This window comes from Neomonachus schauinslandi, chromosome 6 (genome assembly GCF_002201575.2).
Source record: "Neomonachus schauinslandi chromosome 6, ASM220157v2, whole genome shotgun sequence".
Taxonomy (NCBI): Eukaryota; Metazoa; Chordata; class Mammalia; order Carnivora; family Phocidae; genus Neomonachus; species Neomonachus schauinslandi.
The window spans coordinates 131,145,106-131,289,284 of NC_058408.1; positions in this window are offsets into that span (position 1 = coordinate 131,145,106).

Below are 144,179 nucleotides of genomic sequence, written 5' to 3' on the forward strand. Positions count from 1 at the left end.
CTTGGCTCTCATATGGGGCCTCTGCATAGCTGTGCTTGTTATAGGGTATTTCTGTGAAGAGAAAAATAGCAAGAGTAGCTATGTTAGACTGGAAGCTCTTGGAGGACACAGATTTAGTTAATTTTGAATGTCCCTAGTACATAACAGGTATATTTTTTAAAATAACATGTGAGAAGTGCATGCCTGTTGAAATGAATGGAAATGCATGTACAGACAGCCTGACTTTAGCCATCATAGGATGCATTTGTAGTTCTGTGAAGATAAACCTGGAATGTAAACTCTCTGATTTTGAGCTGGTAACTGAAATGTTAAAGTCTCTAAACATGTGTAAAAGATAAACACAAGGTTATTTCCCTAGAAACTCTCATACATAAAGCATTTGGGAGCAGAGCAGAGAAAGACAAATTCATCTGTTCTGAGGGAAGGAGTTTGGAGGAAACGTCAATACCACCATTTTGAATTTAGAAGTTTCTTGGCTTCAGAGTTGTCAAAATTCATCTCATTCCATTTGTGAACCAGTTCATTAAAGTATAGTGGGAAATGGCAGTCACAGTTGTTAAACAGCTGGCAAAACTAGGAGATGCAGAGTGTCTTGTTTTTGCAAAGTCACTCAGATATTGATGGTGATGAAATCTAGCCCTACTCTCTGCTGACTCCGAGTTCAAGGCTTTTCCTCCCTTGAACACCAAATTTCTTGTTTCCCACACTTCCCCTCTCAAATCAGTAGCTAAAATATGTGTTCGTGCTCCAGGAATTTGAAATAGGCAGCCACATTTGAACCCTTCACAGATCAAATGAGCATATCTTGAAAAAAGAATGTATAGTGAATCTACAAATGTACATTTCATTTCATTTTGTATACACGATACCAAAATAAAAAGGAAATTTTTAAAGCTTGCTTATTCTGGCTTATAACAGCATATAAGCCAGTCTTATAAATAATGATGGTGTTTATTACCCACTGCAGACTGCCTTATACAAATGGGAACAGATCCAGGGAGTAGGATAATTGTATGCATATGTGTATAATTGTGTGTTGTTTATTATTTTTAACAAGTGTGCTCATTCTTACCGGAGTAAGTACTAGGAATTACTGAATGCACTGGTCTCCCATATTTTCTTTAGAACATAACTCTCCATAGGTGACAAACAAGGGGTAAATCTATTGACTGATCTCAGATGCTCTAAAAATAACATATTATTTCCTCTTATCATAATATTTATTATGTAATTCCTTAAAACTCTTTTAGCAGTAAACACTATTTAGAGCACATAGCCAACACATTAAAGATAATGTCAAATCTCATCTATGTCCATGAGAGATTGTAGATTAAAAATGAAAAAAACAAAACAAAACAAACTAGTATGGCCTAAAAGAATCTAGCTACTTTGGTCTGATATATTCTATGAAAAGAGAGAATATACCACATTCCAAGTGCCCTGGAATACTAATAAAATTGATCTTATAATAAGTAATAAAGACTATCTCAATGCATTCCAAAAAGTGGAGATGCACAGATGACCATCTTTAGTCAAAATTAATAAATTAACTCATTAATAAATTAATAAAACTAGAAAACAGAACAGAGAATGAAAACTGAAATCACAAAAGCTATAGAAAGTAACATTTTAAAATGCCATATTCCTCTATATGAGATATAGCTAAAGCAATGCAAAAATATATGTATTCAAACAATAAAAAGTAAAAAAAATTAAGCATCCATATCAGTAAGTTAGAAAGTGACCAATAATAAAAGTCTATAGGAAGTTGAAGGAATATAATAAGGGTATAACAAAAAATGAATTAGAAAAAAGAAAGTAGTGAAAATAATAAATCTATTCACTTGTCATTTGAAAAACCCAAACAAAATAAAGTAGATTATACATTGAATTAAAAATAAAATAGGGAGAAAGCACACACATAAAATAAGAAATGAGAATGGGGAAATAAATATTGAAACAAAGGACGTTACTAAACTAAAATGTCTTCACTTAAGATTGTGCAAATAGATTCAAAATCCACATGAAAGAAGTGATCTTCTTGGCAAATATAAATTAGTGAATCTACCTGCAGAAGAGAATGATATAAAATAGCCAAAGAGAGCAATAGTGGACAATTATTCAAATGCTATCCTTAAAAGAGTACCAGCATCGGGGGCCTGGGTGGCTCAGTTGGTTAAGCCACTGCCTTCGGCTCAGGTCATGATCCTGGAGTCCCGGAATCGAGTCCCGCATCGGGCTCCCTGCTCGGCAGGGAGTCTGCTTCTCCCTCTGACCCTCCCCCCTCTCATGCTCTCTCTATCTCATTCTCTCTCAAATGAATAAATAAAATCTTTAAAAAAAAAAAAAAGAGTACCAGCATCAATGGCTTTTTAGGTATATACTACTGAAACTTTAGGAATATATAAATATTATTTAAACTCACTGAAACATAAATGAGAAGAAATATTTCAATAGTCTTTTAAAATAAAGTTGGTATAAAATAAAATAAAATAAATTCGGTATAATATTATTGCTAAAATAACATGTTAAAAAAGCAGCAATGTAGTATATTTTTTTCTTAAAATGTCAATGCAAAAATTCCAAATAAATAAAATCTAGAAATGTATTGAAATAACGCTTGTAATTAAAATGTGTTTCAAAACAAGAATGCAATGATCTTTCAAAATCAGATCAAATGGTATATTTCACAATCGTAGTCCAAAAAAGAAGAAAGCTATTTCCATAAATGCTTGAAAGGCATTAAAAATTCAACAAGGCATTAAATCCCAACATCTCCTTAATTGAATGCATGTGTTTATAGATTAACTACATTTTTATTCCAAAAATATATAATTTTTTCCATATTTTAAATCGTTTATGTAAATGAAATTAAACTGTACCTATATTTTGGAACATTTTTTCAAGTTCCACATTATGGTATTTAACTATGTTGATACTCATAGCTTTAACTTAATTATTTCAAATATAACTATGGCACCATTGATTTATCAACTCTCTTATTGAAAGATTTGTTTCAGGATCTTCTTTTGTAACAACAGTGCTGCAAACGTACCTTTATAAGGTCTTTTTATAAGCAAATGTAAAAAAAAGTCCTCTTGTTCTATTCCTGAGAGTGTAATTGATTGCTTGTAGTGTATGTGCATCTTAATATTTACTAGGATTTACTGACTTCTCCAAATTGGTACTATAAATTTGTATTCCTACTAGCAGAGAGCAAAGCTCCACATCTTTCTCCAGACACGAAATTGATATATTTTAATTATTAATAACATTTTAATTATTGTTCCTATCTGATATGTGTGAAATGGTATGCAGTGTTTTTTAGTTGTGCTTCCCTGATTCCCTGTTTCAAAGCACAGAAAAAGGACTTCCTAATTCTTTTGCTGAAGCCCAGTATAATATAGATACTAAGACCCAACAAAGATAGCACACAAAACATGGAAACGAAGGCCAATTTTTCATGTGAATAGGAGAGGAGAATTAATGAATACCAAGTTATCAAAGTAATTTAGAACATACTGACAGAAAATATTTAGTGTAGTTTTTTAATTAAAATTTTTTGACTTGCAAAAGCTATCCATAATTAATGCATACAACTGGATGAGTCTGGAGATAAGCATACACTCATGAAATCATCTCCACAATCTATACCATAAACTTATCCATCACCTCCTAAAAGTTTCTCCTGACTTTTTATTTATTATGATTATGATTATGATTATTATTTTTTTTTGGTAAGGACACAATGTAATATCTACCTTCTTAGCAAATTTTTAACTACACAATATGCGATTGTTAACTATAGGCAATATACCATATGGTAGATGTCTATGACTTACTCATTTTGTGTAACCAGAACTTTTTACCCTGTAGTGATAGTCTGGCCTCCCTGTTTCCGCTCCATGTGAGGCTTGGGCAACAGCCATTCTATCCTCTGCTTCTAGGAGTTTGACTATTTTGGATTCCTTGTGTAAGTGGTATCACGAAGTATCTGTCCTTTAGTGCCTGGCTTATTAACTTAGCATAATGTTTTCCAGCTTTATCCATGTTGTTGCAAATAGCAGCATTTTCTTCTTTTAAGGCTGAATAATATTCCATTGTATTTATAAACCACATTTTCTTTATTTATTAATCTGTTCACAGACATTTAATTTGCTTCCATGTCTCAGCTATTGTAAAGAAGGCTGCAATGAACATGGAGGTGCAGATAATCTCTTTGGGATCCTGATTTCAATTCTTTTAGGTATATACTGAGCGGTGAGATTGCTGGATCATATGGTAGTTGTATTTTTAAATTTTTGAGGAAACTCCATATTGTTTTCCATAGTGCCTGCTCTAATACACCTTCCTACCAGTAATATACAACGGTTTCCTTTTATCCACATCTACACCAACATGTTATCTTTTGGTATTTTGATAATAGCCATCTTAACATGTGGAATGATTGCTCACTGTGGTTTTGATTTCCATTTCCCTGATGGTTAGTGATGTTGAGCACCTTTTCATTTTTCTGTTGGCCATCTATATGGCTTCTTTAGAGAAATATCTATTCGCTTACTTTACCCATTTTTTAATCAGTTTTTTTTTTTTTTTGTACTGAGTGGTAGGAATTCCTTATATATTTTGGATATTAACTATCAGATATATGGTTTGCAAATATTTCTTCCCATTCCATAGATTAGATTTTTATAAAGAAATAAGAGTATTAAAATTGGAAAGCAAGGGGGCTCCTGGGTAGCTCAGTCCTTAAGCGTCTGCCTTCGACTCAGGTCATGATCCCAGGGTCCTGGCATCAAGCCCTGCATTGGGCTCCCTGAGCTGCGGGAAGCTTGCTTCTCCCTAACCCACTCCCCCTGCTTGTGTTCCCTCTCTCGCTGTGTCTCTCTCTGTCAAATAAATAAAATAAATAAATAAATAAAATAAAATTGGAAAGCAGGAATTAAAAATCATCATTTCCTGCAGACGATATGATTATATACATGGAAAACCAAGTGATACAATTAAAGATATTAAAAATGGAATGATAATTTAGTGTCACCTAATGTAAATATTCCACAACTTTCTGATCACAATGAACACCTTGTTACATAATGTAACAAAATATGTAACTTGTAATAACAAAATATACTATTTAGAAATAAATTTGTGAAGAAATATATAACATATACGTGCATAAATTAGTAAAAGTGGAGTAATGATATCTAGTACCGGATATTAAAAGCACATGATACAGGCAGTAACTAAAAGAATATAGTCACCTATATTATACCAGTGGCAAAGTTTGGAGATCAGAAAGAGATTTAAATAAAAACATTTTTTATTTATATGATAAAATGAACTTTCTAGATTTAGAAGAATGGTTTATTCAAAAGCAATGTTGGAGCAATTCCTAAAAGACTTGGCAAAAACTTGTATTTTTAAAAATAAATTACAAATGGATATTCCATTTCTGGCATAAAGAAGTAACTTGGTCTGGATATGTGTTTCTTCCAAAAACAACTTTAAAATTGAATGTTAAAATTCAGCTTTAAAATTGAAATTACATATACATACATATATATTGCAATACATATATTTCAATATTATATTTAATTATATATTTCAATACATATATTTCAATATATATTTAATTATATATATTTCTATATATACTGAACACCGAAGATAAATAGAATATACTAAAAGCAAACAGGGGAAAAAAGATATATTACATACAAAAGAATGATGATATGAAGGATAACTGACTTGTCCTCAGAAACCATTCAGACCTAAGACAAGAGAAGGACATCTTTAACATGCTACAAAAACAGTCAATACAGAATTCTGTATCTGGTGAAGATATTTTTCAAAGTAAGGATAAAGTAATAGCCTCACTCATCTTTTGGAATTCTCTGGTATAAACTCTACATTATCAAACATTTTATTTTTTTAATTTTTTTTAAAGATTTTATTTATTTATTTGACAGAGACAGCACAAGTAAGCAGAGTGGTATACAGAGGGAGAGGGGGAAGCAGGCTCCCTGCCGAGCAGAGAGCCTGATGTGGGGCTCAATCCCAGAACCCTGGGATCATGACCTGAGCCAAAGGCAGACGCTTAACCGACTGAGCCACCCAGGCACCCCATTATCAAACATTTTAAAAAGCCCATTTCATAATCAATGAATCAGGTCAAAGCTACCAGAGGATTCTGCTTGTAGATGTGTTAAGGAGGATATGTTAATGTTTTAAATTAAGCTCAACCAAAAGCAATAACATTTGCCCTTCCCTGTCAGTCAGTGTACTGGATGGATGTGGTCTCTTCCTTCATACCTATTGTCTACCATTTTCCATCCTTCTGTCTGCCATGGGACACTGATCTTTATGAATTACATCAACAGTCTCACTTGTTTTCCAGCTTCCAGTTGAGTTCAGCCAATGGAAGGTACCAGGAGGAGAGTAGAAGGGGAGAGAATAGTGTCACTTTTTAAAGCCCCCAGCTCCCTCACTGTTGAGCTATGAGTTGCATTGGCTGTATTCCTCCTTCCTCCGTGAGGGGTCCCACTCCTGGCTGGAGCTGTCTCCAATAGTTAAAGCCCTCATTCTGAGTTCTGGTGATCTTTCCTACCTTGGCTTCCTCAGCAGAGTAAGGATATTGACTCCCTGCTGTTGCCCACTGCAGAGCACTCCACTGTCTGCAATTTTCTCTTAACGCTGTTCACACCTTTGTCAACAGTGTTTCTTTAAACTACCCTCAATTATCCTATTGATTCCATCAACTGTTTCCTATAAATACCTAGACTGATACAGTCCGGGTTCTTATTTGCAAACAGGAGGAAGTAATATAGGAGTTGGAAACAAAACAGGAATTATGAAAGCTCACACAATCTGAGAATGTTGGAGGGCCAGGGATGCTGACTAGGCAGCAAGAATGATACCAACCCTACTGCTGGCAAATGGTCCCTCAAAACTCTCATGCTGCTGTTGCTAAGCACATACACACAGCTTGTACTGGGGACACCACCAATGTCAGACCCTCCATGCCACCAACCATGGGCCAGACCTAGAGAAAAGAGGTTAAAGATGCTGGCAGTCACTGTGAAATCTGCCATTTTGACTACCTACAACTGCTTTCTTTCCAACTTCTAGTTCTTAGAAGAAATGTAAGGAAAGACAGTTTTTTTCCTAACTTAATATCCCATTCCTCATATGCCTCTTTTACTTCCATATCAAGAAAGTGCAGCCCAGAATTTCACAGTTATTGTACCCTATTCTAAACCCAGAATTTCTACATAATGTTTATTCTTCTTATTTTATGATGATGGTTTTAGTCTGGAAAGCAGAGGACAAGATGGAATTAAATATGCAATGATTCTATGCCTGTTAAAACATTTACAAATTAAATAGTCAAGGGATTTCCCAGGAAACCCCTGTAAAAGAAAATGAGAGAGCTAGGAGAGGTTGGAAGAGGTGTCAGGATATTAACAGGTCTGACGCCTGTCGCCCACCTCAGTGAATGAGAGGAGGAAGGGAAGTAGAGTGGGAGCATCCTGAGCTACTGTGCAGTCCAAGGAAAATTCAGGCGGGCTATCAAGGAGTCCTGAGCCCAAATTCTGCATGTCTCCTAGGAAAGAGCCTGTTTTAGTATTGCTGTCATGTTCAGTCATTGGCTTGGAACAACTCATGCAAGGCATGACCCCAGCAATAATGCAGTTTTGGATTTCAGAGCACAGCAGCTGAAGACCTTGGTCAGTTACACACCCTGTGGTTGGGGATCTGTGGGGAGTGTTCTTACGGCCATTACAATGATCCTGTCTTAATGTCCCATAACCTGTGGGCTATATTGTATAATCAACCATCAATATACCATCATATATCAAATAACGGGGCCAAGCAAGAATGAAGAGGAAAATCAGTTTATAAGATGACCATAGAGATAGATGGATATATAGGTATGTATATACATGGCAAACACCAAAACAAAATAAATAAGTCAATTTTACAGTTCTTGTTTCTGTAACTGGTCCCAAGGGCATAATTGGTATTTATGTTAACTTTTCTCCACTATTGACTCCACATTCAAATTGCCCTCAGCAAGTACAGCAACTGGAAGTTTTCCTGAGGGAAGTGAGCTTGTGATGGCATTGTGTATATGGGAGTCCTACAGTCTTCCATTAACATTTATCCTTGAATAAAACAGTACTAATGTTTAAGGGGATCCTCTAACATCTGTCATACTCTTTCTTGTTTCCATTATGTAACAGGATCCTAAGTCCCTTGATAGTGAGAGTCAACCATTCTGGGCAACACTGCAACCTCTCCTACCACTTCTGACTGTTTGCCTTGGTTGAGAGTACCTGGCCTGGGGCGGCCTCAGCTTCATTTCAATGGAATCATGTTTCATTTTGTTTTGTTCCTTCCTTCTCATGGTGGAAGAGTTCTTTCTTGACTATGGATATTTTCAGCCAATAGAGTCCAATTAAAGAACAGGAATAATTAAAAAATATATAATGTAAGTACATCTTTATCTAAAATAGTAAGAACCATACTCTCTCTTCTACACTTGTATTCTGTCCAGGAGAGATTGTACCCAATGTCTTGCATCTTTCACTGTTTGTGGTTTCCTTGGTCAGAACCTGTGTAGTGTTGCCTACTGTCACAGTGAGTAAGGTATCCTGTAATGGCAAGGAAAATAATGTGGACAGAAGCATGGCTGGCAGGAAAGGGATAACCAATTAAAAAATATATATCCCTTCTCGTAAAGACAAACCATACAACTCTTCAGGATGTAAAGGCCCCAGTGAAATCCCATTTTTACTATGGCTCAGTGATAGAATACCATTTGGGTGATTGGGTGGTGGTTGCTGCTGTTGAAAATCAAGCATTCAGCAGTAGTCCGGGGCCATCAAAAACATCTGACATGTTGTTTGTGTAATTCTCTCTGCTAGTGAGCCTTCCAATGACTCCGTTCTTCAGAATAACAAAGAAGCAGTGGTCTAGGACCTTTAGATACCTCTGATTCTTGTAAGATGAAGGGAGCTTCAGGATTTGAGGATAAGGTCCAGAGAAAGCCATATCATGAATGTAAAACAATGCAAATCAACAGAGAAGAATGAAACTGGTCATTTTTCAGAAGTAATTCACATAAAACCATATGTCTTATTTATTTAAGAGATTAGAGATTAGTCATGGGGGCACTTAGAGTAGCAGTTAAATATTTTGTGGGTGGATACTGATTTTAAAATTCTGACCGTGTTGCCCGCTGTATGACCTTGGTAGAGGAGGCTTTCCCAGACACAGTCTCTTAGTAATAAATGGGCAAAACTATAATTTCTGCCTTATAAGATTGCTGAGATCCCTGAGATAGTTTCTGTAAAGTACTTAACACAGAGCATGTCCCATTCTAAGTTTTCGATAATGGTGACTGTTCTGTAGTGTCCATAGGAGACACTACTACTGACACCTTAGCACGGCACCAGCAACAAACTTAGTTGGATTTTTGGTGTGTTAGCTTTCTTATTTCCCCCATTACTTAGAAAGCCAGATGACAGTCCTGTAGGACTTCTGGAATTCCAAAATGGAACACTGTGAACTTATATCTTCCGATCGGTTCTTTTTTTTTTTTTTTTAATTTTATTTTATTATGTTATATTAGTAACCATACAATACATCATTAGTTTTCATGTAGTGTTCCATGATTCATTGTTTTCGTAGAACACCCAGTGCTCCACGCAATACGTGCCCTCCTTAATACCCATCACCAGGCCAACCCATCCCCCTACTTCCCTCCCCTCTAAAACCCTCAGTTTGCTTCTCAGAGTCCATGGTCTCTCATGGTTCATCTCTCCCTCTGATTCCCCCCCTTCATTTTTCCCTTCCTTCTCCTAATGTCCTCCATGCTATTCCTTAAGTCCCACAAATAAGTGAAACCATATGATAATTGACTTTCTCTGCTTGACTTATTTCACTTAGCATAATCTCCTCCAGTCCCATCGTGTTGATGTAAAAGTTGGGTATTCATCCTTTCTGATGGCTGAGTAATATTCCATTGTATATATGGATCACATCTTCTTTATCCATTCATCTGTTGTAGGTCATCTCGGCTCTTTCCACAGTTTGGCTATTGCAGATATTGCTGCTGTGAACATTGGGGTGCATATGGCCCTTCTTTTCACTACATCTGTGTCTTTGGGGTAAATACCCACTAGTGCAATTGCTGGGTCATAGGGTAGCTCTATTTTTAATTTTTTGAGGCACCTCCACACTGTTTTCCAAAGTGGCTCTGCCAACTTGCATTCCCACCAACAGTGTAAGAGGGTTCCTCTTTCTCCACAACCTCTCCAACATTTGTTGTTTCTTGCCTTGTCAATTTTTTCCATTCTAACTAGTGTAAGGTGGTATCTCAATGTGGTTTTGATTTGAATTTCCTTGATGGCTAATGATGATGAACGTTTTTTTTCATGTGTCTGTTAGCCATTTGTATGTCTTCTTTGGAGAAGTGTCTGTTCATGTTTTCTGCCCATTTTTTGACTTAATTATTTGTTTTTTGGGTGTTGAGTTTGAGAAGTTCTTTTTTTTTTAGGATGTTATTTATTTATTTGAGAGAGAGAGAAAGAACAGAGGGAGAGTGAGAGAGAGAAGCAGACTCCCAGCTGAGCAGAGAACCCGATGTGGGGCTTGATCTCAGGACCCTGAGATCATGACTTGAGCTGTAGGCAGACGCTTAACTGACTGAGCTACCCAGACGCTGCAGAGAAGTTCTTTATAGATCTTGGATACCAGCCCTTTATCTGTAGTGTCATTTGCAAATATCTTCTCCCATTCTGTGGGTTGCCTCTTTGTTTTGTTGACCATTTCCTTTGCTGTGCTGAAGGTTTTTATCTTGATGAAGTCCCAAAAGTTCATTTTTGCTTTTGTTTCACTAGCCTTTGGAGATGTATCTTGAAAGAAGTTGCTGTGGCCAATGTCAAAGAGGTTACTGCCTATGTTCTCCTTTAGGATTTTGATGGATTCCTGTCTCACATTGAGGTCTTTCATCCACTTTGAGTTTATCTTTGTGAGTGGTGTTAGAGAATGGTCGAGTTTCATTCTTCTGCATGTGGCTGTCCAATTTTCCCAGCACCATTTATTGAAGAGACTGTCTTTTTTCCATTGCATACTTTTTCCTGCTTTGTCGAAGATTATTTGACCATAGAGTTGAGGGTCCATATCTGGGCTCTCTCTTCTGTTCCATTGGTCTATATGTCTTTTTTGTGCCAGTACCATGCTGTCTTGGTAATCACTTCTTTGTAATATAGCTTGAAATCGGGCAACGTGATGCCCCCAGCTTTGTTATTATCAACAACTATATGCCAATAAACTGAGTAACCTGGGAGAAATGGCTGCCTTCCTGGAAACCTATAAACTCCCAAGACTGAAACAGGAAGAAATTACAACCTGAATAGGCCAATAACCAGTAACGAGATTGAAGCAGTGATCAAAAACCTCCCAAAAAACAAGAGTCCAGGGCCTGATGGATTCCCTGCAGAATTCTACCAAACATTCAAAGAAGAAATAATACCTATTCTCCTGAAGCTGTTTCAAAAAATAGAAACAGAAGGAAAGCTTCCAGACTCATTCTATGAGGCCAGCATTACCTTAATCCCCAAACCAGGCAAAAACCCCATCAAAAAGGAGAATTTCAGACCAATAGCCTTGATGAATATGGATTCCAAAATCCTCAGCAAAATCCTAGCTAAAAGGATCCAACAATACATTAAAAGGATCATCCACCACGACCAAGTGGGATTTATCCCCGAGATGCAAGTGTGGTTCAGCATTCACAAATCAATCAATGTGATAGAACACATTAATAAGAGGAGAGAGAAGAACCATATGGTCCTCTCAATTGATGCAGAAAAAGCATTTGACAAAATACAGCATCCTTTCTTGACTAAAACTCTTCAGAGTATAAGGATAAAGGGAATATTCCTCAAGTTCATAAAATCCATCTATGAAAAACCCACAGTGAATATCATCCTCAATGGGGAAAAGATGAGAGTCTTTCCCTTAAGATCAGGAACATGGCAAGGATGCCCACTCTCGCCACTATTGTTCAACAAAATACTAGAAGTCCTAGCAACAACAATCAGACAACAAAAAGAAATAAAAACTATTCAAATTGGCAAAGAAGAAGTCAAACTCTCTCTTTTTGCAGGTGACATGGTATTTGATGTGGAAAATCCAAAAGACTCCACCCCCAAATTACTAGAACTCATGTAGCAATTCAGTAACGTGGCAGGATACAAAATCAATGCACAGAAATCAGTTGCTTTCTTATATACTAACAATGCAATTGTAGAAAGAGAAATTAGAGAAATGATTCCATTGCACCAAAAACCATAAGATACCTTGGAATAAACCTAACCAAAGAGGGAAAGGATCTATATTCTAGGAACTACAGAACACTCATGAAAGAAATTGAAGAAGACACAAAAAGATGGAAAAACATTCCGTGCTCATGGATTGGGAGAATAAACATTGTTAAAATGTCTATGCTATGCAGAGCAATCTATACCTTCAATGCCATCCCGATCAAAATTCCAATGACATTTTTCAAAGTGCTGGAACAAACAATCCTAAAATTTGTATGGACTCAGAAAAGACCCTGAATCGCCAAGGAAATGCTCAGATCGGTTCTTGGGTAGAGTTTAAAACACACATGTGCAGTTGCATATCCTTTAGCCTAAAGGGAAGTAGTCTACTTCCTTCCAAATGGATGGGTAATGACTGGAAGGATAAAGCAATTAAAATCATAATCGTAGTAATGAAAGCAGTGGTGGTGCCGGTAGAAGAAACACCAACAACGGTGACAGAAATTACACCCACCACGGCCACCGCCACGCCAGGTACCGTGCTGTCTTTGCCTATGTGTGCATCAGGTACTGTGCGCGATATGTTAGAGGTATTACCTCTGACCCCATTACATAAAGAATATGAAGCCCATGTTACTTATGGGAAAGTGACATTTTCCCAGTGTAAGTAAATTTCCCAAGTTCACATGGCTATCAGATGATGAAGCCATGTTCTGAGCACAGGTGTAGGGGCAAAACGCCCATACTCATCCTGCCAGTATATTTTGTTTCTTTTGTTCTACTTGTCTTATGTAACTCAGGACTTCTGCTGTGTGACTTTGTAAATCACTTCCCCATGTCTTTTCAGTCCTCAGGTCCCCACTTATGCAGTAAACCTCTCAGCATTTCTGTTTTCTTTTCACCACCTCTGTCCACTGAGCTGCTGAACACAGGGTTCTGAACACAGCAGTTGTTAAACAAATATTTGTTAACTAACTTTCCCTTCTTTTTATTCATGTAAAACATTTCCCACAGTGTTCACTACTCTGCCAATTACCTTGTTTCAAATCTCAAAGTCACTCTATAAATTAAAGCTTAACATGGGGCTGACACAATCTACAAAAGCTTTGTTCATTTTCCCAACTAAAAATGGTAAAAAGCACCAGTGAAGTTCTTAAAGAGAAAAAAAAAAAAAGAAGAAGAAGAAGAAAGAAAAAGACTTGGGGCTAAGTAGGTAAATACAAAACTCAAAGCTTGCAGTAGTCCAGTAGTCTAAAGAAAGGAAAAAAAGAAACAAGCAAATAAATAAAAGATTTGTAAATTAAAATGTGCAATGAGGGATTAGAACACTTTGACATTTCTCAAAGTTTAAACCCTGTTGGTCTATTAACCAAAGGAAGAAGGTAAATACGAATTTTCTTCATTGCTAGTTTGTAGCTAATGTTGAGGAATGAAGTTCTATTTGCTGAAGAACACAGAGACTGTAGCCCATATTTTCACTTGGGTTATAAAAAACAACAACAACAGCAAAACAAAAGCCTCTTCAAAAAGAAAAGATTTTACCCCTGCCAACACTCTTTTTAGAGGACTCTAGCTTTTAAAATTCAAGTTCAATAGATGTGTTTGAAGTTTTGAAATTAAATTTTTAAAGTGATATAGTTTTTAGTGGTGTGTTGACTGATATTTCCCACTCAGGATGAGGGATTAGAGGAAGGCTTACAGAACAAATACTAAATGAAACACTGGAATAGACCACTTTGATATAAGAAGGCAGAAAAATCTGCTTAGGTCTGTCTGTGCAGGTTGATGAACACAATGGTTCCAAGTAGCTGGGACATGTAGGTCAGACTTGGGACTGGCAGTTGACCCCTTGATCGCTATCTCTTCATAAATAAAGGCCACCTCTCTAATGACCTAGCCTGTCATTATTTCACTCTCTTCCAATCAATACAAGGCAAGTTAAAGGAGGCTGCCTTACAGCCTCTGGAAAGTGAAAGCATTGTGCCTTTTTTAGACCTAGGTAGGCCATATCCACTGAGGATAAACAATTCTTTTGCACAAAATCCTAGGTTTTTGTTTCAAAAACCAAAAGCTCCTACTCATCAGCATAATCACCTACTCTCTTTCTTTCACTTGGAGAAGTAACCAATCATAATAATGAAGCCAAAATCTACATCTTTGAAGTTAAAAGAAAGTTCATCTCTTTTGGTGTATCAGCCTCTGGAAACTGACTAAAACACTGAAGGGACTACTTGAAAACAGGAAACCTGAGTGCTGTGGTTGGGTGTGTGTCCACATATGTGTGAACAGTTAATAAATAAGGTTTGTACATGTAATAGGATTAACAATTCAAGTGTAGGAATATAAAGAGGTTTACTAAGAAGAGTCACATCATGAGCACACATGTACCAGATCCCCCCCTCCACGTACATTTCTGAATTTGAGTGTTGTCTAGAAGTAGTTTATAAAAGAGTACTCAAGATAGGCAGCATTGTACAATGACGTGTTCAAAGGAGATGCCCAGTACCTATTTATTGAATAAAATAAGTAACCCATTTAACTGGGTTTATTCCATTCATGGGTACTGTCTTCTCTAGGAAAGAGAGGAGACCTGATTTAAGTTCTATATTAATTCATTAAAATAATAGCATGGGAATAGCCTGAGCAGAGAGGAAACAGGGCTTGAGATAGGTTGTGCAGGAAGTCAGCAAATTCCCTGATGCTTTGGTGACCTTAGGCAACTCACTTAACTTTTATAGCCTCAGGGTTTATGGTTGACAAACCCGGAGTGAACAACTAGATGAAATCAGGGCTGTCGGGAAAGTGTCTCAATCACGTTTAATCTTTAAAATAGCTATGTGAGGGGCACCTGGGTGGCTCAGTGGATTAAGCGTCTGACTCTTGGTTTCAGCTCAGGTCATGATCTCAGGAGACTGAGATCAAGCCCCACATTGGGCTCCACACTCAGCAGGGAGTCTTCTTCCCCTCACCTCTCCCTCTGCCTGCCCCCACTCATGCACAAGCACTCTCTCTCTCAAATAAATAAATGAACCTTTAAAATAAAATAACTAAGGGTCAGAGAGCTTAGGTATGTGAATGTGCTTTGACTCTTGAGACTATATGAATAATAATTTAGAAAAGCACTTTAAAGTTGACAAAGACCTGCTAGTAAAGACTGGAGAATGTATCATCACTTCCCCTCAGCTTATGTATATATTTTTTCCAATACTTTCCAGGCCACAAGGGCAACATGGCCTGAGAAATAGACTGCCCACTAGAGATTCTAGTTAATATGAAAGTCATAGGAATGGGATCAGTTGTGTCACACATGATGTTATAAGCATGGAGGGTCTGAAGAGCCACAATCCCCGATATAAATTTGACATCATGGGGGGTTGTTTTGTGCCCCACTTATAATGATGGCAGTAACAGGGTGCAGGGTTACAAATCTAGAGACCCGAGTCCTTACCCCAGCTCTGTCATGAATTTGAGGTATGATTTTCAGAATCATCTGTTCTCTTATCAACCTTGAACATCACTTGTAAGGCTCAACTAAGCAAATGCACACAAAAGCACGTTTAAAGTATAAAATTCTTTACGAGTGCCAGCACTTCCAAAACCCACAAGAAAATTATCAAGAGGAATAGGTATTGTTTCAGACCAGTGGTTCATAGCGGTGACAATTTCCCATTGCCTACCCCCCTCCTATCCTAGGGACATTTTTGGCTGTTAGAACTGGTTGGGGGAAGTGGTGGGGTGGGGGTAGGAATGGGCAGGGATTGTCTGCTACTGGATCTAGTGGGTAGAGGCCAGGGACGTTGCTAAACATCCTACAAGGCACAAGGCAAATCCCCAAAATAAAGAATTATATAGTTCAAAGTGTCAAAATTTTTGAGGTTGAAAATCCCTGGTTTAGACAAAATTACAAATAGGCTGGAAAAGAAAAAAAAAAAAGAAGAAAACCCTTCTAATGAGGCTTATCTCATTCCCACTCCTCTCCAGCTCCTTTCTAAAGTAAATAAGAGAACTGTGTCAAGATTTCAGAGGCTAACGCATTTAGAGTCAGAAAAATTCAAGTTGCATCAGTGCCCAAAATGAACTCAGGGAATATGTAGTTCAACCTAAATGATCCTTCATAATCAGCCAGAGAATTAAGAAGTGTCCTGAACCCCCTTTGCCCAGAAGTTCTGTAGTCTTCTCATCTCTAGCTCCAAGGCTTTTGAAGAAAACAGAGCATCTCTTGAGGCCTTTGGACAGGATAATTTATTTTGCTTCTTTGGTTGATCATCCACATGCCCAAGCTCAAGGCATTTCTCATCTCATCTGAAAATATAGAAGGAGCATTGCTCAAGCTATGTCACCAGCACTGCTTACTTCTATCCCAGACCCACGAAGTGGGCAGGTGAGAGGCAGTGAGTAGCTGCAGAGGAGAAGACACAACAGTGAGTGCTGGGACACAGTTAATTACTCTGTGGTGGTATGCTCTCTCCAGCTGAGTCCCAGCACCACAACAAGCCATTATCTTCAGCAGAAATAATGGACTTGCCAATTAATTCAGCTGAATTTTTGACTCCAGGTACCTCTCTAGCAAAGAGCAATTAGCTGATGCCCTTTGCTGGTGGGAGGCTGTGAATGCACTCTGGGGGGTATCATCCTCTGCTTGTCATATGGCAGCAACTTCAGTGTCCTTGCCTGACCTCTGGCAGATCCAGCACTGAGCTCCAAGGAAGATAATGTCTCCAGTGGAAAGGGTGGAGGAGAGGAAGACAGAGATGTAGGGACAGATAGAGAAGACATTTCTCTTCCTAAGAGGGCTTGCTATCTTTTTACACTGCCCACTGCCTGAAACACCATGTAGAGATTTATGTTCCCCTAAATTTCTTGCCTAGAAGTTGAGAAATTGATTAGAGTAGGTGCCTGACATGCTAAGATCCATGCTTGAGTAAAGCAGCCTGGCCTGTTCCTGGAAGTACAAGGGACAATGTGAGAACAAGTCCAATGATAAGTGGGACTTGTATGATTCTATGGTAGTTGTTCTCAAACCTTGGTACACTTTAGAATCACCCAAGAAACCCTTAAGAGCACAAAATGGTTTCACTTATTTGTGGAACATATGGAATAGCATGGAGGACATTAGGAGAAGGAAGGGAAAAATGAAGGGGGGGAAATCAGAGGGGGGAGATGAACCATGAGAGACTACGGACTCCGAGAAACAAACTGAGGGTTTTAGAGGGGAAAGGGGTGAGGGATGGGTTAGCCCAGTGATGGGTATTAAGCAGGGCACATATTGAATGGAGCACTGGGTGTTATATGCAAACAATGAATCATGGAACACTACATCAAAAACTGATGATGTACTGTATGGTGACTAACATAACATAATAAAATAAGATAAAGAAAAAAAGACATGATAAGTGTTCAGATCCAGCCATAGGGATTGTGATTCAATTGCCCTGGGGTGGAAGCTGACTGTGGCTTTTAATTATTTCCCCAGGTGATTCCAAAGTACAACTGAACTTGAGGACCCCGAGAATAGTGTGGGCCCTGACAAGGAGCATGGGCACCACCCAGGAACTTGTCAGGAAAAATTCTTGTGTTCCAATCCAGACCTGCTGAATCAGACACTCTAGGGGTTGGACCCAGAAATTGGTGTTTTACCAAACCCATCTGGGCATTCGGAGGCACAGTAGAGTTTGAGAACCTCTGCAAGAGAACAATGAGTTGGTTTGTTTCTTTGCCATTCTCTGCTATTTAGAAGTATTGGTACTGGTGGAGTCTGAATCTGGGCACATTTTTTAAGGCTTCCCAGCATTGCAAACTATTTCTCTAACCTTTACAACTGGGATCATGTAACTTCTATCTATATGTTAATCCCGGTCTCATATGTGAGCCAATTCCTTCCCTATGTCTTTCTTCAAATGAAAAATCATGATAATGGAATAGTTACTATTAATTGCAAGAGCTCATCACTTTCAGTGACAGCTCCACCCCAACCACCTAGAAAAGCCTCATCAAACTGCATCCCCCACCTTTCCTGATGGGGAATTCCTTGGAAGGAGACACAACGCTTTCAGATAGAAAGCTGATTATCATTCATAAAGAGTCAGGGGTCCTCTCTTATTTAGAGGGTCCTGGAAGTGACAGCTACCCTACTATTCTTAATTCACAGGTAAAAAATAACAAAGAGGACAAATCATCCACAGCATTATGTGTTGTGGCTGACTGAAAGGAAAACAGCATGAGATCTGGATGTTCAGGGAACTTTCCTGAAAAAATAGAGCCTCATAAAGTAAAAGCTGAGTAAAAATGTCCCTTTCTGGCCAATGAGAAAAATTATTAAAATAATGCCAGAGGCCGTTGGCACTGGGCATAAATTTGAGACTCACCACAGGAGCTCTAACTGCAAGGACTAGAGCAGATGTAGTTCTTTTTTTTTTTTAATTTTTTTATTAACATATAATGCATTATTTGTTTTACAGGTACAGATCTGTGATTCAACAGTCTTACACAATTCACAGCACTCACCATAGTACCTACCTCCCCAATGTCCATCACCCAGCCATCCCATCCCTCCCACCCCCCTCCACTCCAGCAACCCTCAGTTTGTTTCCTGAGATTAAGAGTCTCATATGGTTGGTCTCCCTCTCCAGTTTCGTCTTGTTTCATTTTTTCCTCCCTTCCCCTATGATCCTCTGTCTTGTTTTTCAAATTCCTCATATCAGTGAGATCATATTATATTTGTCTTTCTCTGACTGACCTATTTTGCTTAGCATAATAACCTCTAGTTCCATCCACATCATTGCAAATGGCAAGATTTCATTTTTAATGGCTGCATAATATTCCATTATATATATATACACACACCACATCTTCTTTATCCATTCATCTATTGATGGACATCTAGGCTCTTTCCAGAGTTTGGCTATTGTGGACATTGCTGCTATAAACATTGGGTGCACATGCCCCTTCAGATCACTACATTTGTATCTTTGGGTGAATACCCAGTAGTGCAATTGCTGGATTATAGGGTAGCTCTATTTTCAACTTCTTGAGGAACCTCCATACTGTTTTCCAGAGTGGCTGCACCAGCTTGCATTCCCACCAACAGTGTAGGAGGGTTCCCCTTTCTCTGCATCCTCGCCAACATCTGTCTTTTTCTGACTTGTTAATTTGAGCCATTCTGATTGGTGTGAGTATCTCATTGAGGTTTTGATTTGTATTTCCCTGATGCCAAGCGATGTTGGGCACTTTTTCATGTGTCTGTTGGCCATTTGGATGTCTTCTTTGCAGAAATGTCTGTTCATGTCTTCTTCCCATTTCTTTTTTTTTTTTATGTTATGTTCATCACCATACATTACATCATTAGTTTTTGATGTAGTGTTCCATGATTTATTGTTTGCGTATAACACCCAGTGCTCCATTCAGTACATGCCCTCTTTAATACCCATCACCAGGCTAACCCATCCCCCCACCTCCCTCCCCTCTAGAACCCTCAGTTTGTTTCTCAGAGTCCATAGTCTCTCATGGTTCGTCTTCCCCTCCGATTTCACCCCCTTCATTTTTTCCTTCCTGCTATCTTCTTTTTTTAACATGCAATGTATTATTTGTTTCAGAGGTACAGGTCTGTGATTCAACAGTCTTACACAATTCACAACGCTCACCATAGCACATACCCTCTCCCATGTCTATCACCCAGCCACCCCATCCCTTCCACCCCCCACCACTCCAGCAACCCTCAGTTTGTTTCCTGAGATTAAGAATTCCTCATATCAGTGAGGTCATATGATACACGTCTTTCTCTTCTTTCTTGATTGGATTATTTGTTCTTTGGGTGTTGAGCTTGATAAGTTCTTTATAGATTTTGGATGCTAGCCCTTTATCTGATATGTCATTTGCAAATATCTTCTCCCATTCTGTCAGTTGTCGTTTGGTTTTGTTGACTGTTTCCTTTGTTGTGCAATAGCTTTTTATCTTGATGAAGTCCCAATAGTTCATTTTTGCCCTTGCTCCCCTTGCCTTTGGTGATGTGTCTAGGAAGAAGTTGCTGTGGCTGAGGTCGAAGAGGTTGCTGCCTGTGTTCTCCTCAAGGATTTTGATGGATTCCTGGCAGACATGATTCTTGTCATTGGTTGGGGGCAATGAAGTGGTGGTGAGAGCATATCCTCCTTGGCTCTAGATTTTAGAATCCAAGGGTAGGCAAAAACCCTGGTGCTTGGCCTGGCTTGAGTAATGAGAACTGTGGTGTTTAAGAAGGGAATATTCCACCTCTGGTCTCCTGCAGAGTAGAAGTGAAGCTTCAGGGATCAATGCCTACAACCAACAAGAGTCCTAATTACTGCCACATGTACAGACAGTGTGTTCGTGAACGGTTCTTTGGGAAAGCATGGGGAGACCACATAGTGTGTTCGTTACTATACACCTGCCACTAGATTGCGGAAATCAGATTTCTGACAACAGATTGAATAAAAATTAAGTTAAAACAATATATGAATTTGCTATCTGCCATTAAACTTTTATGAAAACAAATGGGTGCACATAATCTCTCAGAGGAACTCATCCAGACTAAGATGCTTTCTTCAAGCTGCAGGTGTAGATATTTCAAGAGCCCCCTGGGTCTCCTTTTGAAAAACAGAAGCAAAAGCAGAAATCTAACAGAATTGCACCATATATGGTTCCTTTCACTAGGTATTTGAAACTGTTCTAATGATGAGAGAAGAAAAAGCAAATCCAGATATATTTCCATATCACATAGATAGAACATGTAGATCTGTGTCTGTTTGATTCATTGATTCTCCAGATCAGTCAATAGAAATTTTAATGGTACTTTTAATCTTTCTTATACAGTGGCAGGCTTATAACTACCTGAGCATTCTCTAAAATTAAAAGGGGACATCAAAGAAGGAAGAGAATTCTAGTGGATTAACCCTGTTTTATAGATTATGTGCTCTGAAAACAGAAAAGAAAAAAAAAACAACAACAACAACACAACACATCTCTTTGAATGCTGGCTTCATAATTTATTAGCTCTGATACCTTGGGTAATATTCAAACTTCTGTGACTCCTAGTTTCCTCATCTATAAAGTTAGACTGTTTTAAGAACTAAATAAGCTAATGCCTGTAAAACAATTAGCCCCATGATTATTAGAAAAATGTGTAAATGCTATTAATGGTGATAAAATTTTGGGGCTAATTTTGGAGACATTAAATTAGAGCCCTCAAATCCTTAAGCATCCACCAGGAATTAAGATGAAAATCTATTTATATTAATATAAATGACACTTAGAAGACAATAATCTAAATATAAATCAACCATATTTTAATAACTTGTACTTTCAGGGATTTAGATGATATGCTGGATCATCTAGAACTTCCAACTTATAAATTCAAATGCTGATTTAACATTATTAATCTAGAATATGTACAGAGAACAATTTGCGAAGGAAAAAGACAAGCTTACTTTTGGAATAACAGTTCACTCTCTTTACTACATATGTTAACTCTGGGAATATATTTTTAATTTGTCATTCTAATTTTCTTGTTGCTGCATGTATTAAGTAATGTGTTAACTCCCATATGTTCATGACCTATGAAAAGGAAGCACATATTAGCTACTATTCTAAATTGTACTTTCAGGAACCCTAAAAAGCACTGTTGATTCTAATTAATTCAGTCTAAATTTATTGAACTCTTATAGATGTGCAATGTACTGAAGTGTGAAAGAATGGTCCCTGTCCTAAAGAAATTTATTTCCTAGGGTATGTATACATACCATACAAGGGAGAATAGGATTAGAACTAAACAAGAAGAATAGAGAGCTCTGGAAATTAAAAGAAAGGACAAATGGCCTCAACCTGGTAAGATTAAAAAATATAAAATGAAAGATAAGGAGTTATAGGGTCTTTGAAAGAAGAGTGTGAGTTGTTCCTGGTGGAGCAGGGGAGGAGTATATAGGAAATTCTCAGACAGGAACACCACAGGTATGAAAGTGGGAAGGAACAATTATATATTTTAATAACATATTCCAGTGTGCCACATATAATGGTCATATTTAAGACCATCCAAGTAGAGATTAGATGATGAAGAATATGGTAGACTCAGCAGTGTATATTTACCTAAGGCTAGCAAGAGAGGAGAAAACTTACAAATGTAAGTTGGAGAATGGTCAGAGCTTGACATTGAGAAGATGAATATGAAGTTAGAGATAGGATGTCTTAGCAGTCAAGTGCATACATAGTTTTTCAGGCCAGAGGGATTGGGGGTCAAAGCTAAGGAATAATATGGGAACAGAGACATGGGAAAGGAGAAAAGGCACTGTGTTTTGGTGACTGAGAGTTCAGAGAGAAGAGAGGGAGGGAAGGATAAGACATAATTTCCAAGTTTTATAAATGATCTTTTCTTCCACACTCATCCTTATGGTCAGGGATTGGAGGTTACAGGAAGAAGGGGAGATTCGAGCAAAGACCCTCTGGATACATGCAGGGCTGCTGAGCAGAAACTGGATGAACAGCTGTGGAATTTGGGGAAGAGCTGGCTGCACTTTAGATTCACATTTAGGGTTTCTTAACAGACAGAGGATAGCTGAAGCCAGAAAGGTTTCACCACCAAAGGAAAGCATATTGGGCTACCTCCCTTACAGGGTTTGGGGGATGGGGATAAACGTCTAGTGAAGAGTATTCAACGTGAAAGAGTGAGAGAAGATATTAAAGTAAGAAAATACATGTAAAAATAACGACACTGTAATAGTGCTGCAAATCAAGAAAGGCAGCCAGCTGCAGATCATTTATTTTGAGTAAATATTGGAAGACAGCAGATGAAGTTAGATTGAAAGGTAAAATAAAGCGGGAGAAACTCACAGTCACCTGCTGAGATGCTAAGCTTCAATCAGCTCACATAAAGAGTGGAGGTGGCTGGGTGTTATGCACGAACAATGAATCATGGAACACTTCATCTAAAACTAATGATGTAATGTATGGGGATTAACATAAGAATAAAAAAAAAAAAGAATGGATCTCAATCAGCACCTAATGCAAAAAAAAAAAAAAAAAAAGAGTGGAGGTGGGCCTTGGGCAATGCTCAAGGTAACCGATTGTGAACTGCTTTCAAACAGCTGAGCTAGTTGGGTATACTCTCCTTTCACTACCCATGTGTTCATGCACAGAGAAAGCTGGCCCTTAGAGAAAAATCTTTAGCATTATTTGCCAAAGAAAAAATGTGCGATCTTTCTGGAGAAGAGTCCAAGGGTGGGTGATGAGGTCTCAGCTCATAATCCAGACCATGGTGAAGGGGAAAATATTGATAAGGGTGGAGGTTTGTAACTCCACCATCTGGAGTGGAATATTTCTTACTCTGCAAATGGAGTCCTGCCTGCCTGTCTTTCCCACACCAGGCACCCTACAGAGAAGACTGGCTGTGGTCCCGTCCAGTTATAAAAAGCACTCACTTCTAATTAATTTCATGAAATCTCACATCAGCGTAGGCAACATAACAGAGCACAAATCAGGCACAAGTGAGGGAGGAAAAAGATGGAGGAAGAATAAAAACAGTGTGGAGGGTGGGGAGAAGAACGCAGCAGTTGCAGGGAAGGTGGAGGGAATTAGGGAAGCGGCTGTCATAGTAGGGTTGTGCTCCTGCTTCACCGTGCATTGGAACCCCTTGGATGGCTCATTGAAACAGCTGTTGCTGAACCCCACAGACCTGGTTCAATGGGTTTCAGTGAGAACCCGAGAATTTGTTTTTCTGACAAGTTATTAAGTGATGCTGATACAAGGACCAAGTTCATGTAGCAAGTGTCTAGGAATGGGAAGTTGTAGGCTGGAAGAGGATCACTGTGAGCCAGAAGCAGAAGTTGCTTATTTAAGAGGGCTTGATTTAAGATGCTGATTAAAAAGTGGCCAGACGAGCACCAGGGTGGCTCAGTTGGTTAAGCAACTGCCTTCAGCTCAGGTCATGATCCTGGAGTCCCAGGATCGAGCCCCACATTGGGCTCCTAGCTCAGTGGGGAGCCCGCTTCTCCCTCTGACCCTCTCCCCTCTCATACTCTCTCTCTCTCTCTCAAATAAATAAATAAAATCTTTAAAAAAAATAAAAAATAAAAAAATAAAAAGGTGGCCAGAGAGGCAAAAGGGCTGGTAAAGAGGGAATACAACCCCTTGAACATTGTATTAGTTTCCTATTGTTACTGTAACAAATGACCAAAACCTAGTGGGTTAAATACAATACCATTGTATTCCGCAACTATTCAGGAGGTCAGAAGACCAAAATCTGTTTCATAGGGATAAAGTCAAAGGACTTTATCAGCAGGACTGGTTCCTTCTGAGGGTCTGAGAAGAGAGAAGCCATGTCCTTGCCTTTTCCCACATCTAGCAACCAGCTAGAAGGATCCCTTGGTTTGTGGTCCTTACTTCCATCTCAAAAGGCATCGCCTTAATCTCTGCTTCCATCACATCTCCTTTTCTGAATCTGACTTCACCTATGTTTCTCTTCTACACTGGACTCACCTGCATAACCCAGGATAATCTCCTCATCTCAAGATCTTCAACTAAATCACATCTGCAAATTCCTTTTGCTTCCCTATAAGGCAATATATGCTGCTTTCAAGAATTAGGACCTGGACATATTTGGGGGAAGGGAGCATTATTCAGTGTAGAGCAAACATGTTCAGTAAAATGGCCCTTCCTTTGTACAGTTTTCTCATTCTACATCGCTATCCTATACTGAGAAGTGGAAAAAATTTATGTGAGCCCAGACTTCATCTTGCTCTTTCCCCACATTACCTCAAGGCATATCTGGTCTTAAACTATCAAAGCACCTCCTCTGTATCTCAAAGTATTGGTTTTGTACACTATTCAGGTGATTCCAAGTACAGAGCAACTTAAATCCAGCACTTATCTGATGGAACACTCATTTTAGACAGAAGTTTTCCTTCCCTAGATAAAGGGTAAATGATAACACAAACAACATTTTTCGATGGATCTTATTAATAATTTTCAGGGCCCAGTTAAAAAATGGCTCCCTCTGCCATATCTACATCTAATCATAATATAAAAGGAACATGACCAGAAGAGAACACTTATGGGCTTGGTAATTCCTCAAATATGATTCTTGAACTTGATAAGACAACTCATCCAATAGTCACTGATTCTCCTTCTCCTAATTGGATCATTATGTTCTGGAAAGTTTGTCTCATATACACCTCAAACTGACATCTTTTCTTCTAGATAAGTAATTGGCCATGAGATATTTGCATGCTGTTCTTTCTCCTGTTCTCCATATATCCTGACTTGTTCTTACTTCTCATGAATCCACTCCTTGACATTCTAAGTAATGGATCCTTTCTGTCCAATCCCATCATTTTTAGTTTGCTTGCTCCTAAACGAAGACATAAGAGTGGATACATGTTTTGTGTAATACAGTCCATGTGTAGAGCATCTGGCTCCTTGACTCTGTGGGCAGGTGAAAAGCAATTGCTCAGGAGAGGCTGCACCATCCACCAGTTAGGGGTGAGAGCTCTGTGTGATACTGCTTAGTTTGGATTCTCCCTTGGACCTTTGCCGGCAATGACTCTTTAAGCAAGTAAGTACTTTTTGGGGCCTCATTTCCTCTTGCATAAAATGGGGATAATCACCATAATTGTTTATGCGGCACTGCAGGAATCAAATGAGATAAGCCATAAGAGCTGGCGTATAGCAGGTGCTCATTAAAGATTGGCTCTTTTTAAATTTTGAAGCTGGGGGTGCCATCTTTGTAACATCTCTGTACCTCCATAACTGGGGTGGGGTGTAAGCAGCTGACTCTGTGATCATAACCAGTGCTCAAGTCACTGTGGACACCAGCTCACTTTGCCAAAGAGTGTATTTAACATTTTAAAATATTACTTAGCTTCCCCAGCACAAGTTACTGAGAGATAGTTGTCATCATTTAAAATGATGCAATGAGCTCACACTGTATCTATATATTTTTTCAGAATGATTAAATACATTTTTGTAAAATAATATAAAATTCTTAATTGCTTCTCCTCACATATAAAAAGCAGGCATAGGGCGCCTGGGTGGCTCAGTTGGTTAAGCGACTGCCTTCAGCTCAGGTCATGATCCCAGAGTCCTGGGATCGAGTCCCCCATCGGGCTCCCTGCTCGGCAGGGAGTCTGCTTCTCCCTCTCACCCTACCCCCTCTTGTGCTCTCTCTCTCTGTCTCAATTAAATAAAACAAAATCTTTAAAAAAATAAAAAGTAAAAAAAACTTTGTTAAAAAGCAGGCATATACTCCAGTATCCTACATAAGAAATATATTTCTCCACAACAATATAAAGATGCAGAAAATCTAGGAGGGGAAATTAATTTTAAATAGTAGCCATCATCTAAGACTATGAGAGCACACCATAATTCCTTAACGCTTTTTTTTATTATATTTAAAGTTACGACAATATTTTATTGCTTAAAATGAAACTTTTAAAAACCTGTCTCTCGCAATTGAACTGAGAAGGAAATAATCAAATATGATTTCCTCCACTTTCCAGACAAGAAAGTTGGAGACATGGTAAAGTTATCCAACCCAAACAAGAAACAAACTTTTCATGGTATAGTGATGCATCCCTAAAATTGCAAACCAGTATTATCAATGTGAACAGAGTGAAAAGGGATTTGATGATGAATTTACCCATTCCCTTGCTTTCAAGTTCTTTGTAGATAAATATTACCTACTTAAGTTTCTCCTATACCTTTGCAGTTTAAGTTCAAGTGACCCACAAAGGGATTTAGCTAGACTTTTATTTTCTGCAGTTCAAGAGGTAGAGAAAATCAAGTATTTGATGTTGTTTGAATCCATTTCTTGGTCCATAATGAATTCCCCAATGGCCTGACATCTTAAATAAGCACACTCATTCCTAACTTGGGTTTTCTGACATGGAGCTAATCTAGAATCAAAAGAAAATGAAGGTAAAGTGTTTTCTGATTTGGGGGGGGAGAAAAACCTCACGTTATAAAACTAGTGTGCTTGAATGTCAAGTCTATTGATTTGGTAAGTAGTTTTGTAATGTGAGGTGTTTCTCTCCCCTCTCCCCGCAAAATGTTGCGTACATTCCTGGTATGGAAACCTGGTATGCAATGTAGGGGGAAGTCACTTAATTCCCATCAACTTCAGATTATAATTCTGGAAACAAAAACCTACAAAAGCCTCATTTTTCTCCCATCCTAAATTAAGTATTCATATCATTTATATCTATAAATAATATTATAGACATAACTATACTTTAAAAATATCCTTATGCTAGTCACTAAAGGAAAGAAAAAAAAAAAAGGTGTTTTCCACTTTCAAGAAGCTTACAGTCTTGGAGAGTAAGAAATTGGCAAAGGAATTTTTGCCAGTGAGAAAGGAAGAGATGTATATATTCTAGAAGAATTCAAGAGCTGAAGACCAAAATTAAATTATGGTGGATTAGTGGCTGGTAGAAGGGAGAGTATTCTAAGTAAACAAAGACTATGGACAAGGGTACTGAGGTTGTAAAGAAGCTAAAACATTTTGGGGGCAAAGAGTCAGAATGGATTGTGGCATAGAGGACGTAAGCTGAATCATGTAGAAATTGCAATTAGCTAGGTGGGAGGTAAGGGAAGATAGGGAGATTTTCAAGGCAGGGAATGATGCTTGTAGTTGCTCTAATAGGGAATCAGGTGGTGTCTGAAATTGTGTTTGAGCAGCGCTGTGATAGACAGCCCAGTTAGGCAATAGCCCAGGTACAGAAGATGTAGACCCACCTGAGACCAAAAGTCTGCTTCTCCAGGAAGCTTTCACATATCAAACCAACTTTGTAGAGAATTGGCCACTTTGAAACTCTAAACAGGATAAACACAGATTGCAAGGGTTTATTGTCATTGCTGACTGTCTTCTTGGACAATAATAGCTTCTTCCAATATTCCTTTTCAGTGTCCCACTGGTACTTTGCCCATAATGGGGCTATTTGGTGGGTATTTTAGGGAAGGTGCCCCAGACGCAGGTTCTGAGACTTTGAGAGATGGTCAAGTGATTTATTAAGGAAGTGCTCTCCAGAGAAAATGGTCAAAGTGGAGAATCAAAGACAAGGAAAGGGAAGAAGCCAAGCAAGGAAGCTCTTTCAGGCAAAAAAACCAGCCCCAGTCATCCTACAGGGGAACTCTGGGGTGTGAATTACACCTGAGTTCATTTTGAATTCATCAAGGCAAGGGAGATGGGTTTTAATTTCCTCATACCAAGTAGTTATTGGCTAAGGAATGCCTGGGGAGGGAGTCAGTAAACTTCCAGGCACTTCTAGCTCTCTGTGCTGGTAGGCAAAGCAGCCCTCCTAAAAAGGAGCCAGAGACAGGATTCAAAACAACAGGGACGTCAGGCATGGATGCCCCAAAACGGTATGAAGGGACTGGAATGAGCACCAGCAGTAAATGCTCCAGGGCACTGGAGCATGAGAACATTATTTTTTGCCCTCCTTTTGTATTGGCCCAAACTTGCAATTTTAGGCCCATTAATTCCTCTCACCTGAGAGTCTGAGACATAGAGTTTGGAGGCCCCAGATTTCCAAGATATCCACTACCTCTTTCACCCCTCCAGTAAGAAGTGTTCAGATTTAATCCTGCATCGCAGAAAATAATTAGGTCTTTAAAGCCTATAAATTACATTTGCCAGCAGCAGAGAAAACAAATGGAGTTTCTGGTTCTCTGGTGGCAATGATGAATGGCAACATTGAGCTTTCACTGTAAGAAGCTTGCGTGGACCTAGGAGCTTGTTTATTGACTCTTAACGAAAAAACTATTAATCCAAACCATTTTAGATGGTGGTGGCCACGCTCTGTGTATAACAGCTGGGGGGGGTGGCGGTGCTGCCAGGGAACTGTAGAGTAGAACACACTGCAAAAGTATACAGATTAGACAACCCATTAACTAAGATTTATGCTAGTAGATATTAATAGGGCTGTTAGTATCTGTACAGGACATCAATTTCTGACTAACATTCATGATGTAAACCCCTTAGCTTCTGACTCTACACAACAGTTTAGCTGGAAAATTTCAAAGTTTAAGGTAAAATGTAATGAGTCCAGAGGTATGGAGTGTGTAGGCTGAGAAGAAAGGCTGGCTTTGCCCTAACTGCTAATAGGGTACTAAAACCAATCTGCACTCCACTGGCAGTTCTGGAGGAATTCAGTGCATGGAAAGGTCCTGCAGGTTCAGGGAAGTGGGCAGGTTCAAGGCCAAGGGACATGGTAGAATGGAGGATTATGCTGTGTGTTTTGAAGATGATGAAAATAGAACCCGCTTCCCCCACCCCAACCCGTCAATAACTGCACTGTTAAGACAGAAAGATAACAGGTTGGAATTAACCAAGTACACATCCCCCCATTCTCTTCCTTTCTGAGGAAGGGTCTTACAGGAAATGACTGTCTTTAGGCAAATGTGTGTCTGTAGGAATTTTCAATCAAAGCTGATTTGCATCCCGTAATTTCGTTAGTAGGAATCACATTAAACAAATACAATAAACAGAAAGGAGAAACAGAACAAAAGAAGCAAAGCAAAAAGAAACACTCAGCAAGCGTCTCCACTTGCTTCTTAGTGCACAGAAGCAACCAGCAGAATAAACTAACTAGTGGAAGATGCCCGCCTGGTTTAATGCTCATAGAAACGGAGAAATCCGGTCAAGGTCCCAATTCAATATGGTTCAGGAAAAAGCCTTGCTGATTTAAAGTTTCTACACAGTTATTGTGTCACCATCCAGAAACCTACATGTGTATTCACAAGTCAGGAGTATTACTGTAAAATATAGAAAAACTCTCTAGACACTGGGCTCCATGAAGAAAAAACAACTCATATCCTTTTGAATCAGTAAAAGGGCAGAGTAAAGGTATCTAAAAAGTCCCGTGAGTTTCCATATAATTTCTCCTCACTCTGTTCACTCCCTGGAGAGAAAACTGCTCCTGTGGCAAGCATTCATTTAACCCTACCATGTGGAAGGGACAGCGCTACGTTCTATGGTAGTTGTGAACATGCATGAGGCTTGTCTTCATTTCTCCAGTGAATGTTCCCTGAGGTCCAGAATCCAGACAGAGACAGAAATAATTGCTATAGCAGCCCTCCTGGTAAACACTGACCACATGATTAGAAGAGATAGCATTCGTTTAGGAATTGGGGGACAGGGAGAGACAGCATCAGTTAAAACGAACAAAATGCTGGATGTGGTAGCAATGCATTCTGTATGAACAAAGCTGGCCAGAATGCATGGAAGTCCTAAGCCAGCTGGGGATAGGAGTTCCTCTCCAAGTTAACATTTCTTAAATATTTCTCCAATACTTGTAAATGAATTTCAGGTAATTTTTTTTCTTAAGCAAATGATATACAGAAAATACTATAATTAGAAACAGATTTCCTCTCACTATTTCCCGGGCATTGGCCAAAGAAGGTTCTAAAAACTATGAGCAAAACAACTTCTGCTTTCATGCTAGTTTTGTTTCAGTGCCAGTCTTATTTTATGATTTTATGAGCTAAATTTCTTGGGAGGCACAATCATGATAATGATATCTAAGATATATTGAGTCCTATTATGTGCCGGGCCCTACGCCACATGAATTATCTTTATAAAACCTCAAAACAACCTTGTAAATTGAGGCCTATACCTGGCCTCCTTTAATTAAAGAGCCTAAAAACATAGAAATTAAAATAAATTACTGATTCTCCACAAAGAACATTGTCATGTATGAACTGTTTTTGGAACCTCAGCTGACAACAGATACACATAAAGCTTCAAAAAATACTCTGTATGTAGACATTTGTGTGGTACAAGTGAATTTCACTTCTTCCTATTTCCTTGGGAGGATACCGTCTACTGTCTTGGAGGCCAGACTGATTTAGTTTAGTACTTCTTGGATGTAGGTGATCTGACCAATCTGATTTGGGGTCTATAAAAATCTCCCCAAAACAGATTTTTATCATTCAGAAAGAATTAGTGTGACTGATATTTTAGTATTAGTGTTAGTTTTGGTTTTTTTTTTTTTTTCAGCTATAGCTTTAGAAAACAGTTATAATAATCTTCACTTCTTAAAGATAGAAATACTTTTATTATCATTTGACCCTAAGACTATAAAGGAGAGGAAAAGTTGAAAATTTTCCACAAATCAAATTTAAGAAATAAAACACATGAACAAAGAAAAAAAAATAGACAAACAGAAAACCAGTTTTTTAACTAGAGAGCACTGTCTGATGGTTACCAGAAGGGAGGTGGGGGGGATGGGTGGAATAGGTGATGGGGATTAAAGCATACACTTAGCATGATGAGCACTGAGTAATATATGGAATTGTTGAATCACTATATTGTACACCTCAAACTAATATAACACAGTATGTTAGCCATACTTGAATTTAAAAAAATAAATAAAAGAACAAAAATTCCCACAAATTAACCAGGTCATCACCTAACATTCCAACGTATCAAGAGCTGACACTGGGCTTTCAACATTTTTCTTCTGGAAATTTAATTACTTCTCAGATCATGGGTAATACATAGAAAATACACTTTGCAGATTACAGCATTCTGCTTTCTACCTGACAGGCTTTTCCTTACTCAACCAATCCTGCGATCCTGTGCTAGGTTGTATTCTAAAAACAAAAATTAAATCTTCCTTCAACTCCCTTCACCAACCTATCATCTGTGGATTATTATTAACGGAAGGGAAATGGAGGCACAGAGAGATCGGCATTCACACGGACAGTAAGTGGAAAAGCTAGAACTCAAACTTGACTCCATCTACCTCTAGACCCTTCAATCCTTAGCTGAATTGCCACCCTGAGTGTCACTGTTAATATGCTGCTGATGTCATAGGCTATGCGTGAGTGTGTGTGCGTCTGGTCATGTGCATATGCAAAGAACAAGACTCTTCTAGGCAGTATGGCATAGAGGAGAGAGGCTTGGACGAGGCGCCAATCCTTGATTCAGAGATTCCCGGCCATGGGGTCTTGCCGAAATCAGGATATTTTGTGAACCTTGCGCTAATAGGACTCCCAACTACTCACTGAGCTGTTTCAGGGCCTTTTGATGGGGGAGCAACTCTTCTTAGCCTGCTTGGGTTCAACACAGCTCTCACTACACATAGTTCATTGTGTGTTCATTGGTCTATTGTCCCACCTCTCCAACCAGTTATAGCTGTACTTTAAGCTTCCAGAAAGCACCGACCTTGCTAAGTGCTCACCACTACTGTACTCCAGAATCTAGAACAGTGTCTGAGATAGAAGAGGTGATTCATGGGTTGACTGAACAAAAGAGAGAAGGAATGGATTTCAAGATCTCTGCACAATATGCTCTTTCATTATCAGGGATGTTGTGATTTTTCTCAACATGTCAAGGTGGCTAATCATTGTCCCCTGTCTTCACAATAGATTGGGGTTTTGGCTTGACTTCATATCTGATCCTTCAGTTTATGGTATTTGGCAGTTTTGGATTATAAAGTTCTTTTTTTTTTTTAATCAAACATAGATCACACAGAGGCAGATATTTGAAACTTAAGAGTAAGCATTGAAATTCATCACGAAGAAGAACCAGACATGCTGTTTGGGACACATTTGTTGTCTGGAAGATACTAAGACATGAACTGGAGAGAAGTTTGGATAAATTTGGTTTTGGACACCGAGCCTCCAGCTAGCCTATGGGAGCTTAATCAGTGAGAACTGCGGTAGGGGAGAAAGTCTTGCTTTTCCCTTTGGCCCACTGGTTTCCACTACCTCCTGAAACTGCATTAAAACACTTATAAAGCAATAGTCTGCTGGTTTGTTAGAACCATGCTGGGTTCATCCTTTTCATCAAGCAATGCCTGCCAGGGACCAAACGGTCTGGAACTAGCTTAATAGAACACTATTAAGAATGATCACTATTTGAATTCCTTACTTCCTGGAAACCTCAAAGCATAAACATACAGATTTTATTTAGATAAGGCTCCTGTCAGCTATAGAATTTTATCACCGCACAGTCCCTGATAGATAAATGGCAGCATGGAAGATTTTTTCTTGTTTTCCCAAACTCAGAAAATAGTAAAGGTGGGACAATCCATAACTTTTTATTTGCTTTTCATGAAGATGTGTCACAAGATTCTGTTACAAATAGACTGACTGAATCTCTAAAACATACCCTGGAGTATGTGTGGTCAGGGGTGGGAAGAGGTACTATCTAAGCGATATACATTCCTGCCAAGATGTGCCTCCACCATGTAAATGCCAAGTTCAACTCACATTTATAACTAGAGTAGAAGAAAAAAAAATGAACATTGCTTTCCTATATATAAGTAGCGTACTAGTATTCACTTAAAAATGTCTTCCTATTCATTAGCCTATTCTTTTGTACCAATGTTTTATGGAGCAAATTGTTCTGTCATAATTTTCCTGGTGTTTTCAAGGTGAGGGGACTGGCTCACAGTGTTTAGGTCATATGCTCTTGCTCCAAGTTTAGTTCAGTGATAACATTTCATAGGCAGAGAAGGCTGAAATAATTAGGTTAAATCTTCTGATTTTGGCAACATTCAAACTTTCCTTACCCTATAAAGGTGGCTCAGTTTAGAAGGAAGCAGTCTTATTGTAAGGCAACCTGTTAAGTGAAATTAAATGTCTTCAAGACATTGAAGAGGCTCACCGCTTTACAGTAAACAAGGCACTATCACATACATTAACTCACCTGAGGCTTGCTACAACCTTTTGGGAGAGGCTGAGGGAAGAGTCTCTTCATCTATAATATGGAGTCCTAATAAGTTTCAGTGGGTTGAAATGACTTACTCCAAGTCCCACAGCCAGAAGATGGTTGAGCTGGGACAATCCCAAAAATCCCTTACTTGCTTTTCATAAGGATTTATTACAAAGTTCTTTTGAATAATGAACTCCCTTCGTGCATTCCGAGTACAGTTTGGTATGCAGAGGTTTGATTTACACACTACCTTTCTTAGCCCTTCTTTTGCTTAATACTAAACAACTATTCCAGGAGACACTCATGAATATTCAACTTATGTCCAGTCTCAAAAAGTATCAGCACGGTGCTTCCAGTTCAGAAAAGAAGCCACATTTCTGATGATAATGTTGAGGTTCATAATGCATCGAGCCCCGAGCTTCTCCAGTGAGCTGCTGGGGGGGCCTCCCTGACTCCATCTGCTCAATCTAAGATAATTCTTAACCAGCAGTGAGTGTTTAGTATGTGGCAGGTAACTGTTGGAAATATTTTGTGTTTCTTGATTTATATAATCCTCATAAGAAACAACCTTTTGGAAGACAGCATAATAAAGAAGTTAAAAGAGTTTACTTTATCAGACAGCCCTGGTACATTACCCTGTATGCTTCTAGACTATGAGCTCTTTCAACATAGGAATTTTGTTTTGCTAATTGGTTCCTAGTACATATTAAATGCTTAATAAATATTTAATGAATGGAAGGATTAAGAAATGAACGGAAATATTGCTTGAAACCTTTTTTTCTTTTTTTTGGAATCCATGTTAGAAATTATCATGTAAGAAAATCAGTCTCCTTATTCTATAATTACCCCTTATTTTAGTTCAGGAATGACATTTTCCAGCTTGATGGACCTCCCTCAATCACCAGACTTACTTCTGACTGACCTTTGGATAGTTCCACAAAATCAACCAAATTTCCCCTTGAAGGAAATCAGTGTAAATCAGGGTTTCTCAACCTTGGCACTATTGACATCTTGAATTGGATAATTCTTTGTTCTGGGGGTTGTCCTGTGCATTGTAGGATGTTTAGTAGCATCCCTTAGGTCTCTACTCCTTAGATGTCAATAGCATCTTCCCCCTCCCCACTCCTAGTTGTAACAACCAGAAACGTCTCCACTCATTGCCAAATGTCCCAGGGTGGATAAGGGCTGGGGCAAAAGGGTCCCTGGTTAAGCAACACTATTGTACACCATTAAGAGGTGTTTTGTTTGTTTGGCTGGTTGGGTTTTTGTTGTTGTTGTTGTTGTTGTGCTGCTGTTGTTTTTAAGATTCTCCAAAAAGATGCCCACACATAACTGGAGAAGTTACAGCATCTTTGGAATAAGTAACATACCTTCATAAGAGGACTATTTGGAAAGGAACAGCACACATTTTGATGTTTACTTTCTTGTGAATTTGTATACATTTGATAAAAATTGGACTCCTTATTTCAATGTAATATAGCACATATTCCTCTGCCAAGTCCAGCAATGCTCATTAAAGAATCCTCTCATTTATCAGATGGGAAAAGGTATTCATGGGACAAACAGTGACTTGGATATGTTGACTGGATTCAGCCTCAGACATCGTGCCTCAGAGGGACCTGAGTACCCCCCCCCGACTTATTTCCCTTCTTTGGTGACCCATTCCACTTTAGCTGGGGCCTCCGACGGTGTGGCGTCCGAAAGGCCACACTGCTTCTCCAGAAGTGCATCAGCTTCATGGTTCGCCTCACATGCTTTGCTGCCTGTCAGACAGGATGAGAACATCTCCCCAAGAGTGGCAGCCTTTTCAGAGACACAGTCTTGTAAGCAGCCCCACAGTTCTGGGTAAATACACTGACCATGCACAGCCATGGGGATGATGGGCTGGTCATGACAGATTGACCAAAATGCCATGGTAAACCACTCCTCTTCCCTGGCCTTGAAGCCCCAAATGAGAAGCCCCAGATGAGAAGAGCAGACAGCTGAACAACTTATGGCCTTTAGCTATCAATTTGATTTAGCAACTGCAAAGCTGCTCTGACAGCCCAGTAGCCAATTAGTGGCCTGCAATCATCAGCATTAATTTGTTCACATTTTCCCCGGCAAATTGCTAATTGGTTGAACAGAGCAGTGGTTGGGCTGGGCTGCTGGGGAGGAAGAAGAAAGTTCGAGCCATATCATTTTCTTGCTGAGTATATTTAGATTAAAGGGGATGCCAAAGGACAAACTGCTTCTGAACTCTTCCAGCAATTTGGAATGACAGTTCTTTTCAGCAAAATGTTATTAATTCTGTATATTATGGATGGTGTTCTGAGTCTTTCAGGTTAACCAGCGACTTAGTTTCTTGGAGTTGCTTGAACAGTGAATAGACAGAAACTTTCTATTACCACTCCTTTATCAAGTCTTTCCATGTATTTGCATTTTATTCTTATAATCCAATATTAAGATATTAAAGATCCCTTCTTTAATAATATCATTGTGTTGATCATTCTCCATCGCCAACCTCCCCTTCCCCAGGTCACAAATATTTGTTCTCTGTCTGCTTTGGTACCTTGAGAAGCTGACTTCTATGAACTCTATTATTTTCTTGTCTTCTGGTTTACCATTGGATACACCTAGTAAGTCACAAGAAGGAGCATAATTCAGGAGGAGAGAAGAGGGTTTTTCTTGCCCACTTCCTCCCTACATTGGTGCACATTTCTGGTATTGGCCTCTACCCTCTATAACTTCATTCCCTTGCAGGTGGCAACTCTTCCACTGCTTAATTTATTGTTAGGCTTTGATCATATTGTTCCTCCCCCTTGCTTTTCTAGGTCTAGTTACAGCAATGGTTTTTCACTGCTGCTAATTGCTAGGTGCCTTAACATAGTTTGATAGCTCCTTTAAACCTGCCCACACTTCTAGTGGTTCTTTCATTAAATTCTCTTTAAAATACCATCTGATTGTGCTATTATTTATCTGCCTGAAACTTTCCATGAGTTTTTATTTAACAAATGTTTATTTTGCCTATATGGTGCAAAGTGATGGGTTGATTATTCTCCATCACCAACCTCCCCTTCCCCAGTTCAGCTATGAGCAAAACAGATAAGATTGCTGTCCGCATGGAATTTGAAATCTGGTTAGGGTGTTAGATATTAAATCATTAGTTGGAAATGAGATCTTCTAGTGTAGTAGGGATTGTAGAGCAGAAAGTCTAGAACCAATTATCACCCAAAGACAATGGTTTACATTAGGATTCAATCTTGGTATTGTGCATTCTATGGATTTTGATGAATGTATAATGACATGTATCTACTATTGTACTATTGTTCAGAATAGTTTCATTGCCCTAAAAATTCTCTGTTCACTGTTCTTTATCCCTCCCTCCTGCCTAACCACTGACAACCATTAATCTTACCATTGCCATAGTTTTGCCTTTTCCAGAATGTCTTCTAGTTGGACTCATACAGCATGTAGCCTTTTTAGATTGGCTTCTTTCACTTAGTAATATGCATTTAAGGTTCCTCCATGTTTCTTCATGACTTGATGGCTTGTTAATTTTTGGCATTGAATAATATTCCACTGTCTTAGTGTACCATTTATTCACTAATCTTCTGAAGGATATTTTGGTTGCTTTCAAATTTTGGCAATTAGAACTAAAGATATTATAAACATGCTTATGCAGGTTTTTGTGTGGACTTACCTTTTCAGTTCATTTGGGTAATTACAGTGTGATTGCTGGATTGTGTAAAGTATGCTTATTTTGTAAGAAACTGTCAAACTGGCTTCCAAAGTGGTTGTACCATTTTGTATTCTTATCCATAATGAATGAAAGTTCCACATCTTCATCAGCATTTAGTATTATCAGTATATAAGACTTTGGCCATTCTAATAGGTATATAGTTGTGCCTCATTGTTTAAAATTTCAATTCCCTTATTACATATGAGGTTGAACAACTTTTCATATACTTGCTTGCATCTTTATATTCCTTATATATTCTTTAGTAAAGTGTCTGTTAAGCTCTTTGGCCCATTTTTTAACTAGGTTGTTTGTTTTCTTATTGTTTTAATGATTCCTTGTATATTCTTGATAACAGTCATTCATCAGATGTGTCTTTTGCAAGTATTTTCTCTCAGTCTGTGGCTTATCTTCTTATTCTCTTGACATCGTCTTTTGCAGAGCAGAATTTTAAAATTTTAATGAAGTGTAGCTTATCAATTATTTCTCTCATGGATTTTGACTTTGGTATTGTATCTAAAAGATCATCACCATATCCAAGGTCATTTATCACTATATCAAAGATCATCGAGATTTTCTCCTTTTTTATCTTCCAGGAGTTTTATAGTTTTGCACTTTAGTTTTAGGTCTATGATCCATTTTGAGTAAATTTTTGTTAAGTGTCTATCTGTATCTAGATTCATTTTTTGACATGTGGATGTCCACAGTTCCAGCACCATTTGTTGAAAAGACTCTCTTTGCTTCATTGTACTGACTTTGCTTCTTTGTCATAGATCAGTTGACTATATTTATGTGGGTCTCTTTCTGGCTCCTTCTTCTGTTTCATTGATCTGTCTATTCTTTGACTAGTACCACACTATCTTCATTTTTGTAGTTTTATACTAAGTCTTGAGTTTGGGTAGTGTTAGTTTTTCAACTCTGTTCTCATTCAATATTGAAGTGGCTATTCTGTTTCTTTTTCTTTTCCAAATAAACTTTAGAATCAATTCTTCAGTATCCACAAAATAACTTACTCGGATTTTGATAGGAATTGCTTTGAATCTATAGGTCAAATTATGAAGAATTGATATTTTGACAATATTGAATCTTCCTATCCATGAACATGAAATGTCTCTCCATTTATTTAGTTCTTCTTTGATATCTTTCCTCAGAGTTTTATAGTATTCTTCATGTAGATCTTATACATATTTTGCTAGATTTATATGAAGGCATTTTATTTTGGAGAGTGCTAGTAAAAATGGTCTTGTGTTTTGGATTTTAAATAACACTTTTTCATTGCTAGTAAATAGGAAAGTAATTGACTTTTGTATATTAACATTGTAGTTTGAAAACTTGCTATTAATCACTTACTAGTTCTAAGAGTTTTTATTTTTTCAATTCTTTCAGATTTTCCACACAGATGATTATATCATTTGCAAACAAAATCAGTTTTCTTTCTTCCTAACTGGTATACCTTTTCTTTTCTTTTTCTTTTTTCTTTTCTTGTCTTGTCTTATTGTATTAGCTATGATCTCTAGTACAATGTTGAAAAGCAGTGGTGAGAAACGACGTCCTTGCTTTGTTCCCGGTCTTTGCCAGAAAGCTTCCAGTTTCTTACCATTAAGTGTGATATTACCTGTAGGTTTTTAAGTATTCTTTACTAAGTTGAGGAAGTTTCTCTCTATTCCTAATTTGCTGACAGTTTTTTTATCATGAATAGGTGTTGGATTTTGTTAAATGCTCTTTCTGCAGCTATTTAAGTGACAATGTCATTTTTCTTTTTTAGGCTTTTGATATGATGGATTACATTAATTCATTTTTGAATGTTGAACCAGGCTTGTACATTTGGGATACATTACACTTGGTCACTGTGCATATTTTTTAATACACTGTTGTATTTAATTCGCTAATATTATGATGAGGATTTTTGTATTTATGTTCATGTGAAATATTTATCTGTAATGTCTTTGTAATGTCTTTGATTAGGGTGATGTTGGCCTCATAGGAGTTGGGAAGCATTCCCTCTGGTTTTTTCTTCTGAAAGAGGTTGTAGAAATTTGACATAATTTTTTCCTTAAATGTTTCATAAAACTCACCAGTGAACCCATCCAGCACTGGTGTTCTCTGTTTTAGAAGATTATTATTTATTCAATTACTTTAAAATGTATAGATCAATTCAGATTGGCTGTTTTTGTGTGTGAGTGCTGAAAGATGTGTCTTTCAAAGAATTGGCCCATTTTATCTAGGTTATTAATTTTTTAGGCATAGAGTTTTTCATAATATCCCTTTATTATCCTTTTAATGTCCATGGGATCTGTAGTAATTCCTTCTTTCATTTCTGATATTAGTAAATTGTGTTCTCTCTCTTTTTCACAGCCTAGCTAGAGGCTTATTGATTTATAGATCTTTTCAAAGAACTGTTTTTGTTTTATTTTCTTTTTTGAGAAAAAGCCATGTCCAGCCACTAATGAGCCCATCAAAGGCATTCTTCATTTCTATTAGTGTTTTTGATCTCCAGCATTTCTTTTTGATTATTTCTTAGACTTTTCATCTCTCTGCTCACATTATCCATCTGTTCTTTCATGTTTTCCACTTATTCCATTAAATCCCTTAGCATATTAATCCATAGTTTTAAAAAAATTTCTGGTCTGATTATTCCAACATTCCTGCCATCTCATTCTGGCTCTGATGCTTGTTCAATCTCTTCAAGCTGTGTATTTCTTTTTGTTTTAAATCTTTTAGCATGCCTTGTAATTTTTTGTTGAAAGGTGGACATGATGTGCTGGGTAAAAGGAACTGAAGTAAATAGGCCTTTAGTAATGTAGTGATAAGATGTAGGCGGGGAGGAAGACTTCTTTGGTCCCTTGACATGGTATCAGTCTTTTGGTAAGTCTGTGCCCCTGGACTGTGAACTTCCTCTCTGCTTCTCATTGTCTCTCTCCCTACCCCACCACCAAGCTTTAGGTGGACATGATGGCTGGAGGGAGCTGGAGTTAGGTATTTCCTTTCTCCAAGTAGTCTAGGCTCCGATAAACTCCAGTAGGTGAGGCTCTGGTAAAACAGTTTTCGCTGGAAACAGGCCTTGTTAAGAACAGAATGTTGTAGGGCACCCGGGTAGCTCAGCCATTAAGCATCTGCCTTTGGCTCAGGTCATGATCCCAGGGTCCTGGGATCGAGTCCCACATCGGGCTCCCTGCTTGGCAGGAAGCCTGCTTCTCCCTCTCCCACTCCTCCTGCTTGTGTTCCTGCTCTCGCTATCTCTCTCTGTCAAATAAATAAATAAAATCTTAAAAAAAAAAAAGAACAGAATGTTGTGTATTTCAGAATTGTTCCATTTCCCCTCTCCCTTCTGGAAACATGAGGTGATTTTTCTTTGTTATTCACTGCAAAAACCTTGTAAGTCTCCTGGAGGTAAAACTCCCCAAATTGCAAGAGACCACCCCATGAAAGGGTCCCCTGAAATTTTTATCTCTCAGGGTTATTCACGCTAAGCTTCCAGCAATTTGTTAATTACATTTCAGGTTTTCCTACTCCTGTACTGGTTCCCCAAGAGGCTTCTGCTTTGATAAATTATAAATCTTTTCATCTGCCTGTGTGTCTTTCCAATTTGGGGGTCAGTGGTTTGCCCTGTGACCTCTCCTCTTTGCCATATCTAAAAAGAGTTATTGATTTTTTTTCAATTTGTTCAACATTTTACTTATGTTAGGACAAAATGAAGACTTCTAGGCTTCTTACACGCTAGACCAGAAACCAGAGCCCAATGTCATTATCTTTATTTCACAGATTATGAAGCTTGGCTCAGAAAAGTAAACTACATTGTGCTGGATCATGGAATGAGTAGGTGGCACAGAGGCTCAACCTCAAGTCTCCTTCTTCCAAAACTAGCGTTTTTAGACACTGGAATATTTGGAAATTCATCATTATTTGTTCCCTTTTTTAGCACAGTAACTTGAATTAGATGTGTTTTTTTTAATATGTTTTTGATCAACTTCAAAATAAACCCATATTAAATAGAAAGACATATTCTGACTTTCTTTTGAGACACCAATGAGGTTGTGTCTGGTTTTCCTTCAGTCTCATGAGTAAATTATTTATTCACAATGGAAACAAAAGCTAAAGCTCTTATTTTTCCAATTAATATTTATATTATTATTGTGGGGTCTATCACATACATAATGCAAAGGACCCTGAAAGACCATCTATCAGGAATAACTGCTTTAGAGTTCATTGTTAAGAGTCAGTGTGCCAAGTTAGAGAGTTCAGAAATGTATTCTCTTTTTTAAAATTTTATTTTAATTCCAGTATAGTTAACATACAGTGCTATATTAGTTTCAGGTGTACAATATAGTGATTCAACAATTCCATACAGTGATCATTGTGACAAGTGTCCTCCTTAATCTCTATCACTTATATTTCACCCATCCCTCCACCCATCCCTCCACCACCTCCCCTCTGGTAACCACCAGTTTGTTCTCTATAGTTAAGAGTCTATCACTCCTTCAAGCCTGCGAAGGAGAGAGCTAAGCAGTCTGGCTTACCTAAAGGGGCAGAAGGAGAAAATCTTTAGTTTCTAGTACATTTCTTTGACATTATAGGAAAAAAAAAATACTGCACTGAGAACCAAGCACATAGGCTCCAATGTGATTTGCTATCGATGACAGTAAACAACATCTCTGAAACCTTTGTACCTATTTCCCTATGAGGGAATTAAAAAGTCCAGCCATCATATTTTATGACTGAGTTTACTAAAATAATACTCCATTGCTATTTCTGTCTAAACCAAAGGGAGCTTTCACCTGGAGTCTCCTTCCTCTTTAATACAGACTCTTAGAGATGAAGAGGGGTGATCACTCATGCTAATTTTTACATATATTGATTGTCCTTTTCCTAGATTGATTTTTTCCATAATTAAGGAATAGTCACTTTATATCATTCTCTAAGGGAATAGGTTCCAGTAAGCCTTCCCATCTGCCATGGTTTTTTTAACCCAAAAATAAAAACTTGCTAAAGACATAAATGATAGAATTACGCATTTTATGCCATTTACAGTGTGAGGTCCTATAAAAGCCTCAATGGCATTGGAGACACACTACCATCCCAGAAGGGTTTCAAGTCTGCTTAGGGAAATAAAACCAACATGTGCAAAACTGAGGACAAAACAAAACAGCATATAGGCAAGGGACAGTGAACTAGGACCTGGGGTATCTCTGATGCCAATTATATGCCCTTTAGCAACTTATATCACCTCATAAGATGTATTTCATCTGCAAGATGGGGATGATAAGGGAGAACTGACACAGGATTACCCAGTATTGCAGCCACTCGCGTTGCACACTCATGACTCTGTCATATGGGCCCTCAGTGCTGCCTGGAAATCCTTTTACTCTGTCATTCTCCTAGAGGATTCATGCTTTCTCTCGCTCCTCCAATACATCCTTTCTCATCCTCAAGCTCAGTTGATGACCTCAATCTTTATTTCCTGGAGAACACAGGAGCAATTAGAAGATGAGTTCTGTAGGATCCCTTGACCATAAGTCCATCACCAGCACCCACACATTTACTTTTCCTTCCTGGGGTTATAGGTGAGCTCCTCATGCTCCAAAGGCCAGCATCTCTCCTGTTATCCAGATCTCATTTCCTGTCTCCTCCTTAGGTACACCACTTCAAGAATTCTCTTCCTCTCTTGCATCTTCAGTTGTTTTTTTTTTTTTTTCTCTCTCAACTGGATTTCCTAAGCTCACACACCTATTATGTATTTATTTATTTAAGATGAGATATTTGTGTGTATGTGTGTACCTTGTTCCCACTTACTTGTTTTGGTAGTTCAGTCGTTCCAGGATTTCTCTACCTGCTTTATGTTAAATCTCCTTGAGAGAGTTATTTATAATTTTTGTCTCCAACTTACCTCCCCCAATTCTCTATTCAACCCATTTCTCTGAGTATTTACACATTCGCCAAACCTGCTTTTGTAAAAATCTAATGAACTCTATATTCCTAAATTCAGTAGTCAATTCTCAGTCCTCATCATACTGACCTATAGGAACATTTGACATTGTCATCATGCTCCTTGTTAAAATACTCTTTTTGCTTGGCTTCTGGGATACCACATCCTCCCGTTTCTCCTCTTCTATCACTGGCCATTGCTTTTCCATCTCCTTTATTGGCTTCTCTGCACCTCCCTGACAGCCATATATTGGTAATGGCCTAGAGCTCATTCCGTAGACATCATTCCTTCTCTTTGTACAACCATCTCCTCTCGTAACTATTCTACACCATCTATGCAGTGACAAATCCAAGACATATCTCTGAATGAACATATCGCATGAACTCCACACTTTTATGTACCCTGCCTTCTGGATATCACCACTTGGATGTCTGAAAGGCACCTCAAATTTAACACGTTCAAAAATCACTTTCTAGATGCTCTGCCACCTGCTCCTCCAGCAGTGTTGGGAAATGGCAACCCCATCTCTCATGCCCCTCTGGCCAAAAGCCTTGGAATCATCTTAGACTATCCTCTTGTACTTGTGCCTCACAATTTCACAAATTTTGTCATTGCCACCTTCAGGATATATTCATAATTCTCATTTTTAGCCCCTTTAATCCTACCATCCTGATGCAAGTTATCATCATTGTATACTCAGTTTACTATAATAGCCTCCCTTGATTCCTCCTTGATTGACCTTTAGTCTATTCTCAATACACTAGCAGGATCTAATCTATGAAAATACAAAATGCACCATGTGTGCCTCACCTCAAACCCTCCATTTCATTCTTAATTGACTCAGAGTAAGTGGCGATGTTCTCACAAGGGCCTACAAGGCCCTTTGTTGTCTAGCACCACAGTATTGTTCTGAGCCCACCCACAACAGCTTCCTTGGTGTTCATCAAACACTAACAAGGCTTCCACCTTAAGGCTTGTGCAACTCCTCTTTTTTTCTGCCTGACCTTCTCTTCTCTAGGTACTTGAATAGCTTACTCTCACCCCTTTCAAGTCTGTTAAAATGCTACCTTATTGAGGAGAGTTTCTATTATCACCATTTGTACACAATGCATTCTTCTTTTCCTCTTCACCTTACTTAATGATCTGTTGCTCTGGATATTGACAGGTTTACTGTCTGTGTGTTCCTCCTAGAATGTAAGTTCCTTTGTTTAGAATGTAAGAGACTCCTTTACTCATAGCTGTGGTCTCAGTACCTAGACAAGTGCCTGATCACAGAATCTCAAAAATACGTGTTGGGTGAATAAAAGCAAGAATGAATGAATGAATACAACTGAGAGAGTGTTTTGAACTCTGGCATCCACACACATTTGTACTGTGTTTCATATGGGTCAGAGAGTAGACACTAGAACATAAGGACTATAAATTGAAATTTGCCTTTAGCTTCCCCAGCCTCCTTTCTTTAGTCTGTCCCTTCTTTCCTGCCTTTAGTGATAGATTTCTACAGCTTTTGTTTTAGCCATAACTCAAGGGGCTTTTCTTCTTCTATTTGCAGAGTAAGAAAGCACAAGGAAAAATGAGACCAATCTGTTTCCAAATATACCCAGGAGACCACGTAGTACCATTGTTCTAACAAGGTGGTAGAACCAAAGGATGCTCTCTCTAACAGAGAGATCATGCAGAGCAGTTTTGTGGAAGAGAATTAACAACACAAGCCAATCAATCGCCTAAAGGAAGCTCTGATGCCTTCCACACCTGGCTATTACAGACCCACCCACCACCAACACATTTCCAGGGAATACAAATCTGAGGCTGTTATTCAATTTAAAGAGCATTGGTATGTTCTTGAATGCAGGAAAAACTTAGCATTAGATTTTGCAGTGTGGGGATGAATGGGCAGTGGGGTCACTAAGGAGACTGATGACCAAGGAGGTTCTTGTTGCTGTGTAATAGGAAGGTGTATCAGCCAGGAAAGCAAGACCCTTTGATGGAGGGCTTTATGTGGCAGGTGAAGGTACTTTGGTTTGATTCAGTAAACAGTAAACGAGGAGTCATTGTATTTTCTTAGATGGGATGAAGGTGGTGACATGGTGAAAGCATTGTTTAGAGTGATTGAAAAACCTGGCTGTAAAACATATTAGAATGTAGTCCTTGAACAAACCTGAATCAGAACCGCACTAGGATGTATGCTTTTGTTGGCCTGGAGTATGTCCCAGTAATCTACATTTTAATCAGAAACTCTGTGGGAGATGCCTGAGTATTTGCTTTTTTAAAAAACACACCCAGCAATCAGATGCACACTAGTTTATGGTATGTATTATAGCAGTTTTGTTTTTTTTTTTTCAAACTGAAGGTTGCAATCCATTAGTGAGCTGTAAAATGAATTTAGTGGAATGCATCAGATAACACAAGTGAGCACATACTGTATGCTTCCGTTTATCTATAGTTTATGAACAGGCACAACTAATCTGTGGTGAAAGAGATCAGAGCAGTAGTTGCCTAAGTTGGGAGAAGCCTGACTAAAAAAGGTGCCCAAAGAAAGCTTTGGTATGTTGGACATACCTTGATTCGGGTGATGACTACCTAGGTGTAAACATTTATCAAACCTAAGCCCACTGTACACTAAAAATCAATGCATTTTTTGATGTACAAATTTACACACATTATTCTTCAATAATAACAAGAACATATCAAGGCAAAAAAAAAAAGAAAAAGAACATATCAAGCCATTACCCAATACCCAACATAGGGTTAAATTGTGTGTATTGTGTGTGTGCATGTTTGAAGTCATGATTATTCACCATGAGGATACATATTGTTGGAGGGTATGTGTTTATGTGTGCATTTGAAGCACTGAAGGAGAGAGATACAGTCTAGCAGCTGTGAGACCATTTCTGTTTACTCTGTCTCTCTTTTGCTTTCTATAGATAATGTGACTCCGTGCAAATATCTTGCTACCAAAATTTCCAGTATGTTGTTATACTTCTAAGGCCACTTGAGTTTTTTGGTAACTTTTCCCCCCACTTAATCTAATTTCTACAACGGTTCAGCGTGACATCATATTTTGTGCTCTGATGAATGTACAGTGTTAACACCCAGCTACAAAAAGGTTGGTCGTATTTGTTCAATAGGACAATTGACTGCTTCTGAAAGTTTTGTTTAAATGTGTTGTAGGGGGCACCTGGGTGGCTCAGTCATTAAGCGTCTGCCTTCAGCTCAGGTCATGGTCCCAGGGTCCTGGGATCGAGCCCCGCATTGGGCTCCCTGCTTGGCGGGAAGCCTGCTTCTCCCTCTCCCACTCCCCCTGCTTGTGTTCCCTCTCTTGCTGTGTCTCTCTGTCAGATAAATAAATAAAATCCTTAAAAAATAAATAAATAAATAAATAAAATAAATGTGTTGTAGATTTTGAGCAAATGCACTGTTATCGGCAGTAAAGACTGTATTTTAAGCAATTAAAGCACTGCCTGTTCAAAGGGAGGTGTTTGGAGGGTGCTCACTTCCTGTTGATGGAATTGGACATGGAAATACAAGGTAGCACTGGTAATCTGAAGACTCAGGCAGATAAGTTCGACTTACACTGGTGTTATGGTTAACCTCTCCTTGCTGTAAAACACCAAAAGCTTACCTTGTTCAAGTTCTTTTTCTTGAAGTATTAACGGTACTACTGTGCACAGAGTTTTTCTCTGACAACTCTGGATATTATTGATTTTTGGAATGCCTCACTCTGGATAGAAATTTTATAGAATTTTAACAAGTTTTATTTATTTATTTATTATTTATTTGACAGAGAGAGACACAGCGAGAGAGGGAACACAAGCAGGGGGAGTGGGAGAGGGAGAAGCAGGCTTCCCACTGAGCCTGATGCGGGGCTCGATCCCAGGACCCTGGGATCATGACCTGAGCCGAAAGCAGACACTTAATGCCTGAGCCACCCAGGCACCTCAACAAGTTTTAAAAAGAAAGAGAGCCAAGGGCGCCTGGGTGGCTCAGTTGGTGAAGGTTCTGCCTTCAGCTCAGGTCATGATCTCGGGGTCCTGGGATCGAGTCCTGCATTGGTCTCCCTGCTCAGCGGGGAGTCTGCTTCTCTCTTTCCCTCTGCTCCTTCCCCCTGCTCATGCTCATGCTCTCTCTCTCTCTCAAATAAATAAATAAAATCTTAAAAAAAAAAAAGAGAGAGTGTGTCCAATTGAGTTAGAATGAGCCATAGCATCTCCCCAGCTTGTAGGACTAAGAAGTGTTAGCTGGTCAGAGCTTGCTTTTCTCCTGGCTTGAAATTCTTCATGGTGTATGGCACCTCCTATAATTTCCTGTATTTCCAGGATGAGTTTTGGGCCTTTTTGGTATTTGAAATCTAATTATAATTCCATGATTCACTTGTATTCTATTTACTATGGAAGATTTATATAACTTTGGGCCAGTCTTATTTTCATGTAGAGATACTTAGAGGGGACTATTACTGATTGAGGTGGGGAAACTTCCTCAAAGATAGTGTATGTGTCCTGATGAATCTGGAAAGTTTAAAAGTTCTAGTTCACACAAGAAAGTCAGGGATTCTGGAGGCGTATATTGGAAGAAAAAATAGACGAATTTCCCTTTTCTATCTTTCCTTTTAATGCCCTCGGCTATGAGATATGGAATGCATGGTGATTAAGGGTAGGTGGGAGGTGGGCAAAGGAGGCTAGTTAGATAACTGAAATATTAGAGAAGATTCCTTCAAGGAAGGAATAAAAAGGCATCCTATACCTTTGAGCTTGACAAGGCTACCACATAGCCTACTCCCATGACGGTAGGAGGCACCATAAGATCAACAAGGCTTGATGAGGTACTATGAGAAAGATTTTTGCCTCAACAATAATAGCATCACCACCTCAAAATAATGAAAATATCTAGGCAATTGTCTTCTAGTTATTCAACTTCATATAGATTTTTTTTAAGATTTTGTTTATTTATTTGGCAGAGAGAGATACAGCCAGAGAGGGAACACAAGCAGGGGGAGAGGGAGAAGCAGGCTTCCTGCCAAGCAGGGAGCCCGATGTGGGGCTCCATCCCAGGACCCTGGGATCATGACTTGAGCTGAAGGCAGACACTTAACAACTGAGCCACCCAGGCGCCCCATATATAGATGGTTTTCTATCCTTATAGAAGGGTTAATATGGAGTCCAACGTTTTGAAGAAATAATGTGAACACTTTAAGAAGAATTTCACCTTATACCAAGGGAATATCGAATTGCTGAAGAAGGTAGCACCAGGTCTGATGGGAATATATAATACGAAGTTGTTCATCATCCCAGTGATGAAGTAGACAGGGGACATTAAGATTCTTGGTTACAAGTAAGAGAAACCAACTTTGATTGTCTAAGCAGAAGGGTTACTGGGATGTTCTAGGATGTTGTAAGTTTGGAGGAGGAGGTTTGGAAAGGAGTGGAATCGAAGGAGTACAAAATTTGGGGATGAAGTGATCTGGCCAGGACATAATATGCTAGATGCATTGGACACAACCTCATCTGCTAGACAGGAACTCTGTGTGCTTCCACTGCCACTGTAAGTCACAGATCCACATTCCTGAGCACATTCCTGAGCACCAATATAATTCATGTGCTTAGATCCTAGCTGTAAAGGAGCTTAAAGATGAAGGCTCTTCCACAACCCATGTCTATATTAAGAAGTAATGTTGTCTGCTTCCTACCCCTTCCCCCAAATTAGGCACATGGGGGAGCCCCCCCCACCCGCACCCCAAGATACAGAGAATTTGTTGTTATGCAGGGGGGAGAAAGATCAATGCCAACCACAATGTGTCTTGTGACTGGAAACTTTCAGACAGAAGTTGGGTGGGTACCTAGAAGTAATACCATGCATAGCATTGCTCTTTGGAAAGGGAAATTAGGAGAAAGTTCCCTACAAGCCATGGTCTAAGTCTAGGCTTCTATGGGGAATGGGGACTTTGGAGTTACTCCAGTGGGATTGCTAGGTTATAAGAGATAAATCCAGGCAGCTGTGTGCTCTCTTCCAGGAAGCTTCATGTTGTTTTACAACTGAATACATTTCCATCCCAACCCAGTCAGAGCTGGGTCATAATTAAATCCTGTAGAGTTGGCTTCTTACCACTAGGGGTCATTCTTTTACATGTGTCATTCAAAAATCATCTCTGATGTACCTGATTCTGAGATGGTCTTAGAGGTTTATTTTCTTTCCAGAAGTTTTAACTACTTCTATAAATTGTACCTGGTAAATATGTGGTTCCAGTGACTAGGCACATAATTAATATCTCTGGGACTTGTGCTGCCATTCAAAAATAAATAAGTAAAGGGCTGGTGAGTGAAACTGGCAATTCTTAATATTCCAGGCAATTTAATCTTCAACCTAGGATTCCTTTCACCTCGAGACCTTCCCACTCAGTCTAACATTAACATACACATATGCACACAGGGCGTTTCAAAAGTCAAGTGAGGTTTAGGCTAGTTACAATGTTAAGGTTACAGGTACACCTTTGAGATATGCAGTTTCAGTTCCAGACCATCACAGTAAAGCAAGTTGAATGATCCCAGTGCATATAAAAGTTATGTTTATACTATATTAGAGTCTATTAATGCAATAGCATTACATCTAAAAAAACAATGTATATACCTTAATTAAAAATACTTTATTTCTAAAAAAATGCTGACCATCATCCTACTTTTCAGCAAGTCTTAATTTTTTTGCTGGTGGAGGTTGTTGCCTGGATGTCGATGATTGCTGACTGATCAGGGTGGCATTTGCTGAACATTGAGGTGGCTATGCCAATTTCTTAAAGTAAGACAACAATGAAGTTTGCCTCATCGATTGACTTCCTTTCACGGATGATTTCTCTGTAACATGTGATGCTCTTTGATAGCATTTTACCCACAGTAGAACTTCCTCCAAAATTGGAGTCAATCCTCTCAAACCCTGCCACTGCTTTATCAACTAAGTTTATGTAGTACTCTAAATCCTTTGTTGTCATGTCAACAGTCTTTACAACATCTTCACCAAGAGTAGTTTCAAGAAACCACTTTCTTTGCTCATCCATAAGAAGCAGCTCCTCATCCATTAAAGTTTTATAATGAGACTGCTAAATTCAGTCCCATCTTCAGGCTCCACTTCTAATTCTAGTTTTCTTGCTATTTCCACCCCATCTGCAGTTACACGTCCTCTACTGAAGTCTCGAACCCTTCCACGTCATCCATGAGGGTTGGAATCAGCTTCTTCCAAACTCCTGTTAAGGTTGATATGTTGACATCTCCCCATGAATCACAGTTGTTCTTAATGGCATCCAGAATGTTAAATCCTTTCCAGGAGGCTTTCAGTTTGCTTTATCCAGGTCCATCAGAGGAATCACTCTCTTTGGCAGTTCAAGGTTTATGAAACATATTTCTTAAATAATAAGATTTGAAATTCAAAATGACTCCTTGCTCCATGAGCTGCAGAATGGATATTATGTTAGCAGGCATGAAGACAATATTCATCTCATTGTCCATCTCCATCAGAGCTCTTGGGTGACCAGGTGCATTGTCAGTGAGCAGTAAGAATTTGAAAGGAATCATTCCTCTGAGCAGTAGGTCTCAATAGTGGGCTTAAAATATTTAAGTTGCAATGTTGCAAACAGATGTGGTATCATCCAGGCTTTGTTGTTCCTTTTGTAGGGCCCAGGCAAGGTAGATTCGGCATAATTCTTAAGGGTCCTGTGATTTTCAGAATGGTCAGTGAACATAGGCTTTAATTTAAAGTTGCCAGCTGCAATAGCACCTAACAAGAGAGTCAGCCTGACTTTTGAAGCCATTCACTGACTTCTGTCTAACTAAAAAAGTCCTGGATGGCATCTTCTCTAATAGAAGGCTGTTTCTTCTACATGGAAAATCTGTTGTTGAGTGTAGCCACCTTCGAGAATGATCTTAGCTGGATCTTCTGGATGCCTTGCTGTGGCATCTCCAGCAGCACCTGTTCCTTCACCTTGCATGTTTCTGTTGTGGCAACGGCTTCTTTCCTCAAACCTCATGAACCAACCTCTCCTGGCTTCAAGCTTTTCTTCCCCAGCTTCCTCACCTCCCTCAGCCTTCACAGAACTGAAGAGTCAGGGCCTTGCTCTGGATGAGGCTTTGGTTTAAGGAAATGTTGTGGATGGTTTGATCATCCAGACTGCTCAAACTGTGTCTATATCAGCAATAAGTCTGTCTCACTTTCTTATCATTCGTGTGTTGACGGAGACAGTGCTTGTACTTTCCTTCAAGAACTTTTCTTTTGCAGTCACAACCTTTCTAACTGGTGCAAGAGGCCTCACTTCCAGCCTGTCTTGGTTTTTGACATGCCTTTCTCACTAAACTTAATCACTTCTAGCTTTTGATTTAAAGTGAGAGAGGTGAGACTCTTCCTTTCACTTGAACACTTAGAGGCCATTGTAGGGTTATTAATTGACCTAATTTCAATATTGCTGTGTCTTGGGAAATAGGGAGGCCTGAGGAAATGGAGAGAGACATGAAAGAGTCAATTGGTGAAGCAGTCAGGGTACATGTAACATTTATCAATTAAGTTCACCATCTTATATGGGTGCGGTTTGTGGTGTCCCAAACAAACAAAATAATAACATTACAGATCATTATAACAAATGAAAATGTTTGAAATTTATGAGAATTACCAAAATGTGACTCAGACACAAAGTGAGCAAATGCATGAAGAAAAGTGGCGCTGACAGACTTGCTCAATGCACGGTTGCCACAAACCTTCAGCTCGTAAAAAATGCAGTATCGTGTAGTGCAATAAAGTGAAGCACAGTAAAACAAGGTGAGATCTGTGGTCAGTGACTATGACTCGATGAAAGCTCAGATGATGCTTAGCATTTTTTACCAGTAAAGCATTTTTTTAAAAAAGATTTTATTTATTTATTTATTTGAGAGAGAGAGAAACTGAACAAGCACAAGCCAGGGTGAGAAGCAGAGGGAGAAGCAGACTCCCCACTGAGCAGTCCCCAGTGCAGGGCTCAATCCCAGGACCCCAGGATCATGATCTGAGCCCAAGGCAGACACTTAACCAACCACACCACCCACGTGCCCCACCAATAAATTATTTTGTAATTAAGGTATAAACATTGTTTTTAGGCACAATGATATTGCACACTTAATAGACTACAGTATAGTGTAAGTGTAACTTTTATAAACTCTGAGAAGCCAAAAAGTTCATTTGACTCTCCTTATTGTGATATTGCAGTGGTCTAGGACTGAACCCACGGTGTCTCTCACGTGTGCCTGCATGCCTGTATATTAAAACATGAGAAAATTAAGATACAGAATTAAGACTTTAAATATGTTAAATGTGTAAAATATTCCACAAATGCACATTAAAACTAAATGATTCTGTGTGTCGTCCTCTTTGGATACAATGATACATGCTTACATTTGAGTCTCTTAGTCAAAACAGGATGGAATAGGTGTGGCCCAGAACCCACACCCTCCCGGGGGATGGGCTCTGGGCGCTAGCACACCACTGTGCCCTGCGCCGCCACACATGTCTGCTCCAGCACACCAGACTTTATCTCAAGCTTTGAAGCACTTGGTCTCCGGCAGATTCCTTTGTGGGGGTACATAAAAGTTAAAATTAATCTTCATCTTATCATGAAAATTATCCTTTTGTCCTTAATGAACATGGCCACTAATCATATTGATTAGATAACAAGTGGACTCAGCTCAATGCATCACCAGATGGAAGGAGCTCCATGCTGGGCTATCAAGCTCCCAGAGCTCTGCTGTTGCTTCCCTACATGCTGATTCATGGATTGATTGATTGGTTTGATCTGTTTGGATTCAGTTCTCAAATTTATGGAATGTTTCACTTGGTTCAATGACAGAGGGAGGAAGAATCTTCCTGACATTGCCTCTCCAGGCCCCAGGCCCTCAGAGTTCTGTGTCCGAGGAAGAAAGCCCCGATCTCATCATGGTGTTACAGCCGCCATGCTACAAAGACCAGCGTAATTCTCCCCCCTTGTCTTGTCCCTGATACTCAGCATTTAGTCCTCCATTCTCCCTTTTCCCTCCCCTTCAACATTCTTCCTCTTCCCCGTCCATTAGTCTTTCTGCTGAGGGAGAAGACTCTTCTTTCCCTCTCTCCTTCTTACCGTGGCATTGGCAGGAGACGGGGGGCTGGGGGGTGGGGGGGAGGGGCAGGGCAGTAACATGCAGCTGCACTTGATTTGACGCTTAAGAACACAAGAGAGAGATTTTCTGAGCATTTTAATGGGTTCTGTTTCCGGGAACTGCAAGAAAAAGAAATAAAAGATAGTACGCAGAGTTCCTGCTTTTTTTCTTATTGCTGCCATGGGGATAAAGATCAAAGTCTTTATCTGTGATTATCCATCAGACAAATGCAATAAAATGCCCAATTTGCAGTCAAGGCTAACTGTGCGCTGTCTTTCAGAACACGTTCATCTCCTAATCTTCTTGAAAGTCTTTCCTCCTGGAGGCCCCACTGGGCCTGTGAAGAGGCATTTCTGACACCAGCTGTTCCAGAATCTATAGATTGTTATTAAATAATAGGTTCCCTTGGGGCAGGGACCTGGCCATGCCCTGGCCATGTAGGGGGACTTAATAAAGGCTCCAGGAGCAGTGGCATTTATGGAACCCCTAAGGTGTGGTGGCATGGATTCTTATGGAAAGAATGATTCAGGAGCTTGCTCTAAAGTTGGGGCTGAAGGGTGGGGCGGGTCATAAAGACATGAATCAGTTTATTAACTGTGCAAGGCAGAATTAAAGTAAATAGAATACAGGATTGGCACTGTTCCAGAACAAGTCAACTTGCATCTAAGAACCCTGAACCCCCTCCCTCTTTATAATATGCACTCCAAAAGATTCATTCTTCTGTGTACCACTCAGGAGTAAATGGGAAACAGAATGGCATGCACAGAAAATGATGGGCCACAGGCAAAGAAGAAAATCCAATACTTCCCAACATCAGATGTTAACAAGAAGGAAAATGTTTGTTGTGCATTTCTAAGAGGCTATAGGAAAAGCAAAGGTTTAAAGTAGTTTTTGTTGGAGGGGAATCTTTATTTTCACTTCTCTCTTTCATCCCTTTATATTTTCCTCCTTATTGGGTGTAGAGTGTGGGGGTCTCTGGGGTGATTGTTGAGCCTGAGCAGAATCTGACATCTCTGAGGCATTAATAGAAAGGCAGATTGAGCCATCTGAAACGCAGACCGTGTAAGGTCGGCTTCCTCTTGGTCTCCTAGATCTTTCTCCCTCTTGGCTTCCTGGGCTTCTTACTCTCAGGAAGAGAGAGTTCACCTTGCTTCCTGTAATAAGCAAATCACTTTGGGCGAGTGAGCAGATTGCTTCTCTCTTAGTTACAGATTTTCTGCCTCCCATGTTCACTAACATCTGGGCTGTACTCAAGCCTAGGCTGAGGAGGGAGGTGGGAAGGCTGTCTGAGTTCTGTGACCAGCTTTGACAGGAGGAAATCTCCACTGGAATCCTCATGTTTTTCCTCAAATGATGATAACACAGGGGAGCAATGGGTGATTCAACCACACCCTAACTTTGGTGATTCTTAGTTAGGATCATAATGTGTTATGCCTGGGACCACAGTCCCTGGGGATACTCTGGTCCTAGTTTTCATATTTTCCCAATAAAGTGAAGTCAATCATTTTTTTACTGTGGTAAAATATATGTAACATAAAATGTATCATTTTAAGCATCTGTAAATATACAGTTCAGTGGCATGAAATACATTCACGTCGTGCAACCATCACAACCAGCCATCTCCAGAACTTTTTCATCTTTTCAAACTGAGACTCTGTACTTACTGAACATTAAGTCTATATTTCCCCCTCCCCTCAGTGCCTGGGAGCCACCATTTTTTCCTCCCTGTTTCTATGAATTTGACCACTCTAGATATCTCCTATAAGTGGAATCATACAGCATTTATCCTTTTGTGACTGGTTTATTTCACTTGGCATTATGTTCTTGAGGTTTATCCATGTTGTGGCCTGTGTCAGAATTTTCTTCCTTTTTTAAGGTTAGATAATATTCCATTGATGTATATACCACATTGTGTTTATCCATTCATTCATCAAGGGATAAAGAAAGTGAAATCATTCTTGAATACTCACATTTCCTTTTGGTCCAGAATACTGTTTATATTTGTGGCCTCAGCACCACTGGTGTTAACAGCATCACCTCTCATTCTCAAATTATTCTGCTTTGGACAATGGATTAAATGATTATCCCTTGAGGACAACTTTTCTAGAATTTCTGTGTTCCCTGTAACTGTTCTCATATTCAGTGCAAATTGAGACTCTTCTGCAAAGATTCTTTTTCACTAAACTTAACACCAACTAAGCATACATCATTTAAGTGCAAGTAGGGATGTCGGTGGGTGATGTTTTCCCAAATGAAGGAAACAGAAACAATTGCTGATTTTCAGGCAGCTGGATAAATATCTTGCAGACATCATAACATAGGAGACCAGACTGTCCCAGGTCTGTTTGAATAGAAGAACATGCTTCACAAGTCTTAGAGGCAGCCAGAAATAAAGGTGCCTGTCACAAGTGCCTCTGTAATCACTGGGGGAAAAAATGGAGACCCAGAAAGAGAATATGCATGTCTTTCTTTTCACGCTGGTCTGAAGCATCTGTCAAAAGCTGCTAGGGGAAAAAAGGGGTGTGATTTTGACTCACAGAAATTTTCCCAAAGAGAATTTGCATCTTTTGTTGACTCTGTAAATAGGAGAAGCTCCCTCCGATTGTATAGCTGCAGAGAGTTTATTTCAGTGCAACTGATGAAAGAGGATATGAAAAATATGAGCCAGAGAAGCACAGTGGGAGCTGTTGGGGATCTTTTGAACTCCCAGGCTGAAGACGTGAGTTAGGATCTTCATTCTGCTGCTGGACAGCCTCCCTAGGATTAAAGTTCTGTCTGAGCAGAAAGCTTATCTAGATTGTTTGCTGTCATATCTGTTGCACATAGATGACTGGCCTGTTGTAGATGTTTAATAAATATCAGAGAAATGAATGAGTAAATGACCAACTTTGTGTCTATCAGTTATTCAAGAATCCAGCTGCTTCATATGTAAAATAGAGATAATTCCACCTTCTCTGCCATTATGTTAGGATTATGCTGTTTAATTTAGTCTTCTTAGGAAGGGCCATTGACTTTCCCCTATAGGAAACATAGAACAAAGTGACTCCAGAGAAGAAATACTTTGTAACTTCCATTAAATTTTATAATCAAAACAATGCCAGGTAAATATAATCTATGACTGATCAATTTTAATGACTCTCTTTGGTCTGCTTATCATTTTAGAAAAAAAATCACAACTGAAACAATAGGCTGTTCATGGACTTAATTTAAAGAATCAAATGGTTTTACAAATTGTGGCAGAAATACTAACTGTTCACCAAGATTTGTGTACCATTTTTCCTTGACACACAGCTAGGCTTCACTTCCAACCTCTGAGGCAATTGGGAATGGCCATGTGACTGAGTTCTACCAATTCAGTTGGGACAGAAATGGTGTGACTCTCTCACACTTACTATGTTCCTTCAGAACTTCCTATGGGTTCTCCTCTAGGCTCCTTGACTGATTTGGATAGTGATAAACTTAGACGTCAGACTGAAGAAAACTTGACTTAGATGTCAGATTGAAGAAAACTTGACTTAGATATCAAGCTGAAGAAGGTAGAGCTTCTTCCTGATTGAACACATGGAAGAGAGTCATTACCACCATACAGGGGAAAAAAAAAAATCTCTAAATAAAGTTCTTAAGGGGCGCCTGGGTGGCTCAGTTGGTTAAGCGACTGCCTTCGGCTCAGGTCATGATCCTGGAGTCCTGGGATCGAGTCCCGCATCGGGCTCCCTGCTCAGCAGGGGGTCTGCTTCTCCCTCTGGCCCTCCCCCCTCTCATGCTCTCTCTCTATCTCATTCTGTCTCTCAAATAAATAAATAAAATCTTTAAAAAAAAATGTTGACTTCTTGTAATGGAAGAAGATAAGAATGTACCTCTCTTTCATCACCATCCTGACTATCCCTGCCCCACATTCTTCCAACAAAGTTGTAACATAAAAATCAGTCAATGTTTTTTATTTAAATTATTCTTACCATGTTGACACTGCTCACAGATGAGACATGTAGTATTTAACACAGCTGGTTTCCTTTCCTGTATAAGAGGGAATCATTAACCCAATCCCAAATTCTTCACCAGCTGAGCAAATTGTTTCTCAGTACCTTCAATGAAATTACATTTTTATAAATTTCATTTTCTTAAAGAAATATCTCCCTTCCAGCCATTTCCATTCTAAAAAGTAGCTCTCTAAATCTAGTGAACAAATGTTATTGTGCAAACTCCCTAAAACATCATTATAAGGAAATTTTTAATCTCTTTTGCTGACTCCTCTATTTCCTACATCACATGTGGTCTTTCTTGGTTTTCTCCCTCATATTGGTACAACATATTTTTCCTGTAGCTTCCTGAGAGTGTATAGCACGTAAATTTTATTACTATTACTATTATTATTATTTTGGCACAACTCAAAGTATCTTGACAATCTGTCTGAATATACAGTTCTATCTTGAAAAAAAAATTCTCAGAATTTTGAAGACATTTTTTTCTACGCCATTCTGACAGCTGCAGTTGCTATTATGGGAGAAATCCCAAGCCATTATTTTTTATAATTTTTTATGTAAATCTTTTTTCTCCTTATCCAGAAGCTTCTAGAATTTTCTTTTCATCAATCATGTTTTCAAATTTTCAGTAATGCTCTTTGGTGTCTTTTTTTCTGGATAATCATGTCTCTCAGTTCTAAAAAAAAAAAAATGTTGAATTATATTTTTGGTGATATCCCCCCTCTATTATCTTTTGTCTCTTTTTTTCTGGACTACTTATTATTCAGACATTGTAGTTCCTGAATCATTTACCTTCTATTCTTCATCACTTTTCTTCTGTTTTGCTCTCCATGATTAAGGTGATTGCCTTAACTTTATGTTCTAAATGTTCTATTATTATTAATTTTTTTCTATCATCAAGATCTCATATATATTCTATGCATGTCTCTTTAGGTAGCTTTCTGTTCTTGTTGCACAGATGCCCTATATCTACTTATCTTTTTGAGAATATTAATAAAGAAACTACTCATGATAATAAGTAAAGAAACTAACATTGAGAAGAGCTACTTGTTCATTTGGTTTTGGTATCTGAATATCCAGTGCTTGTTTCAAATGCCTAGTAAGCCTTGTTTTTTGCTCATATAAAGAGTTGATCAGAAATCCTGTGCATTTGATTGGAGCTCTTCACTCTAGCATCATCTGAATTGGCTATTTCTTTGGGAATCATTAATGTCAGTATTTTTTAGTCTTTTAGCTCCAGTTGGTCAGATATCCCCAAGAACTGCTTTAGTATTCCCATTTGGAGCCTATAAACTGGCTGCTAGTTTTCTGTGAACTATGGAGGAGAAGCCTGGAAAAGAAATTGAACATTTTCTGTGAAACTTTCACTTAATTTTCTCTCTCTCCCTCTTTTTAAAACTTTTTCTTATTTTTCTATTTAACTCAAATGTATCTGGAATCCCAAATGTAAACACTATCTACTTCACTCCCTGTAGAAAATAAACTTCTAGTCATCAGCTCATTAGCTATGTGACTATACAGAGTGATGCAGATTATCTGTGGGTCTTACTCTTTCCTAATGAGATCATCAAACAAGACACTTAGTCCCTGTTAATCCCCACTTCCGAGTTACTTATTTTCCCCAAGTGCTAAGTCTTTTTGGGATTTATATGTCAGGCTTCTTCTTGGTTTTCTCACTTTAAGCACAGAATTCAGATTTCTTGGATTTGCTAAGTCAGTTTTCACTTTTCCATTTGTTTCCAGGTTCCAAAATCTTTTTATTGTCTCATCCCCCGTTGTTTTATTCCATATTATTTCATGCTTTAAAACATTTCTGTCATCTTTATGGGGCTTAGGGAATGGATTAAATAGAAATATATGTATTCAATCTGCCATCTCTAACAATAAGGTATATGCAACTTAATTTTTTATTAGTAACACATTGAATCATAGACTTATAATGCAAAAATATTGCTTGAATTATATGAGCTCTAACCTCACCCAGTGCAGAAAATTCTGTCCTTCCTGACAGCCAAGTTATTCATGAGAAAGTGAGTGCATAAATATTTAGAGGACTGTATAAAGTCATTCAGAATTTATCCAATAAATAATTATTTAATAATGATGACATATCAGCTACTGGGAATGAAACAGTGAGCAACACAAAGTGCTGTCCTCAGGAATTGCCCATGCAGGTGAGATTTTTAAAAGAAATTAAATATGAATAGAATATTTAAAAGAACTTTAAAAATGTTGACAGCAGGGAAATCCAGAAGTGGAGTATCTACCATTATCTGAATGGATAAGAATTGGAAGCATTTAAGAGTTAATATTTCCAAGAGATGTAAAGAGAATGTTCCAGTAATAATGAAAATTTAAAGATATAAGAGAGCTGATAAATTTAGGGAACTATATATAATGCTAGAAGGAGATGATAAGAATAGACAGAAGGTTTGACATGAGCCAGATTGTAAGAGACTATATATGGCATGTTTAATTGTTTAGATATTAATCTATAGGCAATGGTCAACTATAGAAAAATCTTAGCTGGGGCATGACAGGTAAATGGAACCATGCAAAAAAGAAAAAAAAAAATCACAAGTGATCCACTAATGATGATCCATTGTACTTTTGCCTACTCTGTTCTTCACTTTCCAACTCATTACCTTGCCCTTCCATGATTATTTAGCTAATTATGTTGCAATTAGTACAGCTTCCTGTCAGTCTTATTTGCAACCAGCAGAGCTCATTCGCTGATACTTAGTGCACTAACAACTCTCAGGAAGTGTGATTCAAAATTGTGTCTTCTACTTCTACTCTGAGAAAAGATGGGACACCATGATAAAGCAAAGGATTTGGTCTGGTCCTTTTCCAGGCAGTAAGATACTAGTTCTGATGTAGTGCTGTCATTAGAATCTGGAGCTAATGGATTCAATCTCAATTTAGACCATTTTCTCTCTTCCAGTTCTGTGACTGATCCAATGATGTTGGATCATTCCCCTCCATCTAACAAACAACTTAGTCCTACTTGTTCTCTTGGTGTCATTCAAAGGGTTGGCCTTGGGAGAATTTTATTATCACTGTATTGCTTAAAAATTTCCTCTACAAAATGGGATTACAATATCCAAGATAGCTGGGGACAGTGAATCTTAATCTCCTATTCTCCAAAGAGGATAGTGCAGTGTAAAGAACAAGGTAGACTGAAACCCTAGCTTCACAGCTTGCTTTTTTTTTAAACTTAATTTTATTATGTTATATTAGTAACCATATAATACATCATTAGTTTTTGATGTAGTGATCCACGATTCATTGTTTTCATATAACACCCAGTGCTTCATGCAGTACATGCCCTTCTTAATACCCATCACTGGGCTAAGCCATCTCCCCCACCTCCCTCCCCTCTAAAACCCTCAGTTTGCTTCTCAGAGTCCATAGTCTCTCATGGTTCATGTCTCCCTCCGATCCCCCCCCCTTCATTTTTCCCTTCCTTCTCCTAATGTCCTCCATGCTATTCCTCATGTTCCACAAATAAGTGAAACCATATGATAATTGACTTTCTCTGCCTGACTTATTTCACTTAGCATAATCTCCTCCAGTCCCATCCGTGTTGATGTAAAAGTTGGGTATTCATCCTTTCTGATGGCTGAGTAATATTCCAGTGTATATATGGGTCACATCTTTTTTATCCATTCATCTGCTGAAGGTCATCTCGGCTCTTTCCATAGTTTGGCTATTGAGGACATTGCTGCTATGAACATTGGGGTGTGTATGGTCCTTCTTTTCACTACATCTGTGTCTTTGGGGTAAATACCCACTAGTGCAATTGCTGGGTCATAGGGTAGCTCTATTTTTTAATATTTGAAGCACCTCCACACTGTTTTTCAAAGTGGCTGTACCAACTTACATTCCCACCAACAGTGTAAGAGGGTTCCCCTTTCTCCACAACCTCTCCAACATTTGTCGTTTCTTGCCTTGTCAATTTTTGCCATTCTAACTGGTGTAAGGTGGTATCTCAATGTGGTTTTGATTTGAATTTCCCTGATGGCTAATGATGATGAACATTTCACAGCTTGCTTTTTATATGACTATGGAAACTGAGTCTCTGACTCCTTTGCATAAAATGGGGAAATATATGCATGCCCATAGCATTATTCTAAGGATTAAATAAAATAAAGGAAGTAAAAGGAACTATTAAAAATTTAGAGGTTATTATGAACTTTTTAATATTGAAAATTTCTTGACTGCCAAGTATCTATCTTTTATATTTCTATTGGCTTAGTACACGGTGGGGATTTTTTTTTTTATTTTAATTTTTTATTGTGGTAAAATACCTGTAACCTAACATTTACCAGCTTAGCCATCTCTAAGTGTGTGGTCCATGATATTAAATACATTCATTATGTTGTGCAACCATCACCACCATCCATCTCCACAACTCTTTTTGTCTCATAAAATTGTAGCTCTAGGGCGCCTGGGTGGCTCAGTCGTTAAGCGTCTGCCTTAGGCTCAGGTCATGATCCCAGGGTCCTGGGATCGAGCCCCGCATCGGGCTCCCTCCTTCGCAGGAAGCCTGCTTCTCCCTCTCCCCCTGCTTGTGTTCCCTCTCTCGCTGTCTTTCTCTCTGTGTCAAATAAATAAATAAAATCTTTAAAAAAAAAATAAAATAAAAAAAAATAAAATTGTAGCTCTATACCCATTAAACATTAATTTCCTTGCCCTCCCTTTCCATTCAGCTCCTGGCAACCACCATTCTACTTCCTGTCTCTATGATTTTGACTACTCTAAGTATATGATAGGGATTTAAAAAAAATATTGTGAAATAAAAGAAGCAGCCATCTAGTCTAGAGTTAGCTAGGTTTAAAACAGCTTGTGGGGAAATTGTGAATTCAAAGAGGTTTTCTTTGAGCTCAGCTGGTCTCCACTTTCTGTGACTTTCCAATCTCCTTTTTCTGTCTTGTCTTTTGTCATCCTGAGTCCTTATATGTTCTTTCACTTTCTCTTCCCCTATTAAATTTAATTGCAGGAAATAAGGAATGATTTCTTAGTATTCAAATGTCATTTCTTTCCCAATTCAGGAAGATTTTGGTTTGGAAGTATCAGAAACACCTTCTTTGACTGCCTTAAAGATTATGGAAATGAAATTTTGAGTATAATAATTCCTGTATCAGGGCACGATTCAGGTATGTTAATTCATCAGCTCAGTAGTGTTATTAGGGGTCTGTTTCTCTGTTCTGCCAATTATACTATTGGCTTCAACATCAGGATAGTTTTGTTTATGGAAAAATGGTTGCCTGTAATAATTTGGATTGCCTGTTTGTTTATTCCCATCAAGCAGCCAAAAATTTAAAATGAGATTTTTTTCAAAATTATGGAGTAAATGATCTTTCTTTCAGCCTTGTTGGACCAAGTCAGATGCCCAATTCTAGGTCAAGCACTGTTTTAAGAGTGTTACCTTCCTTCGGCTAATCAGCCCTACCCTTAGAATTCTGAATGAGAGCACCTTGATGGCTCAGTCAGTTAAGCATCTGCCTTCGGCTCAGATCATGATCCCAGTTAAGCATCTGCCTTTGGGTCTGAGTCCTGCATTGGCCTCCCTGCCCAGCAAGGAGTCTGCTTCTCCCTCTCCCTCTGCCCCTCCCCCTGCTTATGCTCTCTCCCTCTCTCACACACACACGCTCTCTCTCTCTCTCAAATAAATAAATAAAATCTTAAAAAAAAAAAAAAAAGAACTCTGAACTCTGAATCCAATCATCTTCCTCCAGGCTACCTAAGGGACTTTTTTAGGAGAGAAGAATGGGGAAATGATGCTATCTAGACAACTATTCATGTCTAATACGCATCTCCTTCTTCCCCTAAAAATTACTTGTTCCCATAAAACAGTCTTCATGATTCAGTGAGCAGGTAATAGAGTTAATTGGGATGATGGTAGAGTCACCTCCTTCATAAGATGCATAAAACATGAGTCTAGCAGAGAACCAGGGGCTTTTGTGCCTATCATCAAGAACACCCATTTCATATGGGTTTAAATGGCACAGAAAGACAGTATATATATCTTCTGCTGGTCCTCTGGCCTGAATAACTCTCAATCAATCAATACAGCTCTTGCACCCCCCCTCTCCCCATGGTCCCACTTCTCACCCCAATCTCTTGGACTCACTTAGAAAAGACAACAAACCAAAACAAACATGTTGATGCATTTTTAGGAAAACATTTTTCAAATCCATCCAGAAATATATGGCATTTAAATCCTCTAAAAATGTTGGATAAAATCCCCTCTCTCCCTGCTATTCTTATTTATAAACAAGGCTGGGTTTGGAGATAGCATCTGAGATCTTCTAATAATAGGTGTGTATACACTCACTTTACTCAGTTTCCTCAAGACCTTGAGGACTACTATTTGGTTTCATCAGCTTACCAGCAGCACTACTATCTCTTCTCCATTGAGTGAATTCCTCTTTTCTTCCTCTCTTTCTCTCTGTTTTTCTGTTTCACTGTTTTGGTAAAGAGGAATGTGAAAGGTGTAGTCTTCATTGACATGCTTGTTAATATGGACAATCTGTTAACCCCAAATTATATATCAATTAAAAAAAACATAAAATAAGACAAAAGTACAAGGCAGAACTTAAGACTTTATAAGTTTTGGGGGATAAAGAGTTTGTTTTGATGTTTGGTTTTATTATGAAGCCACAGATTTGTAGCCAATACAGAAAAATTAGGGATTTAAAAAGAGAGAACAAAAGTGAAAACAAAATATTTATCTCTGTGTGACTTGTGTGATGGACCATCCACATAGAATTAGAATCTCAGGAATTTTAAATACTGTATTAGTCTGAACCCACTTGAAGGCAAGCGATAAGACCCTAACTCTAAATAGATTACAAATAAATTAGGGGATTTTTAAAAGAAGAATAGCTCAATACTTAGTAAGGAGTGAATTAATCAAATTAATTCAGAAGAGACCAGAACTATGGCAATGATAATTAGTTCATCAAATATTGCTATTGGCAGGCATTATTCATAGAACTTTAATCTTAAAATGATTGTTTTGGTTATCTTGGTTGCTGAAAACAACAACCATTTTATTATACCTCAAGTTTGTATGGGTCAGGAATTCAGGCAGGTCATGGCTCCATACAGCATTGACTATCACTGGGTAGTTTTCCACTAAGACAGGGCTCATCTACAGCATCCAAAATGGTTCCATGCACATTCACTTGGTGATGGTGGCTGGAAGGCTAGACTCAGCCAGGCCCTATTTACTTTCCACACAGTTCAGAACTTCTCTACATGATCTCTTCAGTAGGATGTTGAATTTCTTATAAGGTGGCTCAGGGGTATGAAATGGAGTATTACAAGAGAGACAAAGTAGAAGCTGCCAGATTCTTAAGACCTGAGCCACAAAACTGGCACAATGCTACTTTTAATGTATTCTAAAACAATCACAGAGTCTTCCCAAATCTCAGTGAGAGGAGTATCAAAGAATTTGAGGCCATCTTTAATCTGCCATTGTCCTATGAGGTGGATACTATATCCTCATCATACCTAAAGTCACACTGAGCTAAAGAGAAGATAGATAACCTTCTCAAGATCTCAGAATGCATGGAAAACTATGGATTTGAAACCAGGAAGTCTAGCCTAAAATGTGTATTTTTAACCACTTGATCATCCTTAATCATTTCTAGACATAGATTTTTCTCAAGCATGGAGGCTCTTTCTACTTCTTGGAGGCTAACTAGGAGTTCTGTTTCCTTCTTTTGGTAAGAAACAGGGCCACTGGCAGCTCCAGGCTCAGAGAAAATCCCAGGTCCCAATTTAAAAGTCTTAGAGAATGCCTTGGCTGGACAACATGGATAATGAGCCTATTTTTTTAATCAATCAATATGGTCCAAAGGTAGAGATATTCCATTTGGCTTAGACTAGGTTCTGGCCAACCCTCATAACCAAGTGACTGGGTCAGTTCCTAGAAAGAGGGAGGAATAGCTGTAACACAGACAAGCATCACTGAGGCCCAGAACAATGGATACGTAACCAGCAATTTAGCCTGATACTTGAGCCAACCCTCACTCTCCATTCCAGGGAAATGCTTATACAACTTGGTTTTCCTGAGAACTTGTTGCCTCCCAAGGATGCCCATTATTGTTTAAAGACTTTCAAGCTTCAGAGAGCAGATGAGGGAAGTGTTTTGGAATGCTGTGGCCATAGCTCACCTTGGCATTAGAATTGTACCAGAAAAACTCATCAAGAGAGTATCTGATCTACTTAAACCTCTATATTTTTTCACCATGATATCCCCAGAGTCTAGCACAGGTGGATGGATGGGTGAACAGACTTGGTGCAATGCAATTTAACAAGCACTTATTGAACCATCAAGTTGATTGATTATCTCCCTAGGAAGGCTGATAATTTTGGCATTGAAGGTAATAACAGACTCAAGAGTTGTGAAAGAGCCCTAAGGGAGTCGTGATTCCCAGAGTCAACAATGGCTGTGTAAATTCTCCAAAAGAAGGCAAGTTCTGCACTGGAAAGTCAACATTAGCTCAGGCCAAGCCCCTCTAGGTGTGTGACCACTTTATAAAACAGAACCTATCCAGTCAAGGTTTCCATGATGTTGAAGGCATCTGGACTATTAGGTACTGCACCTCTTTGAACACTTCTCACAGTTACAGTGTTAAAATTTAAGCTGTGTGATCAGTAAGGTCTCTCTCAACACTTTCTTTGATTTATAATTTTAGTGCTAAAAACAACCATTTCCTGGAATGTTCTGTATGATTTAAAAAAAAAATGAAGTTATATTGTAAATGCACTTGGATAATGCAATTTAAAGGAACTCTATCATTAAATCCACAAAAGGAAGAATTATTTTCCATAATCTGTCCATTATTCAGCATTTGTGTAAACTTGAATTTTTATAAATCAAATTTGCCTGAGCTGCCTCGGCAGGGCCCCCTTTCCCACAAGCCAAGCCTTTACTGGATTCTGTATGGCCCCACTAAAAGCCACGAGGGATCTGTTAGCTGCAGGGCCACCAGCACCTCCTTCATCAGTTGGCATCCAGATAATCTGAGGAATCCATTACAGCAGAGCGCCAGATGGATTCAGAACCAACACAAAGGAGAGTCAGCCCTTTCAAACCACCCCTTCATGGTTTGATGGGATGAGCTAAGGGACATATTTCAAAGACAATGAGATGGGCTTTGTCACAGACAAGAATTATGGTGGCAGAAATCACATTCACTGTTGCTTTTTGGGCATGTGGTCTATATGCCCTGGCTTACTAAGGCTGTACAAAAAAGGTGGTGCCAGTTCTGAAATCACAAAATGGAATTTTAAACTTAATTCAGCTTCCTCTTGCCAAAAAGAGAAGGATTCAAATTATCTGAGAATGTTAATGACCAAATTATAGAAAATGACAAACACATATGTATAAGTGGGCATATTCTCATATATATGCATAGATACATAATTACATCTTTAACACAATATTCTAACTTCATTGTGCCCAGCGAATAAAAACAAAACACAAGGGGCGCCTGGGTGGCTCAGTCGGTTAAGCGTCTGCCTTCGGCTCAGGTCATGATCCCCAGGTCCTGGGATCGAGCCCCGCATGGGGCTCCCTGCTCCGCGGGAAGCCTGCTTCTCCCTCTCCCACTCCCCCTACTTGTGTTCCCTCTCTCGCTGTGTTTCTCTCTGTCAAATAAATAAATAAAATCTTAAAAAAAAACACACACACAAAACACAAAACAAAACAAAATCCACCCCCAAATAATTCTTATAGGTACATGATTCAAAGCAGGCTAGATATGACTTAGTCCTTTTTTCACACAGGATGGGAAGTGCAAAGCAAGAGGAAGTGGCAATTACCTCAGTGAAGAAAATTAAGTATCTGCTCAAAGAAAATTTGACTTGATAAATCACCTGTTCCTCTCTATTTTTTTTTTTTTAAAGATTTTATTTATTTATTTGACAGAGAAAGACACAGCGAGAGAGGGAACACAAATGGGGAGTGGGAGAGGGAGAAGCAGACTCCCTGCCGAGCAGGGAGCCCGATGCGGGACTCGATCCAGGGACTCCAGGATCATGACCTGAGCTGAAGGCAGTCGCTTAACCAACTGAGCCACCCAGGCGCCCCCTCTATATTTTTTGAATGCATCTCACGCTATGTCCGGGTAGATTTTTTTGTACTCCTAAATTGTAGGGTTTTAATCAAAATCCATGATGTAAGGGAAGCAAAAATGGATATACTCTCTTTAGATTTGCAATAGGGCTAATGTAGTGTAACTCACATTTATACACACATGCAGGTGTACAGAATTTAAAAGTATGTTGGATCTATAGCAGGGCTTCTGAATAGTAACACTATTGACAATTTGGGCCCAGTATTCTTTGTTGGAAGAGGATGTCATGTGCATTGCAGAACATCTAGCAGCACCTCTCGCTTCGGTGCACTAGATGCTGGTGGCATCCTTCCCCTCACCCCACTTCTCACAACTAAAAATATCTCCAGACATTGCCAAATGTTGCTTGTTGGGCAAAATTTCTCTGGTTGAGAGATGCCAGTCCAAAGTAAAAACCTCAATGACCTCTCCGTTATGACTATCCTAAACATTCTTATCTGCTATGGATATTATTATCAAAGCCTGACTGTCAAGACACAGAGTTTAGTTCTTTCAATCTCATTTTAAGGTTATTTGTCTTAGGTTTTATTTCTTAGAAGAAGAGCCTGAAATAGGGATTTGTGTGCCAGCAGTTTGTCAGAGGAGTGCTCTGTGGAGATATCTGTGAGGGAGGGCAGCAGATTAGAGAAGGGGAAGAAGCAGTAAATATATGGGTTCAGATGAGGTCTAGCCTTAGACTGATCCCTTGGGAAGCTCTGAAGTGTAAATTGTACCATGAGGTTAGTCCAACTTTGAGGCAAGTACTGGTCTTTTGTACCCTACACTGGTCAGTCATCATCTAAGTGCCACTGGGGTGAAGGTTGAAAATTTGCTATACTGAATTGCACCAATAGCATCTGCTGTAATATTTAATTTCTATTTTCTTGGAAAAAAAATTTTGAATGAGCTTGATTGGCTTCAATCATTTCATCCAGAGATGAATGTGATTACAAAGATGTAAGCACACCAAGAAAGACCAATATTAACATTAACCCTGGTGTATCACAATACCCTTCATTTAAAATATAAGTGAAATAGGTAGGTAAAGGGGATTAAGAAAGAGTACACTTACCATGATGAACACAGAGTAATGGATAGAACTGCTGAATCACTATATCCTACACCTGAAACTAATATAACACTGTATGTTAACTTTACTGGATATAAAATATTTTTTAAATAAAAAATTTATGGTTTTTTGAAAAAGATATTTTATTAGAAACTGAAGTGACATTTCTAAGTATCTTTTGGCTATAACTATACCCCAATTGTAAATTTATCTATTATCTATCTATCTATCATCATCATCTATCTCTATCATCTATCTATCTATCATCATCTATCTATCTATCTCTGTGTATCTATCATCAATTCTGAAGGGTGACAACCCAGATCTCCAATATACCCTTGAAGTATGTCTTATGCCCTCTTTTCTCATTAGTTTGTGTTCTGGGATAGTAAAAAAGAAAATAAGAATAGCAAAGACAGGAAGAACATTAACTTAACCAAAAATGAGTACTTTACCTTGAGAGATGCGAGAGAAAATTAAAAAGAAATATAATTAATTCTAAAAGGTAATGCAAATAAGTTCCTGATTATTGTGTGTGGGCTGTTGTTTCATTATTGTATATTGGGGAAACACACACACACACACACACGCACGCACACACAAACTATGAAAGATGACTTAACATCAGATACCTTTTGTTTGGAAAAAAAAAAGTCAATATATCTGCATAAACCTTCCTGCAAATGCCTTTTAATGTATCTGTCATTAGGCATTGTTTGCAATTAAATGAGATCTATATTATAAAGATGAAAAAAACTGACAGACATGGTCATCTTTGTTTGGGAAATGGCAATACACACGCTAGAAGCATTTAAATTATGTATGTACAAGTCCATTAAGTGTTTTGCTAATTGCTATTATGGGACACCTTTTTCAAAGTTTGCAGTCTAGCTGAGTAGGCAGAATAAACACACGGAAGATGATAATTAATTCTAGGTCATAAGTAGTTAAACAGGTGTTAGTTATAGGATATGCTATAGGGAATGCTGGAGGGAGAGATGCTGGGTTGTTGTTTGAGATAACCGGGACATACTTGATGGTGAAGATGGTATTTATTTATTTATTTATTTATTTATTTATTTATTTATTAAAGATTTATTTATTTGAGAGAGCGAGAATGAGAGAGAGAGAGTACATGAGGGGGGGTAGGGTCAGAGGGAGAAGCAGGCTCCCCACCGAGCCCGATGCGGGACTCGATCCCAGGACTCCAGGATCATGACCTGAGCCGAAGGCAGTCGCTTAACCAACTGAGCCACCCAGGTGCTCCTGAAGATGGTATTTAAATTAGGTTTTGAGGCTGCATTAGGTATCTCATCTATTTTTTTTTTGTAGTATTTAGCTATTCCAAAAATTCCAAGTTTTGTTTTTGATGTTCTAAGTTTGAGTAGGGGTGCTGGCTTCCTCAGGCAACCCAAGTGAGGGTTTCTCTTTAGGATTTGTAATTTTTTTTTTCCGGTTTAGAAATTGTATGTGCTTATTTTAAAAATTCAGCAAATCTAAATAAATTAAAGGTAGTCCAAACCCCACCACCTTGTGTAGACCACTATTAAAATTTTGATAAATATGAATGGATTTATTTTTGGAGTTTGAGAGACAAAATTGCCTTACACAACGATGAATGGTCTAGAAGTGACATGAGAAGTTGTGCTCTGACCTATATTAGATGTTTCAGCACCTACTCACTGACAAATGACCATCCAGTGTCTTCTCAATCTTCTGTGACCGAGAACTCACTAACTCCTGGGGAAACCCAGATTATCTTCAGAGACTTAATGTAGTTTAAAAATGCTTTGATATACTATGTCTAAATCTTCCATCTCTCAGTTCCCATGTATTTCCCTGATACTGGGTACCCCAAGAATAAATGAAATTTTGCAATTGCGAGTTTCTTGAGGCTTTTTTTTTTTTTTTTTTTTTCCTTTCTCTGTCTCTTGACTGAGCCACTGTTCACTGTCCACTGAATACTCTGGGAGGTATTCACAAATAAAATTTGCAGCAGTAATATGATGAAAGAAATTCTAGCTATTCTCTAAATTGTGCACAGATAGAGCAGAACTGTATTGTGTTTTGAAAAAAAATGTAACTAATAACTAATAATTATCACATAGTATGAACAACAATATTGCTATTATGCAGGAAAGCCTTCATTACTTATGGGCCTCCTGTCCTCCCCCCCACCCCCACCCCTGAGCAGCCTCACCAATATCTTCTGGGCTTTTCTATTCAGTACCTAACAAGAAATAATTATGTGTGTCAGCTTTAAACTGTCAAAAAAATAAAAAAAGAATGATTTATAATAGAAAATTGAAATCCCAACAGTTGGCATTTTTATAAATACCTGTATTTTTAAGAGAGCATATGTTGTTAAGCAGTAGCTTGAAGCCTTTTGAAAGTTCTCTCTGATTGTACCTCCCTGTTTTCTCGGTGGCAACAAAGGGTGTATGAATTCTCTCTAGAAACAAAACACAAATCATAAATTCTTTTGGTACTGGTGTTCCCTGAAAAATATTAAGAGAAAAAAAAATCCATTGTAATAAACTTATGCTGGGGAGTTCACAGTGAGCATTGCCCTCACTTCCGTGGGTAATTCTCTTCTTACACCACTCCCAAATTACCCTGTACAAGGGTTGCAAGCTCATACAGGGTCTAGGATACTAACGTACGTGAGTAAGAAGGGCTAGCAGAGGATGGTTGAAACTAAACCATCTAACAGTGGAGGGGGCATCTCAGCATCAATGATTATTGCTCTGGTCCCACCCACTGTTGCCAGATGTCCTGATATTTTTCAAAAGATCCTTACTCCGAATCCTTACTAACACCAATCCTTACTTTTGTGCAAACACTTTTCTTTTTACCATTTGGTAGTTAATTAACTTTTTAAAAAGCATATTATGGGGCACCTGCATGGCTCAGTTGGTTAAGCGTCTGACTCTTGATTTCTGCTCAGGTCATGATCTCAGGGTCATGAGATTGAGTTCCACGTCCGGCTCCACACTGGGTGTGGAGCTTGCTTAAGATTCTCCCTCTCTCCTTCCCCCTCCTCTCTCTCTTTCTCTAAAATAATATAATAATAAAAAAATAAAAATAAATAAAACAGCATATTTGTGGGTCAAACAAAAGTTATAGGAGCTGAATTTGGACAAAGGCCATACTTGTTTGAGAACCCAGAAGTAGAGGTTTTTTGATGTTAGCAGATGAGTCTAATAACCTGCTAAGTTAAAATGGTCTAAGAAAGGTTCACAATGCTCCTTGAAGAGTGAGAAGGGTTGGGATTGGTGGTAGGGAATGGGAACATTTCAGGCCAAACGGAGAATCATATCTGAATATACAGAAATGGGAATAACCACTAACATGTGGATGTCACAGTAGAGCGTACCAGTGTTTGAAGTAAACGGTACTACCTGAAAAGGAGAAAGGAATCATGGAATGGGCTGTGTGGGCTGTAATAATGTAAGATAGTTCATGTCAGCCAAAGGAAAAGAAATGCAATCGAAATGGTTGGAAACAGGGAGACAATGAACATACTAGGACAGAAGAATGGCCTGATACCAGCAGTGGTTAGGAGACGTGTTCTGGAAGCTGTGCCCAGGATAGTGATCTGGGCCATTTTGTGCCGGGAATGGCCAGCAATCCCTCTACCGATGGATAAAAGATGACTCCAAACTTTGCCGTGAAAGAGAAGAGAAGACAAGGTGGTCAACGCTCAGAGACGAAGACCTTTTGCTCTTTGCTCCTGCTTTTGTTGGTCCTTTAGGATAATCACAAATCCTTATCACTGTTTCTCAAGCCCGGGATGTGTGACAAGGGGTCTGACTGGAACTGGGAGGATTTATGGGAAAGATAAGATATGCTAATCTGCGTGTTCTACTAAACATAGCCTAAGGGAAAATGCACACATCTCTTAGATCACTGCGTGGCTGTTTGGGCTAAGAGAGCTTCGAGGAAGGCAACTACCCGCGGCATTCCAACCGCAGTGTGGTCACGCGGGCCTGGGCATTCCAAAGGCCCAAGCCCTTCTCCGAAACCCTCCCTTGCCCCCGGCGGACTCTGTGTTTACATTTTAGCAAGCCAGGTATTATGGCTGATTTCATGCTCTACATTGACCCCAACAATTTTGGAGATGGTGCCCTTGTTTTTATTGACCACTTACTACTACTATTGATCCTGTGGAGGAACTGTAACCTATGGAAGGCTGTAGAAGACCTTGGCTGGTTGGGATATGGAGAAAGATATCTTTTGGACTATGAAGCCTTGTAAGTGTCTTTCTACTTCCACTCCTTCATTCATTCATGCCACACATATTTACAGAACATTTGTTCTACATCCTGCGCTATACTAAGTACTAACAGCTGCATCAGAAAATGAAATGGAAATGCATAAATGCAGTTCTTAGCGACAGGTGCACTACGGGGTAGGACCTAAGAGAAGGCATACAGGGAGCTGCAGAAGCACAATAAGACAAGTACCTGAACCAGTGTCTCCAGAGAGTAAGGTATTTAGGAAATGTGCCCCAAAGCAATTGAAATGTAGAGGGTGTGTGGGAGTCAGCCTGGCCAGGCACAGGGGACAAGAGAGTCCTTGGGCAAAGGGAGAAGGCAGCATGGTAGAGCAGAAATGGGAACTGAGAACATTTAAGTATCCTGGAATGTGAAAAGAAAGGGGGAGAATTTGCTAGAGGACTCTGAAAAATGTGAGTTCCTTTAAAAAAAAAAAAAAGGGTAAGTTCCTGAAGATATTCTGACACCACATGCAGTGGGTCTCAGAGGCTTTGTTAACGAGTTTGGACTTTTTCCAAAAAATCAAAAATATTTTTAAAGCAGGACAAAAATAAGATCTAAATTTTATTTTAAAAATGAATTGGCAACAGTATAGCTGGAGGCCGGGGATAAGGATTTGAACTTTTTTTATTTTTCCAATTCTTTTTTTTTTTTTTGCTCAGAGGACTGACCCTTTCAAACAACTTGAAAAGCTGTACTGATAAGTTTGCACACAGAGATAAATACAAATCCCTGAGACGGTCCCCAGCCTTGTGCCAACCCACCAAGGAGGTGCCTTGGTGTCTGAGTATCACAACTCTGAATTGTCCAAGGTGGAAGGCATTTTAGAGACCATTGTCGCTCCCTCTTTGTACCAAAGAGGAAATGGAGTCCCAGAGATGGGGAGGAATATACCTAAGATCACACAGCAAGTCAGTGGTGGCACAGAGAAGACCCAGGTCCCAAGAACATTGTTTTTCACTTAGCACAAAGTTCAAACAATTAACTCACTAAGGTGGAAAAAAAGTCTAAAATGATATAAAAATTCTAGCTGTTGGGTTTCATATCCACGTCAGAGGAGAAGAGCTATCCATCCCAGTTAGTCAACAAAGTGGAACACAGATAATGGCAAACATAACAAAACACAAAAGTAGCAGTACAAATGTTAGTAATTGTTAACACTGGACTTCTGGACTTTTCAACTTTCCCTTTTTTTCCTAATGAACAAGACTCAGGGAAGAAGACCATCCCATTATTTTTGACATCGATTATTTTCCCCCTGTTGGCTAAAATTAGGAATGAAACAATCTTCGGAGAAACTAGTATTTGCAAAAATCTTAGAGGAATTTGTGTTTGAGGATGTAGAAGGAGTTTCTGGGGGTCAGCCCCCAGTCCCTTTTCAGCCCTCATGTGCAGAATTAGGGGTGTGAACTTGAACACCTTTAGGGCCCCTTCTACTTCATGATTCATTAAACACAGATAACAAAAAGCAGATCTTTTCAGTCTTTTTAAGCTACCTGATTTTTCAAGCAAATAAGTTATTTACAAAAGATAAAATTTTTATATATTTTTTATATCACTGAGTAGGAGTGGATATTAATCATTTTGGTAAATAGATTTCAGTTTACTCCCCAAACACAGAACTGAAGCAGCCATGCAAATTATTTATAAATGAAACAAGAAGGTCAAGGAGTTAAATTCGAGGAACTGCTGACTGTTAAATAGTTCATGAATTGGATTTAAATAAGGCCTGCTCTGTCACTATACCAGAGCAAACTTCCACACATAAACTTTAATATGAATCCTGCTTCTGCAGCAAAATGAGCAGGATGTTTCAGGGGAAGGCATGCACCTACCCCCTAAAAATGCCATATTTCCACAGGTTCAATGCTTGGCACATAATGGACACTCAACAAATGTTAGTTGAGCAAACTAATACCCTCACCAAGATGTTATTAGCAGTGTTTGGTCCCTCAAGTGATGTGTGCAGTTGATGAGGAACAGTAATGTTTAGCCAAATGAAACCATCTTGATGATAGAATTTTCAGCTGCTTTTGGGGACTACAGGTGCATTCCAGTGCTGTTTGAAGAGGCCACTGACTAAAAACAAAAAGAACCACAAAAACTGTGCTGCTTGTGGAGTCATTGAACTGCTAGATAGATTTTATCTGCAAGATCATTTCTATTTACGGAAGAGAGACATCCTGGAGGACCAAGAATTTGAGGAGGTTGGCAGGAGTTGGGAAGATGTTAGAATCACAGATGCTTAGGATGAAGAGCTAATACGTCTGGCTCATCTTCTTACTCCCAATCCACTATTCTTCCAAAAATAAATTTTCGTTTCCTGTGAATTTTACAGAATGACTTAGGTTTATCAAGTGTAAAAGCCAGGCACATTAGAAAGCGAGCATAATGCTCTTCTGTAACCTGAGTAGTAAGAATAAATACCTCTGTGAAAATAACCGGGGCATTCACTGCATATATTTTTAAAGTGGGGCTTCCAGGCCTGCCTGCATATTAGGAAATAATGAAGAGATTCACTTTTACTACATAAAAGTAATATTACAAGTTGTAAAGGTGGGTGCACAAGTATGAGTTATGTTAATGTGAAAAGACAATTATCTACATAAGACTGAAATGTAATTGTTTCAGCTGAGACAGAACAGCACAATACATCAAGAATCCTCACTACAAATTTTAGAATTCTTTACATCACACCGAATCTGGGAAACATCCATCCCAGCTGACATTCTTCCAGTTTTAATACTTAGGCTTATACCCGGGCAACTCTGCTGACAGACTATATGCAAGATGGACTAATGTGGAAAGACAGAACACTTCTATTTTTAGTCATTTCACCTTCTATCACCTGGAAAATGCCCAAGTAGGCTACCTATATTTCATTTAAGATGTATAAAATAACAGTTGCTGACAAGATGCAGACAAGTCCAGGGAATGCTAAGGAAATTATTATTTTTTGAACACGCCGTCTTCAAATATAGTCTACTAGCATAGCAGAAATAAAATTCTATAGAATAAATAAGACTTACCTGAAGCTTTTCTTGCCCACAGATAATAAAATGCTTAAACAGCACCAGTCTAAAACTTTGGGCTTTTTGTTCGAAAGTTGTGGGAACTGACATCATAACCCAGAGCAACAGCCGGCCATCAAATTTCTCATTGTCTGGAAGAATCTCAGCTGGTTGACACAAGGCTTCAGTTTTCTCTGAGACCAGTGGCCAATGAGAGGGAAGGTCAACTGCATGGATGTTCATGAATAGACATGATTCACAGTCCATATCCAGAATTGGAAGGATCTTAGAGGTCAACACATTTATCTGTTATATGTTCTTCTGGCTCTTCTGCTCGACCAGGATAGTAGACTAGGGTCTATGGATCAAGACAAGTTAGGAACAACACCTTGGCAGATCTGGGGGTATATCCAACAGCACTGCATAGCAACAGATACTCTGTCCACACACACTGTCCTTGCTTCATGGAAATCTAGTGAATGAATCAAGGAGGCTTCTAATGTGGGTTTGACAGAGGCTCAAAGTCACTACTTCATCACAGCAGCCACTCAGAATAGTAGGGTTGCAGTTGGTCCCAAAGGTCTATAAATCTTGTAGGTCAAGTACTTGTGTCTGGAACTTTAGGCCACTAGTCCAGGGTCTAGAATTTTATGCCAGGAGCTCCTGGGTGGCTCAGTCAGTTGAACGTCTGACTCTAGGTTTTGGCTCAGGTCATGATCTCAGAGTCGTATGATAGAGTCCTGTGTCAGACTCCACGGTCGGCACAGAGTCTGCTTGAGATTCTCTCCCTCTCTCTCTGCCCCTCCCCAACACTGGAGCATGCACACATGCATTCTCTCTCTCTCTCTCAAGTGAATAAATAAATTCTTTAAAAAATAAGAATAGACTTTTCTGCCACTCATCTAACACGTTTGGTAAGTGCAATAAGTTTTTTTTTTTTTTAAATGTGCAAACACTATGTGGTCTTTTAATTTAAATTTTTTATGTAATTAAACTACCATGACCATCCTGTGATGCAAGTGCTATCAATGCCCCCATTCTACAGATGTGGAAACTAAAGCATAGAAAAGATCAGGTATCTTGGTATAGATCATATAGAGCTTAGCCAGAATTCAAATCCAGGCAATGATATTCCAGAGTATCTGATAACAAACACTCCCCTAAGCTACTGCATGGTCTGTCTCATGTACTTCCCTATCTGACCTTTCCTCTTTGCAGGAGGTTTAGAGCTGGCTTTTGTGTGAGGTTGCTGAATGATCTCAGAAACGGCATCTAGTAAGGGGAAAAAATATCATCCTTTCCTTTTTTTTTCCATCTCATCAATGAAGTATATAAATAGGTAATAATGAGGGATATCGGTCTTTTAGATTTTTCATAGATGAAGTTTTGAGGGCTCGATAGAAAGTTTTACCTGTGAGAGTTTTCGGGCTAATGGTCAGGAACAAATAGCAAATAGATGTCTTAAATAGGAAGCCTTCACAAAGAGTGTCATTGAAGTTTGGGGAGTGGAGCTCAGTGGCTATGCCCTGAGAAACCCCACAGAGAGGCCACTCTGTGATAACATGGTATCTGTGGACCTCTGTCTTCTGGGCATACAAGCCAAATTATATTATCACAGAGGCCTCCATTTTTTCCATGGAAATGATTTGATAAGGATATTAATTCATTATTTGCAATGAGAAGTATAGTTGCCCTGACTGGAATACTTGCATAAGCATGGCCAGAGCATTCTCACCCTGTAGGCAGACCAATGCAAGAACCCAAATTATAATCAGAAGGTTGCTTGATTAGTATGGAATTAGAGACAGGAGAGTGAGTGAGATGATTTTAGGCTTAATGATGTGAGACAAAAACAGCCTGATCTGTCCATCTCCACAGCAGGGATAGCCTTTCAAACACCCATATAATACTCACATTTTATTGACCTAAATTCCCTCTGCCCTCATAGAGCTTGGAGAGGCACAGCCAACTTTTCTCTTGTGATTATGATTTTTGTGTAATTATTTTAGGACTAATCTCCCTTCTATTGCACAAAGTTATCTTTTTTCTAATGTTTTGCATATTTTTAGTTTAATTTGCTCAAGCCAAAAAAACATCCTCTTTCATTCATATTATTTCTACTAACTGTTCTAATTTATCTTTGGATTCCTGCTCAGAGAATAGTTGAAGTTCTAAGTATTTCCATATATTATTAACTCAGCAGGATAAAAACCTAAAGGAGTACAATTTGAAAAAGCATGATTTCTCAGTTAACCTTACTTATGGCTGTACATTTTTCTTATTAAAAAAAGGGTAACAGAAATCAATAAATGAAGATTTGTTAAGGAGATTTTAAAAAGTGAGTATATGTCCTGGACTCAATTCACATTCAGCTCCAATTCCCATATATTTTTTTCTATCTTTAGTCCATGGATCAGGAAAATTAACTCTCAGAAAGGCCATTTTAATGCCTTACAAAGTCCTAAATATCAAACAACTACTTATTCACATTTACTGGACTATTCTCATTAAGACATATGAAGCAACTCAGACTGTAGAAAACTATTTTCAAGTGTTAAAACCAGAAATACATATGTATGTATTTTTGTCAATCTTGAAAATTCAATGAACCAGAGTCTCTTATTCTCAAGTCTTTGGCTCAATTGATATATTTACATTAATATCAACTCTACAGTATAAGAGCTCTTACACTTTTGACCATGATACAGTGCCAAGGACTTGCTTTAGGCTTGGTAAATTCCCAGAGGAAAGAGCACAGTTCTTAGATCCATTCTTCCTTTGGATGGAGCAATGTTAGCAAGAGGTCCTTACTCCCAGGTGTGTAGCCTCACTGTCCACAACCGGTCCCACATCGTCTCTAATCTCACTTTTAGCTTCAGTGGACATTTCCTGAACACCCTGGTAGCGTCTTGCCACAAAGACCTCTATCTTTGCCTTTCTGTCTGACAGATTTTTTTCCATCTGGGAGAACAGGCCACCCTGAAAATGCTGGAATTTGGAACACCCAGGGCAACCTGACTGAAGTTGGTAAATAAATACCCCTGCTTCCCCAACTTCTATGGAATAACTGGCTAGTTCATTTGACAAGACACCTGAAGCTTCCCAGAGAGGCTGGAAGCCTGGTCCCTAAAGCATCCCTCACACATTAACACACCTTTATTGGCTACCCCCCAATCCCTCTCTTTCACCATTCCCTCAACTTGCTGCCTCTCGGATAAAGTCTTCCTAAGTTTGTCTCAGGGTCTGCTTTCATGGGAACAAAAACAAAACAAAGCTCCCTACTTCTGATTTCCTATCATTTTGAACTTGTAGGGTTAAGTCAATTAACCACCTTCTACTATTAAACACAGAGAGTAAGTCTCAACCTAGGACACTAAGTGATATGTAACCGACCTTCTGGTAATTTCCTAGGACTAGAAAAGGAAGTAGTGTTCCCTGTTTCCCTGTTTCTGAAAATTTTCAGCTCTTGGTGATTTCTAATTTTGCTTATGGTTCAAGAAAAATTAGATGGCTCCTCTTTAGTGAGCATCCAAACTTCTGAATTCTTATATTGCTTTTAGAAAGAAGCTTGGTAATATATTTAAAAAGCAGTAACAATGCTCATTGCCTTTGACCCATTAATTCCACTTTGGGGAACTTACTTAAAGGGGACTCATATCATAAAAGACATATATGCCATACACATGAAAATACGTGTTTCAGGGCTGCTCACAATGACAACTAAAAACAGGTTGAAAATAAATGTGCAACAATGACAAAGGGCAGGATAGAATATAATGCATTAACTAGTTATAAAATTATGTAGCCAGAAGAGATGGCACTAAAAAGCATGGCTTTGATGTGAAGGTAAATGAAAAGAAGTTATAAAAAGCTATGTCTGTGTTACAATTACCTTGTAAGTATAATGTTTGCATACAGACAGCAGCTAGAGTAGAACTGGGTAAGGTTACCTATAATCTATCAAAATGGCTATTTTCTTTGCACCTAGCACCAAAACCAGATATGAGAAGCAAAAGAAAAAAAAATGGTGTTGAGGCTATATATAATGCTTTTATTCTTTAAATTTTTATTTATTTTATTTTTTTAATATAACGTTTTTAAATGCCTGCAGACTTGGCCACAAATCTGTCCCTAGTATTTAGTATAGATTCAAAACAAAGGATGAGTGTTTCCATCTGACTTTCTTCTCAGGAGAGGAATGGAATATTCACCTCTTTTGAGTATGTTGTCTTTGGATAATAATGCCACATAATTACAAACATTGTTAGACATTTGTCTTTCCTTCCCCCCACCTGAATAAAAATAGAGGAAATGCATAATGGTATCACAACCATACCATCTACTTGGGAAACCTAGATTCAGAATGTTAGGATAAAAAGGCACCCTGAAAAAGAAGAGGTGATCCAAGGAGGTACGTGGTTTGCTAAAGTCAATTAGTTCATTAGTGGTGGAGCCAGAATCAGCTCTGTCTTTTTGGACCGTCAGTGTAGAGCTCTGTCAATTTCTTTATCTGTAGATGGAGTAATAGCTCGTGCCCTACTTCAGGTCTTTGGCTGTTATAGGGATCAAATGAAAGGAAAATTATAAAAGGGCTCCATTCACCTCAAAGCTGGTCCATGATAAAGCAATGCAGAGTTTAAAAGAAAAATCAAGTGGTAATGATAGTTGCCAGTTTTATAATCTGTAGAGGTCAAAGGCACAGACTCTTGGAAAGAGAGTCATTATCAGGTATATGAGATGTAGGATGTTGACTGCTCCCATTTTAGGCTCTGAAGAATGGGTGCTTTAGCCAGAAGTGTGACAGGTCAGCTAGAAGCCACTGATGCGTGGTTCTCTTTCCTCAGGCATGATAGTGCCCATTCTTTGTACCTGCACCCTCTGGGAATGACTCAGGCATAGAGGAGGAAGAGTGGCCAGCTTGAGCTCTCTCCCCTTTCCTCTCCTCATTTTTCAGCCACACTGCACTTGTGGTCTCCACTAATACTGAACTCTGTTCTCTCCAGATAGGTCACCTCTCCTGGGCCCAGCCAGGGGCATTCCAACCCAAGCTTTTGGAAAAATCCATGCTGAGCTCCCCTAAACCTCTACATGCTCTTCACTAACATAAAGACTGCTGAGAGCTGCATGGAAATATTAAAACAAATCTCACATATAGGAGATGCCCAACAAGTGATAATTGAGAAAGGATAGACTCTGTACAAGATAGCATAAGTTTCAAATTGTGAGTAGTACCTTAACCACTAAAAACAATATTATTCTCTAGTACTACTTAGGTTATGAAAAATATGTATATGATACAGTAGAATAAACAAGGGCCTGGATATTTTAAAATCTGGGTTGTATTCCTGGTTCTGCCACTAACTTGGTCTGTGACTATGGACAGTTACTTGAACACTCTCGGTCTCTTTATAAAGCAAAGGGATTTTCTTAGTTGTTAGTTTTTCTTAGTTTCTTTAGTTCTGAAGTTCTATGATTATATATAAATTGCATTAAAAAGAATGCAGAAATCTAATGTACATAACATCTATTTTCTTGATATGGAACCAATTGGATAGCAAATTGGCCTCCATATTAAGGGAATGGTCCAGAAAAGTTTGAGACACATATTACTCAATACTAAATCATTTACAGTGAATATATCAACATAGGTGTTAATAAATAAACTTTCAATTCTGGTTCAGAAAAGCAAACGGTGCAATGAATAGTATGTTTCTGTCAACTTTTTGCTTAAGAGGGGCTCTTTCTTCTTCTTTTTCACTCTGCCCTCCCCACCTTTGTACAGAATAGTATAGATTTTAATCACCCACTTTCAACCAGATTGAGTTCAAAGTCGAGGTCTGCTACTATCTAGCTGGATGACCTTAGAAAAATGTCTGTGCCTCATTAAAAATAATTATAATGATAGTACTTACCTTGAAGGGTACCTGCAAGGATTCAGTGGCATTATATAAAAGCTCTTAAAATACTGGAAGAACTTAGTATGTGTTAACTCTTAATAGTATAGTTAACATAGAGCATATTAATATCAATTTACCCCTTATGGGTGGGAGATCACATCTGGAAAAAAAAAAAGATAAAGAATTTGATATGGCAGCCTGGTTAGCATCCATAGGAGATCCAGATAGCAATACCTAGCAGGCAGTTCAGCACTTCAACTTCAGTTCTCAGAGAGATCCAGGCTGAAGGCTTATGTTTGTCAGGCTACCCACATAGGCAGAGATTTCATGTCTAAAAAAGGCTAACTTTAGCTATGAACAAAAATTGTCTTGTGTGGGGCACCTGGATGGCTCAGTCGTTAAATGTCTGCCTTCGGCTCAGGTCATGATCCCAGGGTCCTGGGATCGAGCCCCGCCTCGGGCTCCCTGCTCAGCGGGAAGCCTGCTTCTCCCTTTCCCACTCCCCCTGCTTGTATTCCCTCTCTCGCTGTGTCTCTCTCTGTCAAATAAATAAATAAAATCTTTTTAAAAAAGTGTTGTGTCAGGAGAGATGAGGGCAAAAGAACAGGACTTTATCTTGATGCCTACTCTTAAGGAACAGGCTGAGAGAAATGAACTGGTGAAAGATTCTGAGAGATTGTCCACAGAACTAGAACAGAGAATGATGGCATAAACGCCAAAGTTTCAAACAGGAGGTAGTCAAAACGGTCAACTTATGTAGACTTGAAACCAGATAAAGGCTGAGAAAAAGTCATTGCATCTGACAATTCAAAGATTATTGCTAACCTTTGAGAGAGCCGTCTTGGAGGGATGATGAAAGCAGAAACTAGATTTCAGTTGGCTAAGGAATAAGTGGAGGTGAAAAATATGAGGTGGGGAATGTTGATTACTATTTCAGGATGTAGTCAGGCAAATGGAGCTCCCAGCCTGAAGGAGCGGAGGAGGTGTATAGGAATCCTCACAGGGACCTACCAAGAGAGTCATGTGTTTTCAAGACATAACTTGATATTTTGCATTTCATCATGGAGGACATCTTTAAAACAATGTTATGCCATAGAGCTTGCACTGAAAAATAGGTTTAAATTATTGTGATAATGTATAGGATTTCAGAGGATTAAAACTAGCTATTTGGTAAATATCAGAAAGGCTATACTCTTAGTTTGTCGCTACAGGATCAAGTCTATATGATACCCAAACAAGTTAAGTGGGAAAAGTTAGTTATTCGCCCATGTTTTGTCTGCATGGTGCGAAATAGCTGCTTCACCTGATTGTCTCACTAAATTGACTCCATCGAACATTTGTGGTGGCATCATTTAGAGAAGGCCCCAGGTGTTTAAAGAGGGCATTGCTTATCTAAATTGTACTAAATGACTAGGTTTTATTCATTCACAAAGGCAAGGCAAGTTAAATATGTATGTATAAATACAAAGATATATATATGTATGTATTATAGATATGTGTGTGCATACACACACATACACAGTACACACACATCCGATCTTCCCTCAGTATTTAGCACTTAGCTATCTGATTTTTTTAAAGCTAACAATTTTTTTATATATATATTAACATTCTCAGGGGGGAAACTTTGTGTATTCTATTTTATTTCCTTGGTTTAAGTCAGATATATTATACTAATATAAATGGTATTTATAAATACTATTTATAAATAGTAACTGAGTCAAGTTACTATTTATAAAGTTCATTCTATTTGAGATGGTAGAAAGTGAAGGGAAGGGAGGAGGGAAAATGCCAAGGACTGGGGTTGTGAACAGGATAAGAAGAATAAAGAGAAACAAGAAACCTGCAGGGAAATTAAAACAAACAGACAAACAAACGAAAAACACATTGCTTCTGCAAATCACAAGGAAGCCAAGGGCAACTGAAGAGGTCCTTACTGGTGAATTCAGTTCTTACCCTGGATATCTTTCCCAACTGTCGAGGCAAGACAGTTTGAAGAAGGTTTCTGGGGTCATAGCAGAAATTTTCACATCAAGATTAGTTGAGATCTCCAGATCTCTGACTTATGACCTCCTAAACAGAATATAACATTTGCTCACAGAAGAAGGAAGGTGAGTTAATCTAGTGGAATACTTTAAGTAGCTCTCAAGAAGAAACATTTTTATCCATGCTGCTTAAATAGGAGAAAAGGCTAAAATGAGCTCTAACAGACCTCTGAATTGTTCAGGAAATGCCACTGCAGTTGCTTTCAAATAAAAGAACCTTATGCCAAATAGGAAAGGTCAAATAGCATAATATGAATACTATCATAAATGACTAATTCAATTTATGTCACCATTTTAGATATTACAGCAAGAAAGAGCGATAATGGTTACTGAGCATTTGTTATTGTAAACATTTTCTATGAAAAACTACTCTTTCTTGGAATAGATTTTGAGGATACAAGTACCATTGGCATCTGGTGTGGTGCTGTCATAGGCAAATGCAATAGTGAAGAGAATCTATGATGGAGGCGGACTCCTAGCTCACAGAACTGTGAGAAGGTGCTAATGCATAAGTATGAATTGCTTGCAGTATTTTCTACCATTCCAGAAACTCTCACCCCAGATACATTTGTCTTAAAAGAGAGAAGTTACCCCATTTTGTGTTGATGAGACAGAGAGAGAGAGAGAAATGAAACTCTAAGAGCAAACTTTTAAAGGACATCAAATTTGACCTAAGTACTCTCTCTTCCCTTCCATATTCATATATCCCCTCTTCTTGTACCACAGTTAGGTGCTTAATCTGGATTTGGTTTTTTAAGGATTCCATTCTCAACCAGGAGTCAATAAAGACATAGGTTAAGTAGCTGTTAAAATTAGTCCCTCTAGAGTATCTGAATTTTAAACAATCATCAGATACTTCTCATGTATATCTTATGTGTGTGGCACTGTGGGGTGACAGAAGACCTAGATACTGCTCACAGCCTATTATCTTAGTTGGGTTGATAAGAAGAGATGGTAGGGTGGCTCAGTCTTTAAGCGTCTGCCTTTGGCTTGGATTATGATCCCAGGGTCCTGGGACTGAGTCCTGCATCAGGCTCCCTTCTCTGTGGGAAGCCTGCTTCTCCCTCTCCCACTCCCCCTGCTTGTGTTCCCTCTTTCACTGTCTCTCTCTCTGTCAAATAAATAAATAAAATCTTTTTTAAAAAAGAAAAAGATAAGAAGAGATGGTAAAGAGAATAATAAAGATAATAGCTGATTAATTGCTATTGATAGCCTCACTGTCTTAAAGCATTATCTACTGCAAACAACGGTAATATGGGAGAGTATAGCCTTCTAGGGAGAATTACAGAATCTGGAGCCAGCTTACTTGGCCTCCTCTCTTGGTTCTGCAATGGACTAGCTGCATGACCATGGGGGAAATCCCTTAAACTACATATGCTTTGGTTTTCATATATTTAACATGGAGACAATTACAGTACTTTCCTTGGTGAGCATTTTATTAGTATTACATAATAAATCCATGTCTATATACTCATATAGTGTTTGCTATGCTCCACGTATTATTCTAAGCATCAGTGTGTTTATTATAAATAGACAGTCATAATTGGATACCATTGTTTATTTTACTCCAGGGAATACACAACAATTGGCCACATTTAATAATGCTAAACACATTATTGGCTTTCAAATAGATAATTTATGTTGCAGGCTATTCAACAATAAGTATTAAGTAATTACTTTGTTCAAACACTGTTCAAGGTGCCGTTACAACATAGTAATCATTACAACATCCATGCCGTCATTGAGTTTATATTCTAGTGGGGGAGGCAGATTAAACAATTGTATAGTCTGGTAATGTCAAGGAATACTGACTTCTCTGATGGTAAAGGAATAATGAGTGGTGAAGTTGCCATTTTAAATAGCATTATCAAGAAAGGTTTCCTTGAGGACTTGGTCTATGAACAGAGACGTGGGTTTGATGAGGGCAAAAGCTATGTGTTATCTGGGGAATAAACATTCCTCTCAGGAGTGGTGAGTGCAAAAACCCTTAGACTGGAAGTTACTTAATATGTTCAAGGAATAATGAGGAGCTCATTTTGTTTACCTTGGTATGAGCAAAGGGCAGAGGGGTGAGAAATGAGTATGAGAAAGCAAGGGCTGATCATGTAGAAGCTGGTTCTTATTCATAATATGTTGACAAGTTATTGAAGGGTTATAAGCCTTACTGCGGCATGATCTCATTTACATTTTGGAAGCATTGGAGAGGTTTATGGGTAGGTTATGTTCCAGAGTGGGGGTCAGAAAATAGTAGAAGAAAAATGAGTTAGGAGTCTCTTGCAGTTCAAGTAAAAACTGGGACATGAGGGTAAGAGTAGAGGAGGTAAGAATTGTGAGATCTGGAACATATAAAATAGAAAAGAGGATTTTCCGACCACACTCACCTACAGTTTCTGACCACATTTACTTTAGCCCTCCCCCTATTTCAGTAAATAAAGCACATAGCAAAGACAGTGAGAGGATGATGTTTCTATGGGGTCTAAATTGTGAAAAATATGAGTTATTCACAAATGACTGTGTTATTAGTGACAGATTATGTGTGATGCATCCTCCTCACTCACCCTACCTGTGGGGGCTGATGCGTTTTGGGGAAACTAAGCCAGAGAGGTGAGATCAGAACTGAGTCTTTAATGAGTGGGTCAGGTTTTGACTCAGAGTGGCAGGAGAAAGGCATTCTATTAATGGCCAGATATTGAATACAGCAGTCTCTTCAGACCCAAGACTGATGCTCTGGAGAGGAATGGAAGGCAGTGAGCTGCCGCTAGGGGGAAGGAAGTCTGTGTTCCTTCTCTCTAATTACATATATCTTGTTTTACCTACTCATCAAACTCTCTAGAACAAGTAAGAAGGAGGCAATATCTTGATAAGGCAAGAGTCCTAGTGCTCTATCCAGCAGTATTCGTCATTCCTTCCCTCTCTCCCTGAGAGTTGTTTGCTGGGGGATGAACCTTGCCAAGCCTGTGTCTCCAGCACCTTTTGGGTTTAGCCCATAAATGTGAAAACAAAAAGATTCATCACACCTAATTAATATTATGAGGCCATCTCGTAGGACACAGCTGCCTCTTTATGAAGCAACACTAAATGACTTCTCTTCTTCATTGGAGTCCAGATGGCTAAAGAGGAAAAGCCAGAAACCATGTGAAAAACCTGGTGCCAGCGTCCTAGAGATGGTAAAAAAAAAAAGTCCCTGCCACTGAGCTACATGGAAATGGAAGTCATGTAGCTCAGTGACAAGGGTGAACACATTCTTCCTCACTAGTAGAAGGGGTCATGGTTCAATGGGCCTGAGTAGCTCAAGCAGCAGGAGTTGTCTGGGGTGAGGAAGCCAACACAAAGACTTTGTCCTGAAGGGAAGTAACTGTTTCAGCTGCTAATAGAAGAGCAGGCTGGTGACATGACATTTCTACTCCCTGAACACTTTGCCTAGCTTACACCCTTGCCTACAGTTTTCCCACTATTGATATGTCCCTCGCCACTCTCTTCATGTGCTGAAATTTTATTGGTCTTCAAAGCTATATCAGTTATGAATATAAACAAGGTTCTGTATCACTTCCATCAAAAAGTAAAACAAAGGCAACACAAATGGGTAGGGAAAAATACATATAGAGTTACATAATTAAAATACACAGCTTAAGTCCGAAGGTAGAGGCTTAGCTTCAGGCATGGCTAAGCTCGGTGCTTAAACGACATCATCAACAGTAGGGATATGAGAATAGATTCTAGCCATAGAAACACTGTTGAGCAGTAGGAAGATACCAGTCTTATAGAAGAGGGAGGCAGCTTTCTGTTGGGTCAAAGTGAGAATGGGCCTCATTGGCCTGATTGTCATGAATTATATGTCAACCCCTGGACTAAGTACTACGGCCAGGAGCATGCACTCTTTCGACTGGCCCAGATGTTGTCAGCAGCTAACACATAACCAGATGGAGTCAGCCCTCCTAGACCACAAGGGCTGAAACTGAGGGAGAGCAAGTCCCCTAAATAAAAATAAGATCATAAGATTGTATCATAACAGGAGGGATCAGCAGTTGCTGTATGGAGGGGGAAAAACAAAAGTCACCACCACCAAATCACCTACAAATGCCCAGTTAAGGAGGCCTTGTTCATATTCTCTTTCCTTCAGGAACTTTTTCCTGATATGTCAGCCAGAAGTGAAACTTTCCTCTCTAAATAAACTCCATTAAGCAGTTTTGTTTGTTTGCCTTGTCATATTTACTTGTGTATGTGCCTTCTCCTTCTTATAATCCTCGATGAAAGGCACTTTGTTCTATTTGCACCTAAGCTGATCATAGGCTATAGTGTGTGTTCCATACAGAAAGTGTGTCATTAAGAAGGGATGATTACTGTGTTAGATTTTTTTGAATTTGAAGAATTGGTTATATAATTTTCAGAAAAATGAAATTAAGTATGAACGATTACAAAACCATGCAAATCAGTCATGAACAGTTTTTGTGGATTTCTCCTACCATTAACAGAGACTATTTACTGTCTTAAGATTTTCATAGATCCTTAATCAGTCATAATTATTTCATTTTCTAAAAATAATATTAACCAGTATATGTTGAATGCCTTGTATGCATAGGAAAGGAATGGTGCAATTTTACTTTATAAAATGTTTCCCATACAAACCTAGTATTGTAATGTCCATTTTGCTGATTATGACTCTGAAGTGTAGAGAGTTTAAAACACTCAGCCCAACTGTAGAGACACAAGTAGAGCCTTGATTTGAATTTAATTCTGACAAAAAAAAAAAATGCTTTTACCATACCATAAATACCTTATTTTTTTTATGTTTTCACACTCATGTGTCCTGGATTCTATCACCTGGAAGTAAGTTGATGCCTTTCAGTGACACTAATCAGAAGATGAGGGCATGATTTTATTGTTTTCTTAAGTTTTAAGACCCTAATACCAGGTAATAACATTTTCTCCTCCCTCCCTTCCTTCTTCTGTTATTATATTTGAAGAATAAATTGTGGGACAGTCAACATTTAGAAAAATAGAGTGGCATTGGGGTTCCCTGCTTGGCTTCATGGGGTGAGCAGATTTAGGCTCACTCACTTCCTCCACCACTGAAAATGCTATGATTTTGAACAAGATAGTAAACATTTGTTTCTTTTTTAAAAAGTGGCTAAAATAATAGTACTCACTTTAAAGGGTTGCTATGAGAATTAAATGGAATACTTCATTAACGCAATTAGCTTTGAGCCTGGTGCCTAGTAAATACACAATAAAATCTGTGCTCTCTTGGTTATCATTTATTTTATGAAGTAAATTTGATCTCCCAGAATTTATTATCTTTGAATTGTTTTAACAACTTGAATATCTATTTCCATAACTAAAAAGTAGAATAATTTGAAATCATCAAGAGATATTGGTCAAATAAAAGTTAGTGATATTGGTCAAATAAAGGTTAGTGATAATCATTTATGTATACATAATAATTTATGTAAACATTAAATATGTAAAAGAACAGAATCCTGTGGCAGCAGGTTATCAAAGGAATCAGGTTCTCACAGAAATAGTCCAATGTTCTTATCCCCTGGACTCAAAAACTCATAGAATTAGTTTCTAATGAGGTCAAGCCCATCTTGTGAGCAAGAGAATAGGTCCAAAATCCAACTGCAAAGTGAAAATTAGCCAATGAAACTTATTGAAATATTTTGTTTTTTTGGTTAGTCATTTTTTTTCTCACCTGAAAAATGTGAGAAAGATCAGAGTTATAATATCCATACAGGTCATTGTTATCTGTAACCATAACACTCCCTCAGCTCTGTGAACGATCTCTCTTTTCTTTTCTTTTCTTTCTTTCTTTTTTTTTTTTTTAGTTTGATCAGACCATTGGCTTAAAGGGTAAAGGACTGAATAGCGAACACTGAGTTCTGGGTCTGAACTGACCGTTAGGTAACACGAAAGAAAAGAAGATAGGAGCTGGATCATATTTAACATCTGCAGAGTTAATGATAGTTCCTTCTTTCGGCAACCTGCTCTAACATTTCCCTCTCACCAATGTCCTGTGGTTGCTAAGCAACCCCTCATAGAAGTAGTGGAGTGAGCAAGATCTGTCAAATTCATTATTTTTGCCTTAAAGAGGCAGTGGCTATGATGAAAGCCAAAGTAGTATACTTTATCTCTGTTTATAGGAGTGTAGACCAGTAAAAAGGAACTTTGCTCTTTCAATCCCCCCGCCCCCACCTTTCTCACGTCCTGCTTTTAGATATGAAAGTCCTCGAGATCCAGAAAGAATTGGAGGTAAAATTATGTCTGACATAGAGAAGGAAGTAAAGAAAAAAAAGATCAAGTTTCAAACTTATAATTTTTTTTTTCTTAATTTTCATTTCCAGTCACTCTGGAAGCAAGTTACAAAATCTCACACAATCTTGAAACTCAGCAAAAGAAGAGCAGGAGGGAAATTAATGGTAGCTCTGCATATACTTCAAGAAGAGAAGAAATCATAGCTTTTCTGATCCCTTCATTATATGTTTCTGGGAATATCTGGTGTATTCGATATGTGTGAGCTATGAATCTAAGACAAAATTATTTAGCGTCAGGCAGTGGCAACAGAATAAAGACAGAGGTGGCTATTAGGGACACAGCCTCTATTTCTGCATGTAACTTTCTCCTAAATATTACTTTGCAATTGAAATTTCTTATGTATGATTTCTTCCACTGGAAATAATTTCTTTGGAGACAAGATGGGTCTGCATTTTTTTCTTCCATGGCAATCTGATGGATCTCTTTAGAATAATGCCTTGGTTTCTTCCCATGGAATAAATAGCTATACAAAACAAAATAGTGGTTAATAACATTCATTTTTGAAGTATATGGAAGACATATAGCATATGATCTCTCTTACATGTGGAATGTAAACAACAAGAATGACAACAAGAACCAAGCTCATAAATGCAGAGAACAGAATGGTGGTTGCCAGAAGCAGGGGGTGGGAGGTGGGTAAAATTAGTAAAGGGGAACAAAAAGGTAAATTAAAAAAAAAGTAGTAAGCTATAATAGGTAAATAATTAGATAAACATTCACATTAAGTTTATAGTCAAGAACGGAGCACTGGGTGTTATACGCAAACAATGAATCATGGAACACTACATCAAAAACTAATGATGTATAATGTATGATGATTAACATAACATAAAAAAAAAAAACAGAATGTATTTTTGACTGACTTTTGAGCTGTTCCTAGCTTGGAGGAGCACATATTTTGAAAGTTTGAATGAAAACGGAAAAAAGGAGCCCTTGGGTGGCTCAGTCAGTTAAGCGGCTGCCTTCAGCTCGGGTCATGATCCCAGGGTCCTGGGATTGAACCCCACGTCGGGCTCCGTGCCCAGAGGGGAGCCTGCTTTTCCCTCACTGCTCTGACTGCTTGTGAGCTCTCTCTCTCTCTGTCAAATAAATAAATAAAACCTTAAAAAAAAAAGAAATCAGAAAAAACAAACCACACAAAAAACAAACTAGTGTTTAATAGCATTCACTTAGAAAGTACACAAGCATGAAGTTAGAGCTTAATTGCAATTTACTAGTTGTGCAGTCTTAGATGAATCATTTAAGCCTTGTTAACTCTTGGTGTTCTAGTCCATAAAATGAGGACACTAAAAATACTGTCTCCTGGGGTGGCTGTGGAGAGTAATGAGGTAGTAATCCATGTAAGTGCTTAGAAGGGTGAATGACAAAAGTAGGTGTCAAATAAGTATGTTATCAGTATAATTTTTTATTTTTTATGATTTTTCGATTTGAGTCCTTCCCAGTGCTTCTGCATTATTTGGAGGCTTTATGTGAGTATGCATTACTTCTGTGACAAGGCTAAGTATAATGTTAAAATAATAAAATCAAAGGTAAACATCCCTATTCAAGCACCAGCACCCTTTCAACTCCTACCCCACCCTCCCAGAATAAAAAGTCTTACATTTTGAGTAGCCTTCAAAGTTAATATTAACAAATAAATGCCTTTTTTAAAGTGTCATTGAATATAAGAGTTTTTGCTGAGATTTTGTTCTGCTGGAAGTCCCTATAGGTTATTGATCAAGGACGGTGATCCAATGTTCCTTTTCTCCTTCTCCACCTGACTCCAGTCCCTCAGCAGAGCCAGAAGGGACATCAATGACTGGGGTCACATTTCAACAACAATGCTAAAGAAATAATTTGACTGACAAAGTATAATAAGGGAAGATTCCTGAAATGAGATGAATTCTAAGAATTCCAAGCCTTTAAGAATTCACTGACTTTTCAATATAACTGGATCAGGTTGGGAAATCCTGTGGGTCTTGTAATACCTCTACTGTCACACATAAAAGTAGGGCATTTCATTTCCACTCTCATGTTTTCACACACACACTGCCTGAGTTTTATTTAAACTTTCATTTCTCTGCAGCCATGGTACTTGTAAGCAGGCTTTAAGACAGGCAGGTATGCAGAAACTTACTGATATCTTTGGGAATGAAGCATTTTAGAACTAAAATTAATGTTAAACAGTAAAGAGTATTTGTATGTGTGTATTACATATTTTAAATGTGGTGTAAATAATTCTTTGTAAAAAGATACCCAAATTAGGAAACTGGACTGAAATTCTTCTGGATAAATACCCAGAAGTGGGATTGTTGGATCATATGGTAAGGTTTTCCATAGTGGCTCTCCCAGTTTGCATTTCCCCAATGCATGAGGATTCTCTTTTCTCTACATCCTTCTCAACACTGGTGTCTTTTTTTTTTTTTTTTAAATAATGTTCACCACCCTTCAATCTTAAAAAGGAAGAGAATCCCGCAAAATGCAACAACACATATCAACCAGAGGGACGTTCTGTGACATGAATTAAGTCAGTCACAGAAGGACAAACACTGCAGGACTCCATTGTCAGGAAGTATCTACAATAGTCAAACTTACAGAAGCAACACAGCAGCATGCTGGTGGCAAGGATCTGGAGGATAAGAAAGATAGGGAGCTGCACATCACCTAATCAGTTATAGACCTCATCAGTAACCCTAATCATACTTTTCTCTATTTCCTCACCTAATTAATAAAATCAGTATCACATCACCACTGTGTGGCTTTCAAGTAAATTAAGCAACAACATAAAAATAAATAAGAACATCTCTAAATCTTTTGGAAGAAGAGCATCAGGAAGAGAATTTCAGAGGAAATATCCATTGATCCAGCTGGGTTGGAGGATAAGGACTATTTCTTTGATTTCTTCATTTGGGTGGTAACATTTTCTAGTGATCAAGGGCATATAAATCAGTCACATCTGGATTTAGACATGGATTCTAACGTGCATTTACTTAGCCTTTCTGCATCTTGGTTTCCCTTATAAATGGAGAGTAACAACAGAGCTGTTGTGATGGTTATATGCTTAGCACAGTGGCTGGAATATATGTGAGCTGTTATGGCCACCATCATCATCATCTTCATCAATATTACCCTTTCCTCATTTAAGTCCATCCATTCAAGCCCAGGTGAATGCTTATAAGCAAGTATTTAAAAGAATTTCTAAGCCCAGGATGCCTCTGTCTATAGGTAGCCCTACAATTCTAGTTTTAGAGGAGGCACCAAATTTCTACAAGGAGATAGATACCCACAGATTTAAATTTCTGTGGGTTAAGTTAGGTAGAAAAGTGACTAGAAGTTAGGCAAAAATGATCAGATACTGACAAGTATGCTCAGTGACCAGAGTCAAGGGAATTTTGCCTTCACACATTATGGACATTGTTAACTCAGATTATAGTTTTCCAAGTCAAAAATTAAAATGGCAAATAAGTTGTGAAAGATGATCCAGAAGAAGTGGGGTTTTGGCCTAGATTTGACTCTTTGGGGAGCAGTGATTTCCTCACTAACAAAATTAGGCATCAATTGAGGGCTTATTTAATGTCAGCTGTAATATAAATATTTCATATTAAATAAATCATCAGCTCTCTTGTGATCCTTACATTATATTCCTTGGGATTTTAGGTTCTTTCCCTCCCTTTCTCTCTCAACTTGAGCTAGTTATGAGGAATCAATAAATGTCATGTCAAAGCATTGAGAGTTTTCATTCCTTTTCTATCAAGAGACTTTTCTGCTATTCCATGAAGTACAATGGTGCTTCTGGGATTATGCTTATAGAAATTATCCAAGATGGTGCCATTACATCTCTTCAAATTAAAAAGCAAACAGAATTTGCTGTAAGAATACATAATATAAATACTGGGCATTTCATCAGGGTCTTCTTTCCTCTATAATGTGTAGGTTATACTCAGGCACTGATTTCATGTTTATTTGTAAGGAAAGTGATCCTAGCCATTAAAATTTCTGCCTTAAAGTGATTTTCAGCCACTAACCAATCTATCTTCTTTTTCTGGTAAGTTTTATCTTCCTGGACCAATTCCCAATTCATTAGCAGTGACCAATTCTCCAAGATTTAAAGAATTTCAGGAACTCTCCATATATATATATATATATATATAATATATATAATATATAATAAACTATATATATAAACTACAATATATAAACTATATATATATATATTTATATTTATATTTAGCTTAAGCCAATGCAACAATACACCTCTGACATAATTAGTCCCCAGGTACAATTCATTTCATTCAGCTAGCATTTACTTTGCCCCTACCACGTGCCTGAATGAATGCCTTTCTTAGACGGAAATTCTAAACTAGATCGCTTACATAAATCTTCATTTCCTACTATCAGTATACCCATGTTTTTGAGTTAAAAATACCAGATGTTACCATGAGTTGTCCTTGGAGGAATGGTGGTTGGATGTCTGCAAAGTAAAGCTTTCTTTCTGTCCTATAGGGTTAGATGTGGCCAGTTTCTAACTTGTGGCCATTATCAGATGCAGGGCCGCAAACTTCCATTTTTTTTCTTTCTTTTTTTTTTTTGCAGGAGTCATTCTGTCCTGTCTGAAGCAGAGAATCTCAACACCCTCCCTCCATCTCTCTCATCTCTCACTCTTCTCTGTCTCTTCTTGCTCCATGTGTAGAAATCGTCCCTTACTCCCTCCAATATGTGCTGAATACATCAGGCTGTGTAGCTTTTATGTGTTTCTACAATAATTATGCAGCTTTAACCTTTACACATGAATAAGTTGCTATGTGGGTGGCAGGAGGAACAGTGAAAGAACACTGGTGTGGCAGAACAAGGATGTGGGAAACGGAACCGCACAGTGATTTAAAAACTTTATGGTCTCTCATGCTTTCTGTTGTGGTTACATTAGAGCAGAGTCTCAAAAAGGATTGCCAGCATGCTTGTTTATTCACAATTACATTTCCTCCATCCTTGACAGAAATCACAGGTTTCTTAATCTCATCGGGGAGGAATCGTAGTGGAAGGATCCTCTCTTTTCAGAATAAGTTGTTTGCATCAAAGCTTACATTCATCCTTCTGACCAGCGGGCATTTTTATTCTGCCCAAATTAAGATCAGCAAAGAAGGGACTCATACTGTTCATATCATGTCTCTAAGGAGAGGCACTGGATCCACCTTGGGTCATGGTCTCTTACAGAATGTCTGGAATCTGCATGAAATATAAATAAGTATAGTTTTAACAGTGTCAGTAACAAAAATTACCCAATTTTTGGTCATTCTAAGATGTCTTACTGTGTGTACTGGGGCATATACAGGTGTTCCTATGGGTCTGCAATGGGGACCATCGGGTAGATTAAGAGGACGCTGGTTATCAAGAAACTGATGCTTCGTGCTCCTTCGTCTGTGTTTTCCATTTAATATCACTTATATTCTGAACTGTTGCTTCTGAGAGACGGCTGAAAGCTTGCTCTGAAACACAACATTTGGACTCCTTTCTTCACGTGACTATGCTGTTATAAGCATTTACACAGACTCCACAGGCCCCTTAATATGCAAGGGGTCTGAGTAGAACTCAGTGAGTCGATATATCGCTTTCATCTCAGAACCTTTATTGAAGGCCATGATGCTCCCCAGAAGGTAGCAGGGAAGGCCAAAAAGGGAGGAAAGGGATCAAGAGCACAGGCTGTGGAAGATAACGCAATGGCAGGTGAATAAGAACAAGCAAGGCCACCAATCAGGTTAACCAAATGGCCCTTTAACTGAGCTGTGCTTTATCAGAGGTATTCGTGAATTTATTGGCTGGACTTAGATGCTATGAATAACTACTTACAAATTTCAAACACAATGATTACTAATTACTACTCATGGCCGTGACCTAGACAGAAGCTCCCGCAAGTCCAACTCATATATGGCTCCTTCCAGTGAGCAGAAGAACACCATCCATTCCTCACCATAAGCATAAATTAGGAGTCAGTCTTTCACTTTAATGTTCACTGGCTAAAATCTAAGATAATTTGGGCTTACTAATTTCGATATACATTTTATAAAGTGGGCTAATATTTGGTTATGCCAAAATCTTGAGGATCTACTATGCATTTTACCTCAAATAAGGGTATACAGAATAATCACTGTTACTCTTTAAGAGTAGCTGCTAAATTAAGAAGAGGTGTAAAGAATAGAGGCCATAACCCATTTTTTTGGTGCCTCTGTATGTTCTAATTACCATTTTCGGTACCTTATAAAGATGTTCACTCTTTGTGGTTGGGATAGCAGTTAGTCATTGTGGTCAATGTTTAGACTGCCCCCTCCCCCTTGTGTTCTGGTGGGGATCTCTCTCTGAAATGAAGCTGCCTCTCAGAGCTCATAGAGTCCTGGGGTTAGTTGGAGTGCTAGTTTTACACACAATTACAACAGATCAGTCTCGTGTTCTTGCAATCAGAACTAAGGCTTTGCGGCACACTTATTAAATCCTTTCAGCACGAGAGCCATTGTTTAAGAAACAAAGGCAAGCAAGTTTATAGTTAATGCCTCTGGAGGCATGGGAAGGATGAGAAAAATAAGTTGTCCTCAGTCTAGCGTTGTCAGACTTTGCGAAAGAGACGCACAGCTGTTTTTTGTCAGACTAGAAATTTGAATTTTAAAACATCTTTCAGATCAAGAAAGAAGCAACTGCTATCCTAATCAATGAATACCGCTGGGATTTCCGCTGATGAAATAAGGAATACTGAATCTACGGTACAACTTTAATGTGGTCTAGGGATCTGCTGTTAACACTGTTCTATGAAGAAATGGTGATGTGTAAAACAACGTTAATTGATGAAACCATGGGAAAAGAAAGGGGAAAGACACCCGGGAGGCATGATTTAAAGTCCTGGTGCTGTGTCTTTGATAACTTGTCAGTTACCTGCAAAATAGGAGGGTTGTAAGAAGCAAGTTCTCAGGTCCCTTTAAGCTCTGATATTCTATAAATTGCTTAGTGCAGGTTGGTTTTCATGAATCACAGTGGGTGCTGGGCGACCACAGGCGGGTTGATGGCACCAGGCACCTGCCAATGGCTCGGGAAGGGAGGAATAGGACCAGGTGGCGAACTAGTCGGCGCATTTGCCAAGGACACTAAATACAGTGAGCCTCAGCTCACATTAATTACAAGCCTGCCCCCTTGGTATTTCTGCTCTCTCAGCCTGATGGCAGTTTCCCCATTTTTCCCATTTTAGGATTCTGTGAAAGAGAATTTGTTTTGTTTTGTAAAAGTGCTTACTTGGCAAGCAAGCCCCCACCCCCCCTGCCTTCTCACGGGCGCCATAATAATAAGCACCACCAAAAGAGGCTACTTTTGCCAGACTTGGATTCCATCAGCCAGCGCTTTCCAAAGATTGCCATGTTATTGCAAAATTAGACTTTTTATTACTGGAATAAATACCGTGCAGTCTTTGTAGCCAGCATGTAATGGATTCCTTTGCTAATTCCACCGAATAACAAGGATTCCTTGTGAAAATAAAAGGCAGACAAGGTAGAGTAAACTGGCTATTACATATAATGTGTTGCTGTTAGCCTGCCAAAGTGGTTCATAAACCTGGCAGGGAAAGACTGGGGCATTTTTCAGGGCTTTCACCCCAATTGCCTTGCTGAACGCCTCCCTCTTGGTGAGTTGTTTCACGGAGGTGAATAGATTCTGCAGCTGTTTCTTTCTCTGGCCTGGTAGGAAGGCTTTATTACCTTCTTTCCCTTGTTCCCTTTCCTGGGAGAATTCAGCTTCCATCCTAATACCTTATTTGCTTAGGAGCCAAATCTCCATGGAGGCCAGAAATACAAACACCATATCAAAGAAGGGTTATAGGTTGTATTGGTCGTATTGTTTACAGAGTCTGTTGGTTCAGAGCATGGGTTTTAGTGTTAGGGAGACCTGAGTCCAAATGCCCTGTCCCCCACAATGTGAGCTCAGTGATGTTGGGACAAATTATATAACATGCCTCAGTCTTGGCATTCCCATCTTTAGGATGGACACAGTGCAGAAATAGTCCAACTTCAGTGTGTGTGGGAATCAGCTGGAGAGCCCGGGTCAGGGCACCAATTGCTGCGTTTCTGATACCCAAATTCTAGGGTGGGGACCAAGAATTTGCCTTTCTCAATGGCAGCCACGTGCTGCTAATTGTGCTGGTCTGGGATTACATCGGGATCTCTAGCACAATGATACCATGAGGATTAATAAGGGAAAGTATTAAAAAATGTTCATCTCACCCAGAGACGCCATTTAGCCAATAATCAATACATCATAGGTCTGTATAAATCCACACCATCTGTTTTCTTGTTTTCAGTGAGAAGGTTTGTAACCACCTTTCTACCTTCCCAAATTCATTTATTTCAACCTTTCTTCCTGAAACTCTTCCTGAAACCCTGTTGTTTATTTTTATTTTAAGAATCATGAATCTGAGTAGTTCCCCACCTTTACACATTTCTACGCGGGTTGAAATTTATTTGAATGGGGCTGAGATTTCACTTCTTAGCTACTTATCATTCCCGAAATCTACCTGTCCCTGTTCCTACTCTACATTTTGTAAAGCTTCTGGCATTTTTTTCTTTGTTTATTGATTGTATTGTTTTATTTTGTTTTCAGAATGATGCTAATACCCATATAGCAATTACCATTTATTAAACTGCACTCTATGGTCCTAAAGTATAAATTAAATTTCATTTGCCAGTTATGATTTTAACTTGTTGACATCCATGGGGAAAGAAGCGGTAAGACTTTCTCTTATTCCTGGAAGAGGGGAAGGAAAGGGTGACCTGATTCATTCACGGCTCAGTTCTTCTGACCACGTGGCATATGTTTGGAGGTTTTTAAGAGACCCTGGCCCAGGAAGGCAATTCCTTTCCAGGCAATACACTGTGAGCTGTCCGGAGGAGTGACAGAAAGACGAATGAGCTGCCAGTGTGGGGATCTGGATTCTCACCCTGCTTCAGTCACTAACTACATGAGTAATTCTGGCTAAGTTGCTTACCATTTCTAGACTTGGTATATTATTCTACAACTGCCATATATAAAACATTAGGGAAATAATTTTCTAAGATCCCTATGATTCTGTGAGTCTTTGAGAACTTTTCTAGAAACCTTGCACATAAAAGATTATTAAGGGCTTGGGTAAATTCGATCATTTTTCTAAATTTTTCAGATGGTGTAGCTAAACACAGACACACCAAAAAAGGTAATTTGAGGGAGAAAAATGAAAGTGTCTTGACCAGCATTTCCCAGACTGTGTTTTTAGGAATGAGGTTTTAAGAAATCATGATAGATAAGCTATCCCTGCCTTATCCCAATTCCAGGGGCTAGTAAACACCTGATATTATAGGCTTTTTTTTTTTTTGTAAATCCGCAGGGCATGTTAACACATAAAAACCTCTGAGAAGTCCTGCAGTAAGTAAATGCAATTTGTTCAAGTCTGTCTTCCTTGGCTTATATGAGGGGATAAGATACATTTGCAACACACACATACTCCCCCACCCCCCGCAACATCAACTAACATTCTTCTAAATACTATTCCAGAAAAAAACATTTGGGCCAAGCTGATCTAGAACTGAGACCAGAACAATGTGTTTCAAGCTATCTAAATTTCAGAGCAGAGAGAGATTACTGTAATAGCTGGAGAAAGCAACAGTGTCATGAAGGCACTGACCTTGAAGATTGGGTAGAATTCACATACCAGTTTTCTATGTATATTTCGGGGAGCAAATCATGTCATTTCTCTGTGCATTAATGTCCCTCTGTTAAATAGGGATAATAGCTGGGACCCTCGCAACTCCTACACTGTCCACACTCTGGTCTTTACATGGCGGGGGAGGACAGCATTGACAACCCTGTGCTTGCTACCATAAAGCCAACACTGGAAATGAACAAACAGAAAAAAGTTGAGAGGAAAGTATCTGTGTCAGGATTGCTTTGTGCACCATATGAGCTGAGGTATATGCTTATATCATCCTATATCAGTATGAGAAAGCATTACTGTATTGATTATATCAGTAGTAGTTTATTTGTATTAATCAGCATCTTCACGTTTCTGCTTTAACATGCACATGTCCCCAGAATAGTAAGGTTTAAACTTGAAGCACGAGTGTGCTGCATGTCTTTAGGATGAGCCAGATGGAAGCAAAAGAAATGAGAAAAGCAGAAAGATCGGGCTGCCAGATTTGGCATGCAGACCCACCTCTGCTCCGTGGCTTTGCCAAGGGACAGTCTAGAGAGGGCTCCAAGGTAAGGGAGAGACAAAAGCCAACTCTCTCAAGAATGGTCTTATGATGTATTTAAGACTCTTCTTGGCTGCAAGTAACAGAAAAGCATCAAGTTGACATACCAAAAAAAAAAAAAAAGCGATGGAGGGAGAGGGGAGTGTGTTAGAAGGATCTAGGGAATAGTTTAGGTAACCCAGGGATAAATCAGTAAATATTAGGTCATGGGGAACTGAACCAACAAATAGGAGAAAAAGCTATTATTTCACTTTCTTTAGAGATACAAGGCCTCTAGTCTCTGATTTGTTTCAGTGAGGTGGGATCATATCCTCTCTCTCAACTGGTTTTCTCTGCTTAGCATGAATATGCCAAATGTGGCCACTCTCATTCTGATTTCATAATTTAACATCCCAATTTTAGAAGGTGTCAAAACTGACTAGCGCCTCTGAATCCTGCATCTAAATTCCCAGGATAAATTGCGTTGGCCCCGCACTGAGTCAGTGCCTGACACCTCAAACATGGCAGAGGCCCCCTTATGTGGGGAATTATGTTTCGGAATTAAGGGGGGCTAGGCCAGACAGGAATCCCAAAAGAGGTGTACCATGTTTTGTGACTAATATAGTCATTGAGGCTGCCTCCTGTGGGGGTGAGAGTCTGAGGGAGTGAAAAAAGAGATTCAAGAGATTAACAGGCAAACAACAAAAGCAATAAAGATTTACAGGGTGAGCCTGTGCATGCCACACAGACATTCTCCCAGAGACCCACACTTTACCAATTTGTTGAAAAATATCTTCATTTGTAAGGGATTTTCCCTTTCATTTCCCTCTGCTCCCCTTGACATGCCAATGAGAAAGAGAAGAAAGAATTTGAGAGCCACACACTTTCTTTAAACTACATCCTGAAAATGACACGCATTTCCATTAAGCACTAACCATGCTTTTGTGCCTCCATTTAATTACAGGTAAAATGAGGATAATGGTGTCTGTCCTGTGAAGCTTTTGGAGAGGACTGAATAGGATATTATATTGTAAAGTACTTAAGATAGTGCTTGCCACGTGGTAAAGGATCGACATATTTTAGTGTTTTTTTTATTACTGCAATTATTATTGCACAAGCATATAGCATAAGCATGAATATGCATAATCAGGTAGCATAAGGTTTTAGGAGAGGAAAGAAAACACCTTAATGTAGGCAGGACTTTGGAGATGGGGCAGGGCCTGTGATTGGTGTGCAGTTCTTCACCAGATACAGTGCGTGAGGATGGAGCAATTCAGTCTGGGAAGAGGGAGCAGCAGGAACAAACGCAGAGAGGTACAAGGCCTTCTGCTCTCTTATGTATTGTACTGCATATAAAAGCTTGGTTGAAACAGAAGAAATTCTTAAGAAGATATTTAAAAATGCAAGTAGAGTCAGACTTTCAATCTCTATCAAACTACTTTAAAGAATAAGTAAATTGATAATCTATAGAAGATCATGCCTCCAGGGAAATGCTTTTGTGCAAACAGAAAAAAAATAAGTACACGAAGGAAAAATAGAGCAGCACAGAAATACCTGTTTATTTACCCTTTCCAAGGAAATTCCAATGCACTCCAAATCTCCAAGATGATTTCAATACACTCCAAGGGGTAGTCTTTTCCAATCTGAATCAAGACTCACAGTTTTGGAGTAAATATATAAAGATCTTCTTCCTAAATCATGTTATTTGTTTTAAATGTATCAATAAAGTATTTTAATTTACATGACCTAGGTCAACGAGGTGTTTGGTGAATTGCTGAACCCCCAAATGTGGTTTGCCAGTGAAAAAACACATGCATGTCTTCACGACCTACAGAGGTATGAATACAACAGGTAAAGATAACCCAGGGTCTTTTGAACACGCATGATGAGTTCTGAACAAGATCAGTGACAGCTGGAGGGGAAAAATCGTCTCAAGACTCACAAATATATGATGATGATGACGATCATGGTCATCACTGCCACTGTTGTCTCTGTTGTCATCATCATCATCATCATCATTGTCAAGATCAGCATCTATTCAGCACTTATTATATGCCAGGATCTGTGTTAGATGTTTGACATGCACCATCTCCAAGTGTCTCAATACATAATGAGTTATATATTATTATTACTCCCATTTTCTTTGATTTTTTAAAGATTTATTTATTTGAGAAAGAGGGCATGCAGGGGGTAGGGGCAGAGGGATAGGGGAGAGAGAATCCCAAGCAGACTCCACACTTAGTGCGGAGTCCCACACGGGGCTCGATCCCATGACCCTGAGATCACGACCTGAGCCGAAACCAAGAGTTGGACACTTAACCAACTGTGCCACCCAGGTGCCCCTATTACTCCCATTTTCTAGGTGAGGAAGTAGATGTGCAGAGATATTAATGAAATGTCCTATGTTGCACATTTATTAATGGTGGAGTTAACATTCAAATTCTAGCGGTCTAATTCCAGAATCCCAATACTACTTGAACATCCAACTTCCCATACTAGATATTTAGAATGAATAGGTGGATCTCACTGTTTGACTATTGTTTGCTAATGTCTTTCTCAGAACATATAGGTTGTAGCTCATGATTTCTTAGATTAAAACTGAACCCATCACAATACTTCAAAAAAACCCCATCAAAACATAGATATAAACCTAAAAAAAGATATGTACTAAAAGTTACAAATATTACTGTGAAAAATTAATCAAGAACTAAATAAATGGAGAGATATAACATGTTATGAATTGAAAACTTAATATTATAAAAATGTCATTTCATACTAGATTGCTTTATAGATTTGAAAGAATTCCAATAAAAGTATCACTTTTTTTTTGAGATTGACAAAGTGATTCTAATATTTGTATGGAAATAACAAGCTCAAGAACAGCCAAGATAAACCTGAAGAAGAACAATAAATATGGAATATTATTTCACCAAATATCAAGGCTTATAACAAAGCTATAGTGATTAAGACAGTATGTTATTGGCCCTAGGATAAAGAAATAAATCAGCATCATGAGATAGAGCTTCTCAAACAGACCTACTTAATTTATAAAAAAATGATACTGCTGTGCTGTGATGTAAATGACAGTCTTTTCAGTAAATAGTGCTGGATTAATTAGACATATATATAGGGAAAAAAATCTTGATTCCTTATCTCCCACTCTTTATAAAAACAATTCTAGACAGACTGTAGATATAAAAGATGAAACAATAAAAGTTTTACAAAAACAAATATTTTCATGACATTGATGATAAGCCCAAAGTTCATAAACAAGACACAGACTGTGCTAACCATGAGGTAATAAAAAGAAGAATTTTACCTTAAGAATTTTTGTTAATCAGGGGCACCTGGGTGGCTCAGTTGGTTAAGCGGCTGCCTTCGGTCGTGATTCCAGGGTCCTGGGATCGAGTCCCACATCGGGATCCCTGCTCAGTGGAGAGCCTGCTTCTCCCTCTCCCTCTGTCTGCCGCTCTGCCTACTTACGCTCGCTCTCTATCTCTGTTAAATAAATAAATAAATAAAATCTTAAAAAAAAAGAATTTTTATTAATCAAAATATACCGTGGTAAGTCATAAATTGGTATTGGTACAGTGAAAGATAGATACACACGTAAAATAGCACAAATCGGTGACATGGGGGAAAAGAGATCAATTAAAAATGGACAAACAACTCAAACAGATGCTTCACAGGAAAGGGTATTCAAATGGCAAAATACATTGAAAAGTTTCTCAGCTTCCGTCATCATCAGGGAAATGTGTATTAAAACCACCATGCACTGCAACTGCATAGCTGCCCCGATGGGTAAAATGTAAGCAGGCAGTGCCAAGCATTAGTGAAGACATGACGCAGCTGGGAGTCACATACTCTCCTGAAGGGGAATATATCTGTAAGGTCGTTTTTTGAAAATTTGTCATGAACTCGAAGAGTTGATCATATCCATAAATTTTTTAAATTTTTATTAACATATAATGTATTATTTGTTTCATGGGTACAGGTCTGTGATTCATTGGTCTTACACAATTCACAGCGCTCACCATAGCACATACCCTCCCCAATGTCCATCACCCAGCCACCTCATCCCTCCCACCCGCCTCCACTTCAGCAACCCTCAGTTTGTTTCCTGAGATTAAGAGTACCTTATGGTTTGTCTCCCTCTCTGATTTGTCTTGTTTCATTTTTCCCCTCCCTTCCCCTATGATCCTCTGCCTTGTTTCTCAAATTCCACATATCCATAAACTTTTACGCAGAAATTCATTCTTTTGTGCCTAACAAATCAAAATGCATATTTTTGCAAAAACAAAAAAACAAAAATAAACCCACGCAAGACTGTTCACACCAAGACTATCCTTAATGGCTCCCAAACTCTGACAACCCAAATGTCCAAAAGTAGAATGGATAAATTGTGGTATATTCAGGTAATAGAAACTAGACTGAGTTGAGAATAAGTAAACTATGAAAACAAAATATACATGAATCTCACAATGTTGAGCAAAGTAAGTCAGACACAGAAGAGGGCCACCTACCTGATTCCCTTTATATAAAATTTTAGAAATAGGCTAAATTAATCTATGGTGTTTGAAGTTCAGGATTCTAGTTGTCCAGGGGGAGTGGTAACAAATAATTGGATGGGGAAATAAGGAGAACTTCTGGAGTGGTAATTTTTGTTTCTTGCTCTGTATGTATGTTGGAGGAATGTTTTTCCTTTTTGAATTTTTTTTTTTAAAGATTTTACTTATTTATTTGACAGAGAGAGAGATAGCGAGAGCAGGAACACAAGCAGGGGGAGTGGGAGAGGGAGAAGCAGGCCTCCCGCCGAGCAGGGAGCCCGACGCAGGGCTTGATCCCAGCACCCCGGGATCATGACCTGAGCTGAAGGCAGACTCTTAACCAACTGAGCCACCCAGGTGCCCCTTCTTTTTGAAAATTTATTTGGCTGTAAACTTGATTTGTGTACTTTTTTGTAACCATATGGATTTTATTTCAAGGGAAGACATACTTAAAAAAAAAAAAAGACCAAAGAAAAACCCTGAAATTATTTTCACTTCAGTAATTCTTGCTAAAGAGTTCCATGAAAATAACCCTCTGCTCTGGTTAGAGCCCATGTCTGTTTCATATAGCACTGCTTGTGTTTACATACTGTATAATTTGTCAGCTCTGGGCACATGGATTGATTTTCAGAGGATAGATGCTTTATTTGCTAATGCTTTCTCTGTTGTGCTGCTAAACAGACTGCATACAGAGTGGCCTGAGGTTTACAGCTGAGCTGTACATGCTCAAGACAAAAATGGGAAATGTGGGTCTAGCCAAGTGTTGCATGGTGACAAAGTGCCAAGATATCTTCAAGTCATTCAATGTTCAAGAAAAAACAGAATAACTCAAGAATCCTTGGGATGGGCCTGCAGGAGAACTTCTACTTCCATGACCTCTGTATTCCTTTAAGCAGGAGTCAAGATTGGGGCATATTTACGAATCTTCCACTCAAAAAGAAAAATTAAATTCCTTTTATGTGATCATTCCTGGCAACGCATTGTGGAATATAAGAGCAAAGACACAACTGATATGGTAGAAATACCTTCTGATCCCAGGAGACTCACAAGATAATCTTACTGGGTTTGAGAGACCATGAAGCATCTTGCCTTCTACTAAATTGCACTTCAGGATTTTTTACTTAAGATAAGAAATACGTTGGGGCACCTGGGTGGCTCAGTTGTTAAGCATCTGCCTTTGGCTCAGGTCATGATGCCAGGGTCCTGGGATCGAGTCCCTCATCGGGCTCCCTGCTCAGCGGGAAGCCTGCTTCTCCCTCTCCCACTCCTCCTGCTTGTGTTCCCTCTCTTGCTGTGTCTCTTTCTGTCAAATAAATAAATAAAATCTTAAAAAAAAAAAAAAGATAAGAAATATGTCATGCAGAAATCAGCCTCATCTTAGGCCTGCAAGAAAAGTTCAAGATGCTGTTGTCAGCACTCCATTGCCACTCCTCATGTACACACACCTTGAATTTTATGGAGAATATTCAGTTTAGTGCATTTACTCTGCCTTCTGTCATAGTTGGTGGGAGCTCTAAGATCGTTGAACAGACCTTGGTTCTCAGAACCAGTGATCCAATATGGGGGAAGGTTGGCTCTCAGATAAAGACAGGCCTGGTACATGTAACCTTGTCTTCTACGTTCATGATACTGTCTAGCTATGTTTGTAGCTCCTAGCAAGGCTGCAATGGCAGCAACCGATGTTGGCATGCAGGCGGAAGACCTCCCCATAGCTTGTTGTAGCCTTTCTTTCCTTTGGTTAATGTTGGAGTACAGCCCTAGCGCCTGATTAAACCAGGCAGTGGGTTTGTGTGCTGTGGTAGAGGTTGGGGTGGGGGGCGAGTGAGAGTCATTTTTATTTTGTTGAAATGTTAAACTCTACAAAGAGATTGACAGTTACTAGGTCAGGGAGGTTTAGCTGTAGGTTATATGATCAGTAGAAACTCCAGATCTCATTATTTCCTCATACTGTATTATGTACTAGAAATCTGATACAGGAGCAACGATGATGACGCAGCACTAACAGAAATGAAAGTGGATTTGGGGGAAGCCCTTATCTTGCACCGAGTAGCACATGTGATAGTTTTTACTGCATGCAACAATATACTCTATTTCTGTTGCATAGTACTTCTTTGTAAAAATTAGATTATTTTTTCTTGTTTTATGACCAGAAAAATAGCCATGCTATCCCTTCACTTGTTGCTATATCACACCGTAGAGTTGATGCACTGAGTTAGATTCCTGGGCTGACTACATCCCCTAAGAGATGAAAAGCAGTTAAGAGAGTACTCATGCTTTTGGACAGAAAATTCTCGGTGTCATCCAGAGACAGCTGATTTCAGCACTTTTTCCTTTTACAGGAAGAAGGGAGTAAAGATATTTTTTAAAAATCTAGAAAGAAAAAAATAAAAATAAAAAATCAAGACAGAATGATAAGCTCTAGACTTAGAAGTTTATAAACTTTATTTCTCCAACATTCCACTAAATTGTTTTAAAGTAGTCTGCCTATAGAATTTCTCTCTGAAAAGCATCCATCAAACCTGTGTGTGTATGTGTATGTGTGTATATGTGTTACATGTATACGTGTTACATATATATACTTTTTAGTACATACACATACATATGACATGCAATAATATATATAGCACACGATATATACATACATATATGCATGTAATATATACATATAGCATATTTTACACACATACGCACACAGCATACTAATATTTCACTAATGTCCATAAATAACCTGATATTGGACGAAGCTAACCATTTCTACAGATAGGGCCTGGATTATCCATGCCCAGAGTTAGGAAGACAGGACTAATGAATCACAAGGAAATGGAATGTACTTAGCCAAGTAGGCTATGCTGAAGTGCATAATAACAACAAAGATAACAGAAGTGAGAGTAGAGGGAGTTGAGGTGTAAACAGCATCCTTGTGGATGAGCTTGGCTCTAGGCCTATGTGTGATCTTTCAGACCTATTCATAGGCCATTATAAGGATTCACCTGGCAAGACATCAGACTTGGCTTATACCAGTCTACATTATTGGGTGAGGCACTTTTGCTCCACTTTGACTCAGTTCCTTTTTATTTCAAGCCCTCCCCTCTCTCCCTCCCTCCTGTCCCTGTCTACTGAAAGACGATCCTTCTGTTTGGGGCATGTTCCTAGTGAGACACTTTCCCCAACTGTGCTACTTCTACCTGACCCATTCCTGATACTGTTTCATGGAGATCAGTGGAACATTAGAGAACCAGTGCTTCTTTTTGCCTCTTACTCTCATAGTAAATGAATAACAGTTTGATTGTTACATTCAGTTTGCCTGATTTGTTGACAAAATTAAAAAGCTTGCCAGTCCACCTGGGTGGCTCAGTCGGTTAAGCAGCTGCCTTCAGCTCAGGTCATGATCTCAGGGTCCTGAGATTGAGCCCCACATCAGGCTCCCTGCTCGGTGGGAGGTCTGCTTCTCTCTCTGCCTCTGCTGCTCCCCCTCCTTGTGCTCTCTTGCTCGAACTCTCTCTCTCCAATAAATAAATAAAATCTTGGGAAAAAAAATTAAAAAGCTTGCAAATGACTTCTGCTTTCAGCAGAGTAGCTTTTATCAAACCATTCTATAGAGAGCAACTATTGATATTGAAAGAAATAATCCCCCCCCCAAAAAAACTGTTTGCAGGCATCAGAAAGCAATTGAGAGGGTCAAGATTTGATGGGTCATGAGTTCCAAGAAATTGGCAGCACAATGAAGTAAGCCAGACATGCTCCATCACTTTTCTCCTTAACGCATTTGCCATTCTTTTTTTTTTGTTTTTTTTGTTTTTTTAAAGATTTTATTTATTTATTTGAGAGAGAGAGAATGAGAGAGAGCACATGAGGGGGGGGGGCCAGAGGGAGAAGCAGACTCCCTGCCGAGCAGGGAGCCCGATGCGGGACTCGATCCAGGGACTCCAGGATCATGCCCTAAGCCGAAGGCAGTCACTTAACCAACTGAGCCACCCAGGCGCCCTAACACATTTGCCATTCTTAAGCATCGTTGGGCTGAGAGGATACTCAAAATTGGGGATTCTGAGCTTTCAGTGGTTTCACAGGGAGGGGATATAAAAATTAGAAATTGGTATGATCAAGGCCAAAATTTTGGAGAAAAGGGAACCTGGAGAAGGAAGCCTCATAATTACCATCACTTTCCTCCTCAGGCTTTTTTTGATTCAGAATTTTCATGAAGCAAGAGGACTAGAAGAGTGCAGAAAGTGAAAGCTAAGAAATTAAAAAGTTAAGCTGAGCTTTTGATGGTCTAATAGTACTGAGAGGACAAAAATTGGAGCAGAGAGCAATAAGGATTTGTAAACCCAGATTTTCAGTTGCAAGAGTAAGAAGGCTGCTCTGAAACAGTAAGAGCATTCCATCTATAGACAAGCCTTCACCAAGACTGAGACCCAAGCTAGAGCCATTCTAAAGCTAACTGGATTAAGGCCATCTTCTCTTACATTAATTGTTTGCCAGGAGAACACCAAACCTTCTCTGGATAAAAATAACACCCCAGAGATTTTGAAAGCTCTTGTCCATATGGACAGAATTCATTGTAAAGCAAGAACATCAGAAATACCTGGAGACAGGACCAGATCGAAACCCAAAAAAGAGGGAGAACCAAAGAAAAACCAACAAAGAACCAAACCCACCCCACAATAAAAATAGATTCAGATCTGGAGTTTTCAGATCTATGTTTTTAAATATTTGAGATTTTAATTTTTAAAAGGAGATAAGATAAAGAATTGAACCAAAACCTACAATATATAAAAACTGTTGAACTAAAAATATCATAAATAGATATTAGAAATAGTATTAATTAGAAGCATGGTAATGCAGGAGGTAATGAAAAGCAATACATGAATATATATGTGAGTGAATGTAAATAATATTGGTTACATACACAGTAATTAAAATGCTTTGTGGGATTTAAATTTTAAATTAAAATACAGGACACCAATAGCACATAAGTATGAAGGAGGTAAGTGGAATTAACATTTTATAAGTTTTTTTCATTGTCCAGGGTTTTCAAAATTTATATTAGAATTTAACATTTTTTGTGTGATGATACACATTATAATGTCTAGGATCATCCTAAATTAAAAATATATCACCCTAGTTATGGAGATGGATGATGATGATGATGATGATGATACTTGATTAATACAAACAAAAGCAAGAAAAAGGGAGGGAAAGGAAATGAAGGGAGAATAAAGAACAAATGGGAAAAATAGACATAGTATAAATTTGAAACCCAAAATACTAACAATTACATTAAACAATGAAAATCTTATTCAGTTAAAGGACATAGACTTTCGGGTAGGATAAAAGGAATGATGCTTACAAGAGAAACATCTTAAATAAAAAAACAGAAGATTGAAAAATATGACTATATAAACACTAACTGAAAGAAAACCTGGCCAGTTTTACTAATAACTAATACTGTAACTAATATGAGCCATATTAGTTAATTCATTAATTAATCATTACTTCATTAATCCAATTCATCAATCACAAACATTAATACACTACATATTACTAAAATTATAGAAGGGTGTTTTATAAAGACAAAAGGGTCAATCTATCAAGAAGATATGATAATTCTAAATTTCTTAAAATTCAAAAGACTAACAATACTGTTGATGAGGGTATGGGGCCCTGGAAATCTCATGTCATACATTGATGTTATGAAAGTAAATTTTTATAACTATTTTGGAAAACTGGAAATTAACATGCTTGCCTTATAATCCAGCAGATCCATTTCTAAGTATAGTCCCAGAATAAATAAAAGCAGATGGTTGCAGGACAATTACGAGAATGTTCACAATAGACACAAACCGGAGGGAAAAAAAAAAGCGATCTAAATGTCTATTAGCCAGAGAGTGGATAAATAAATTACTATAAAGTAATTACATTGAACAATCTAGAGCTGTGTGCAATGATATAGATGTATCTTTTAGGCATGGAATGCATGAAAGAACCTAGATACAAAAAGGTACCTATTACATGATTCCTTGTCTATGAAGGTGAAGAATAGGTAAAACCATTCTATGTTATAGGAGTCATGATATTTTGTGGGTATCTGGATATTACCTGGAAAGGGGTACAAGGGAACAAACTGGGGTTCTGGAGGTGTCTATACCCTCCACTTTTATGTGTGTATGTGCATGTATGTGTGTGTACATATTTCACCAAACTCTACACTCAAGATTTTATGATACACTGAAAATAAATTTTCACAGAAAAAATAAGCAGCAAATAAACACAAAACTAAATATATGAACCATTAACTTGCCTCCAATACCATGACACAGTTTTCTTGCTGAACAGAAATCCCTGCAAATTTGAACCATAACCATTTATCAAGACCCACTTCAAGTTCCCACTTCTCCATGTAAACTTTCTTGAATCCTCAGATTTTTGTATTCCCATTCTCCTCCTTAAATTTCTTTAACACTTACAGTGACATCCATCCACCTCAGCTTTACACACTATTTTACAGGTTACAAAGTGGTAACAAAAAAACCCTCCTAAATAGGTTATTATATTATCCAGTGGGTCAGAGGATCAATAATTTCTACCTGTGTCCAGTGGTGAAGTAAAGAAAACTCAGGTATTGCACCAAATTTAGCAAAGATCAATAGCCCCACACAGCTGTATTCTGCCTGAATGCTGAGGCTGAATGACTAATCTTTGGATTTTTGAAACCTCAATAATAGAAAATATGCACATACACGCTTTGCAATTAAATGTGATACCCACTTTTAGCTCTCAAAATACAGAGATCTCAGTTTTTTTAAGAAAGTTTATTTCTTTGTATTTAAAAAAAACAAAGAAAAATATGTAAATAGATTTTCCTATTCTAACACAGATAAAATGCTAAATTCTGGGTCACAAGTCTTTTTATCTCTTTGGAGCTACATCTCCATGTCAAAAACAATTTATTATGCAAATTGAAACCATGTAGTATCTGCATGCCAGGTTACTTTTAAAATATGTCTTCAATAAGAGAGAAGATAAGGAGCATGACAGAGGAGTGAGAATCCCTTTTTTCCACATAGTCTCTTAGATAGTTTGTAAATGAAGGACAGGAGTTAATTGGATACTTTCAAGAGACGTTTTGTTGGCTCCTGGTATCAGCCCATCTACCTCTGGAGAGTAGAGCAGGGTGCCATTCTCCCCATCTCCAGATGGAACCCAGCCCTGCCCTAACACTGAGAATTAGTAGTTAACGGTGAATAATACATTGTCCATATATATACATATAGTGGAATTATTTATGGTACATAGAAATGCTATTTTTTTTTCATATCATACTATCTTAGAGCATTTACTAGGTATGTACCCTACACCATCATTTCACTCTTTGTCACCTTTGTAATAGTTAATCCATGCCCACTTCTTGCCTTACCATCTTGGCTACAAATGCATTTTAACTAACTGTAAAGAAAATGTTGTTGGGATTGCTGAGTGCTTAAGGGAATGATGGCTTTGGATACAGAGATGCTGGAAATAGAGTGACAGCCATGAAGACACAGTGGTGACAGCTTAGGTGCTAAGAATTATAACCTAGGCAAGGATGCAAGCTGAAGGGAAAGAAAATATTATAGGTAGAGATGTTTGACACAATGAACTATAATTGATTATTTGAGCATAAAACAAAGAAAATGCATAGACTTCAGACTTGAAACATGATCTATGTCAGGGGTTCTAAAACCTGATAAGCCATTGGAAACAATTCTGGAAGTTTTTCAGAACAGATTTCCAGGACTAACTGATTTCACAATTTGCTAAAATAGTTTCCAATAATCTGCATATAAAAGTCCCTGGATAATCCAAATTTGGGAGGCACTTTTCAAATTAACAATGAGTAAAGAATTTGCCATAGCTTACTAGTTACTAAAATATATTTATCAGGAAACTAGTGGAAGACAATTTTTAAATTCCCAATTAAAAAAACTAGTTCTAAGAATTTCGTTTTAAGAAAAATGAGTAGATATTTAAATTTTTCCTCTATAGTGCTATTGTCTCACAATCTAACTACAAGTAAAACATCTTATAGGAATTTATATCTGTGTGCTTTATTTTCATTTGTCAAAACAGCTATACAAATGCTGTTTAATTTGCTATTCAGAGCCTGAAAATTAATTGCCGCAATTTATTGAGCATTTATGTATAACCACATGCTATGCTGAGCACTTTGCATGCACCATCACATTTAATCTTACAACAACCCAATAAACAGGTATAATCAATGTGTTTCAGACCAGTAGATTCTACCACGGAGGCTTACAGAAATGAACAAGTTGTCCAAGTTGACAAAATTAACAGGTGGTGAAGTTCAGATTTAAGCTCGTAGAACCTATCATAAACCCAGGCTCTGACCAATATACCAATTATATACCCCACGATCTTCAACTCTCCACAGTGTGTCCCTAGTGCTGCAGATCAAGGCCAATGGGAGCAGCAATTAAGCAATGCAAGTCAGGTGTCTTTGATTTTCTTTCAATTCACTTGTTAGCTAATCCCATGGACATATAGTTGCAGAAATCCAGTGTGCTTTTCACACTTCCATATTTTCATATACTTAGTGCTCTCTCCCAGGAATATTTGCTCCTGCCATGTGGATGTAATGAGACTCAGATCATGCTTCAGACTTCCATCCAAGCAGGGCAGGGCATCCATACTAGCCACAGGAAGGATGATGATGTCTTGGGTATATGAACAGCTCCCTCCAAGAGAGTAAAGAGCCTGCAGTTCCCCTAGCATGGTCCAATTTCAAGGCCCAGGGAATGAGACTGACAGTGAATGTAATAAGGGTCTGGTTCTGCAAGGCCTCCATGGAAGCCTAGATGGTGGCATTACCTATGGGTTTGAGGCCTCAACAGACGATACTTGCATGAGCTTTTTGGCATTATCTGAGAGAGACGCTCAAGGGCTTCCTGCCTGAGCCCTTCCCCAGAGCTGTGGATTTGGCTTACCAAAACCTATTCCCCTGCTCATAAAAGAAACAGAGACCATGGTTAGTAGACATGAACAATAAAAGAGGAGGGAAGTAGGCATTAGACTCAGTTTTAGGATGTATCTGAGCTCTAGCGCCACCTCTTGTTAGTGGGTCCTTGTGATTTTTCTGTTTTTCCAATACCCTATGTAGAAATAATTCTGCCCTCCCTTAAATGCCTGTTAAAAAGCAGGAAAAGCAGGGTATCGTCTAGTCACCAAGTAAAACATTTGTGAGGTCTCTGATCTACAGTAATAAATAGCATTTATAGCACACTGTTTCCTATAAGTATTTTGCTTGTAGTATGTTATTTAAATCTCATTACAACCCTATGAGGTTAATACTGCTTGTATTTTCATTGCAGAGTTAGTAAATAGGTCCAGAGTTAGTAACAGCAAAGTCATGATTAAAGCAGGAATTGTGTTGCTAGAACCAATCTTCTTAACCACTCTTCTATACTTCTTATTCACCTCAAACATTAGGCTGTGTTTAACTCACTTTACCAGGCAGCTAGCTAACATCAAATGTTTAAATATACAGAGCTATCTCTAACAGGGCTGTTCGCTGCCAAGTGCTGTCTACAAGCAGTTTTTAGGTTACTCAAAAGTGAAGCAGATTAATACAGGTAAAGACAGAGGGATATATAATCAATCTCTATGAACTTCAAATAGGAATCCCAAATAGATGATAGAGAAAATATGATGTTACACCATAGAACCTCCCTGCTCTTTGTACACCCTTAAAACGCCCATTCATTATTAATGTTCTGATCTGCCTGCACTTGTTTTCCCAATCCCATCAAACAGCTAATCACCACTATTATTTTAACTTATTTTAACTTAGCTAAACCATTTAGAGGCAATAGCATTCTTGAAAAAGACATAGAGTCAAATCAATAAAAGCACTAGAACAAAATCGCCATCCCCAAACACTACAGGAGAATATCAGTTTCTATTTTATTGGGAGCAATTATCGAATGAAAAGCATTCTGAAATACACAGAACGTCTCCCCGTATATGTGCAATTCCCAAATCCATCTGGCTTTGCTTCTTCAAACATGTGGAGGAAGAGAAAGCCCTTAAGTATGGTCAGAGGCATAACTAGAAACTTCTTTTTTCCATTATCTCCACTTTTATGAGAATAGCAAGTTCCACATCTGGGAGGACACACTCTAATTGACCTTTCTTAAATAAATGATGGTTCTAGTAATTTCTAGGGAGTTTTTGGAGATACAAAGTCTGGCGTGATAGTGTAAGAATAGAACTATATTCTAATTTACTTCCCACGTTTGAAAACTCTTCAAAGATTAGGACCTAAATTTGTTTGTATGTTATTGGTGCAAAGGCTTACGGTAGGTGGTCAACACATTTTTTAAAAGGAACTGAGCATGCTTAGTGTCCACGTACCTTCCTATCACGTACTCTGTTAAGAATTCCTTGAACACTTAGTGTATGCCAGGCACTGAAATCAGGCACATTTAGTGTGGAAGCTCCCATAAAAAAAGGTGGTGACATGACATTTATATGCTCAGCGAGTGTCAAAAACTGGACAGTTTTCAAAAAGCCTACTTTGGCAACACAAAAGGGCAAGAGAATGGGATAGCCAATCTTGGAGGTAGAGAAATGTACACAGAGAGACCAGGGTTGAGTATCCAGGGTAAACACTTCAAAACCATAGGTTCATAGTACTCAGACTCCAAGGAAGTAGTACTATGTTATGGACATAGCAGAGTCGGTGGGATCCAGGGATGGGAGAGCTATCACTGAGCCTCCCTGGGTCCCAGCTGTGGTACCCCGGGGAAAAGTGCAAGATCTCGCTCAGCCTCAGTTTTCTCACCTGGAAGTAGAGGTAATAATACCTTTTCACAGAGATGCTGAGAAGACTAAATGGGCAAAGATATGGAAATGTTAGTACCTTTTCTAGCTTACTCTAGTAACTGCCATTGGTTGAATGCCTATTGTTTTCAAATTGAGCATGGCAGCAAGCCTGTTGGGTTCAGAACCTGACATTTTTTTTTTATTTAAATCTAATGAATTAACATATAATGTATTAATAGCTTCAGAAGTAGAGATCAGTGATTCATCAGTCTTAAATAACACCCAGTGCTCTTTACATCACCCAGTTACCCCATTCCCCCAACCTCCTCCTCTCCAGCAACCCTGAGTTTTTTCCCTCAGGTTAAGAGTCTCTTGTGGTAGGACGCCTAGGTGGCTCAGTCATTAAGTGTCTGCCTTAGGCTCAGGTCATAATCTCAGTGTCCTGGGATTGAGTCCCACATCAGGCTCCCTGTTTCTCCCTTGCCCTCTGACCCTCCACCCGATTCGTACTCTCTCTCCCTATCTCGCCCTCAAATAAATAAATAAAATATTTAGAAAAAAGAGTCTTATGGTTTGTCTCCCTCTCTAATTTTGTCTTGTTTTATTTTTCCCTCCCTTCCCTATGTTCCTCTGTTTTGTTTCTTAAATTCCACATATGAGTGACATCATATCATAATTGTCTTTCTCTGATTGACTTATTTCACTTAGCATAATGCCTTCTGGTTTTATCCCTGTCATTGCAAATGGCAAGATTTCTTTTTTTTTTTTTTTTGGATGGCTGAGTAATATTCCATTGTGTATATATATACCACATCTTCTTTATCCATTCATCTGCCTGACGTTCTTTTTAATATAAGAAAGATGATTATGATGTTGAGGATGATGCAGAGTCCTAATTCAGAGCAATTCTTCTTTATGTTATTGCAGAGCACTTTAGTTTATGTGTCATATGCTATGACACTATGTTCAAGATGTTTTGTTGCCTTATGGTACCACTCAAGGAAGGAAAGCATCAGGATCAAATTGTTTCCAAATCCATGAGTAGATAAGAGAGGCAGTGTAGCACAAGATCTGAATTCAGATCTTGGCTCTGTGACCTACTAGCTCTGTGTACTTCAGTTAGTTTTCCAACTGCCCTGAATTTCAGTGTCCTCATCTATAGATTGGGGAGGGAAGCAGGCCTCATTCAGAATTGTCATGATGATGGAATACTGTATAAAATCACAAATCACCATAATTGTCATGTGGGACTTTAGCATATGGTCAGTATGATGATTTGCTTTGGGTCTCACAAATATTCTGGTTCTCTCAATCTGGGCACACATAGCATTGTGATTCCCTACCCGGGTGGTCATTTGGTAAATGAAATGTAACCAGAAGTGCCCTCTCACTTCTAGGCAGAAGGTTTAAGGGCCACGGTGTGCTGATCTCTGTTCTCCTCCTTCCTCTGCCACAAAGACCAGCACATCACTGAAAGAAAGGGATGTTCCATTAGCCTAGAGTCAGGCACAAGAATGATATGGAGCGGTACTCCCAGCTGACTCTCAAGACTTAGGCCTTTGTTGTTTTAACCCACTGAGATTTGAACTTTGTTTTTTACTGTGGCCTAAACTACTTTATCCTTTCTGATATTATTATTATTATCTTTGTTATTGATAAAAACCTCACCTCTATTTTTGACGTCTTGCCAAAAAAAGAAAGTCAGTACCTGTTTGATGAGGTAACAAGTCCATTGAACTGCTAGTTAATAATAACAATGATAATGGTATTAGTTTTTGAAGTTCTCTATTATGTTATATATATTCTTATATTATGTAAGTTTTATATTTTGCAATTTTTTTATATAATAAGATTTAATTCTTACAATGATCCTATGAAGAGAGGTACCATTACCCCATTTTACACGAGGCAATTGAGAAAGAGATTTGAGTTTGAATCTTGACACACACCCCATTATCACTTACTTGTGTGATCTGGTCCAAGTTACTTAAATTTTTTGTCCTATTACAAAGCATTTTCTTCTCTGGGCCTATACAGGGTGGCTTCCAGCATCTAGCATTAGGCATGGCTTGAACATGAGAAGGTCAAAGAAAATAAGGAAACAAAACTATTTAGAAATTTATATTTAGTTTCTTCTTGGTTATAAATTAAGTTTGAACAGAATCATTTTTATTTTAACTATTTTCTTTTGTTTTCTCCAAACCTTATTTAAATTCCAGTTAGTTAACATACAGTGTAATATTAATTTCAGGTGTAGAAATCAGTGATTCATCACTTAAATACAATACGTGGGGTTCATCACAAGTGCACTCCTTAATTCCTATCACCCACTTAGTCCATCCCCCCACCCACCCACCTTCCCTCCAGCAACCCTCAGTGTGTTCTCTATTGTTCTTGGCTATTGTTGATAATGCTGCTGTAAATATCGGGGTGCATGTACCTCTTCGAATTTGTATTTTCATAACCTTTTGGTAAATACCTAGTAGTGCAATTGCTGGATCATAGGGTAGTTTTATTTTTAACTTTTTGAGGAAACTCCAAATTGTTTTACAGAGTGGTTGTACCAGTTTGCATTCCCTAATAGGGCAAGACAGTTCCCCCTTCTCCACATCTTCACCATCAGCAATAACCAAACTATGGAGAGAGCCCAAATTTCCATCAACTGATGAATGGATAAAGAAGTTATGGTATATATACACACATGGAATATTACTCAGCCATCAAAAAGAATGAAATCTTGCCATTTGCAATGAAATGGATAGAACTAGAGTGTATTTTGCTAAGTAAAATAAGTCAGTTAGAGAAAGACAAACACCATGATCTCACTCATATGTGGAATTTAAGAAAGAAAACAGATGAACATATGGGAAGGGGGAAAAGGGAAAAAAAAAGGACAGAGGAAAACAAGCCATAAGTGACCCTTAATGATAGAGAACAAACTTAGGGTTGATGGAGGGAGGTGGATGGGGATAGGCCTAGATGGGTGATGGGTATTAAAGAGGGCACTTGTTGTGATGAGCACTGGGTGTTTATGTAAGTGATGAATTACTAAATTCTATTGCAAAAGCCAATATTGCAGTTTATACAATAATAATAACAAATAATAAAAATAAAAATAAAATAAATAATAAAAAATAATAAAATAATTAAAAAAAGAGTCTGCTTTTTGGTTTGCTCCTGTTTTCCCCTGTATTCATGTGTTTTGTTTCTTAAATTCCACATATAATGAAAATCATATGGTATTTGTCTCTGATTTAGCATAATACTCTCTAGCTCCATCCATGTCATTGCAAATAGCAAGATTTTATTCTTTTCTATACCTGAGTAATGTTCCATTGTATGTATATACCATATCTTCTTTATCTAGTCATCGGTTGATGGACATTTGGGCTCTTTCCATAATTTGGCTGTTGTTGATAATGCTGCTATAAACATTGGGGTGCATGTGCCCCTTTGAATCAGTATTTTTGTATCCTTTGTGTAAATACCTAGCAGTGCATTTGCTGGATCATAGGGTAGTTCTTTTTAATTTTTTGAGAAAGAGTCATATAGTACATTAAAAGAATCATTCACCACAGTCAAGTGGGATTTATTCCTGGGCTGCAAGGGTGGTTCAATATTTGCAAATCAATCAACATGATATACCACATTAGTAAAAGAAAGGACAAGAACCATATGATACTCTCATTAGATGCAGAAAAAGCATTTGACAAAGTACAACATCCATTCATGATAAAAACTCTCAACAATGTAGGGATAGAGGGATCATACCTCACATAATAAAGGCCATCTTTGAAAGACCCACAGCTAATATCATCCTCAATAGGGAAGAACTGAGAGATTTTCCTCCATGGTCAGGAACAAGACAGGGATGTCCACTCTCACCACCATTATTTAACATAGTACTGGAAGTCCTAGCCACAGCTATCAGACAACAAAAAGAAACAGAAGGCATCCAGATCAGCAGAAGAAGTCAAACTTCGTACTATTTGCAGATGACATCAAACTCTATATACAAAACCCAAAGACTCCACCAAAAAACTGCTAGAACTGATAGACAAGTTCAGAAAGTTTGCAGGATACAAAATCAAAGTGCGGAAATCTGTTGCATTTCTTTTTTTTTTTTTTTTTAAGATTTTATTTATTTATTCATGAGAGACAGAGAGAGAGAGAGGCAGAAGGAGAAGCAGGCTCCCAAGGAGCAGGGAGCCCGATGCGGGACTCGATCCCAGGATGCTGGGATCATGACCTGAGCCGAAGGCAGACGCTTAACCATCTGAGCCACCCAGGCGCCCCCAAATCTGTTGCATTTCTAAACACCAATAATGAAGCAGCAGAAAGAGAAATCAGGGACGTAACCATTTTCTGACTTTCTCTTCCCTTTTCTTTTTTTTTTTCTTTCTCCTTTTTATGAGTTCCCCCTTTGTCAGGGACTTTGAGTTAATTCTTTCTTTGTGCCTGTAGGGGCTAAAGTGAAGTCAGGTACTTACAAGTGGAAGATGATTCATATTGATTTTTTTATTATCTGCCTCTTCCTATCCATGTTTTTTTCTGTTTTGGATCTTTTTCTACCTGAAAGATGGTAATTTAACAGAAATAATGGCAGCACTTTCTATCATACCTGCCTCCATTGCATGTCAGACGTTAAAAACAGAGAAGGGTAGTTTATATTTTCTGGACAGACTCTACTATTTAGAGCTCCCTACTTAAAAGATCTATGTCTCTACAAGTATAAACCATGCTCTGCCATTGATCTGGGCTGCATGAGGCTCAGGGAAGCTCACAGGGCATTGGAAAACACCCAGTGGAGGGAAAGTTTACAGGGAAGAGAACTTGTCATGGAGAACTCCAGACTTTTATAATTCAGAACTTAAAACCAAACTATGGGAGGTGAGACACATTTAATCAACATTTCAATTTACTCAAGTTTAATATATTGTGCTCTCTGCCCTAGCCAGTGGCTTCTCTAGAAAGTAACAGTACATCCCGACTGTTATCAGATACACTCAAGTCTGTCTTCAGCCATCCTCACCAGAACCATTCCCTCCTCTTTTCATATCTTTAATCTTTCCCTGAAACTTATTCCCTTCCCAGGCTTAAAAATAGATTCCAGACTCTCCCACCCTAAAATAATATGACATAATTAGTTGGCAGTGAAAGCAGATGCAAAGGTGTAAGATGGGCCTGAGTAAAACATAAGACATACAGGACAGTGCACCAAGCCTGGCTTGAGTGAAGTGATTAGTAACATCTATTGTTTTTGAAAAAAAAAAAAAAAAAGATTATATGTGAATTGTCTAGCCTACGGCTCTACTTTAGATATAAAAGTATATTCATTTTAATCTCGCTAAATAACCTGATGACTGCAAAAACATTTGCATATAAAATTGCTCCTATGGTTTGAGGGAGGCAGGAAATATACACACATGGAACACACACACCAGTTTTACCTAGGGATTTTAACCACAAGCAGATACCTAAAATACAACCTCATATGGACATCCAAAAACTCCCTGGGAAAAGTGAGGCACCTTTGATCTTGGCACATCCTTTTCCTTTGCTTCCCTTGTGGAGGGTTGACTTTTACCCGAAGGAAAGAAGATTGTTTTATGAGTGGTTATTTTCTTGCAGCAGAGCTCAGAAAGAATATATTTTTTTCCAAAGATTTTATTTATTTATTTGAGAGAGAGAGAGTGAGAGAGACAGCACATGAGAGGGGGGAGGGTCAGAGGGAGAAGCAGACTCCCTGCTGAGCAGGGAGCCTGACGTGGGACTCGATCCAGGGACTCCAGGATCATGACCTGAGCCGAAGGCAGTCGCTTAACCAACTGAGCCACCCAGGCGCCCCACTCAGAAAGAATATTTCAGCAAAGTCCCAATGATTGTATACTCACTACTTCTTTATGAGTTGTAACCTTGTTCTTTCTTGCTCCTTCTGCCTAGACAAGCAGAGCAGTGTAAAGACTGGTAACCCCAGAGGGTGGTACCAGGAGCTGGCCCAGTGCGTCGTTCATGAGGACACTGTAATAATCATTTTTGTCCTCTTTGTTTTTCTCTGAGAACTGAGTCAACAGATCTCTCACAGAATATTTACCAGGGAAAGAATATTCTCTGGATGAAAACTGTGTGCACTATAGTATTACAGTAATTTTAGTGAGTGAGGCTATACAGAAAAATAAATACCTTTCCTTCTTCAAACTTCTGAATAAGTAAAAATGGAGAGGTTCTGGGAATTTGAGCTTTTAAAAATTCTCCAGGAGATTCTCCTGTGTGACATTAGAAACAGTTAGGAACTAGTTATTTAATCCAACCTTATACCATAATCTTGGATTTTCTTGACCATTTCCTTAAAAGTGGTCAATCTGGACCATTTTACTTTTGGATAGATAAACTTGACAAAAAGTCTTACTTTACATGACTGGATGATAATGTTGAAGCATTATCTAGTGATTTTTACACTTGGGTGTATTTGGGGGAGGATGAACCATCAAATGTATTTGAGAAAGGAAGGTTCTGAGTTTCCATACACCTGAAACTCGGGCAGGAATCAGTAGAGTTAACTGAACATGATGCCAGAGGCAGAAAAGGCAACCCTGAAGCTCCCACAGCGCTGCAATAGTTTCAGAGACATTCAGATTTTCCTGTGCCCCTCAGAAGGGTTCAAAGATTATCTGAGAGAGTGAGCTGATATATCTGAAGTAGGTTTACCAGAGCTGAAAAGCTCCATGACTCATAAAACTGAACCCCAATTGGATATGTGGACATTTTGTTGGACACAACCTTTCAGTGGCCACAGCCCAGTAAAGACAAGTTAAATTTCAGCAGACCCCTGCTTGGAAAAGAGAAAAGTCCATGGAGAAGGTATCTTTCCATGAAACTAGGATTTCACATATGCCATGCAAAATCTAGCTGTGAACATAAGGGTGGGGGGAGGAAGGATTTTGACTTCACTAAACTTTAAACCTGAAATGACTGAGAAAATACTGAATCACTTGAGTTTAACCAGAAATGACTAAGATTATAGGTTCTGCATCAAGTAAAATGGGGGGTTTGACAGAGAGGTTAAGTTGAGTTTGAGGAGGATAAGATAAAGATACTTTTTTTTCTTTTTCACACCTGAGTATATGTCTTTAAAAATGTTATACCTACTATATATTGAATTGAAACTGACCTCTCTTAAATTTCTCTTTATTGATCTTTATTGTACTTTCTGGATTCATGAAAAACACCCCTTTTCACATGACAATTCTATAGAAATTGAAAGCTAACTCTGTTGCTTTCATTAAGTCACTTTTGTTCCAGGATACTCATGGTCAAAATAATCCAGTTGATAAACCAATTTCTTGATTCTCAAAACTTTCAGCATCTTGGTTTCTTTTCTGCCTATATATTGGTTTTAGAAAATCCTCTTAGAACAGTGGATAACAAACATTTACTGAGGAGTTTTGTGGGTTTTTTTAATTTTATTATTATTTACTTCTTTTTTCAGAGACAGAAAGAAAGAGAGAGAGCGTGCCTGTGCATGAGCAGGAGAGGGGCAGAGGGAAAGAGAATCTTAAGCAGGCTCCACACTCAGGGCCGAGCCCAACACAGGGCTCGATCTCAGGACCCTGAGGATCATGAGCCGAGCCAAAATCAAGAGTCAGATGTTGACCAAATGAGCCACCCAGGCACTCTCACTGAGGAATTACAAAAAAAAAAAAAAATGCCAAAACTTTGGCCCATACCACCAAGTTTTTTTGACTCAGTTGGTCTGGGGTGGAACTCAGACTTGAGTGCTATTTAAAACTTTAGATACAAGAGTCATGCGCAAATGCTCCCAGAGATTAAAACCCAGACTTGAACACAATAAACAAGATAGAGATGTACAGGCCTACATGATCATTTCCCTCTTCCTAGATATTAGTTCTTCATTAAGGCTACCCAATATAGCATTTTTTCCTTGGCAACCACCTATCTAATTGTACCACCTACCATCTAATTTATCTTACCTCCACTCTTTTCTGCTAGTGAAGTTATTGGAGTACTCGTTGTGCCCACAGTGTCTAGCACACTGTGTCACTGTTAGTGTCCTACACAAAAATGATATAGGTATAAATCATGTCATGGAGGAATTTACAGTCTGGTAGGAGAGACTGATAAACAGATAACTTCGGTGCAATGAAGCAAGTGCTATGATAGATAAAGCTATTCCAGGGATATAGCAGGAGTCAAAGCAGGAGAAAAGTTGGATATGCATCTGAAGCTGGGAAAATTCTGGACTGGAGTCTGAAAAGTATAAACCAGGTGGTAACCATTCCTGAAAGAACTGATCATCAAAGTACCATGGCTTCAAAACAAGAGGAAAAAAAACATAAGGTGGTCCCAGGGTAATTCAACTAAGTGTAACAGTCTAAAACTCCTAGTCTGTTTACCTAACACTCTGACTTACACCTACTACATCAGTGTTCCACAAACTGCAGTCATGAGCATACTAACTATCTGGAGACACTGGTAGAGGACAGATCCCGATTCCACAGGCCTAGGATGGGATCTGAGACTCTACATTCATGAAAACCTGATACTAATATCACTGATCTAGGGATCACCCATTGAATAGAAAAGTAGTGTGGAAATACCATGAGAGAAAGGAAGGTGCCATGTTCTGAATGTGGCTAGCAAAAAGGTAACTAATTCTCAGAAGATAAATCAACAGAGCACAGTTTTGGAAGCCTTATCAGCACAGTAAGAGAGGAAATTTTCACTAATTAATTTTAATTTGCTACCAAATCATCATCTACACAAATTATTAGACAGATTCATTGCATAAAAGGATGTTCATTGGTTTGGTAAATAGAACTTGTGTAGGCTTCTGTGCTACCCATCCATCAATCCATTCCCTTGTCATCCTTTCCAAGGTAGAGTTTTAGTGATAAGCCCACATTTCTTTCATTTCACACATGAGTCCATTTCTATGAGAGAAGCGACAAATAGGAAGTGTAAATATGGATTTGGTATGTGATTCAAAAAGACTGCCTGCCAGTCCTTCTCATTCAGCTCCTATTCTTTCCGGCTAATTTATCCTACATGGGGATTCATGTGCATGTCAAGGAATATTGGAACAGATTGAAACAAAGCCTTCCATCCAATTTCACTGCAGATTTCAAGTAGCAGTGTAAGATGGCTTGGGCAAAATTCTCCCAGAAGCCTGCATCAGTTCACATTGGGATACCTACTCAATTTCAGATATATCGAATGTTTAACAACATGTCACTGTTTGAAACTCAAAAAGACTGCTCCGAGGGTTTCACAGGCTCCTTCTGGTTCTCTGCTCCCTTTTCCACAAACAGTAATGGTATTCTTATTATTTTGCTTGTCAGCCAGACTTTTCCTGTGCCATGCGGTAGAATTTTGCTAAAAATTTCTTTATGTGATCTAGGTTCGGAGCCTAGTGAGATTGATTTAATTAGCAGTTTCTACTGGGTAGTGAGCGCAGAAGCACTCATGGAATATCTTAGAAACATAAAAATTTGGTCCTCATTCTGGATATGCTGCATCAGAATCTCTCATCAATTAAAAACAAAACAAAACAAAACAAAATGAACAAACAAAAACAAACCCTACAGGAGGTGATTTCAATACAGACCACTGGTTAAGAAACCCTGGATTAGATAAAATAAATACTTTAAAAATATGGGTTGTTAGATACTGAAATAAAGGGCAGAGGATTTTCTTTTCTGAAGAGCTGTAAGATCTAAGTAGATATTGAGAGACATATGCAGTCTACAGCTCAGAGCTTAAGGTCAGGATTTCGGACCAGCAGTCTATGGACACTGTACCCTGATTTCTAGAACATGTTCAAATCAAAAGAGATGCAATCACAAAACATATGAATATAGAGGGCCTATCCAATCTTTTACCTTTAGGAAATAGAAAAGGACAATAAACAAAAAAAGACCATTCCTGAGTGACCAAATTAGTTTTTTTACAAATGGTCTTCTAGGTTTTTTGTGCTGATCAAATGGGTGATGCAGACAAAAACTTCCATTGGATGGATGTATCACATTTTGTGAATCCATTCATCTCTTAAGGACCTTTTCATTGCTTCCTGTTTGGGGCCGTTATGATTAAAGCTGCAATAAACATTCACAAGAAGGTTTTATGTAAATATGTTTTCAAATCTTCTGGGTAAACCTAGGCATGCAATTGTGGATCATATAGTAAGACTGTGCTTGATTTTGTAAGAAACTAACAAACGAAAAATTTTCCTTAGTGTCTATACCGTGAGCATTTTCACCAGAAATGGATGAGTTCCTGGTGTTCCATGTCTTACCAGTATTTTTGGAAAGCAATTGATTTTTTTATATTAGTGTTAACATTCTGTGATCTTGCTATACTTACTTGTTAGTTCCTAGAGTTCTTTTACCAATTCTTTGGATTTTTTGGGTATGAGAAGAGAGTTTTATTTCTTTATTTCTAATGTGGGTGCCTTTTATTTCATTTTCTTGTCATATTACACCACCTAGGACTTTCAGTGTGATATTCAAGTAAAAGAGATGAGAAAGAACATACTTTTTTTCCCCCAATCTTGTGAGATGGTGTCCAGAGTCTTATCATTAAGTATGATATAAAATATTGGGTTTATGTAAGTGTTCTTATTCAAGTAGATGCCTCTCTCTCTTCCTAGTTTGCTGAGAGCTTTTGTTATGAATGAGGGTTTTTTGTTTTTGCTTTTATTTTTGGAGATTTGTTTGTTTGGTATTTGTCAAATATTTTTTCTGTATCCATTAATATAGTCATATATTTTTTTATTCTTTAATCTGTTGATGTGGAGGATTGCATTGATTAATTTTTTTTAATGTTGAACTCTTCTCATGTACCTGAAATAAATTTTACCTGGTTGTGGTGCATGATTCTTTTTACACATTATTGAATTCAATTTGCAATATTTTGTTGTGAATATTTTATTTGTGTTCATCAGGGATATTGATGTGTTGTTTCCCTTCTTATAATGTCTTTCTGGCTTTGATTGTAGCACAAATTTAACCTCATAGAATGAGTTAAAAATTATGTACTTTGCTTCTATTTTCTAGAAGAGATTGTGGATCATTGGTATTATTTCTTCTTCAAATGTTTGTAGAATTCACCATACATTCACCATAAATATCTAAACTTTTATTTTCTTTTTTGGAAGATTATTTATTATTAATTCCATTTCTTTAATAGATAAAAGACTATTCAGGCTATTTTCCTTGGTGTGAATTTTGGTAGTTTGTGTTTCTCAAGGAATTGGACTATATCATCTAAATTATGAGATTTGATGGTATAGAATTGTTCATAGTATTTCTTAATTATCATTTTAATATCCATAGAATTAGTAATGATGACTCCTTTTTACTTTCTGAAACTGATAATTTGTGTCTTTTTAAAATTTTTTTCTTCATTAGTCTGGCTACAGGTTTTATTAATTTTATTGACATCAATAAAATAACTAGCTTAGAGTTTAGTTGATTTACTCAACTGTTTTACTCTTTTCAATATCACTGATTTCTGCTCTAATTTTTATTAGTTCTTTTCTCCTGCTTGCCTTAAGCCTGAATTTCTCTTATTTCTCTAGTTTTCTAAAGTGAAAGTTTAGGTTATTGGTTTTAGATAATTATTTTTTAATTACACTTTTAATACTACCTATTTCCCTGTAAGCACTGTTTTCTTTGCATTTCTCAAATTTTGGTGAGTTGTGTTTTCATTTTCATTTAGTTCAAAATAATTTTAACTTTTTGTTGATACTTCTTTAACTCATGTATTATTTAGAAGTATATAGTTTTATTTCTCAATATTTGAATATTTCCCAGCTATCATTCTGTCATGATTTCTAGTTTATTCCCATTTTGGTCTGAAAATATACTTTGCATATTTGTTAAGGTTTATTTTATGGCTGAGAATATGGTCCATCTAGATGAATATTCCATGTGAGCTTGGGCTTCCCTAATTACTCCTTCTCAGGTAAAGTCTATGTTTTATAGTGTGAAGGTACAGGAGAGTGGAAGTGTTTTATAGTATTCTACTTAAATCTCAGTCTTTTTGTTGGCCTATGTCCCAGGCTTCTGACTGAAAAGTGTTTCTTCCTGTATCATTTCCCTACTTCCTCTTTTGTTAAGACAGGAAGGTAGAGAGAGATAAAACGAGAAGAACCTTCTTCCACAGCTCTGGGATAAGCTCTGGTAAAATCAGCCCCCAACCTTGAAGAGTTGGCTTTTGTTATAAAGAACACTATGGGCATATTTCACAAGGATTACCCTTCCCTTCTCCCTGCAAGGACTGTAGGCTTTATCAGATCCTCGTCAGTCACAGGAACATGATGAGGTTCTTGGAAATAAAGACTATTAAAATATAAGGGCTCCATCTGAAACTGAGGCCCCCAGGAACTTCTGATTCTCAAGCTAGTCCATACTCAAGACTCCAGCAATTTATCAAAATAACAATAAAGTATACCTACCAGTTTATGCCTCTAATAGCTTCTGCTCTAGGTAAGCAGATCTCTAAGGCTTTCTGATTTGTCTGTCTCTACAGATATCAAAGTGGCAGTTAACCCTGCAAACTCAGTTTTCTGCCGGGTCTAGGAAAGTCATTCATTTTCAGTTGGTTCAGATTTTTTTTCTTGATATAAGGATAGGAATTATGACTTCCTTATACTCTATGTGTTGGAGCTAAAATGGAAAGTAATGCCTTTCATTTGAAAACTCATGCCCATCAGTTCTGAGAATGTTTGCATTCTTATCTTGTGCTTCTGTATTCCTGGAATTTCTGTTAGATATAAAGTATCTTAAATTGACCTTCTAATTTTCCTGTATTTTTTCTCCTATATTTTTGTCCTTGTGTGGTTTGAATGGTGACCCCCAAAACATTACGTCTTTATCATAACTCCTAGAACCTGTGAATATGGACTCCTTTGAAAAAAGGCTCTTTAACTTAACAAAAGTTAAGTTAAAGATTTCAAGTGATAATCATCTTCGATTATTCAGGGAGGCTGTAAGTTAAGTGACAAGTGTCTTTATAAGAGATACAGGAAGGAGAGACACACAGGGAGAAGAAAAGGCTATGTAAAATTAGTGGCCAAGACTGGAGTGTTGTCACAAGTCATGAATGCCTGCAGCCTACAGAGGCTGGGAGAGGCAAGAAGGATTTGCTCACCAACACTTCAGAGAGAATGTGACTCTGCTGACACATTGATTTCACACTTCTGGACTTCAGAGCTGTGACAGAATAACTCTGTTATTTTAAGCCATCAAGTTTGTGGTAATTTGTCATGGCACTTCTAGGAAACTAACATACTGCCCATTTCCAGTCATAGTAGTATTTACCCAAGTTTATCTTCCAATTCTTCTGTTGACTTTCAAATCTCTGCTATCCTATTTTTAACATTCACAGTATTAATATTTCCCATCTTTCCTTTTTGTATATCATTTGGTTCTATTTGCTCACGCTAATTATCTTACTGTTGAGGTTATCTACTATTCTTTTCAGTCGCCCTATTTTTACCAATTTATTTCTTTTGTATTAGTTGTTTTTATCTTTCTTATTAAAAATATTACTGAAACATCTGGTATGACCTGGCTGTGTATTCATGGTTTACAGTAAGTTACTGAAAAGCTGATGGAATCTCCATGTTTGTTGATGGTGGGTCTCACTATTGGGTGACCAGGTGGCCATTTTATTGGAAAATCCTGAATGTCAGTGTGTGGGATGTTTTCTTTTGGATGAGTAAGTTTCTTTAGAGGCGAATTCTGCAATCTTCTGCCTAGAGATATATACCTCAGAGCCAGTGTTCTGTGAGGTGGAGGTCACACTGGTCAGTATTAGTCAATTCCTGAATGTCAGTGAACTACATCATCCTGCCCTCCAATGTCTGAGTTCCATAATTCTGCAAAGACTTTCTAGTTACCATTCTCAAGGGAATAAACCTTTCCTCACTGGTAGATAGAAAGGAGTTGTATTTACCTGAGTGAAATGGAGGAAGACATCTGGGATAATTTTACTCTTTCAATAATTCCTTTTGTTTTTAGCGCCCTTCTCACATGTGCCTTAAGAGTTTCAAAATGTTACTATATCTAAGACTTTTCCAGAATACCAACATGGTTAGGCTTCATATTTGTTGGGATCATTCCTCTTTCAGCACCTAAATTTCATCTTTCTCCTTTCTGTTAAATCATTTTGCATTCTTCCATCTGCTTTGCATCTACCCAAATCTGTTTAAATTGCTCCATTGCCATTGTCTACTCTCCCAGGCTCTTAGTCATTTAGGATTTGTAGCATTTATTAAAATGTCTTTTTTTTTTTCCTAACAGAAATAAGAAACTAAATGGTTATATTAAGGTTTTTAAAGCTGTCATAAAAGGGGATGTGCAGGTACACAATTCTGTATTTGCTTAAAACTCTAAATACACCCCAATATACATATGTATCTACAAATACCTATACATGTGATGGGAAACAAGATAGAATTATATTCATCAAAATATTATATAATGGATCAAACTCTGAATTTATGCAGGGTTGTACAGGGTTTTAACTTATTCATTTTACTTCTCTGTAATTTTTATATAGCCCAATATGAATAAGGATTAGTTTTTCAAATGCAATCTAATTTTTTTAAAAAGTCAAGGTTTTTATCTTAAAGCATTATAGTGCTCTTTGCAATGGAGGTAGAGCCATTTATGTCAACAATGAATACTTCTTAATTATGCAGTCTGGAGAACAACTACATAGGCATTTAAGACAAATAATTTGAACATAAAAACTCAAGGACTCATACTAAGAAAATACCTTCAAGGGAATCCAGTCATATACATTTGGCATAAAGCCACTAATGTTCAAATGGAGTCAATGCATAATAAAACCCTTAAAACCAGCTGTCTAATGTGAGGGAAAACTAGAAAATAATGTCCTTCAATGTCTCCATTTTCTCACTTTGTTATTATTGCATCAATATGATCCATGAAATCAGTAATGGATCTTGGTCCTGATTAGTCCAAACTACACATTAGAATACTTCTTAACACATTGCTCTGGGAAGCCAATAACAATGATTTGGAATTTGCAAATGAGATAACACATATTTGTCATGCCAGCTCTAGAACAAAAGTCTGATAAGTCTTTGGGGTCAAATCTGGCTAATATTTTCTCCACTGCCCTAACTCAGTGCCCAAGTGATATAGAAATTCCCTCTATGCATCTCCCTACCACCAAAGTACTTTGGCTCTTACTATTTCAATGTGCTTCTGTGCAAAACTTCTCAATTGGTGTGAAAATGTTCATGTGTACTGAGTTGCTATTTTATATATGCCCTGCTCCCCACCTGAATTTTCCATTTTAGGTAAGGATTGAGGTTCACTCAGATGAGGTAACTTGCCTGAGGTCATGTAGCTAATTAAAAATGGGCTTTTAAAAAGTGGGCTTAAGCAGTTAAATTTAGGGGCACCTGGGTGGCTCAGTCAGTTAAGCGTCTGATTCTTGACCTCCACTCAGGTATTGATCTCAGGATCATGAGTTTGAGCCTACACTGGGCTCCACACTGTGCATAGAGACTTCTAAAAAAAAAAAAAAAGTCAGCTAAGTTTTAAAGCATATAGAAAAAAAAATAAAGGAGAAATGTAAGGAGGATGTATGTGGATTGTGGGAAAGCCTCTCATGACCAAGCCCCAAATAATAGAGTTTTGAGGTAAATAGAGTTTTGAGATCAGTTTTGTGCAGATATCAGAAGCCACACATCATAGATCACCAACTACTCCACCAGTATCTGGAAACAAATGAGTTGGAAAATTCTATAATTACATATGGTCTGTACTTGCAAAGTGGTAGCTGGGCATTCAACGCTGCCTCAGTATGCATGGTATCCACACAATATTACAATAATTTAAGAACAGTATCTAGCATATAGGGGCTAAAGAAGTCATCGCTGCCCCTTCCCAGGAAACTTTGATTTCAACTGAAAATTTAGGTGTCACAAGAATTCTAAAAATTATAGAATCTCTTCTTCCTTGCCTGACAGTTCCTGGAGAAGTTTGAATCTGCAGCACAGAAATTTTCTTCATTGATAGAATAACTTGATAACAAACACAGTTTCTTGGCTTTACATTTGCATTGTTAGATTTTTTAACTTGAATTAGCAATGGCAGTATTGCTGCCAGATTTCTTTCTAATGAACATTTCTCTGGTAGTATAAGAATCCCAACTATCTGATATGTCTTGTGCCATTAAACGTGGCATTTTCATTTCTAAAGGGCTTATTACACAGATTCAGACTTAAACAATTTTTTAAGATTTCAAGCAAACTAGGAGGAAAGAGAGAAAAATCAAACTTGCCCTGGAATTAATTTGTATGAATAACAAATTGATAATGCAGTATAAATTGGATAGCAAAAGATGTCTTCAGAATCTCAATACGATAGGTCTAAGTCAAAGGAAAGAGGACTACAAAATCCACAAGATGGGTAGGATGATATTGTAGACCAATACCATAGCTAGGTTTAAGACCTCAGAGTATTCCTACCTTCACCCAAATTTTTGGTGTACAACATGCTTACAGTGGCTCATGCCATGAATTTTTTCTTGTCAACTTTCTCACATACTCCGTATCTTTTTTTTTTTTTAATTAACATATAATGTATTATTTGTTTCAGGGGTACAGGTCTGTGATTCATCAGTCTTACACAATTCACAGTGCTCACCATAACATATACCCTCCCCAACGTCCATCTCCCAGTCACCCTATCCCTCCCACCCCCCCTCCACTCCAGCAACCCTTAGTTTGTTTCCTGAGATTGAGAATCTCTTATTTTTTGTCTCACTCTCTGGTTTTGTCTTGTTTCATTTTTTCCTCCCTTCCCCTGTGATCCTCTGTCTTGTTTCTCAAATTCCTCATATCAGTGAGATAATATGATAATTGTCTCTGATTGACTTATTTAGCTTAGCATAATACCCTCTAGTTTGATCCATGTCGTTGCAAATAGCAAGATTTCATTTTTTGATGACTGCATAATATTCCATTGTGTGGAAAATATATATGTATATACACCACATCTTCTTTATCCATTCATCTGTTGATGGACATCTAGGCTCTTTCCATAGTTTGGCTATTGTGGACATTGCTGCTGTAAACATTGGGTGCACATGCCCCTTTGGATCACTACATTTGTATCTTTGGGGTAAATACCCAGTAGTGCAATTGCTGGGTTGTAGGGTAGCTCTATTTTCGACTTCCTGAGGAACCTCCATACTGTTTTCCAGAGTGGCTGCACCAGCTTGCATTCCCATCAACAGTTTAGGAGGGTTCCCCTTTCTCCACAGCCTTGCCAACATCTGTCATTTCCTGACTTGTTAATTTTAGCCATTCTGACTGGTGTGAGGTGGTATCTCCCTGAAGTTTTGATTTTTATTTCCCTGATGCCAAGTGATGTTGAGCACTTTTTCATGTGTCTGTTGGCCATTTGGATGTCTTCTTTGCAGAAATGTCTGTTCATGTCTTCTGCCCATTTCTTTCTTTTTTTTTTTTTTTTTTAAGATTTTATTTATTTATTTGACAGAGAGAGACACAGCGAGAGAGGGAACACAAGCAGGGGGAGCGGGAGAGGGAGAAGCAGGCTTCCCGCAGAGCAGGGAGCCCGACGTGGGGCTCGATCCCAGGACCCTGGGATCATGACCTGAGCCGAAGGCAGACGCTTAACGACTGAGCCACCCAGGCGCCCCTTCTGCCCATTTCTTGATTGGATTCTTTGTTCTTTGGGTGTTGAGTTTGATAAGTTCTTTATAGATTTTGGATACTAGCCCTTTATCTGATATGTCATTTGCAAATATCTTCTCCCATTCTGTTGGTTGTCTTTTGGTTTTGTTGACTGTTTGCATTGCTGTGCAAAAGATTTTTATCTTGATGAGGTCCCAGTAGTTCCTTGCTTCCCTTGCCTTTGGTGATGTTTCTAGGAAGAAGTTGCTGCAGCTGAGGTCCATATCTAATTCATTTGTATATCCTGTTGGCTGTAACTAAAATATATCCAGACTTCGAATACTTCTTATCAGCTTCTTCCATCTCTTGCATAAGATCATGTCATTATTCTACCTCAAAACCTTCCTTTGGCTTTGCCTCTTACTCAGCCTAAAAGCTGAAGCCCTACCATGGCCTGCAGGGTCCTATGTGATTTATCCTTTAGATATCTTTCTGACTTAATCTCCTATTTTCTCCCTATCTCCCTGTTCTTCAGTCATTTTTGATTCAAATCTTTGCTCTCCCTAATTACTCCAAGTGAGGTTCTGCTCAGGGCCTTTGCACTTACTATTCCTTCTGCTTACTCATTTCATTTAGGTCTGCTCAAATTATATGCTATGACAAGGACATCCCAGAGAGTACCACCAAAACTATCACAAACATGGCCGTAGCTCCTCATTCTCTAACTTCATTTGTGGTTTTACATTTTTCACGCTGCTCATTGCTACCCAACATATATTTATTTCTTTGTTTACTTTTTGTATCCTACCTATTGGAATATAACTGTCCCAAGAATGGGGCTTTGTTTTATCCACTCCTCTAATCTCAGCCTAAAACATTTATTGAAGAAGTAAAGGATGGGGAGAAAAAAGGAGGAAAAGAAGTAAATACACTTGTGAAAATTCTACCCATTCTATTCATTTTGATGGAAGGAAGGACATTTATCAGTACCCCAGTGATTCTATCAACTGCTTTTCTCATCTTGAAAATAATATTTATGTAGTGTGTATAGGAATATTTGTTTCAAATCTTGCTTGCTAGCTATTAGTTACACCATCATGAACAAATCTGTTTCTTTTACAAAGACATCTTTACTGCTTTGTAAAATTAGAATAATATTTTGTAAGATAGACTTAGGATTATAGGGATTAGCATATATGAGGGTGCCTAGCAGAGTGCCCAACACAGAGTAGGTTTTAAAAGATTAGTGCCCTTTTATTTAATCTCCAAATTTTAAATGGTAAAAGAAGCAGTCACCTTTTTCTCAGACTTTCAGGTTTCCTTGACAAAGCTAAAAACATTGCATTTACATAGGCAGGAACTCAAGGGAAGGAAGGAACTGGAAATAAAAAAGGTAATGGGAAAGTAGGTCCATGTCTTCCCTTCCCACTTTTATTTTTTTTTTTTGAGATTCTATTATTAATTTTATTTCATTTACATTCAATTAATTAGCATATAATGTATTATTAGTTTCAGAGGTAGAATTCAGTGATTCCTCTGTTGCATGTAACACCCAGTGCTCATTACATCAAGTGCCCTCCTTAGCCCATCACCCAGTTACCCCATCTCCCCAACCCCTCCCCTCCAGCAACTCTCAGTTTGTTTCCTATAGTTAAGAGTCTCTTATGATTTGTCTTCCTCTCTGATTTCATCTTATTTCATTTTCCTTCCCTTCCTCTATGTTCCTGTTTTGTTTCTTAAATTCCACATTATGAGTGAAATCATATGATAATTGTCTTTCTCTGACTGACATATTTCTCTGGGCATAATGACCTCTAGTTCCATCCACCCACATTGTTGGCAAAGGAAACAGTCAACAAAGCCAAAAGACAACTGACAGAATGGGAGAAGATATTTGCAAATGTCTTATCAGATAAAGGGCTAGTATCCAAAATCTATAAAGAACTTATCAAACTCAATACCCAAAAAGCAAATAATCCTGTCAAGAAATGGACAGAAGACATGAACAGACATTTCTGCAAAGAAGACATGCAAATGGCCAACAGACACATGAAAAAGTGCTCAACATCAGGGAAGTACAAATCAAAACCTCAATGAGATACCACTTCACACTAGTCAGAATGGCTAAAATTAAGTCAGGAAAAGACAAATATTGGCATGGATACAGAGAAAGGGAAACACTCTTACACTGCTGGTGGGAATGCAAGCTGGTACAGCCACTCTGGAAAATAGTATGGAGGTTCCTCAAAAAGTTAAAAATAGAGCTACCTTATGATCCAGCATTTGCACTACTAGGTACTTACCCCAGAGATACAAATGTAGTGATCCGAAGGGGCACTTGCACCCCAATGTTTATAACAACAATGTTCACAACAGCCAAACAATGGAAAGAGCACAAATGTCCATCGACATATGAATGGACAAAGAAGATGTGGTATATATATATATATATCCCAATGTATGCATATATATATATATGCATACATTGAGATATTCCTTTCCCACTTTTAAATAAAACTAGTCCTTATTTAAGGACTAGTTGAATGGGTCAAATACCTTGGGTACCTTTGTGATTTCTATCACCACTTACATCATCTGACTCTGACCATCATAGGACCTTTGCCCCATGAGTTAGTTGACAATTTCCTAGGTGTTATTCTTCCATGAGATACTTACTTTTCAACAGAAAACTCTTAAACTTGGAGATTAACATGTCTCCAAACTCCAAAAAGAAGTAGATGAACCTTGCACTGCCTTGAGCACTTTGATTCCTCATTAGGCATTATATGGGAGCAGAGCTGTCTGCTCCGTGCCCCTCAGTTTTTACCATGGAGATGCTTACCCAGGGAAAAAGAAACTGTCTCTCTATAAGACAAATATTGCATTTTTTGTGGCCCTGAAAGACCATTATTTCCCATTATAGTAAGCAGCTCTCCCTGGAATGGTGAGGCAGGCTGATTTGTAGCAGTGGTGTCACATGATCAGGAAGGGGATGTTATGGTTGTCAGGCCTTTTTTTCCAACTCCTCTCACCAGTAGGGTGACTCTATTTGTTTCCCGTGACTATTTGCTCTTGGGCATTTGAAGTCACTCTGTCTACACACGTGTCCTTAATCATAAATCTCACTCATGCTTTACTAAGTCCTTCAGGGATTCTCTCTTTGTTCTGTGTTTCATGTTTGACAGTTTCTTACAGAATGAGGCTTGGAATATTCCTGGAAATGTGTTATAAATAATTAAGGTTGACAAAGCCCCTTTCCCTTCCTTGCTTTGTGTGTGTGTGTATGTGTATATGTGCATTTTTTTCTCAAAAGGCTTAGGATCTTACATTGACACTGGATGCTTTCAATCTTAATGATGGTTCTTCTCTGCCATTGGATGGGATGGGTTTTTTACTCTTATGATTATTATTTTGGAAACTAGGTAATATCTTCTTTAGAAGAAAAGAAAGAAAGAAATCCAAATCAAATCAAACACAAACCTCTGGGCTCTATTATAGTATTAGGTTTTATGTCCCAGAGCAGGTCAGAGCATATCTTTGATATATGAAAATTTGCCATTGCTGGATACATTTCATTTACTGAAACACTGTTGGAGAGCAACTTTATTAAAGATGCAAGACACTGGTACAATGCCGCTTTATTTTGTGTCACTGCTTTAATATAAAATCCTTTCACCAAACACTTTGGAGAATTAAATAATACAAGACAGGAGAGAGTGTTCTGTATAAATTATACAACACTATGGAATAAGGAATAATTTAAAGAATCAGTTAAAAAGCTGATAGCTAGAGCTCACAGAAATTGAAAGAAATAGGAGAGATTTTTCAGATTTTTTTTTTAAATCCAACCGAGAGTTTCTGTTATATGAGTAGCTTCAAGTAGTGAGAGAAATGGAGTTCCTGGTGGAACATGGGGTTGATGTGTTACTATCCCAACATGCAACTTTCTCCCTCTTCCACTTTCACTACATCACTTTCTAAATTGTTTCCAATGCTTTTATTTTGTGAAGAACCTATGAGTAACACTAGTAGATATTAATGACCTATTATAATTAAATCTCCTTGAAAATCTTAAAGGTTGTTATCCCTTTTAGAGGTGAGAATCACAGAGGTAAAATGACCCATACATGTGGTCATCCAGTAGTAAAGCAAAGTAGTAAATCCTTGAGTTAGACTCAGGTCTAATTGAATCCAAAGCTTGGTGCTTGCTACCACCCCAGTGAATTTAGCAGGAACTAGAATTAACAAGCCACATCTCTCACTGATCATATTTCTATAGCTTTCTAACAATGCTCTGCAGTCAAGCCCTCTCAGTCTTTGTTCTGACATAACTCAAGAGCCTTATTTCATAAAAAACAAAAGTAGCTGTAATGGCATGGACCTCTAGGAGGGGGTACTATACACAATTTTCATTATTCCAAAGAACTTTCTATGTCCTTGCTTTTAAATCAGCAATAAAAGGTGACTGGGTATTACACAATTCTTTAGGTGTACTGAGGTGATATCATCTTTCATCTCATGACCTGCAATAAACATGAACAGATGGTAAGACAAATGTTATATTCATTCTCTTCTTCCTTGCCAGCAAGAATCCTGCTTGTTTTCTGGGAGAGAATATGCTCACTTTCAAAAGATGTATTTGTCCAAGCCAATCATGAAAATTCTGGTTTGTAGTTTTTTAACATCTCTCGCCTTGAGGAGTGAGCATAAGTCATGGTCTTGGCCAATGAAGCTGAAATGAACTCTGCCAGTACTGTTCTGCTTTCTTCTCTCTTCTTCCTACTTCATATGTGGCTGTGATGACTGGAGCCACGCATCTATTTTGCAACCATGGTGCACGATGCATAGAAATGAAGGAGAACATAATAAAGACTGAATAGAAGAAAAGATCTAGATCTTGAAAACAACATTGACTAGCTACCAATCTCTAAATATTTGATATGAAAAAAAAAAACAGTAACAACTCCTGTTTGTTTAAGCTACTGTCAGTTTGGTGGTGGTTGTTATTTACACTTGAACTCTGTCCTAACAGATAAACGTAGACAATCTCAGGCAATACATATAGATTTACATAGGGAGGGAGATTATGGTTGAGTTATATAGAGAGAAATGCAAGGCTAAGGAGCAATAGAATAATTCCACCTGTGATCATGATTTTGGACAAAGTTATACTTTTCCATGATATCTAAATTGTAGATGTGACTAATAAGGTCATGCATGATTTCTAAAGGCCAGCTGGCTAAGGAACCATAAGTATCACTCATCCAGCACATGTAATGACTACCATATTTTCTTGGCCACATATGATTGGGCATATGTATTGGTATGTACTTTTATACACAGCTTTGTATTGTAGGCCAAAAACTAGGCTACAAGAAAGTAAATTTGGGGGGGGCGGAGCAAGATGGCGGAGGAGTAGGAGACCTGGATTTCGTCTCCTCTCAGGAATTCAGCTGGATAGGGATCAAACCATTCTGAACACCTACAAACTCAACAGGAGATCGAAGAAAAGAAGAGCAACAACTCTCTCATCAGAAAAGCGACCACTTTCTGGAAGGTAGGACGTGCGGAGAAGTGAATCCGAGGCGATATTCGGGAGGATAGACGGCGGGGAGGGGCCTCCGGCGGCCGCTTCTGGCAAGTGATAGAGCCGCGGAGCACAAAATCGGAACTTTTAAAAGTCTGCTCCGCTGAGGGACGTCACTCTGGTGGCTAAGCGGGGGGTGGAACCCTCCGGGACAGTGTGGTCTCAGGACCCACGGGTCACAGAAAGACTGGGGGTGCCTGAGTGTGGCAGAGCTCCCAGGTATCGGAGCAGGGAAGCCGGCTGCAGAGGCGGAGCCCAGGCGCGGGCTCTCAGCTCGGGGTGGCCATAAACTGTGATCCGCGGCACAGTCGGGCCACTGCTCCTCCAGCAGGGACCCAACAAGCGGCAGATCCGGGGAGACTCACCTTCCTCCCCCGGGAGGAGCCACGTGAGAGTGCGCCGCAGGGATCTGCTGGGTTTGGAGACTCCACCCGGGGTCGGGTGCCAGAGATAGAAACGCGCGGTCACAGGCCGGGTGAGCACGGAGTGCGGCTGGAGACCGGGGAGACGGGAGTGACTGACGGCTTTTCTCTGGGGGCTCACTGAGAAGCGGGACCCCGAGTTCTCGGCTCCTCCGGGGCGGAGATTGGGAGGCCGCCATTTTCACTCTCCGCCTCCAAAGCTGTACGGAAAGCTCGCAGGGAACAAAAGCCCCGGAGAGCAAACCCCAGCAGATTACTTAGCTGGGAGGGGGCAAGGGCGGGGCAATTCTGCCTCCGGCAAAGATATTTGGAAACCACGGCAACAGGCCCCTCCCCAGAAGATCAGCGAGAACAGCCAGCCAAGACCAAGTTTACCCATCAATGAGAACGGCAGAACTCCAGCTCTAGGGGACTACTGCACATAGAATTCATGGCTTTTTTACCATGATTCTGTAGTCTTTCAAAGTTAATTTTTTTTAACTGTCTTTTTTTCTTTTTTTATTCTTTTTGAATTTTTCTTTTTCCCTTTTTCAACCAACATCTTATCAATCCCTTTTTTTTTAAAAAAAAACATTTTTATTTTTCATTTTTAGAGTCATATTCTATCCCTTCATAGTAGTTACCCATATTTTTGGCTTATATATATAAGTTGTTCTCTCTTTAAGATTTTGAGATAGTTTCTTCTAACAGATCAAAATATACCCTAAATCTCTAGTATATGGTGTTTTCTGTTCCCCTGCCTGATCACATCCTCTCCCTTTTTTTTTTCTTTTTTTAAATCCTCTTCTTTCTTTTTTCAAACAACTTCTTATCAATTCCTTTTATAAAATTTTTTATAATTTCCATCTTTACAGTCATATTCCATCCCTTCATCATATCAACCCTTATTTTTGTACATATATAAGTTTTTCTTTCTTTAAAATTTTGGGAGGCACTTTCTTCTAAAAGACCAAAATACACCCCAAATCTAGTGTGTGGCACTGATCATATTTGATCACATTCTGGTTTTTTTGTTGTTGTTTTGTTTTGTTTGTTTTTGTTTTTATCTTTATCTTTTTCTTTTTTTTCTTTTTCTTTTTTCTCTCTTTCCCTTTCTTTTCCCACTGCTTCAGGTTTTTTCTGATTTGTTTAGAGTATATTTTCTGGGGACGTTGTTACTCTGCTAGCATTTTGTTCTCTCATTAATCTATTCTCCTCTGCACAAAATGACAAGACGGAAAAAATCACCTCAACAAAAAGAACAAGAGGTAGTACCGACTGCCAGGGACCTACTCAATACGGACATTAGTACAATGTCAGATCTAGAGTTCAGAATCATCACTTTAAAGATACTAGCTGGGCTTGAAAAAAATATGGAAGTTATTAGAGAAAACCTTTCTGGAGAAGTAAAAGAACTAAAATCCAACCAAGTAGAAATCAAAAAGGCTATTAATGAGGTGCAATCAAAAATGGGGGCGCTAACTGCTAGAATAAATGAGGCAGAAGAGAGAATCAGTAATATAGAAGATGAAATGATGGAAAATAAAGAAGCTGAGAAAAAGAGAGATAAACAACTACTGGATCACGAGGGCAGAATTCGAGAGATAAGCGATACCATAAGACGAAACAACATTAGAATAATTGGGATCCCAGAAGAAGAAGAAAGAGAGAGAGGGGCAGAAGGTATAATGGAGCAAATTATAGCAGAGAACTTCCCTAATTTGGGGAAGGAAACAGGCATCAAAATCCAGGAAGCACAGAGAACCCCTCTCAAAATCAATAAAAATAGGTCAACACCCCGACATCTAATAGTAAAACTTACGAGTCTCATAGACAAAGAGAAAATCCTGAAAGCAGCTCGGGAGAAGAGATATGTAACCTACAAGGGTAGAAACATTAGACTGGCAACAGACCTATCCACAGAGACCTGGCAGGCCAGAAAGGACTGGCAGGATATATTCAGAGCACTAAACGAGAAAAATATGCAGCCAAGAATACTATATCCAGCTAGGCTGTCATTGAAAATTGAAGGAGAGATAAAAAGCTTCCAGGACAAACAAAAACTAAAGGAATTTGCAAACACAAAACCAGCCCTACAGGAAATCTTGAAAGGAGTCCTCTAAGCAAAGAGAGACCCCAAAAGCAACATAGACCAGAAAGGAACACAGACAATATACGGTAACAGTCACCTTACAGGCAATACAATGGCACTAAATTCCTATCTTTCAATAGTTACCCTGAATGTAAATGGGCTCAATGCCCCAATCAAAAGACACAGGCTATCAGACTGGATTAAAAAACAAGACCCATCGATATGCTGTCTGCAAGAGACTCATTTTCGACCCAAAGACAGCCCCAGATTGAAAGTGAGGGGGGTGGAAAACCATTTACCATGCTAATGGACACCAAAAGAAAGCTGGGGTGGCAATCCTTATATCAGACAAATTAGATTTTAAACCAAAGACTGTAATAAGAGATGAGGAAGGACACTATATCATACTTAAAGGATCTATCCAACAAGAAGATCTAACAATTGTAAATATCTATGCCCCTAACATGGGAGCAGCCAATTATATAAGCCAATTAATAACAAAAGCAAAGAAACACATCGACAACAATACAATAATAATGGGGGACTTTAACACCCCCCTCACTGAAATGGACAGATCATCTAAGCAAAAGATCAACAAGGAAATAAAGACTTTAAATGACACACTGGACCAAATGGACTTTACAGACATATTCAGAACATTCCACCCCAAAGCAACGGAATACACATTCTTCTCTAGTGCCCATGGAACATTCTCCAGAATAGATCACATCCTAGGTCATAAATCAGGTCTCAACCGGTACCAAAAGATTGGAATCATTCCCTGCCTATTTTCAGACCACAATGCTTTGAAACTAGAGCTCAATCACAAGACAAAAGTCAGAAAGAACTCAAATACATGGAGGCTAAAGAGCATCCTACTAAAGAACGAATGGGTCAACCAGGAAATTAAAGAAGAATTAAAAAAATACATGGAAACCAATGAAAATGAAAACACAACTATTCAAAATCTTTGGGATGCAGCAAAGGCAGTCCTAAGAGGAAAGTATATAGCAATACAAGCCTTTCTCAAGAAGCAAGAAAGCTCTCAAGTATACAACCTAACCCTACACCTAAAGGAGCTGGAGAAAGAACAGCAAATAAAGCCTAAACCCAGCAGGAGAAGAGAAATAATCAAGATCAGAGCAGAAATCAATGAAATAGAAACTAAAAGAACAGTAGAACAGATCAACGAAACTAGGAGCTGGTTCTTTGAAAGAATTAACAAGATTGATAAACCCCTGGCCAGACTTATCAAAAAGAGAAGAGAAATGACCCACATCAACAAAATCATGAATGAAAGAGGAGAGATCACAACCAACACCAAAGAAATACAAACAATTATAAGAACATATTATGAGCAACTCTATGCCAGCAAATTAAATAACCTGGAAGAAATGGATGCATTTCTAGAGATGTACCAACTACCAAAACTGAACCAGGATGAAATAGAAAACCTGAACAGACCTATAACCACTAAGGAAATTGAAGCAGTCATCAAAAATCTCCCAAAAAACAAAAGCCCAGGGCCAGATGGCTTCCCAGGGGAATTCTACCAAACATTTCAAGAAGAATTAATACCTATTCTTCTGAAACTGTTCCAAAAAATAGAAATGGAAGGAAAACTTCCCAACTCATTTTATGAGGCCAGCATTACCTTGATCCCAAAACCAGACAAAGACCCCATCAAAAAGGAGAATTACAGACCAATATCCCTGATGAACATGGATGCAAAAATTCTCACCAAAATACTAGCCAATAGGATCCAACAGTACATTAAAAGGATTATTCACCATGACCAAGTGGGATTTATCCCTGGGCTGCAAGGTTGGTTCAACATCCGCAAATCAATCAATGTGATACAATACATTAACAAAAGAAAGAACAAGAATCATATGATCCTCTCAATAGATGCAGAAAAAGCATTTGACAAAGTACAGCATCCTTTCTTGATCAAAACTCTTCAGAGTATAGGCATAGAGGGTACATACCTCAATATCATAAAAGCCATCTATGAAAAACCTACAGCGAATATCATTCTCAATGGGGAAAAACTGAGAGCTTTCCCCCTAAGGTCAGGAACGCGGCAGGGATGTCCACTATCACCACTGCTATTCAACATAGTATTGGAAGTCCTAGCCACAGCAATCAGACAACAAAAAGAAATCAAAGGCATCCAAATTGGCAAGGAAGAAGTCAAACTCTCACTCTTTGCAGATGAGATGATACTTTATGTGGAAAACCCAAAAGACTCCACCCCAAAACTGCTAGAACTCATACAGGAATTCAGTAAAGTGGCAGGATATAAAATCAATGCACAGAAGTCAGTGGCATTCC